The 144,179-nt window shown below is 39.9% G+C and overlaps 7 protein-coding genes across 13 annotated transcripts; 2 read left to right on the top strand and 5 right to left on the bottom strand.

Annotated features, from left to right (window-relative positions):
- Nucleotides 1-5,786: 5,786 nt before the first annotated feature.
- On the top strand, nt 5,787-18,044 carry hpcal1 (hippocalcin-like 1). Its single transcript, XM_022189420.2, has 4 exons — nt 5,787-6,098; nt 13,867-14,367; nt 15,618-15,723; nt 17,305-18,044. The coding sequence occupies exons 2-4, from the start codon at nt 13,990-13,992 to the stop codon at nt 17,400-17,402; spliced, it is 582 nt and encodes a 193-aa protein (XP_022045112.1). The 5' UTR covers nt 5,787-6,098; nt 13,867-13,989; the 3' UTR covers nt 17,403-18,044.
- On the bottom strand, nt 17,950-27,368 carry pdia6 (protein disulfide isomerase family A, member 6). Its single transcript, XM_022189419.2, has 13 exons — nt 27,227-27,368; nt 26,766-26,907; nt 25,600-25,657; nt 24,451-24,577; nt 23,543-23,649; nt 23,300-23,424; nt 22,623-22,737; nt 22,027-22,167; nt 20,708-20,792; nt 20,350-20,422; nt 20,109-20,267; nt 19,903-19,999; nt 17,950-18,644 (listed from the first exon to the last, which is right to left on the bottom strand). Exons 1-13 carry the CDS (start codon nt 27,243-27,245, stop codon nt 18,573-18,575), a joined length of 1,320 nt encoding a protein of 439 aa, XP_022045111.1. The 5' UTR covers nt 27,246-27,368; the 3' UTR covers nt 17,950-18,572.
- Nucleotides 27,369-33,056: 5,688 nt separating this feature from the next.
- LOC110948043 (potassium voltage-gated channel subfamily F member 1-like) lies at nt 33,057-36,583 on the top strand. The gene has a single exon (XM_022189418.2). The coding sequence runs from the start codon at nt 33,305-33,307 to the stop codon at nt 34,802-34,804; it is 1,500 nt and encodes a 499-aa protein (XP_022045110.1). The 5' UTR covers nt 33,057-33,304; the 3' UTR covers nt 34,805-36,583.
- A 21,089-nt stretch (nt 36,584-57,672) lies between these two features.
- Nucleotides 57,673-60,063, bottom strand: LOC127537730 (leucine-rich alpha-2-glycoprotein-like). Its single transcript, XM_051960849.1, has one exon. It carries the CDS (start codon nt 60,061-60,063, stop codon nt 59,035-59,037), a length of 1,029 nt encoding a protein of 342 aa, XP_051816809.1. The 3' UTR covers nt 57,673-59,034.
- A 1,295-nt stretch (nt 60,064-61,358) lies between these two features.
- si:dkey-90m5.4 (leucine-rich alpha-2-glycoprotein) lies at nt 61,359-63,902 on the bottom strand. The gene is made up of 2 exons (XM_022189383.2): nt 63,742-63,902; nt 61,359-62,458 (listed from the first exon to the last, which is right to left on the bottom strand). Exon 2 carries the CDS (start codon nt 62,454-62,456, stop codon nt 61,458-61,460), a length of 999 nt encoding a protein of 332 aa, XP_022045075.2. The 5' UTR covers nt 62,457-62,458; nt 63,742-63,902; the 3' UTR covers nt 61,359-61,457.
- Nucleotides 63,903-65,047: 1,145 nt separating this feature from the next.
- LOC110948042 (rho-associated protein kinase 2-like) lies at nt 65,048-108,012 on the bottom strand. 6 transcript variants are annotated; one of them, XR_007947552.1, is made up of 34 exons: nt 107,539-108,012; nt 100,306-100,387; nt 99,548-99,648; nt 98,757-98,894; nt 95,837-96,097; nt 95,205-95,349; nt 94,835-94,973; nt 91,778-91,869; nt 88,717-88,876; nt 87,600-87,696; nt 87,393-87,472; nt 85,971-86,019; nt 85,748-85,883; nt 84,337-84,428; nt 83,838-84,084; nt 82,613-82,719; nt 82,368-82,527; nt 81,806-81,966; nt 79,736-79,920; nt 79,478-79,547; nt 79,172-79,275; nt 78,421-78,607; nt 76,957-77,050; nt 76,578-76,672; nt 76,097-76,279; nt 73,863-74,031; nt 73,428-73,655; nt 72,755-72,822; nt 72,546-72,634; nt 70,664-70,742; nt 70,272-70,539; nt 69,138-69,405; nt 66,323-66,724; nt 65,048-65,581 (listed from the first exon to the last, which is right to left on the bottom strand). XR_007947552.1 is itself a non-coding variant. In XM_051960846.1 (34 exons), exons 1-33 carry the CDS (start codon nt 107,632-107,634, stop codon nt 66,691-66,693), a joined length of 4,464 nt encoding a protein of 1,487 aa, XP_051816806.1. In that variant the 5' UTR covers nt 107,635-108,012; the 3' UTR covers nt 65,048-65,581; nt 66,646-66,690. The 6 variants fall into 6 exon arrangements, 4 of the variants coding, with proteins under 4 accessions (XP_051816806.1, XP_022045109.2, XP_051816807.1 ...); XR_007947553.1 differs by having other exon boundaries at nt 66,629-66,724; XM_051960846.1 differs by having other exon boundaries at nt 66,646-66,724.
- A 1,458-nt stretch (nt 108,013-109,470) lies between these two features.
- LOC110948041 (sine oculis-binding protein homolog) lies at nt 109,471-123,441 on the bottom strand. 2 transcript variants are annotated; one of them, XM_022189412.2, is made up of 7 exons: nt 122,935-123,441; nt 120,135-120,264; nt 119,671-119,865; nt 118,240-118,391; nt 116,116-116,211; nt 113,990-115,936; nt 109,471-111,771 (listed from the first exon to the last, which is right to left on the bottom strand). In XM_022189412.2, exons 1-6 carry the CDS (start codon nt 123,025-123,027, stop codon nt 113,999-114,001), a joined length of 2,604 nt encoding a protein of 867 aa, XP_022045104.1. In that variant the 5' UTR covers nt 123,028-123,441; the 3' UTR covers nt 109,471-111,771; nt 113,990-113,998. The 2 variants fall into 2 exon arrangements, with proteins under 2 accessions (XP_022045104.1, XP_022045105.1); XM_022189413.2 differs by having other exon boundaries at nt 113,990-115,915.
- Nucleotides 123,442-144,179: the final 20,738 nt, after the last annotated feature.

Genomic DNA, 144,179 nt, shown 5'->3' with positions numbered 1-144,179 from the left:
TCCAAACATTGGACTGAACTCAAGGCTGAACTGATTAGATTTTACTGGCCAACTGTCCCCGTGATCTCACAAAACACATTTTTAGGCATCCCTGAAGAATTCATATGTTGTTATTATAAAATTTCACACAAATGTCTAACAGGATTGAATCATAAAGCCAAAGGGTCAAAGGTGAACTTCACCGTGACATCGTAATAATTTGTAAAAACACTTTTCTCATCATTGTTCAACACTATAACCCACACAGAATAGAAGGAACAGCTGGCCAGATGCTGAATTAATGACACTATTCTTGGGTGCCGAAACTTGAACCTCTGTTGCCTTTAAGGATCATCTGTGCTGTCAGGTTGAAAATGTGTGCGATACATCTATTCTCCAGAATTTGTTAGCTTCTTTGTAGCAACATCTTTAGTTGAAGCAACGTCCGTTGTCTCAGGTGCCATCAGAATCAGCTTTTTTGGCCAGCTATGTCGTATATGGAATCTGATTTAGTGTTTTGCTTCTTGGACGAACTTAAACACATCACTACGTCAGACATGAAGTTGCCATAAACTGCAATTTGTCTTGCTGGAGCTGGGAACCATCCACAAGGTAATTCTAGTTCAAAGTCATGTTTCTGGCCATCTGGCAAATTCACTCTATTTATTTGCTCTACTTTATCTTCACCATCTCCCGGGGAAAATGTCTGGCTCCTGAGCAGCAAAATGCTATATTCACCTAATTTAATCTCTATTTAATTTGATGCTAGGCAGGTAGTGTGCAGTAAATTTAACCGAGAACAGTGGGAGAAAACCATAAAGGTTACCATGTGGATCGTAAAACCCAAGTAATGAGTTGAAACTCCCCATCAAGCTGAAAAGCTCTCCAGTGTAAGGAAGTAATGCTGTTCGTTACTCACAGTGACTAACACCTTTTACCTACAGGTGGCATGTAATTCATTACTGATATAAAAACCCTGATTATAGTTGCTTCCATAATTACTAAAGAGAGTGTACAGTAGAAGTCAACGTCACTGTCCACTTATTTCTATTTTAACCCTCCAAAACATCATTTGTACAAAAGCAAAGCAGTTTTAGATAATACTGTTGACACAAATGGGTTTATTCCAAGTTCTTTTCTTGGTCTAAAGAGGTTATTCAGCAAATACAAAAGAAGATGTACTTGACAGCAGGAAACAACAGATTAAATAAGATATAGAAAAGTCAAAAAGCAACAGCATTCACCAGTTGCAGTGGCGTAAAAGACCATCTCTGGTGAAAATCTGGTGAAGACACACTATAAGCAAAATAGGGAGTGATGTGTGATTTACGCTGAATTGAATTGAACAGACTGAAACTGTATTTATATGCCACTCATATCCACCACCTAAAAGCCAGCTATTGAACTCCATTCACATTAAACCTTGATTTCAGTTGCATGTGTTCCCTGAATATTTGCAGAGGACTGTGGAGGGGAGCAATGGCCCTCACTCTGTTTAATGTAAAGACAGACAGATCAATATTTGAGGAGTTTGCTGCTTGTCACAAATCATGTGAAAGGCAAAATGCAAAGTACATGTCTGCCTTACAGGAAGGACAGAGGGGCACATTTATTAAAAAGAAAAGAAAAACACATTTTTTTGCAACATACATCAGCTTGAACTTGAGAAGAACAGTGAGACGCTCCACTGGGTCACCAGGTGCATAACAGGTGCTGTGTAGTTGGGTAACCAGAGAGTAGCATATAAAAGGATGAGGGGTTTCTGCAATCACTGTAAATCTCTGACTCTGCAGAAAGAGCTGCTAATCAGTCTAAAAGTTAGATACATTTGATAAGTGCCAAAGGAGCTGCTTAAACTTAAAGTGTCCAACAGGGAGGAAAATAATATGTTTTCTGGAGTGTTTTATCAAATTAATCAAGTAAATATTAAACTTATGTGAGGTTTCCCAGCAAAGCATTGGAAAAAAACATTTGATACCTTGACACTGTTTGCTTTACTTGCTGACAAAAGTTAATAAAATGTCACCAGATAAACATAAGTACGTTTGTGTATGTGTGTGTGTGTGTGTGTGTGTGTGTGTGTGTGTGTGTGTGTGTGTGTGTGTGTGTGTGTGTGTGTGTGTGTGTGTGTGTGTGTACGTGTTTATCTATACCGGTGGGGACTTCAACCTGACGATGTGCTATATAGGTGGGGGCTCGTGTCACGGTGGGGACCAAAAATGAGGTCCCCATGGGGGGAAACAGTGTTTTCTTGGCCATGTTGTTGTTACTGAAAAAAGTAAAAGTGCAAAAACGTTTCTTTAGGGTTAGGCATTGTTTTGGTGTTGGTTAAGGTTAGGGTTAGGGTAAGGGTTAGGGGTTAGGTATGAATGGGAGTCAATGGTAAGTCCCCACGGGGATATAAGAACCAGACATGTGTGTGTGTGTGTGTGTGTGTGTGTGTGTGTGCGCATCTGAAAGCACATTCATGTTTTTCTGTATGCATTAACAATATGTCTATGAAGTTTGAAGACAGATTTGTGTTTTTGAACCAACAATATACTGTATTTAATGTAAAAACAAGCAGCAAGGAGAAGTGACACTACATGGCACCTCTACGTCCAAATACAGAATACTCACTGGTAATTGGCTGGAAATGAACTGCGTCCATAAACACCCCTACTGGAAGTAGACAGTTCCGTGTCATCCCATAAACCCACCCATCAGCTGAGTTTAAGCTTCACAGGCAGATTGGAGGATGGTTAGTGGCCTCTAGTGGATCACTGCATTTCTGCAGGGAAAACAGCCATTCAGTGTTCTACACGCTCCTTGGATGTAGTAACTTTAAAGTTATGGCTGAATACATATAGGAAAATGTGAAAATATTTGCATGAGATTATATTTTATAAAATATCCATATGTTTTAATTCACTTACTCAACCGTCTGTGTAAAATGCCAACATTTAAACATTAACATCAGTTACTGCAAGATTTCTGTATTTAAGCCCAACATTTCACCACAGCACAGACATAAATTTCTTTTAAACATTAAGGGGGTACACATGACAATTTATGTGAGTAGAAATGTTTAATTCCTGCATTCTGGTACATTTTGTGCACAAATTAATAACTTTTTAATATCAAGTTGTGAAGGAAATGTAAGAAAACACAACATTCTGAACCTAAATAACCAAATGACAACTATAGGGGGGAAATTTGAAATGATTGAATTCAACATTACAAAAGTGTGCAAAACAGTTCTATTTAAAACTGCATCTTAAAAGAACATTTCCTATTTCAGAGACAAACACTAACCAAACTGTCAAAAATGAATACTGTTTCAGGAGGTTATCCCTCACATTGTGTCTGCACCACAGAAAACCTACCCAGGAATTATCCTGATTCTTAAACCCTGCAAGTATTTACAACCAAATCTTAATTCTAGATCTGGACCATATTAAACAACTTACCTTTGTTCTAAACCTGCACTGATTCCAGCCTATGAATTAACCTGTGAATTAACTTACTATGCACAATGCAAGAACCAAAAATACAGAAGGGCACATTTAACAGCATTCAGTTTAAAAATGTCTTCTTGTTTTTTTTGTTTGAAGCCAAAGCAGCTGGTGTGAGGTGAGTTAATGTATAAAATTATGTGCATCTTATTCTGTTTTCCAGAATAGATTCAGTGGTTGCATGAGTTCATAATTCATATCTAGATAGTAAATAAAAGACCTATTGCTGTTGAGAAGTTTCTGTCTGAGAGTCCACAAAGACACCTATGTCTCCTCTGAAAGACTCACAGTCTTCCATGGTTAAGATGAGAGAGACTGTTTATACAGCAACGATTGCCTGTTTTATGTGCTATAGTAGCTGTAGTGCTTGTTTCATGCTTTATTGAGGAGGAGAAATCATGTATCCCTACATCCACCCATGAAATGTATGCCCATACATCCCAGTGAGTGTGAGCAAGGTCAAAGGTTGGCTCAGCAGCTTCATCTTGAGATCTGAGCAGAATTTCACAGTCCCCATCCGAGTTTTTCTTTTCCATTTTGCTGGACTATATTTTCACAAGTCACATTGTGTTACCCAAACATTTCACACATGCATATTCACTTATTGTACCTTAAAATGTTGTGCTGCTGAATGACATTTGGAATAATTGCAGTTGCAGCAATCAGGATAGACTTCTCAGAGGAAACATGTGGTTCCTGGTTTGTCTTTTTCACCTGCATTACTCCAACAACAACAACAACAACAACAGGCTTGTGACAGTATTAAGTTGCAAATTGGCACCGGCAACAAAAGCAACCTCAGACTTCTTTATCACAGCCTCGAATCCCCCCCCGACTGCATTGTACTCACTCTACGGCCGAGATAAACACTCCATGTGCTTATAGAAACAGGTGTCAGGCTTCAGGAAGAGACACACACACACACATGTGTACGCACACGGTTAATTATTTATCCACTCACTGAAATGCTGACATACACACCATCCTGCCTGCAGTGTCACTTTAGCCTGCGCGAGAGAACTTAGACTACGGTCATAGGTGCTGATGGACGAGGCGTGCATCTTTAGAGAGGCCAGAGGGGAAAGATGGGAGAAAAAAAAGGTCATAACTAGATTATCAGTACTTGATTATGCAATACCTATGGCGCCATAGCATTACAGCTGATGGATTAAATACACTTGCTGTAATGATGCTAGAGTCTGTGGGCTGTAATTACAAGGAATGTCCAAACAAGAAGGTATTATATTGATAATTGTGTAAGAAAAATAAACACTGTATATTTCCCTTAGGATTTAACCACATATTACATACTGCACTGGCTACCTGTTGACTGCAGAATTGATTTAAAGGCTCTTTTATTTGTTTACAAAGCCATGGGTGCGTGGGTTGGTGCATTTCAGAGCCTCGCTGCCTTTACTCTACCCCGAGGCCTGTTAAATTCTCAGAACAGCTGCTTTTAAATGTTGCACATGGAGACCAGTATGTACCACAGCAGCTCCAGAGCAAATATTCCTCCTTCATTGACATATTTAAGAAAAATCCCAAGACATGCATGATTTTAATGGCTAGTGGTTGCATGTAATCTTTTTAATATTTCAGTATTCAAAATGATTCTTATTATAGACTTTGATCTTACAAACTGTGGCTTCATTTTGTCTTATTTGATAGTATTTTATATGTATTTTCTTTTGTTTTGCAAGTTGATTTTACAAGTTTCTGTCTTATTTTCTATACAGATTTTGCCTTTCTTGCAAAATGTCTGTACAGCATATAAATGAACTTGATTTAATTTGAAAAACCAAGTGTGTCTATAAATCTCTGCCTATGAGATGTTCTACTTGTCTCAAGAATTGCTAAAATTGATTAAAGGTTAGCTGTTTTTAAACGTATTTCTGCATTATAATAGATGTATTAGGTGCACTTGGCCTTTGCTCGTCTAAGTCTTGAGTTTTCCCCTCAAATGTGAAGAGTTTATTTTAGATATTGCGCTAATAATAGTCCCCGGTGATAATTTTCCACAGGACGCTGCTGCGACTGGTTTCTACGATGGAAGGAGCGAGTGTGGACGAATCCATTCGTTTTGTGGGGGGGGTTGAAGCACTACTCACAAACTACAAGTAAGGAAATCATAATTAAAATTCGTTTTAAGCAACAGCTACGTTCTTCCAGGCAGTTACTTATATTTGTCATTACAATAAGCTGTGGCGAGTGTTTTATCAATCAGACGGAGTTGGTTTAATTGTTTGCGGAGAGAAAAGAAGCCCCCTTCGGAGTGATTTGGGCGAGTCGGATGAAAACCGAGCTGTGTGCCACATCTTCCACTAAATGATAAAGCCGCTACACCGGGAACTGGAGGCAGCAATAAAAAATCGAGGCTGGACAACCACATTCACGGTACTCTGGTCAGAGGTTGGATTTTTTTTTTTGTTTGTTTTAGTTCTCAGAATCTGTCGAACTCTGTCGAGCATCTTAAATATAAATTTCTGTGGAGTTTTCAGAGCAGGAGGAAGTGTTGGGTTAACGGTGAAGTTAAGCTGCTGCTGCTGACGCCATAAAGTGGGAAAAAGTAGGCTTTAAACAAAGTGGACTTTTTTGGAGACTCTCATACAACTGCTTATTAAAAAGGTAAGTTTATCTGAGTTTGTGATAAGGTTTCTTTTTTCTTTGAAGTCCAGTGAGTGTCCAGTCTGCTGTTTGTATTAATTTGACCAGGACAGAGGAGGGTGTTAAAGGACTACACCCATAGACTCACCCACATTCACATCTCCCCTACATCACACTGGAAAAAACACTCAGACCGTCTCTAAATGTCACCCAGAAACACACTTTTAGTCAGTTCAAGTTCCACAAGTTGCTTGAACATACTGTAAACAAATCTCGAAGGCATGCTATAAATATAGTATTAATATAAACATACATGTATATATGGAGCTGAAGATAAAGTAGAGCACTGAAAAAAATGAAAATATATATTTATTTGGACATTCACTAAATCAGTAGGATATATATTGTAATATAAAATAATATTTAACAATAGCTAATCAGTATAATAAGCTATTTGTGCAGCTGTGTTTGTGTGTAACATGATTGTTTATTTGGAATGAATTTGCCATTTGTGTTGTTTTGTATATATAATTTGTTCTCAGATCTCTCTTGCACAAGATTCCCCGAATATGTGACGCTGACCTAAATAGAAAGCTGAGTTTTTCAGATTTACAGCTTGCCATAAAATTTTACTTTTGGAAGCACGAATTGGTAGGAAGGCAGTGTGATAAGTTCATGTAATCACCATTTTTTTTCTGCAGCAAAGCAGTAAACAACAACAAAAAAGAGAGAGATTTTGTCCACAATTAGGAACAACTATAGTATTATTAAATGAAAAACAAAGGTTGAAAATGAATGTCATGTCAAGCTTGTTTATCTTTAATATATTGATTGGCCGATGTTATTCATCGATATCGGTATTGGTTTTTCTTTTACAGAACATGATATAGAAAAAAATGCATTGGGTAATTTCATAAAAGGGTCATCACAACATTTCATTAGCAGAGAAAATCTAATTGTTTACAACACTGTCATCATTGCAGCACATGCAGCAGAGCTTAGAGTGGTGCGGAGTCAAGCTTTGTCTTCATGCTAAACTGCAAACTAGTTTGCTAAATACCTTGCTGGAAAATACATAATGACCCCATAATTTTCCCTTATCAGTGTTACTCAAAGATATAAACAACATCTGCCCATATATGGATATCGGAATTTCTTACTCCCTATCATCGATACCAGGCTCTACTACCCATTCCCCAAAACTATCTCTTACTGCATATTATGCTTTGCCATCCCACTCATCTTATCTACTATTTCACACCATTTTACCAGTTAAACAAAAAAATTCACAGTTTTTGTAACGAGACCGAAGCCAACATGCGATGCATCCAAAATTAAACAAACCCACTCAGCCATTTTTCAGCCAATATGTGGGCTTCTTCTTACAAACTCCATGATGAAATAAATATAATGATTTTGTAGTTGTGAACTTTTGCTCACAAACCAGTTACATTCAGTGTGTACTGTACGCTCGACAGGTTCAAGCAATTAGTATGATGCACAGGGAGTGAGTGCCGTTTTAGATTAAACAGCGTATATATTTGAAATACACATTAAAAAATGTTCCTGTTTCTGTTGCATCTCAATATATCTCCTGCCCTCTGTGTGCCCCAGATTGATAGTTACACTGCCTCCCTCTCATAAGCTGTAGCTCTACTATCTTGTTGCCTTGACTACTGGTGTGTCAGGGGACTTCATCCTGATCCACAGCATGATTTTCTCTGACACGAGTTCAGAGAGACTACCACGACGCAGCGCTGAAAGTGAGACTAACTGGAGAGCTCATTTATTCTTTTTTCTTCCTTGTACCCTGGGCCACCTCCTCACCCACCTGATGCAGTCGCCGTTAGCAGGGGCACACAGTACTTAAGGCTCCAGTGCTGCTCTGCTCATCCGCCGCACAGCAGGCTGCACGCACCACTAAGATGGGAAGTGTGCTTTCTGTCTGTGCGCTCGACCGTATCAGTTTGTTTGAATTTCATTCCATTTAAAAGAGGCACAGTGCTCAGAGCATGAAAAACATTCTCTCCGTCGTGTTTATGCAGAGTTAATGATGGGAAGCTTTCGATGTGACACCTCTGGCATATAAAAAAAACTGGCAAGTGTGGGGAAAAAATTAGAAGACTAATACGCTCTCTTCTCAAGAAGAATTTTTCTTGGTATGGATTAATCTGCAGATTCATTTACTTATTTTTTGGTTGATCAGTTAGATTTGTAGTAAAATATTTCATAAGTTCATAACCTAACAATATTCACTGTACTGTAATAGAAGACATGTTTCTACTTGCTAATAGCTCAATATTTGGCTTTGTCCACATGTACGCAGAGATTTTATACCCCCCAAATAAATCTCCATCCACGTGAAAATGCAAAAGCAGCATGCCAGACTAATAAAATGCTATGTTGGCCAATCAGAAGCCAGAAACAAAAGCTATTTACCAGTTCCAGTTGGCTCCCAAGGCAGGAATAATTTGTGTGGAGTGATTGTGATGCGTCTGTTCCTCAGTATAGTGGAAAATAAATGTACATTTATGTGTAAACATGCAGAAAGTCATGTTAGCAGGGTTAGCGACAGCACTATTTTGGCCGTGTCTGCCTTGGCACAGAATTACCTCCGGTAAAGCAAAGAGATAACAGTACACACACTGCATGTCAGCTCTGCAAACAGGGTGTCTGAACGTCTTTACCTTGGAAGGAGTCCATTTTAAGCGACCTAAAAATGCATTTGGGTGTAGACAAAAGGCTAACACACATAGACGAAGCTACGTTTTTGAAATTACTGGACAACACTTCAGAAAACTAGTCAAAATTCACAATGAAGAAGCTGGAAGCAGAGATCTTTTTGCTTGGAAAGAGATTTAAAGAATCACTCTGTGTATTTTTGTAATTGCTTCATTTTTTATATTGAGTTTAATCCTGTTGTGGATTTTATTATTTTTGACACCAGTACTCACTAACTGGTGCACCATCATAATGAGCTCCATCAGCTGTGCACCAGTCTCTGTGTACTGGGATTGTGGCTGCCAACGTTTGCACTCAAATGTCAGTATTTACTTGAACACACTCACCCTTCATCTCCCCCTTTCCCTTTCAAATTTCTCCTCTGCTGCGCATGAAGTAACGAGCATCTGGGAAAAGAATAAAGTTTGTCTTTGTGTTGACAAAACATTACACAGGAAATGAGGTGAGCCTGAGAACGGCAAACAGCAGTGAAACTGGTTAGAGGTTTACAGGAACCCCAGTGTAGCCTTGGGGAGGGTGATACATGCGGCACCAGAACTTGTGTGAAACAGTCTCATTAGGGAGAGAACTCGCTGTGTGCAGAACAGGGATGACTATGGGGGTTGGGGACCAGGAGAGAGACTGTTGCTGTGTAATGGAGGGGAATTTCAAACACCGAATGTGGAATGGCCATCACCGGGGGCTGCTGTGTATCAAGCAATGCTCGCAGGCTGTGTTCAGATCACAAACTTTCTCTGCAACTCCAGCAGTCAAGGCAGCGAGAACGTGACTTTCTTTGCGAAATAACTTTTAGGGAAGCAGCTATTTTTGACTGCATCGCAAAATATATTCCAGTCCGGCAAGTAGCAATTTAAAAAAAGACACCAGTATTGCCTCAGCTGTGAAAACCTACAAATGATCCTGTGACATTTCAAATGCAAACCTGTATGTGCAAGTGGGGTTTGCTTACATTTTATAAGCACAAATGGAGCAGCACACAGCTAACTGCGTAATGTCCTGAGGCGAAAAACAGTCCCTGCAGCGAGGACTTAGTGCAATAAATTCAGCAGTTTATTTGCAACAATAGTCCATATTTACATAAAATACTAATCGTAAGGCAACTGTTTATATTTCAGACTGGCAGAGAAATTTATTTAGCCTAATTCTCAAAGACCAAGCTGCTTTCTTTTATCCTAATAAGAATGAGAACGTCACAAAAAGAATATAGAATTGATTTCAGAAGCTAAAGTTTTGTTTAGGCTTTAAGGAGCATATTTTAGAGGTCATTTAAATCTGTAGAACAGTTTTTTTTGTACGTTTTTTTTTCTTATGTAAGTATGTTTGTGTTACATTAACCGCAGCATACACTGTTTTACTGTCTTTTGCTCAAGTGTCTCTTCTTGAAGGTAAACTTTTAATTGAACTTCAAAGTTTCCTCAGACCTCAGGACGTCACTTTTAGTTTTTTTTCCAGGGTGGAATTAGTTGGGTTTCATGTGGCTTTGTGTGTTGGAGGGAATAAATAGCAACGCCCATATTTATGTCTGCACACTGAGCTGTCCTGGAAAAGTCCATGTGACCCAGAGCTGAGGAGATGCTGCCGCTTCCTCATCCTGTTGTGCGTTAGAGCGGAAGGACGATGGTCGAGCCTGCAGGCCAGTGTGATTTATACCGTAGCCCAGTTAAAACACACGCACCAGACATGAGTCTAAACTCTCAAAATATAGTTGGTCACTGCTGCTCTGAGTTGGATAAGACGCCACAAAATCCTACTAACTGGAAGTCTGTTACGATTTTAAAATGCATCGGCTGTGAACTGAAGTGTTTAGCCGTACTAGCAGCCTACTGGAAGTGTTGGTCTTCTGCTCAGTCAGTCCACAATTTAGTCGCAATTGTCAAATGGATTTCCATTACATTTTGTGCGACATCCATTGTTCCCAGAGGATGAAGCCTCATGACTTTGCTGCTTCTGTGACTCTCTAGCACCACCAAGAGGTTGTGGCCTTGAGTGAAAAGTCTGGACGAAACTTGGATAAGATAAGATAAGATAAGATAAGATAAGATAAGATAAGATAAGATAAGATAAGATAAGATAAGATAATCTTAAATCGGCACAAAAATGAATCACGCTTTTATGTACTTAATCATTTTGGACATTTCATCTAACACCATAATCAGGCCAAAATTTGGAATGCGCAATAGTTTGGTTCATGATCAAATACATGAAAAACAGGGCTGCATTAGGGATCACTCGCAGTTAATCTTTTAATTGTTTCTTGATTAGTTGCTTGATCTATAAATTGCTAAAAAAATTAGTGAAAAATGTTGGTTAGTGTTTCAGAAATCCATGGTGTCAAAAGTCTTGTTTTGTCCACAACCCAAAGATATTCAGTTTATTGTCATAGAAAAGGAAAGAAACCGGAAAATATTCACACCCAATTAATAGTTAGCTTTATTACAGAAAGAACAATTTCCCATAATCCTCACTGGTGTTTCGTGCAGTTGTTGAAAACCAGGACATCATTTATGAATAGTATGAATGTTTTTTTTTATAACATTTGATGTTTTAAGTTAATTTGAACACAACGGACATGCAGTATCATTTTTAGACTTCCCAACACCATGGTAAAGCCTTTTTTATCTGCATCATAATTTTTTTTTTAGATTTTTCCTGAAAATTAAATACATTTAAGTGTGTTTTACTGTGGCTCTAATGCAGTCACCTGTCAGTTCCAAATACTGTTTGGCCCCTAGTATGCAGGATGTTTTCACAAGTCTGTCAGCTCTGTTTTTCCATGACTTTATTACTCCGTAGACACGTTCTTATGAATGTGTAACTAATAGAAACTGCATAATCCACAGGTGTTGCATAGGGAGTAGATGATTTGTTGAGATGTCTGTGTGCCTTGTGCACAAATTTGCATATTAATGAGGGATAAACAACATTGTTAAAACTTCTGTTAGCATTCTTAATGGCAAACTACTAATACTAGTGTTCCTGAGTCGTGGAGGTCACGATGAGACAATGAGGTGCCTCTTGTTTAATGACAGGACATGCAATAGTCACAGCCCCAGCAGGGTTTTTCCTGGCTCAGAAGGGGTCTTAGATAATTAACTCATGACTGTGAACGTGATCAGTGAAGGCAACGCATCTTTGTCCCTTTGTTTGACAACATCTTCCCTAAAGTATGATAGAATCTGTCTTTGTTTGCATTTCAACCGTTAATAGAATTGCTGCGTCTTTTACTGAATTCTGCATTTCATAATGTAAAAAGCATCAATAAGAGAACTATAGCAAGACGTAAATTACCCTCATGTGTTACCCACCTTCTTTCATTTATTTCTTTTCCATCCATAACCCTGAGCAGCTCTGTGAAGAGTTTGCGTCACTGGCCATTTCTCACACCAGCCTGCCTCTCATGTTACTCAGTGACTTTGATTCATAAAACTGCAGGAAATTACACCTGTGTGACAATCATAAGAAATGAGAGCGTCCGTGCGGAGAAAAGACCTCATGCATATTCCCACCGGTCTTGTTTGTTCTTCCACCGATAGAATGGTTCTGTTGCCATTAAGACAGGAGCGGTGAGATCTCAGTAATTGAAAGAAAGAGGACACGGGGATAATACATCTCTCCCATAAATTCATTATAGGTAACACAGAGGAGTGGAGGTGTTATTCAGAAGGATTATTATTATATAATTGAACTGCTGGTATTAGCAAAGCGGTCCACGTAGCATAGCTGGAAATAGTTTTTCTTGTATGTGTCATACTTTTTCCATTCTTTCTTCCTCCCAACCCCCGCACATCTCTCTTTCTGTCCCTCCCACTCACACTTTACCAGATAAATGAAAAAGATTAGCTCAGGTTTTGGCCAGTTTTTTCCCCAAGTTTTCCAGAAACGTAACAGCCATTTGCTTCGGTCTGTTATTTTATTTATTTATATGACAGTTTTCTTTCTTTTTCAGTCACACTACAGACCTCATATCTCTCGTGAAATACAACTTTTAGATGGCTAATGCTAACAATATTTGAGATTTTTCTGAAGGATACACAGACCGATAAATTGTTTTCTTCTTTTGTAATCTGTCCATAAATTTGTGTCTTCACAACACTTATCCATTTCCAAAAAACAAATGTTTTCTCCTATTTGGTTAAAAAGTCTTGCACCACGAAACCGTGCCAAACATAACAATTCATGTTTTCTTTCCAAGTGTCATAACCTTTTTGCTTACTAACCCACACATGTTTGTGAGCCTCATACACGAGGTGTCTCATCAAATAGTTATTATGCTGTTTGTTATGGCTTTATTCTGGATGCGCCGTGTTTATGCGCCCTCATATCCCCAATCATGAATACCCCTGCATACATGAATAAACATATTTTGCAGAATATAACCATGGAAACAGAATTCAGACAAAACACATAGCCCAAAGGTGAATAGGCCCAGGTGGTCAGATGTGTTAGTGTCCTTGTTTGCATTGGTATGTTTTAGCCATCATTGTGCTTCTCTTTAATCCGTATATGGATACCAGCTGATTAAAATCAATCAGAATATCATTTGCCCATGAAGGTGGGGATTAAAATCGAGGTTGCCGTCTCAGCAACAACAGTCAGTATCAGCCTGACCTTTTAGAAAGTGGCTTTATTGAGAATTACAATGCCCCGGGACACCTCTATCGTGCAGTGATGGGTCGATATATTATCACCATGCTAGAGGATTAATACTGTATCCACGGAGATCAGGCCACCAGCCACCACACACATATGCAGACAAACAAACACACACACACACACACACACACACACACACACACACACACACACACACACACACACACACACACACACACACAGCATCCTGATGACATCTTATCTCTTATTGTTTTCCTGTGCATGACCAGTCTCAACTCTCCAGATTTTCTCCCTCAGCTTTGTTGCCTGAGAAGCATCTCAAGCCCATGAGTTATGACAAACCGCTGCAGAAAACTGGGAGGAATTATTGAACACATGAATCTTTAATGATACTCACACAAGGATATTAATGAGGGTTGTTGGTCCCCTGTAGGAGCAAAGGAAGCCGAGCAGCCGGCGTCGTGGAAAGTAGAAGCACAGGGAGAGCAGAGGAGTGAAACGTAGAAGGTACAAACACCAACCGAGCTACCTGCCCGCCCGTGGACGTGCCGTGGTCATGGGGAAACAGAACAGCAAGCTCCGGCCCGAGGTCCTGAACGACCTAAGAGAAAACACGGAGTTCACTGACCACGAGCTGCAGGAGTGGTACCGCGGCTTCCTGAAGGACTGTCCCACCGGCCATCTCACCGTGGAGGAGTTCAAGAAGATCTACGCCAACTTCTTTCCTTACGGAGACGCCTCAAAGTTTGCCGAGCACGTCTTCCGCACATTTGACACCAATGGCGATGCCACCATTGACTTCAGGGAGTTCATCATCGCCCTGAGTGTGACGTCTCGCGGTGGGCTGGAGCAGAAGCTGCGCTGGGCCTTTAGCATGTACGACCTGGATGGGAACGGGTACATCAGCCGGGCAGAGATGCTGGAGATAGTTCAGGTGAGGACACAATATGAACTGCATGACTCATACTTTTGGATGTGTTTAATGCATGTAGGGGCTCTTTATGTGAGTCTCTTATCTAGTCTGAATCAGGATCTGCATCGTTCTAGTGATCTGAAGAGCTTCAGTGATGTGGGAGGTGAAAAAGTGTGAGAAATGCAAATTTAAAACATTCTACTTGTTTTACTCTTCTGGGGGTTAGTACATTATCAAAATCTAAATGTATTTAAATAGCAAAATAAGAACTATGACTAAATGAAATCAATGGTAAGACTGCAAATACTTTCAATCTGATGTTTTAATTGACTGTAAAATACCTATTACCCTTTCCCTCAGAGCTGGTACTTACCAAACTCTTAGAGTCTTGCCTCAGTTGGCTGTGTCTGCATTACCCAGAAACACCAACAGTGAATGATAGCCTCTAAAGTTTTGCTTTGTCCTAACAATAATCTTAAAGATATTTACTTTACGATCACATATGACAAACTAAAGCAGAAAACCTTCATATCTGAGCAGGTGGAACTTATCGTTTGGCATTTATGCCTGATATCTATACAAAAATATCAATAGTAGTTGATTTTCTGTTGATTAATCAACAAATAATTTCAGCTCCGTGCATTGTGTGTGTTCTAGCTTTCTAGTAATTACTAGTTGAGGGTTCAGTGATCATTCACAGGTCTGAAATCAGAAGATATTTTCACCTTCCATCATGGATGCAGGCTGCCCTTTCTGTTTTCTTATCACTGCGGCTATATTTACTCTTCCAATATGGTGAGCTGTGCAGCCTGCAGGGCCATATCAATATTGGCTCAGCCCCTTGTGTTTGTGGATACAAATGAATGTGCAAAAAAAAAAAAAAAAAACATTAAAGCATCTGTACTTTGTGACTGTAAAATGCTTGTGTTTTTCAGTAAAACATCTTTCTGTCATCGGAGCCAAACACTTTCACTGGATGTGAAATGTGTGGCTCTTAAAATATGTTGCTGTAGAATAGACACAGCGTAGCCACGCATCTGGAAAACCTGTTCAGAACAAATTACAGCAAGTGGAACAGCAGGATCTTTCTTTGTCAGATCGCCGACATTGTCAGGCAGCAGCTGAAAAGAGGTCAGAGCATTCAGACAATACATAAAAACTATGTCATGTGGGAACAGTAATTTTTCATCTTCGCTCCCTAAAAGCTTCGCACAGACAGGCAGTAAAATCAATATGCACACGGCAGCAATCATTATCACCCTCCTTTGTAGGCAATTTACAAGATGGTGTCATCAGTGATGAAGATGCCTGAGGATGAGTCGACACCGGAGAAGAGGACGGATAAGATCTTCAGACAAATGGACATTGATAACGATGGTAAGACTGGTGTGTTTGTGTGAATGCTCCCTGTGCATGTGTGTCCTTTTGTGAGATGATATCATGGCAGCCTATCACCATAGACCTCAGACCTGCATCTTGCTTTAGAAAAAACAGGTGGAAGCCCATAAGTGCCTTTTTATGGATGTTTAATGAACATGCCGGTCATCCATTAACACGAAGCTTCTATATGCCAGGGCTTAAAGGGAATGTGAAAAAGAAGTCTACTAATATAGCAGCATTTAGGTCAAGGATTTGTATCCATCATTTGAAAAGAAACACATCAAAAAGAAAGTATCATGAAAGATTAGTTATGTAATATTCCTTTTACAGAACCGCAGCAACAGGGAAGATGAAAGATGGAGAGAGAAATGGGATATCATGTAACAACATGACATAACGTGAACACAACTCATAAAAACCATTAGCAGCCTTTGTGGCTCGCTTCTTTAGCCTGCTGATTCACTCCAATGCTGGTGGGTTGACATTTAGTGTGAAAATGCGATGTTCCACCCATGTGATGTGCGCCAAGCACTTCCCAGGCCTCGCTGCTCTGAATGTATTCGACATGTGACAGCTCGCTAAGATATTTAAAGATATTCAGACGGCAGCTCGGTTTGTTTTGAAGCGGAAGGTTCTGAAAGTCTGAAGGTCAAACTGTGGCTCAGACTTGAGTTTTATAACATCACATGATCCGGCAGACGAGGCCTACAGCTGCCGCAGCTGTGATAGAAGGCAAATCCACCAAAATTACCTTTTTAGATTTGTGGTGGATTAATCAAAATTTAAATACAGTTATAATCCTTGCACTGCTTGCTATTAGCATACGGGTGCTCAGAGGCTTTAATGATACTGTACTGCTACAAAATGATCAGGTAAAATGTAAAATAACCGTGCAAGGATGATTAGGTATGAATTTACTTCAAAGTGCTGTTCTTTTAACAATTTTTAAGATTCTAGGTTGTAAAAAATGCACATCCTGATGTGTTTTTGGCAAGACAATCCCAACAAAAGTTAACTATTATTTTCTTCTAGATTTCTTTATTTAATTTTTTAAAGATATATATAAAATAAATATAAAATTGATGTTGATATTCAGGCGGGTTGTTGCAATTTTGTACATAGTGTCTTCCAATTATTCATACATCTGATTTCCAAATTGACTACATTGCAATTAGTCACTGAAATTATACTTTTTAAAAATAATTACCAATAAGCTTTTGTGTGTAATTATAAACAAGTAGCATCACCATTCTTACTTATTAAAGTGCTAATCAGTTTCCACAATGAATTACTGGAAATACATGAAAGCAGCACAACATCACCTGCTGGCTGATGTGACTGGACAGCTAGAAATGAATCAACATTAATGCGTCTTCATTGTAATTGGCTCAAAAAGACATGATGTACTTGGTCTGTTGTGTTGTATCTGGGGCAGCGGTGATTATACTTGTCACATGAGCTCAAAAGGAACATCAGAAGTTTTTTTTATTATTATTTTTGTGGGTGGTTTGCTGGATGATTCACTGTGTCACGTTTTACTGTTGCTGACTGGAGATTTTTTTTTCGGTCTCTTCACAGGTAGACTGTCTTTGGAGGAGTTTATTAAAGGTGCCAAGAGCGACCCGTCCATTGTCAGACTGCTGCAGTCGGATCAGGGAGCCTCGCGTCAGTTCTGAGGACATATTGGACAATGACAGACACACACTATCACGCATGCACACCCCCATGCATCCAGCTTTGTGCCGTTTGTCTGATAGAGGCTTGGTCATCACCGCCCCGCCTCACCAGAAACCTTTCATTTTAACACTCCATGTCTTATTGTTTACATTAATGTATACTTCTCTCGTCAATGTGGCTCCGTCTCGGTGGACTATGAAGTGCTTTTAGTTAAGTTGTTCTGTGTTTGTGCTTTTCCAGAGCTCTTTGAAATCGTTTCTACCCGTTACCCTTAAGTGAAGTGCCATATTCTATTTATACTGACTGGATTATATGCTTTTAAGTATTATGACATCCCATTATGTTACACTAAGAGGAAACTAATTAAAACACTTAGAATTTGATTCAACTTAACTGTTGAAATGTGGCTTATTGTTGTTCAGGATGTCAACAGCAGCTTAAAAGGCACAAGTTGGTGTTTTGAGCAATCTCTATATGCATTTGGTATTGCATGCGCTCAGTGACTTTCTGATATTGTAACAGTCTATGTGAATAAGAAGCCCGTGATTGTTTTTATTCCTTTTTATTTTTGTAACAAAAATGTCATTTTGTTTTCACACAATTGAAATAAAGTCGTGTAAGAAAAATCTACACAAGAAGTCCCACAGTATCCCCCTGTCCTGGACCCACCACAATTGTCATTCACTGGTTTAAAAAGAGAAAAAAACACGTTAAAGTCACATCAGGTTGGACATTGAAGTGTTACTCTGACAAGTCCACATGTTAAAATACGTGCTCGAGGGCGGCTGAAGAGGGGAGAGGGAACAATGTTTGAAAAAGACTTGAATGAACAGCTGAAGTGTGACATTCAGAACCTCCTCCCTCCTCTCCTCAGCAGGCGGCGGCTGTATAAATATGCAGCTTCATACGTTCAGCAGGTACGTGAGAAAGAGTTCACTCCAGGGACACGATGAAGACTCCCCTCCCTCCTGTCCCCGCATGACTGAAAGATGATGTGAGAAACTGCAGGTGTCTCCCATGTGTCTTTTCTGGAGTATTTCAGTAACTGGGTGACCGGGCCTCCCATTCGTCCACAGGAGAGGGGAGGGTGGATCACACAGAACCAGACCAGACCAGACCAGACCAGATCCGACCGAGCCAGTCTGGATCAGATCCCGGCCCGTCTGGACTCATAACTCAGTCTTCTGAAAATCGTCATCCAGGTCCACGTCGCTGAGGTCGTAGTCCTCCTCCTCTGGAAGCTGAGGTGAACATGGAAGGTAAAATAAAGACAAGCTGTTCACAACAATGCTGATAAGCTTCTCAAAGATTTCCAACAGGTGCATGTGGCCTTTTACTGTGGAAAAAGAAATGTTATCTGGATTTTTTGAGAACAGCTCACCTGCAATGTTATATAAGAGTGGAGACATGGTGCATATTTGCAGTGCACAGGCTGTAAGAAGCTGGTAAGAGTTTCATTTATGATGCTAGGCGTTTGCCATACAGATAAAGCCACATTCTAACCTAATTTTAGAAGAATTATCTGCTATATCCTGCTGGTTTATGGCTCCCTGACTGAGCACTCCACAAGCATTGTTGCTCTGGGAATCCATTCATCTGGTCATAACAGTTTGGTCCTTGTCAAATTCGATCAATCAATTCCATTTTTATGTTCATTGTGAACAGATTTCACCCAAACAGCCGTAACAGTCACAGACTTGAGAATCTTTTCTGTCCAGCTGTGGACTCCCATGTTTAACAATTTTCGGTTACATTCCCATTTATTATATTTCATGTTTCCTTAAGGACTTACTTTCTGGGGATTTTAATAATGTTATAATGCCATGAATCTAAAAGAAGAAAAAAATACTCAAAAGCTGAATTTCTTTGACTAATAATTTTACAAAATAAGACTGAATCAACAATTACAGCATTTTTCCAAAATTATCGGTAATCAGGAAAAGTGGCAACCACACACACTACAGACATTTAACGTTTCCTTTTTAAAAATTATTTGTTTCTGCACTCACTTAATGTATTTAACTAAGTAAAAAAGCCTGCAGTTCAGCCAAAAACTCTGAATTTTTGCCACGTCACTGTTGGTTCCGGCTTAGAGCTTCACTTTTAAATGAAGGAAAACAGAATTTCTTTATGTTTTTTTTTCAGAACAGATCAGAATCTGGTTAGATCAAGTTTTTTTTCTAAAAATTAAGTGAATTTGATGAAATACTGCAATTTTAAGCGTTATTTGATTGATTTTCTGACAGAACAGTGCGTCAGATGAGTAGAAACTACTCAAGGAACACTGGAAAGTTCAAAATCTTAGGATTCATTCAGTTTCCTTCTTACATGCTGTAATGTTGGCATTTTTTTTAAAGATAACATCAGTTTCAAACCTGCTGGTAGGCTGTAGGGTTCAGAGGGTTAAAGCTGTTTGGGTGAAGGCCTCTAACCTGTGACTGTCCATACATATATTAGTAAACACTCTGACCACGACCCTGCTGTGATCTTCCCACTCACCTGTCCATCTTTGCCGTCCCATGGTTCAACAGCATGAATCTTGGGCATTGTACCTCCTCCCAGTGTGGCAGTGGAGCCGCGGCCCACAGAAAGCTCCCTGAAGAGAAAATCAGGCATGTGAGTCACCGTTCAGCTTAATCTGGAGTTTCTGTTTGATTCTCGTGCTTGTATATATAAGACAGGCATCACAGAATTGCACCCTTTACCTGAGGAACTCATGAATGCCAGTGTCACTGAAGGAGCCCCTGAGCAGAGCAAACTTCATCTTGCGTGCGTTGATGGCGGCCATGGCGGGGTAACCAAACCCACCGATACCCAGAGAGGCCTCCAGGTCCATCTGAGCTCCTGCCTCAGTCCACAGCCAGCTGACGGGACAGAAAGCAGACTATTAGTCACAGTCTCAACTAGTATTTTATCAGTAATCTCTGGCTGGTCTCAGGTCCTTACCCCCACATCTTCTTCTTGTACTTCTCAGCCATCTTCATCATCACCTCCAGGTAGCCATTTCTACCATCTGCGCCTGTTTAGATACAAGGACAGCGGATGATGGTGAGTGAAGACTTACTGCCTCTAATATCTCTGTTAAATCATCGTTTTGTGTGAGTTTTATCCTTACAACTGAAGGGTGGAGTTTGTTAATACGAGACAAGTGAGAATTTTAAGGCACAGATGCATCATAAGGCTCTATTGACTTAGAAATGAACATGTCGTGTGTGTGTGTGTGTGTGTGTGTGTGTGTGTGTGTGTGTGTGTGTGTGTGTGTGTGTGTGTGTGTGTGTGTGTGTGTGTGTGTGTGTCTCCTCACCTGTATCCAGGATGTGTGGCAGGACAGCGATTATACACAGCTGACTGTCCTCGCAGGTCTTCTTCAACACGTCTTCACTGAGGATCTATGATGCAAAAATTGGAATATTTTCTGTGAATTCACTAAACTTTACAAAGCATACAAACATTATTAAGGCACAATTTGAGTTTAAATGTGATGCATGAATGACATCCTGGTTTAATTTTAGAGATTGTGCTGAACATCACAAAACTTTTTTGACAGTGTATTGGATGTTGAGTGGATTTAATCTGAATTTCTTTTACTTGTCTGGTGTTGCAGCTTGAGCTAAAACAGACATTTTTTTAAGTGCTGAACCACTACAGTTGAAAAATACACATTTATAAAGTATCTTGTGGGGATTAGGGGTGTGGTGATATACCAGTACTTACGATAACTAACATTTAACAAATGAAACACAGATAATATTAATGATACAAACAGCATAATACTGTACACAATCCAGCACCAGTAACTATCTGGTTGGCAGTTCAGCATGGGAACAAGATACATTAAAGTTATGGGTATAGACTTTCTGTCTTCTGTCTACTTGTATTTTGAAGTCCAATAATTTGTCTAAAAAAACAAAACAAAACACACAAACAGTTGACTTACACTAATAGCATAATGAGGGATTTGGGATAATATCGGCCCACCGATATTGGCATAAAAACGTAATATTGGTCAATATCGTTATCATTTTTTTTTGCCTATCATAAAAACTGACTTGATGACATCATAAAACTGTGCCATGAAGTATGTAAACAAACAGACTCATACGAGGAGGGAGGGAGGATGTGAACTGTTGTTTGAGACAATTTTTAAAAAAAATACATACGGCATTTCTTTCATAACTTAAGTCGAAGTAGTTTTCTTATTTTGCACACAGAATGTTTACATTTGGAAAGCCTTGTTGCATTTGAGAATGCATCCAATGGGGCATCACCATAAAATTAGGCATGATGTGTTAATTCCACAACAGGAGATATGTGATGTTACCTAAAATTAGTTAAACAGCCCACATACATCGGTATTGGTTGATGTCGGAATTGGACAACACTAGCATATTGGGTATTGGCAAAAAAACCAATATCGGACATCCTTAAGCATAATCCTTTTTGTAATTTTCTACAGAACACATTAATGTCAATAACAGGAATTCTTTTGGCCACGTTATTTGCAATGGTGAAAATCTGTCATCTTAAACTTTTCTATTGCAGATTGTGACTTTCCTCATTATGTGGGTCTAACTCCAACACTACAAATATGCATAAACAACCGTTTTATACACATGTACTGACCTCCAGCAGCTCAGGAGGAGGAGCGTTGTCAGAGAACAGATCCAAAGCCCTCTCAACAATATCTTTGCGGGAGCGACCTCCTTGGTAGTCCTCTGGCTCCTCTCCTTTCTTGAAAATCTTGATGGTGGGAAATCCACGGATCTGGAAGCACAAAGAGAAAAAAAACATTCCTTTGATTTTAGTTGATGGAACAAATGCAAATGAAGAGAGAAATCAAGAGATGCAGCTTTGACTTTGAAGCTGGATTCCCTCAGGTAAAGTCCTCCTTGTTTAATTAGTACGGCCTGACCCACTATATAGCACCAGCATAGTTTGAATGCTTTGCTTGAACATTAACATTCTTCAATAATGGCAGCAGAGGCTTCAATTCAGTATAAGAAGACTGAAACAAATCAGAGTCATTTCATGTTTGAGACTTTTAAACTTTACTAGCAGGCATGTTATCAAGTTTAAAGCCTCTTATGCAAAACTGATGCAGCTCAGAGCTGAACAACTAATTAGACATGTAAATTGAGTTGAACCTTTTTCCGCCATTTTGCACTGAAAAATGTGTTCTGTGCTTAGAAATGCAGCAGTTTTCGTCAGTTCCTACTCACCCCGTAGCGGCTGGACACAACCTGGTGTACAGTAGCATCCACAGCTCCCAGGCGCACTTTGCCCTTGGTCTGCTCCTTGACATCTGTGGCTGCAGCTGCCCACTCAGGCTCCAGGCTGGTAACGAAGGAGGAGAAAGATGGTAAAGAAAAATCCTCATCATATGTTCAAGGAGGTTTTTTGGGGTCTTTTTTCACCCCAAGGACAGAAATCACAATTGAAAAAAAAAAAAAAAAAACCAGACTAGCACAGTTTATTTGAATATGACTGACTTCAAAAAGTGTCACTGGAATGACAAACTACTTAAAACCAGTCTACTGCAAATGTGTGCTTCTGAGATACTGACTTCAAAATGTAGAAAACTTCTTTTGGAGGGTTTGAAATAATGGCTTGGATGTGGATTTAATTCTCCTGATGTAACAGAAGTATTCACAGTGAGGTCTGTAGATTTTCCAGACTTACTGGGCCACTGTTTCTGGCAAGTAACATTTAGGTTTTCAAATGCCAGTTTTCAGTGCTTTTAGTGCGCCAAACAAAATTCCATTAACCTTGTTGAACAGGGATGGCAGCAGAACTCTCAAACACACACAGTATACTTCACATTTGCAGGTGCGCCTCTTAAAAGCGTCCACAGTTTGCTATAGTGAGAGGGCTTCACTGTTTCAGGCGCAAAACTCACTTCTTGCAGTGTCCACACCAGGGGGCGAAGAACTCCACCAGCCACACGTCATCACTCTCCAGCACCAGCTTGTCAAAGTTGTCATCGGTGAGTTCAACCACATCCTTCTTGCTGCCACCGCCGCTCTGCAAAAGGACAGGTATGTGTTACTTAACCACAATCATGTGCAGGTTTTATCTTTTTTTTTAAATCCGACACAGGTGCAACTTAAAAGCTGCTGTACAGGTTCACTGCTTCCCCGACCTGTTTGTTGGAGCCAGAGCCGCCAGACTTGCCGTTCAGCCTGTCTTTCACCAGAGTGCGCAAAGCATTCATTGCGCCGTCCACGATGGCCTGGCTGCTGCGTCCTCCTTAGGGGTAAAAGGACAAGCAGATTTCAGACATTGCAGCATGAAACAATACTGTATTATAGAACCTAACAGGAAAATGTGTCTGTTAGTAATGAAAGCAAATATTATTTTTAAAGAAAAGACAAAGCCTGCTTGGTTCTCGTCTACATGGCTTTTTCTTCTAAATATTCTGAAAATGTTTTTTGTGTTTAGCTTGTTGGAATTCATCCACCAGAAAAACTCCTAGTAGGACTTGAGGTTTTCACGTAAAAGAATTTCAAATCGCAAGCCTGTAGCTGTAGTTCTCATATTTACTGTAAATAACCCCAAGCACATTTATTTATTTGCTAAAGACAATTACAATATGTTATTTTGGCGCTTTTTGCCTTTATTTAAAATCATTTAAAGCCAACTTCTGCTTTGAAGCTTTTATTTTGAAGGGATTAATTCCTGTTGTCACTGAGTGCGAGCTTGCTTAACGGCAATGAAAAGAAAGAAAAAGTTGACAGGGAGCAAAATCAGCGAGTAAAATGTGTTTCAGCAGCTCATTTGATAGAGGCACAAAGTATGTTTTTGTGCAAAGATGAACAACTCTGAATATTTATGAAACCAGATCTGTACATTTGTTGAATTTTATTGCTAAAGCCAAGGTTAATCTAAGTTGTCGTAAACGTTTACGGTTGTAAGAGTATGGCATTTAGCTTACACATTGTTTTGTGTATTTCTCAGCTCTTATGAGGAAATTAATGGTTTACTGCCATTAAACTTGAAAACTCATCATTAAAGTGTCAACCTTAATTCAGGGGGGTATACTACATGTACCTTGGTACTCGTCTGGTTTGTTCTTATTGCCTCCAAAGATCTTGATGGTGGGGAACCCTCTCACTCCATACTGGCCACCCAGTGACTTGTGCTGGTCAGCATCTACGGCACCAATCTTGACGATACCCTGAAGAAAAGTCACAAAAAACAAACAAACAGATGTTTAATTACAGAATGATATATCAGTGCAGCTTAGTAGTCTGTATGTCAATAAACAAGTACTTGACAGGCAATTTTTAATGGTACTGTAAACACTGTGATTTCAGTGAATATTATTAGACATGATAACTACGCTCTAGAAAGCACAACCCATGAAATAAAGAACACGTCTTGCTATTATCTGGATCTGGTCCCATGATCACCCACGTATTAACACCCCAGCTTGTAGGGCTGTCATGATCATGAAAAGATGATTAACTGTCATACAAATCACTGCAATTAACTATTTGTCATTTTCTTATCATTTTATGCCTTTGTTAGTTCTACATTAGGGTTATTAGTGCCTTTGATCACCACCTCTTTGCTGCAAATTCAACAAACCACCCCCTACAAGTTACTGGGTTCTCCTTTTTCTTTGGCTTGAAACCAAAATGTGCCCACAGAGCTGCTGTGGTGTTTGAACTAAACCAGTGCAGGTAATGTCAATAGATATTCATTGAAATGCTGTAAGCTGAACATTTGATAAGCATTTCCAGATTAACAGTTGGTGCCATTAAACCATAGAACAGAAGGGTGCAAACGGTGGAAAACGATGTGGGACAGAAGATGACATTTCAATTAGTTTCATGCAGCTGTTTTCATGCAGGTGAACCCAAATGTTTTTAACAATTATATAAAAGTGTTGCTGTCAGTAATCATGTTAAAGCCAGAGTTTTCTTTTCCTTGTTTTTAAGAACTGAAAACAGTCAAGTGACACAATCTTACAGAAACTCTTTCTTATATATTTAAATATCCAGTTAAAGCACACATAACCATCCCCTAACTACTGGCAAATTAACAATCAAGGTATTCAATAGAAATGTGGTGATATATAATGTCATCAAAGCGTCCCTGTTTGGGGGACTGCCTTCTGCTGAGACAACAGTCAGTCAATCAGTCAAGAATATCAAGGCTAACTGATGCCAAGATGGCCGAAGACGTTTTGTTTACCTTGAGGGCAGTGGCTGCCTTCTTCCACTCTGGAGCGAGACTCTGACAGTGTCCACACCTGAGACGATAAGCAGCAGAGATGCAAGGAGTCAATAATGAATCAAATTTATTTTGATGTTGAATTAGAAAAGATGAAAACCTTTCATTGCTGTTAAAGTATTTTTTATTATAGACTTAATTTTGAGTTAGGAAGGAGGTTTTTAGTACAGTAGAGCTAATTCAAAACAAAGAAACTGGGAAAATATCAAATTGTGATTTTACTGACATTCATTGCATTTTTTTTTGATCTGATATTATTTTTTTGCCTCAATGCAATTTTCACTGCGTAAAAGATCTAAACATGATAACATTACCACAGGAGATACAACCAACAGCGTGACACAAACGAGGATGGCATTCTTCTCTAAAATCACTGATACAACAGTTACATAAACGTCCTGAATTGCAGCATTTGTTAATTCCATTGTGTGAAATTGTGATTTTGATGTAATCTCGATCATTTGTTCAGCCCTACAGTACAGGCCTGCTGCTACATGTATTACAATCACAATACACTTTTGTATTTGTCACCCATATTATTACTAATTTCACTCTCCTTGTGTTTATACCACTATTGCATGTCATTAGCTCTGTGTCTTCTCTCTCCTGTCATTTGGGTTTTGTCCTCAATGCAGGCATCTGTTGCTGCAGAGCTGACCGTAGTAAATAAAGTGTCCTGGGATGACTTATGCTGTGGATTGGTGCAATATGAATAAAACTTTATCGGTATCTTTTGACTCATGTTGTGCATCAAAGGGTTAAACATGACAAATAAAACCAGTGAATTTACCAGCTTTCATTTATGTTGGTTTTATGATATTATATCTGTATTCTCTGTGTGTGTGCATGCAGACTGATTTTATCTATTTTAAAACAGGTCTACTGGTTTCATCTCTGTGTTCAGCGCTTTTGTACAAGATTGCATCTGTGTACTAGAGGAGGAGCTACCAACTTTGTTTACAAGCCTCCACGGTCTCTTCCGATCACAAGGTTAATGTGTCGGTGAAAGGGAGGAATTACGTCTGGTGACTGAGCCATAATTTCCATGTATTTAAACTACGATCACTGTGGCACCGTTTGGTCGATCTGATCACAGAATAATGGTCTCCACAGGTAGAGGGACTCACCAGGGAGCATAAAACTCCACCAGCCACAGACTGTCACTCTGGATCACCTCCCTGTTGAAGTTGGAGGGGGTGAGTTCAACAACATCATCACTGGATGAGTACAAAGCTTGGACAGACAGGACCAGTGAGCAGCCCAGCACTCCTGAAACACAACACACAACAAGGTTTACTCTCACAAATGTGTGCTCAGTTGATTAAACAACATTAGCTAAAGTTAGCAGGGACAAGAAACTAATTTACTTACTTCACACACAGTTTCTACCTATTGTTATGTAACAGCAAGTTAATTTTACGTGTATTAATTCATTGATTCAGCGATAACTGAGGCCCTGCTGTTTTTTTGCACCGCCACTTAGCTACTCAAGCTAGCCAACAACAGCAAAAATAAGCCATTATTTTAAATGCGCTCACAAAAACGACACTTTATATGAGTTTGGAAAGCTGCTAGTGTTGTCTCTCACCGAGTAAAAGCGGTCTCATGGTTGTAGCTGCTCTCTTCTCGTCTCCTCTCCCCGTTAAATCGACCACACAACCAGCCTGCTGCCGCTGCGGCTCCCACAAAAGTAGATCGAAAATCTTACCGTGGCCCACGCTGATTGGTCGAGAGGAGGAGACGCAGCGCCTCAGCCAATCAGCGGCCGCCGTGTAGTTGAATGGAACCGGTGCGCTGGAGAGGAAGGAGAAGGAAACAACAGAGTAGGTGTAGGATGTGACTGACTCAGAGTAACAGCATAATGTCTTTGTGCATCTGTGTTAGATATTGCATCACATATTTCACCAAGAAAATGGTTTAAAAGTACTCTAAAAGAAGGTAGCATGGTGGAAGATGTAGAAACCCCCTTACCTCACTGTGAAAGTAAAACTGCTTAGGTATTTACATATTATTAGAGACACATACATACAGGAAACAATGTTCATTTGTAAAGGAACAGGTAGTGTGAGAAAAAAAACTTTTCACATAAATCACACACATAAGTTAAAAAACAATCAGCCCACAGTGCAAAAAACATTGGACATTTTGAAAAGTTTGTAAAATTTTGATTAATTGAACAATTTGCCCCTTTTATCCCTATTTTGGTCAATTACAGATATTAATCGGTAAAAATCATGGAAGAAAGTATTAACTTACACATTAACTATTATTATACAGGCCACAACTGTAAATAATGTCTGCATGAAGCATCTGTATTTTAAAAAATGGTAGTCCGTTCTTTTACAAAGTGTGACCAGACATTTTAACCGAGCCTTAAAATATTTATTTTATTTTATTTTTACAGGTATTTACTGTTATTGTCTATTTTTTCATATATTTTTATATTTTTTTCAACATTAATTAATTTTATTTTTTAAATGTATTTTATTGGCCCCTTCATTGGCTGATTTTCATAGTTATTTTCCAGTTTTCAAAATAAATGAATGATTTTTTAAACAGATAAGTCACCATACTTTTCTATGGTGGAAGATGTAAGACCACTATACCTCACTTGAAAAAAATACTTCTTCATAAGGTGGTTAGGCAGATAAACATACTGAGAAACAAAGAGCCAACTGATGTCCACACTTTAAGAAAATAGCCACTTAAAAAGTTTTTAGACAGTGTAATTTTGAACAATTTATTATTATTTTTAAACCCTCTTCCATTTGTTTTGGTAAACCACAGATAAAAACTAGTAACATCACAGAATAAAAGTATTTTTCTGTGATTCTGTGATCTTCTCTTCAGTTCTAATTGAAGGAAAACAGATCAAAGTGTAAATAATTTCTTTGTGCAAAATCTGTATTTTTATAAATAATAATTTGCTTAGTCTGTACAGTTTTACTTTATATATATATGTATATATGTGTGTATGTATATATATATATATATATATATATATATATATATATATATATATATATATATATATATATATATATATCTCAACAATTTAATGTCAAAAAAGGATCTGTTTACATGATGATTTTCCAAATTACTGCTTATAATATACTATAGTAATTTGTTATTTTACAATGTATGATTTTTTTAACAGTTATTTTACAGATTTGAGTATTTAGGAAAATCATAGAAAGCATTAATTTTCACTCTAATTTTAAATAAAACAAAACAAAAAACAAAACAGGACAAAACTGTAAATAATGTTCACATCAAACATCTATGTTTTTACAAATAGTAATATGTTTTTTTTTTATAATGCATGATTATAAAAACATCCAATTTTGCTGTATTTAGATAAAAAAACTGAATTTTACGGATATTTGTTGTTACTTTTGCAGTTTTTAAACATTACTGAATTCCACCATTTTTAATTTTTCTGGCATCCTTTATGCCAGATTTTTATTTTTTTAAACTAATAGTTTTTAGTGCAGAAAATACACTTTTAAGCAGAACTTCAATGGTCCTGAAGTAAATTCTTGTTACAGAGATTAAACATGCTGCCTTATAGAATAGCAATGGGGACTACATTAGCAAAAATAAAAATGAGTAAGTTAAAATAAAACAAGAATTAAAAATTAAGAAGCAATACTGGCAATGATATGGAAGCAATTAAATAGTACAGTATTGCACATGGAAGTGAAATGTTGCACACAATACGAATATTAATAACAATAATAACTGAAATGTTAATGACAACATTGTTCATTGTTAAGTGTCTGATGTTTCAGCTGTCCTTCCTGCAGAAGTGGGAGGATTTATACAGTTTACAGCTTTATTGTCAGTGGATCAGTTATGCATTAAATATTGTGCTATTTTCAGTATCTGCCTCTTAACAATGACACTTGAAGAACCAGGAACAGCTGAGAAACTTTTTAGTCCAGCAATAGTGACTTCAAAACCTATAATACTCATCACAGTCCTAGCAGCTGGGATACCATGGACGTGGAGGATTTTATTTTTAGTGTAAGCTCTTAATAGAGACCTGTTGGTGAATCTAGGTGTAAACATATTACTTGTCAAAAGTTTGGACACACCTTCTCATTCAATGTTTTTCTTTATTTTTACTACTTTCTGTATTGTAACATGTAACAATATGTTTTATATTCCTCAAAGTAACCACCCTTTGCTTGATGACAGCTTTGAAAACCTTTGGCATTCTCTCAGTCACCTGAAATGGTTTTCACTTCACAGGTGTGCCTCGTCAAGGTTAATTTGTGGAGTTTCTTGCCTTAACGATGTTGGGACCATCAGCTGTGTTGTGCAGCAGTCAGGTTGGCACACTGGTGACAGCACTATTTGACAACTGTTAGACTCCATATTATGGTAAGAACCAATCAGCTAAGTAAAGAGAAATGACGGTCTGTCATTAATTTAAGAACTGAAGGTCATTCGGTCCAGAAAATTGCAAAAACTGTGCAGGAATTACTATAGATTCAGTTTTTTGCTATAAGAATTGAGGACACTGAGTCGACATTGTTTTCTTAATCTTTTATTAAGAGCTTTATCTTCTCTGTGGGTTGCACCATGAGTTCGAGAAAAAAGCGACCCCCAGGCTGCTGTAGTGTGAAGATTGTGTCACTAGGGGGAAACAAACAATAAGACATGAAGCAGCTGAAGGCCAGTCAGGCTGTTTATCAGTCAGTGTTGGTTTCTTCAGAACAATCCACATGCCCTGAAAATGCAAGTTGTAGCGAATCTTATTCAAAAACTACATATTCTGCAAAATGATTGTGATATGTAAATAGTGTGATAATACAACAAAACCCCAGGAAATTACCATTTTTCTACCGACTTTAATTCCCATTCTTTCTAAGTAAATTCAAATGACATACATTTTTACAATAGTGAATCAGCCACAGAGTCTATATTCACCCTCGGATGAAGTCATTAATAACTAGAAAGGGTGTGTTGTTGTCGTCACAGTTACATGATGATGAATTCAAAATGGATCCATCACCATCCTTGGATAAAGACCTGTTGTAAAGGGCTGATTCAGGTTAAGGATGTGTTTCTACCAGCAGATAATCGACACATTAAAGCCTCTGTTTTCTTTAGGCTCCAGCAGAAACCCAGCAGAGAAAGTATCCCCGATTCACCCGTTTGCTACTTTTCCATTCATCTCATGCCGTCGAGATTTATGATGAGCTGCGCCTGGGTGCACTGCACTGCGTCAATGCCTGCACAGGAGCAAATAGCATGACCGGAAATGGTAAAAAAATAAAAGCATGGACTGGCCAGACGATGGCGCCACTTGGGGTCATTGAGAGTTTAATGGATGAATAACAATGGATTTTAGCTTTAGGCCTAATGTAATAATAATTATGGATGGATTCATTCACAATTTCTTTTTTTGCATTTGCTGTATTCTCATCATTCATAGGCCTTGTTATTTAGTCAGGTACAATAGAAAGTGACAGTAACTACTGAGCATCTTAAAACCAGTTTAACTTAAATCACTCTGTGTTGTTGAGGTTGTTTAAAGTTTTTGATGGTTAAATAACCACATATTTAAAAGAGGTAGATGTACTGTGTTGGGCTCCATAGTGACTCAGTGGTTAGCACTGTTGCCTTGCAGCTTGAAGATCTCTGGTTCATGTGTCGGCTTGGGCTTGGGATCTTTCAGCGTGGAGTTTGCATGTTCTCCATGTGCATGCATGGGTTTTCTCTGGGTGCTCTGGCTTCCTCCCACAGTACAAAAACATGCTGAGGTTAATTGATGATTCTAAATTGTCTGTAGGTGTGAATATACTTGTTTGTCTCTGTCTGTAGCCCTGTGATAGATTGGTGACCTGTCCAGTATGTCCCCTGCCTTTGCCTTAAGTCAGTTGGGATAGGCTCCAGCCTCCTGCGACCCTAATGAGGATTAAAGGGTGTACAGATAATGGATGGATGGATGAGCTGTATAGCGAATATAGTGCTAGCATCAATTCAACATTTTCCACACATCTGGGGTCTGCTGTAGTATCCTGAAGCCTTCCTAGGTCGGATGAGATATGTAATCCCTCCAGTGAGTTCTCGGTCTACCCTGGGGTCTCCTCCCAGTTACCAGGAAAACCTGCAAAAAGACACGTCCTGTAGCCATCCTAATCAGATATCAGAACCACCTTACTTGGTTCCTTTTGCTACGAAAGGGCAGCAAGTTACCTTTATATCTTGTCCATGAAAATTACAGGACAGAACTGGAGTCAATGGTGAGAGTCCAACACTCACCATAAACGTGTTTGACTTCATGTTGAGATTACTGTAGAGTGTTCTGGTCAAAAGATCAAGGAAGGTGGTGGGCAGGCAGATTCAGCAGACTTCTTGTGTGCCAAAAAGTTTTTATTTTTATTTTGCAGTGCTTCTCCATACATGTGAGGTTTAAAGTGATAACATGATGCAAGAAAATAATTTACAAGGAAAAATAATTTCAAAATGAACTCACGGCTACTCAAAAAGGCACATTTTGGCAGCACAGTCTCACCTCTCTCCAGAGAACAAACGCTCTACTTCTTATATATAGTGCTCATTCACATCTTCATCACTTCAGCTATACCATCAAACAGCACGGTGACCAACTCTAGAACGCTGATGCAAACAAAACTACAAAAACATCACTGCACACACTACAAACTCATTGGTATTTCTAAATGTGTCCATTAGAGCTAAATATCTGAAGTGACAACTGACTGATGCCTTTTAATACAGAAGAGACATTCATCAAAGAAGGAAAAAGCCCTCCACTTGGTCTGGTCCAGTGATGGCACTCACCAATCCCATAAATCCAGGAAGTGCTGGGCGGCCCGTCCTAAACACTGGTCCTGCATGGAGAGTCAGAACAAAGGAACAAAGAAAGGTAAGTTTGAACAAACAGTTAAACCACATTTCACCTGTAACTTAACAAATTATAACTGAAACTGATTAATGATGTTTTCCATTAACCCTTCATATGATGGATGTAAACTGTAACATAATATTTAAACAAACAAAGCTGTTGTAGTTTGTACTGCAGTGTTACACTAGCAAAGTTAAATTAAAGCAAATTACCCAAACAGAAAACAGTATTTTATTAGGCTTAATATGAAAATGTCGAGGGACAGGTGGGGAGAAAAAAAATTGAGTTCTCACCCACTTTATCACAAATATGGACACAGCTTTTATTTTGGTTGCACAAAGACCAACTTTTAATATTAAATAGCCAATTACGTATTCATATGTTTCCATGTAAAGCTTTTTTAGACTTCAATTTTACTTTAAAGCGTAGTGGTGCACTTTATCAATCCTGAAAATATCGGTAAGCATTTTATTTTGAAACGCACTAGCGGAAGTCTTGGCTTGTTTGCGACTTATTTGACATTACGCGCGCTTCAATGCCAACTTTCTCTGAGCGCACAGGCGCACTGTTCACTGCCAAACGCGGCTGGGTGGAAGTGAGAAGACTTGACGCTGCAGTCACTTCTGAGCAAACATCTTGATTTTTTCGGCTAAAACACGGAGTTTAGAACATTCTGGAGGTTTTACGCACAGCGCCAGAGCTTCTGGTGACTTGCGTCCACTTTGTCAGTGAACGGTTCCTTTGGAAATCTTGATTAGTTGGGCTGTTTTTCTCGGACTTGTTAACACAATGTGGGGAATGCAGAAAACTCGGTATGCGGACTGTAACGGCTCCGAGGCCAGCGAGGAGACGGAGATCGTGGTGAACATCGGCGGAGTGAAACAGGTGCTGTATGGAGACGTGTTGAATCGCTACCCGGACACTCGGCTGGCAGAACTGGTGGACTGTTCACTCAAGTCTTCAGAAGAAATATCCTCACTATGTGACGACTACGACCCCGACACAGGAGAATTTTATTTTGACAGAGACCCTGAAGCCTTTAAGTGCATAATTGAGTTGTATTATTATGGAGAGATTCACATGAAGAGAGGCATCTGCCCAATTTGTTTCATGAAGGAGATGGAGTTCTGGAAAATCGACTCGGATTTCTTGGATGAGTGTTGTAAATGCCACCTGAAAGAGGTGGAGGATGAACTTGCGGAGATTGCAGAGAAAGTGAGAACTATCCTGGTGGACCGGGAGGGAGATCCGTCTGCAGGAGGCTGGCAGCGCTTCCAGATGTGCCTCTGGAGGCTGATGGAGAAGCCGGAGTCCTCGATGCCGGCGCACATCATCGCTATAGTTTCTTTCATCTTCATCCTCATCTCCTCTGTGGTGATGTGCGTCGGGACCATCCCCGACCTGCAGGTGGAGGACTCGGAGGGCAACCTGACGGAGCACCCAACTCTGGAGGTCATCGAGACGCTGTGCATCGGCTGGTTCACCATCGAATACCTCCTACGTCTGATCTCCTCTCCGAATAAAATCAAATTTGTGCTCGCCTTTATGAACATCATCGACTTCATGGCGATCATGCCCTTCTTTGTGGTGCTCATCTTGACCTCCTTCGGCGCAGGAGTGATGGAGCTGGCTAATGTGCAGCAGGCGGTGCAGGCTTTACGCATAATGCGCATTGCGCGCATTTTCAAGCTGGCACGCCATTCTTCTGGACTCCAGACCCTCACATCTGCCCTGAAGAGCAGCTTCAAAGAGCTCGGACTGCTCCTCATGTACATGGGCGTCGGGGTGTTTCTTTTCTCCGCACTGGGCTACACTATGGAGCAGAACCACCCGGACACACTGTTCACCAGCATCCCGCAGTCGTTCTGGTGGGCTGTGATCACCATGACCACAGTGGGCTATGGAGACGTTTACCCCAAAACCACTTTGGGTCGGTGTAACGCGGCCATCAGCTTTCTGTGCGGAGTCATCGCCATCGCCCTGCCGATACACCCCATCATCAACAATTTTGTCCTGTTCTACAACAAGCAACAGGTGCTGGAGACTGCGGCCAAGCATGAGATCGAGCTGATGGCGCTGCGCACCGGCGACGGCGAGCTGAAGGCAGCACCCGGCGCCCATAAACATGTTTGCGGTGCGGGTGTCTGGGACAACACCATGCACTCCTGTCACAGCGACACATACATCCCTCTACTGAAGGATCCCAGAGGGGCGGCGGGCATCCAGACCCCCAGCATGGACACGAGCTTTGAGAGCACAGCCGAGGCCACTGAATATTTTATCTCCTGAAAGACTTTTGTATCATTTGAAGAGGGGAAAAAATCTGAAGATAAACAACATCAAATTAATTATTCATTTTTGAATTATTCAAACTCCTGTCAGATCTGGGTTAATAATAATACCACCATGGTTTGTAAATAGCCTAAACAATGAGCAATGATCTCCAAGGACCCCTTTCAGGAATCACGCCTATTAAAGGGACATATGTGTGTGAGATATTGACTTGATGAGCTGTGCCTTTGCGCAGTGAGTCCCTGTAGGCTGAGGAGTTCTGTTTGAACAGCCAGTACACTGATTCCCCCCATGTAGGCATCTTATATAACACCCCCTCATCCCCAGTTCTCACACTTATACTGTAGACTCACTGTAGCTTATTCCTGTGTACAAAAACATACACCACAATGTATGTATTTTTTTAAATAATGAAGACAGACAGCTCCCCCAGGAGACAAAACAGACATAATCGGGTTCATTGTAATGTACAGACATCACAACAAAACTGAAGGACAAATATGAAATCAGTATTACAGCCATAGACACTTTAAAAGATACACTTGAGGTATCTGGCAGGGGATATAAAAGCAGCATGTCCTGAGGCCTGTCTCCTTATTTCTGCCTGTGATCTTCATGGCACCAGTGCGATTTTTTTTTTTTTTTTTTTTGTAGCTGACACTGTTTGATCTTGAGGTATTACATATAAAAACACACTTCTGTGTTGGATTTTTTTAAAGCAGTGACTGTGTCATCAGCCTGAATTTCTTGTCAAGCTCATGCAGCCAAAATCGGGACCTCAGAACTTTCTTTTTGGCTGCAGGACATGTTCCTGTAATGGGTTTAAATTTTACAGCAGCTACCACCGCTCTCCGGAGGTGCAGGGGAATAAGCTTGACCACTATTATGGATGAGGAGGAAGAAGCAACAGGCAGGAGGTTAAATGAAACAAACCAAACACATTTATTGAGTTGAAATAGTTTTAAAGAGTGCAAGTGGTGAAGCAGCTTTTGAGCAAATAGAAGGAGAAGGTGCAAAAGTGAAGTGAAGTGGCTGTGTGGAAAGCATAATGCATTACTGCTGTTATTTTGATGAAACTTGAAAGCTCGGTGCGTTTTCACACTGTGTCCTATGTTTAAAAGGGACCTCTAAATTGCCTTAATGGGTGCTATAATTTAAAGGTTAAATTTTCACCGTTTGAACGGTCTCAACTCCTACGCCGTTAGTCTGAGTGACATGAAACTTGCTGCACAAATAGAACAATCCTCACAGAAATTAGCCGGTGCTGTAGGGGAGCTGTAATTGAAATATATTTAATACAAAATGTCATTTCCACGGTGGCCACCCGCGGGATGATTTATGTCAAGATTGTGTTGCTTTGCCCCCATGTTTTGTGAATGTTTATGAGCATAGCTTGAATGTAAATACACACCTTGTGCACACAGAGAGTGACGAGGTGAAGACAAAGAAGGGTTTAATTAGCATCAAGTAGCCTCTGTGAACTGATGCAGTGGAAGATTTTTTTTAGTTTGGCTGGTTGATGTGTGAATATATCTGCCCTCAGCTCTGATGTGGCTACAGTTCTCTGCTTCATTGTGGGTTCAATTTTCATTTTTAACCTGAGATTTTTGTCGTGATTAAGGCCTTTTCCTCACTTTAGCCAGACTGTAAAGCAGTTTTTGTCGTTTATTCCCCAATGTCCTGTTAAATGGAGTTCCCCCTTAACACTTGTCATTTTCCGGATGTGTTTGTCTGAAGTGATTTTGAAATGAATGTTATTAAACGCAGTTAACTGTACACATGTTGATGTTAGTAGAATGTTTTTCAGTTGTACTGTCGATGCTTCAAGATTCATGATTGCTTTAGTTGGCCCTGATGGGTCTTAGACATAAAGTCTTCCTCAAAAATACCGACATTTTAGTGCAGCAACAGACATAAAGTGAATCCCACAACGTATGAGACACAGCCTCATTTCACACCAGCTTAAGTACTGAGTTTAGGAGATCCACCGATAGGATGAAAGAGTTTCACATATTCAAGTGGTATCTTTTCCCATATTTAATTGGAACCCTACAGCATCCGCCTGATGGGAGCAGTTCACTCTGAATGCAGGACACGGGAGGAGTCGGCAGTAAATTCGCCAGCCTGTTTAACTCTCAAAGGGCATCTTGAGGGAGAGACGCTCCCTCACCCTCATCAGTTTTACTGCTGTGTGGATCACTCTATTTGTGGTTTTAACTTAACTGCGAGGTCACCCAGCCAGGCGGAGGTTCCATCACGTAATACGCTCTATATCACAGCATAAAATAGCACTAGTACCCTCTGTGCAGCCTCAGAAAACTTTGAGTATTTGCAGGGAGTAGGGTTGCTGTTGGATAGCGGTGCATACAGAGTGCACAAGGACTTTCCTAGAGAGTTTACAGTCAATATGTAGAAGTTTTTTAAGGAGTAGTTTTACTAACTACAAGTGGAGATTTGTCTGCATTCTGTCTTTAACCTCCAAACTAGTCAGATGTGTATCTTTATCCATTTGTCCAAAGATTGCAGAAAAAATACCAACTTTCCAATAAAAATGTTGGAGGACTGGAAGGACAATCATTTGTAAGAATGTGAGCAGAATAGGGGAACTCACACACCCACGAAAAACACCTGTGCTGATGACTTAAGGTTTACATAATATCTGGTTCACCTGGCTCTACTGAGTCACGTTGGTTAAAAATTTGAATACCACGTTACAATATATGGGTTAACAAACATCTGACGTGTGGCTGCAGGGTATTAAAATCAGAGCTGAAGCCTAAAAACATCAGTCTGGTCTGGTGTAGGCTTTGGGGTTTTGAAGATGTTGCCAAATAAGAAGTGTCCTCATTAATATTGTATCATCCGTGCCATGTCCATCTTCACAGTTTAACAGATAAGAAAATAGATTTCTGCTTGACTGCAGCTTCCACGCCATCAGTTTCTCCAGATATGTCATTACAATAGAGGTCAAAGCTGCTGGTTGAACAGTCCTTTTTAATGATTGATTTTTTCCGCAGAGATCCAACTGTACATGAATCAACGGCTTTGAAAGACAGAAATTAAGCTAGTGTATGTTCCTCTGTGTTCATCTACGAAAGCACAGCTGAGATACGAGCAGCACTTGGTTCTCTATTGATGTTCAGTCTTTCAAAAAAAAAAATCTTCCCAGAGGCCAGCGTCTGTCCTTGGAAGACTCTAATCAATTATTCTGGTGGTAACGACACCGTCACGTTCTAGAGAGAAATCACACCATCAAACCTAATGGAGAAATTGTTCAAGTCATTTGTTATTGCAGTGTCATCTGTTGTGTGCAGTGCTTTCCAAGTGGGAGTCGTATTTGTAATAGGCTTCATAGTGGCTCACGGTCTCTGCTCATTATTTGCACAGAAATCTTTCTCCATGGGTTTCTAGTATTGTCTTTGCGCTGAGATTTAGGTTCAGCTCCCTCAGTCATGCACTTGGTTCTTATTCCTGTAGGCAAGCCTGTTACATTCAGTACAGTCATTGATGTCTTTCAGTCGTGCAGGACTTGTTGTTGAGGCACAGTTTTATTGTCTTTTTGGGTGTTGCAGCATCCAAACACGATGACTTGTGTGGTTCAGGTTGGTTTGGTCAGGTTTGCATTCATCTGCTGCTACACTTGAAGTATCCAAGAGCTGGAAGTTTCAATCATTTATCTGTGACTTTTAGTCAATTATGTAAACTGATTGTCTTTTAGCTTTTGCAGTTGAATATCCATTACTTTTAGTCAACTGTTTTGTCACAGTTCCTGCCTGGCCTCCCTTCCTTTCTTCTTCTCTCCCCTCTTCTCCTTCTTTTCCTCCCTCTCTACTTCCTTTTCTCCTCACTTCTCTTTTTCTCTTTTCCCTTTCCCTCACTTCTGCCTGCCTTTCCCCTCCTCTGCCTGCACACCTCAGTGCTGCACACCTGACTGGAGAGGTAATCCGAGCTCATTGGAGACAGCTGCAAGAGGAGCACAGCTGCATGGCATTATTCGGCACTGGATATAGCCCAGCTCACTCCTGCACTCCTGGCCAGATCGTAGCATCAGCTACACGTGCCTGCTGGTCTGTCTGATCGCCTGGGCCTGTCTGTTGAGCCGTCAGAGTCGGCTCCTCTTTGTTCCAGCCTGCTATCCCCACTTCTAGTTATACCTGTGTCTGAGAGTCTGGCCGATTAGTGGGTTTGGTTTAGTTTGTGCATTTTGGAATTTTTGGTTCTGTCTGTGCTTGAGTTTTTTTCTTTGAGCTTATTATTAGTTTTGCTGAATCCTTAGTTTTGTTAGCATGGTTTGGTTTCTCAGTCCCCCTTAGCTCCTGATTACTTTGCCTGTGTTAGGCTCTGCTTCGTTGTTAATAAAGGAATCTTTGCAACCTGACAGACTTTGCCTGTTAGTGAGTGCCTGCACCCTGGATTCAAACCCCCGTTCTGTGACATGTTTAGCCTAATTATATTTGCATAAATACAGAAATGATTGAAAATGTCGACTTTCAGCAAAGAGTAATAGCTGAAAGTACCCTAAATTGTTAAAAGCAATACATTTAGTTAAGGCTTTTAAGCATTTTGACCTTTTTGTAGCCGACTTAGCTTTAATATTCTGTCAGTTGCAACGGTGTTCAGGTGTCATCAACATGTAGATTTACAAAATCCAAGAATCAAATCATAGTTATCATAGGAAAGTCAATAATTAGACACACATCTGCTATGCTGAGTGTTATCGAGGTTGTTAGTGCTGTATATTGTTGTTCTGCTCTTCTTGAAGGACTCGGTGAAGTTGATGGGCATTTTGAGAGACAGGATCATGTTTCAGACACGTCAATCCAGAGCTGTCTGAGGCAACAAATAGTGTCCGACTGTGACATTCAGCAACCAATTGCCCGTTCTCGTGTTCTTTTTGTTCTCTGTGGCATCATGTCATGTGAATAAAGCTGCAGTTTACGGTGATCTTTTTTTGTGACTCGTCAAAGGAGTGTCTGTGCACTGGTCACATTATCTGAGTAGGGTGTGTATTAATTCAAGAGTCGACAATTTGTCACCAGCTGAACAGCTCAAAAACTCCCTGTGCACATTTGGCTAAGTTGAACCTTTTTCTAACCAGAACACTGTAAGATTTTCATCTTTTTTCTGTATGCATCTTTTATTTATTTTTTTATCCACTGTAGTTGAGCTACTCCTTTTCTCATGTACCCCCCGTAGCAACTGCAAATCTCTCCCCTGGGTTGCAGGCACTGCTGGTTGGGAATCACTGCTGCACTGTACTTAACTGTCACCTTCACTCCAATTTCAAAAAGATATTTTCAGCTTCTGAAAAGATTAAAGTATGTAAGCACAGATGAGTCGCATGAAATCAGTGTGCAGTTTTCACATCATTTTATGGACTTGAAAGTGCAGAAGTTATGTTGATTTCAGTCGTTCTGATTGTTGCATTACTTGGCACATAAATAAGGACGACACCTTTAACTGCTGCCTGACCGACAGCATGTCTGCAGCGATCCCTGGTACAAGGTGTCAGTGTGTTTGGTTAGCAGGAGGCCACTCATTCAGCACAGCTTCCTCTTCACAAATGTTTCCTACCGGGTCTAAGTTATGCAGCCTGAAAGACAGATCATGCAGGAGGTCAGGGAGGACTCTGCAGGCTGTCCACCCACATGCGTCCGATACAGAACTGCTATCTCCGCTGGCCGGCAGCAGATTCACACATGTCAAAGCCTGGGAGAAAGACCTTTGTTCACTCTGACAGGTGGAGCTGGAATGTCAAAGGCACGCATTGTGTAAGCGAACAATGTTCCTTCAGCAGACGTGCATGCAAATACACATGCACCTTCACGTTCAGGTTTAGATTTACAAGCACACACATACACTGGCATGTACAAACAGCACCCCTCCTCTCCATCCGCCCACCTAGAAGTGCACACAAATAATTGCGCTGGCACATATACACACTCCTTTGCCCATGTACTCACAGTCATGCGTGATCTACTCTGCAGTGACCCGCTGTGATTTGCTGGATAATTACCAGTTTTCACACCCACATGTTGGTCATCTGTCGCGTTCAGTGGGCGTTTAAGATAAGCATTTACACAAAATTGTGCTCATTATTGCTGCACCGAAAGAGCGGCAATTTTTATCCAGCAAATGTTAAATCAAGAAGAATATTTTTTTTTCTCCAAGACATGAAATCCCGGAGACAGCAAGTGAAGATGGATGTTTTTTTTGTTTTAAAGTGAGACATGGTTTCTTGATGCATGTGCACATTTTTTTTTAAAAACAGCTTAAAACATTTACACACAGCGTAGGAGGAAAAGTTCTTTGTTGTGCAGCTGGGCTTAGTTTTAATTCTAATAGTGTTTACAGTATCTTGCTGACACTTCATTCCGCGGCTACGCCAACATGCAAAGAGGGTGGAGAGGAGAAATCAGCAATGCAAAATCTGTCACATGCGATGTTTATTTCAGTTTCATACCCCACTTGAATATTTCATTAAACCCAGCATTAAATCATGCATCGTGCTCGTAGGAAGCTGTAAATAAATCCAGCAAGATGTGCAACCTGATCCCCTCAGATACTCGCAGCTACACAGCAAATTAAGCAGTGATTTCATGGCAGAAAGATGAGAGTCAACAGTGGAGTTTGTAGGGAATCAAAGTGATTCCTGAAGCTCACATGTCCCATCCAGCTGACTCCCAGATCTCATTGTTAACTGGTGACGTACTGGGATGCTGGTTTTGAGTTACACCCAAACATTTTAATGACAGCATGGACACTTAGATGCCTTTCCTGTTTTTTCCCCTCTCCCTCGACCTTTAGAACAGAGATCATCTATACACATACCCTGTCTAAAAATAGGGAAATCACTGTAGGTATCTTGTATTCAAATGGTACAGACAAATGACGGTGAACTTTGGCTAAATGTGCTCCACATTTATATCCAGTAGAAGTTTTTCTAGCTCAAAATGTCATAAAATCACAAAGAATCAAACTTTTATCTGACATATCAGTCACAATGAAAAAGGCTAAAAAAAATATTAAAATATGTTAACAAAAAAGAGAAAAGAAACAGGAAAAATATGAAAATGGAACATTCAAACATCCTGGATAAAGGTTGTTCTACTCATAGGTAATATCTAACCCTGCAACTGTATAAAGGGATTATTTTAATGGATTCTTATTCTGCAGAAAATGGTCAAACACATCCATTTGAATAAGAATGTGTGCACATAATGCTATGGCTTAAGAGCCCACCCCTGTGAGCGCTATCTCTGTTTGAGAGATATTTTCAGCTGCAGGAGAGGGAAAAGGTAATCTCCCTGATGTCAGATTCAGAAGAAGAGGAGAAACATCTTCCAGAGGCGTTATTGTACACTGAATGAGTTCCTTTTTTTTTCAAGAGGAATGTTTAAAACGCTGTGTAGGTGAGCCCAGGAACACGTCGACTCAGGCGGAGAGCTGAATAAAATTGCATGACAATAATTACATAGATTAAATATGACCTTTAACAAAATTGCAGAATGGGAAGAATTTCTGAACCCACTCGACCCTTCTGCATAAATCATTTCCATATCTTCTTCTTCTCATCATTTTTTCCGCTTTCGTGCTGATGAAAGTGCTCTAAACATCTGCATGTCTACTCTTGTGAAAGCAGATCAGAATTTTATGAAACCTGCAGAATACAAGACAACTTCTCCTGGAAAGTACGTGAAATAACTTGTCAGTGTATTTGTGATCGAGTGGGATAAAAGAACTCTAAACATAAGGGACTTTCCGACATAATTGTTTTGATTGAATGCATCGCTAAATGCCTTTGAATCTGACAGAGCATTTCTAGATGTCAAATGTGAAGTCATTAAACGATTAAATCGATACATTAGGGTTTCTGCAACCTAAACACTGAATAGTGAAGATGAAGCACAGCCTTTCTGCAGTTTACTGATGCATTACTCTGCATTAATAAAAATGGAACGGAAAACTGCAACCGCAATATGAGAGAAATGATTTGTTGTGGAGTAGTCCTCAGTGGTGAGTTTCTCTTTCATCCACAGGACTAATGGAGACGTGGTCTGATGCAAAGCTTTTACTCCTGCAGAGAGCTCAACGAGGGTTGGCAAACACAAAGATTCTGCTTGAATACTCCTGCAAAAGAATACTGATGGTTTTGAGCGCATTACCACTGAAGTACGTCTAGTATCATGTAAAAAGAGTCCAGCAGTGACTCTCCCTAACGGATCACAGTAGTAGTTTATTACCTTTTTATCTTCTGTTTTAATGAAAATACGGATTCATGCTCGGGAAACTCCTGAGCGGAAAATGAAACCGTGATGAATGTTCTCAAAATATGGTCTTGGTCCACATAATAATCCTGTGAATCAGTTTCCACAAAACTGTTCCTCTGAAAGGAATATAGAAAGAATGAGGCAAGAGGTCAATGCTGCCTCTAGTCCCGGTGTAAGCTCAGTATCTTGAGATTTGGTGGGCAAGTGATGCCCTCAATCTTTCAGGTTCTTAACTGAGGGGCTTTTTATAGTGCCTTTTATGTGAAGGAGAGACTGGATATTGCAGTATAACGCTGACTCTGAAGGAGCGGATGTGGCCTTAACTCGCTGAAAAACATCTGTGGCGGATCCTTCTCGGCATGCCTAATGACAAACCTGACCTCAACAAGTCCTCTGCCGCGAAGAACAAGAGCAGGCGCAGGAGAGTTACATCCCATCTTATCTTCTTGGAAACTACCTGTCTGATCAGATTTATACTGCATACGTTAAGCCGAGAGGAGCAGTAAAATGTTTATGAGCCCATTACGTGAGCTAATCTATTGTGGCCGCACATAATACTATATTAGTTTAGTTAATTATTGTTTTGGAGGCCTAATATGGACGCGTTGATTAGTCTGCACAGTCTGCCTTAATACGAGAAGCAATTTAAATGCTTACTGCTCATTGCTTGTGAATATCGTTGCTTGGTTTTGTTAATTACAAGACTTGGGAACTTAGTTTTATCCACATTAGTGGTTGTAAAAAGTATTCACCCCCACAGGAGGTAAATTAAGGAGATTTAATGTGACTTTTTGACTGATTAGCAAAGTTAGACCCCTAAATGTAATGATACTGCATCACGAAAAGTTGTACCATCACATTAGCTAAGTATGCTGTATATGTAAAGCCATGTTTATTTTTTTTTTGTTTATTTTTTATTTTTTTTGTTGCAGGGATGATTTAAACAGGATTCATGGTCTGCCAGGACTGCAAAGGCCTTTTCAGTGTCAAATAAATGGTGCCTATGTCACCCCATTAAGCAGCTAATAGGAGAGTTCCATTAAAAGAGGTGAATGTATACTCATAAGGTCATTTCTAAGTGCTGAAGTTCAGATTTTATAGTCACCAAAACAAAATCTGCTGCTCTTAAAGGGTCATTTTAGAGACAGGGAGGCTAGATATTTCCTCTGACTCCAGCCTTTATGCGAGATGACACACAGATGAACCTGCCCATTAGATCCTCCGACCCTGGAAGCTGAGTCCTCCTAATGACTGCCTGTGTGATCTCAAAAACTGGATGCCAAAAGAAGTTCTTCTAGGAACTCAGATACAACAGAGATTCAGAGCGAGAGCACTTGCTTGTTAGCTGGTTAGTCACATCAAGCCTGTTGCAAAGAAACTTGGCATCTATCCATCCATCCATTATCTGTACACCGCTTAATCCTCATTAGGGTCGAATAGGGGCTAGAGTCTATCCCAGCTGACTTAGGGCAAAGACAGGGGACACCCGGACAGGTCACCAATCTATCACAGGGCTACACATACACACAAACAATCACACTCTTATTCACACCTACGGACAACTTAGAATCACCAGTTAACCTCAGCCTGATCTTGGACTGTGGGAGGAAGCTAGAGTAGCCAGAGAGAAAACCCACGCATGCACAGGGAGAACATGCAAACTCCATGCAGAAAGATCCCAGGGAGAGGCCAAGACACGAATCAAAGATCTTCCAGCTTCAAGGCAAACGTGTTAATCATCAAGCCACTATGCTGCCCAGCTTGGCATCTATTTTGACAGTAAGCTACGTTTTGAGCAGTACAATCATGTTTATATCATCATAGAAACATTCCAGAATATGATCTATCTTAACTTTTAAAGACATCGATTTTGCTGACTTTCTCATCACACTTGGATTACCGCAACTCCCTTTCACCTGCCTCAACCAAAAACCTATTGATTGACCTCAGACTGTGCAGAACTCCACTGCCAGGCTTTCAACCAGAAACAGAAAGTTAAGCCTCTTCGTACTGGCTCTCAGTGTGCTTTAGGATAGTTTTTATGATTTTGTCGATTACCTTCATTCAAATGTCTGACCTTACACTGGTACACAGTTCGAGTTCCTCAGTCAGAAGTGTTTTTGTGAAAACCAAAGGAAACAAAGTCTTCGCAGTCAGACCACCAATACTCTGGGATGATTGCTTAAAGAAATCAGGTCAACTGAATCAGGGACCTCCTTTAAGTTTCTTTTTAAAACATACTTTCCTGATTTTATTTGAGCTTGAATTTCTTTTGAACTGCCTTTCAGCTATTTCAATAATGTTTGTACCATTGCCTATACTGTATTGATTTTTATACACTAAATAGCGCTATTATGGCTTTATGATTTTATGACTTGTCTGGTTTGTTTTGCTGCCTTGTCAAAGACTTTGCAATGTGGGCTGTGAAAGGTGATCTATAAATAAAAGAGAAATGATTACTGTTATGTGAAGCTAGGCTAATTAGGCTAGAGCTGACTTGCTCTCGTGCTCACTATACAATAAAAACCTCATTTTCCTTAGCTTAACTCTCAGAAAAATGTCCTTTGAAAGTGAAATTCAAAGAACAACAAGGAAAATGTATAGTTTCAGCTAGCGAAGGCTTAATTTTAAACCAGTGAGAGAAGAAAAATCCTGTGTAATCTTAACATTCTGTTGTTATTTACTTAGTGTGAAGACACTAAGCAAATATGAAAATGCAAATTAAAAGTCAGACTCTTATTTACTCATATAGTTACCCATTGCATTGTACCTTTGTTGGGCTTTTCATTCTGCATGCTCTGTGCTTTGTGCTGTCCCTGCTTTATGAATTGCTATTGTGCTGACTGCTTTGATCGGGCCTCGTGTGAAACAGCAGCCTTCACATTTCTGTCAAACACAGTTTCTTCGTCAACTTGGGCTTTGAACGCTCTGTCCTCGGACAACTTCAAATAGCTTGTTCAAAGCTTCAGCTTGTTAAGGGCCGCCTCAGTTTATTTAAAAATCAATCCATCCGTTGCAGGTTTTTTTCCCCCCAAATTAATTTAATTAGAACGTTATAAGCAGCAACACATAAAAGAAAAAAAATGCCTCTCCTGTGTACTGCTGCCTGCTTTATAAAGAGCCTTTGCTTGCTTTCTGTCTGGCACAAGTTGTTCTTTACTTGCAGTCACTCAGTTCATGCCCTTCACTGATGGTCGCCACTTCAAAAATGGCTTTCAAAGGGCACTCTCCAATGACTCAGCCATGTAGTAGTGGCCCTGTGTCACTTTTGCTGATAAATGTATGGATATCTAATTAAGGAAATTGGCCTTGAGAGACCAAAACTGAAGTGATGGATCTTTTCTGCACACAGATGCACTTGCCACTGCTGATTATCTCATCCAGAGACAATGAGATTTTATGGAGTGGAACATCGTCGTCCGTGGTGGATTGCTACAATCATTACAATTCATTTAGGCTGGCAGGTCGTAAAAACAATATTTAGCGATGGTGTCAGCAGATTTATGCCTCCGCTAGGGTGTGAGATTTATCTCTGTCACAAAACAACTCAAACTTGAATTTTCCATATGTCAAAATGTGACAGTTTTGCATTATTGTGATGTGCAGCCTCGGACTCCTTCCCCTGCGGGCTAATGCGAAGACATTAAGTGAAGTTTGACACAAAAGTGGAAAATCCATCTTATGAAAAATGGAACAACCACGCCCAAAAAACTCACTTCTGATTATTGCTTAAGTCTGCAAATGGGAGGTTGATTATGTGCAAAAAATGCTATACAGAACTCTGAAGCCCTCTGCAAGAGGGCTACTGGAGAATTACCAGTTCATGAATATATGGATAAGTACTGAAACAGATATTTGCAAAAACTTGTCAAATGCATGCTTGAAAGAAATCGCTTTCTTGCTGAGAATAATATTGGAAGGGTGGTCTTGTGTATCTGTATTAATTAGCTGGACAGAAAAACACTCGATTTCTTGCTGAGCGTTAGATTAGAAGATTGATCCCATTCATGTCTGTTCACTAAGCTGCAGATATAACAGATATACAGATAAACTACCCAGTCAGCAGCTGATTTTACACTGTAAAAAGAAAATAAAACAAAAACAGTTAAAGAACAGTTTTCCCTCAAATGCAGTGTATAGCTGTTATTTATCAGCTCTTCCTACCAAGATTATTATTGTAGTTAAATGACAAATAGACACAAGCAGGCATAAAATGGAAGCCTACCCATTTTATGGGTAAGCTTATTCAGATCACCTGAATAATAGAAAAATACTGCAAATTTATAAGAGTTTCTAATAAAAATAAAGAAAAGGCTGCAATTTAACAAGATACAATCCCGATTGTATAGAAATGGTATTTAAGTTACTTTAAAATACCTGTAAAAATTTGAGGAAAAAAAAATTGTAAAACTTAAATGAATTGTGGACAATATTTAAGTATTTAGTGTTTTTCCAGTGTTTTACATATAAAAAAATACTTTTGGAGTGAGTTTGTATACTTCGACAAAACATGGGAAATCTGTAAAATAACAGCAAACAGTTTTAAAAAAAATTACATAAAAATGTTTTTCAGAAATGTTTTTTTACAGTGTAGTGCAAAAACTGGATAAAAGTCAGATATTGCAAAAAATAACAAGAATGACTTAAAGATATCAACCTGCACCTCTACAATGCCCAACGAGGGGTCACTGGTCCTGGACAGGTAATAGCCCAACACATACCAGCTTGTAAAATGACTGATCACAGTTTTTACATTTTGGTTGTTTTTTAAAACTGATTCAACCTGCAATGCAAAAACTTTGTCTCCCCCTTCTGGCTGTGTGAGTAATTATGCAAATGCCATCATTTTTAGACCCCAAACCTTCCCTTGAAGGCCGAATTTCTTCTGTCTGAGGAGGTTTGGGAACTTTTCTTGAATACTTCTTAGGTTTTTCCATATAGGCTCAACTTTGCTGTTACCTAATCTGTTTGGCAAACCAACGATTGAGAGTTGATTTGTTACCCATCTCTACCAATAGACCAGAGCGGATATGTCACCACAGCTACAAGATTTAAATCATCTGCTTTGTAACAGCCGAAATGGGAAGCATCCAGTCAATCAAGTTGTGAGTTGACGTATAACCTGTCATAAATGTCCCCACAGATGCCAGATTTACTCCACTGTACTACAAAATACAGAGAGGTACCTGGTGCTGATAGGCTTCATCAACTCTGTATGAACTGGTTTGGCAGAGGCTTCAATTTAATTGAACTTTATTTACATATAAAAGTCAAGGTCAAAGTAAAACACAAGATCTAGGTCTGAGTGAGGTTTAGAGCGCCGTTTCCCTTTGTTTCCTCTCTTTGTGCTAAGCTAAGTAGCTGCTGGCTTTATAGAGGATGAGAGTCGTATCAATCTTCTCATCTAACTCTGTCAGAAAATTAATGAGCATACTATCAAAAATGGAAAAGTAGGAAGCCAGCAGCAGGTTGGTTTCAGCATAAAAAGTGCAGCTCATGGCTTCAGATGTTTCTCAGAAACTGATCGCTACAATGGAAATCCTCGAATCCGTAAGCTGTAAATGATTGTCTGAGCAAATGACATGATTTTTTTTTAGCCACTCTGAATCCCTCCCTAGAAACAGTTGGTTTGACTCCCCCTTCTCAGTAACCTTGATCTGGTTTCTACACGCTGTGAACAAGTTTTAGTGGCTGCACGCTTTGACCACTGCAACAACAGGTGAAAGGTCTGTTATAGGCCCTGCTTAAAGCTCCTCAGGACAAATGGAGACAGATGATAATCCTGATGAGCTCAGTGTGAGAGAACATCAGCGGGTGGACACAAAAACTTGTTACGAAGGGTGTGAGGCATCATCGAGAAGATTTAGACGTCAAACTGTGATGAAATGCTGCGTCCTTGTCTTGGTGCCTGGAGGTAATTAAACTCCCACGGCCTGCTTTTTCCCCTACGTGGGTCACTGTGGTTGATTACAGATGGATGCCAATGTAGCGATCAATCTACCATGCACAGGAAGAAAAATCACAGAGAAGAAATAGTGATGACACGAGTATCTAGCAGGGAGATATTTCCTCGTGCAGCAGCCTCTGATCAAAGCTGCAGGGATCATCACAATGCGTCGCTGCAGAGGAATATTTACATACTTATTACAGAGAGTGGATGTGAGCAGTCTGGCAGGAATGACAGAAGTTGGGGGAGGAGTGAAAGATCTGGCAGTTTTATCAGCGGGAGATCAGAACTCGCGAACTGCCTTAGTGCAGACTAATAAAAAAATGTACGAAGAATCTTGTATGTGGATCTGTACAGGTGAGTGTTAAAATGAGACTATGAAAGAGGTCAGCTCAAGTTCAGTTTACTAATGAAAAGTTCTATTTATCAGCAATAAAGCAGACAAAATCAGGGCCTCACTGTTGGTTTGATCAAAGATTTATATTGGCTATTCTCAAATTAACTTCAGATAGATATTGATGTCCATGTTTAGACCCAATAAACAGGCCCAACATGCAGAAAAAAACAACAACAAAACACTCCAGAATCTAAAATTACATCCATCCTCCTTTAACTTAGTCATAAACATGAGCATAAACATGGAACTGAATTAGGCACAACTGCAGCTGTAAGGCTGCCACTTCAGTTTACAGAAAGCCAATGTGTAAGCAGCAATCACCATAGCCGCACATCGCCAGCTTGGGCAGTAAATCTGGGGCAGCAAAATGAAGTTAAGAGCTTATTTGTAAAGGAGACCAAAGGCAAAATGAGACTATACTAGCAGAGATGCTACAATGGAGAGACTTGAAGATTCTTGAGATGGGAGAATAGAAAAGAATAATACAAAAAAAAGCGCCAATCATTTGTTTCGTTACAGCTGAACTGGGGTACATCCGGCCAATCGAGTTGTTGCAGTGACACAAGTAGGGAAGCTGTGTGCTTTGTGGTAAAGTATAATCTGTCACCACTTTAAGTTTTAAGGCAATTTTTATCTGATTTGTGGCCACTGAAATTGCAGTAATAGCTATCCTTTCATTCATTTAATTAGGGGAGTGGTCTTCTTAGCCCAAAATAATTGCACAGGATGGTTACCAAGATGGCTGCCAAGTGGTAAAGCCTGCCTATAAAGACTGTATGGACTTGACACTAGAGTACTGACACATGGTTTTATGTGTTTCTTGTCAGTTTTTTTTAGTCTCTTGTCCTTGATTTGATTATTTTGCTGCTCCCAATGCTGCACTAGCAACTTTTTCTGCAGGATTTTTACCATCTGAAGAGACACACCGGTGCATCTGCATTATAACAGGCAATACAAACGACTCCCTCTCACCAAAAAGACCTACGACTGGTCTCTAAAGTCTCTAAAGCCTGAAAACAAAGCCAAGAGAAGAAGTCTAGTTCTCACTCAGACGATTTGAATAGCAATATGTCAAGCAGTTATTCTGGATTTATTGATGCCCAAAAGTTACTGCATGCTCCCCTTTTAAACTATGATTTTAATAAACCCGTAAGTGTTAGTTCACTCCAATTGAAAATATTCACATTCACTTGCCTTTCCAAGCATTTATCCATACAAACAGCTTTGATTTGGTTAGAGCCGTTCAGGGAATCTCTTTTCTTGCCTCTAACCCAAAATAATGGATTTTTTATTTCTGGTTCAACACTGTAACATTGAAAAAATGAAATTGAAAAAAATTCAGCAGCATTTTCTCCTTCCAGAAGGAGCTTCGGCATTACACTGGATATTACACAGAGCAGTGACTCATAAATTTTGGACCATTGCTTCAACAGAAGGTAGTTACAGATATTGACAGCGGACTGTACAAGGCCTACTTCGGTATATAACGGCTCCACCAGGCCCACTGTTGTTTTCTTTTAGAAGTGGTCAGACTAATTTGATTTAAGCACACTCCAGCCGTTACTTCTGACAGATAAATTGCTCTTGATTTTTCGAAATGGAATATACTTCCATTTTAAAGGTTATTTCAAATAAATAAAATGCAGCCTTACAGTGTGGCTTCATACCACTAGAGATACAGCAAGTGATTTTTTTCTAATTTTATGGAAAAAAAAAACACTTATCTGTCATCTCTGGCCACGTTAAACTGATGCCTCCATCACTGCTGATTTATGTCTTCATTAATTTCATTGCGGGCGAGTTGCTGTCATCTTAATATTTTGGTTATATTTTCATTTCTTTGGTGCTGAGGTGTTTTTTTTTTCAAGGACAATATTGCACCTTCACAGTTTCTTACACCTTTGACTGCTTCTTAATGTGTGAACAGAGATTTTGATGGCTGAACAGATGCTATTTATTTGAATTTCCATGCCTCAGGATACCGAGGCAGCCTGTACAAAAACCTTTATTCCCGTAATAAAACACCCTGTGGCAGAGTTTTAAACATGTCCATCTAAGAAGCGCCTCCTAATAGCCCATTCCCCTGGAGAGCATGGGAGGCCATTTACAATAGCCAATCATACAGTAGAGGAAAGCGACCTCGGTCCCTTTTGCCAATAATGAGATAATGCACAAAGCCAACACGGCGTTTCTTTCCCTGTGTTTGAGTTGTCAATGAGAGTGATGATTTATGAGCAGTGGAATGAGATGAATAAAATCCATGCAGGATTATGATAAATGAGGACGCAGGTTAATGCACAGGATCACGCTCCACGCTCTCACCTGCTTATGGAAAAATTTATTACACGTGCTGCAGGAATGCAAGCTGACATGCATGCCAGTCCTGACCATGCTCAGGTTGCAGGGATAAACAAAATACTGTCAATCGTGAGTAAAAAAGCTTCGGAAGGGCTGATAAAAGGGCTCAGTGGGAGGGTTTTACTGTTGTTGAGTGCTTGCTTGGTAATGGCCTCCAGCTCCTGAAGGCAGCCACAATGTGACTTCTCTCACCCACCTTGAGGTGAGCTTTTAATGAGTTTAACAACCTCCTTTCTTATTTCTGCCTGAGAGCAAATGCACATGGCATTAAAAGGTGACTGTGGTCGGTAAAATATCAAGGTTGAAGACGAAAGGTGCACAGCTGCAGTGCAGGTGAAGAACAGATGCTTCCAGAGATGAATGTGAATCTTGGGATTTCTTTTCTTTGTGATTTATTGTACAGCAGCCCACAATCTTTGTTTCAGTAATCCTGCAGGGGTGTCAAATACGTGGACCGGGGGCCAGCTTTGACCTTCTGGAGGGCTAGTTTTGGGACGATTTTGTAAAGTGTAAAAATTACAGAGACGACGTTAACTGTAAATTGTACATTTGTAAAACTATGAATTTAAAATGATTTGTAAACCATGACAAGTTGTTTTAATTGTAAAGTAAAATAGTTGATTGTTCATTGTTCTTTTGTCATGTTGTCTCATTTTTGTAATATTTTGTGTTGTTTTTGTTGTTTTTTTGTCAGGCAATTTGTCATTTATCTCTTATTTTTGTCCTTTTGTTTCTCATTTTTTTCATTTTGTGTTTCCTTTTTGTCTCACTTGTGTTTTTGCCTTATCATTGTCATTTTATTTTTGCTTTATTCATTGTTTTGTGTATCGTTTGTGTCGTTTTGTTTTTTTCTCGCTTGTTTATTGTTTTGTCGCTTTTTAAACTTTTTTGTCTAATTTTTTGTCTCTTTTTTGTTTCATGTCCTTTGTCTCATTTTTTGTCGTTTTGTGTCTCGTTTTTATCATTTTACATCTCATTTTTGTAATATTTTGTCTTGTTTTTGGTATTTTTTGTCATTTTTTGTCTGGTTTCCATCATTTTGATTATAAAGTACAATACTATATTATTCAGTTCCAGATACCTGTGACTCAGTGTTTTGTTTCTTTGTAGACATTCTGTGATCTGTGAGTTGTAATGTGTAAATGATAAACAGAGGCATAATGTTGCTGAAATTTTACTTATTTTTCTTAAGAAATTTCATGTTGTTCATAATGTTTTGAAAAAGATCATTCCTGAAATATGAACATTTTCAAAATGTACTTTTTTTGCACTAAAACAAAGGAAAAATGTGGAGCTGTCATCATTTATAGGTTATCATGCTGTGATTTTACTGGTCCGGCCCACTTAAGATGAAATTGGGCTGAATGTGGCCTCTGAACTAAACTAAGATTGACACTCCGCTGTAGTGTATTATTCAAAAATCAGGAGACATTTTTGGTGGTTGTGGATAAAAAAATGAAGTCTATTGTAAAACATGACGAGGCTGCTGAGATGGAACTTGTTTTCTGTCGCAGATGAAGTACTTAGATCCAAAGAAATGTATAATAGAGTCTCACATAGAATTACCACCCATTTCACTTTTTCTCTCTGCTTGACTTATAGTGCCATTCACTGCAGTGGTTTGGTTTCTCTCACTATTCCCGTTGTTTTTAGGCTACAGCATCCAGATGCTTTCAGTTAGAATTCTCTGAAAACCCACTGCATATTGCTTGCTCTGCACTAAACAGCGTTTTATTAGCAACAAACTGCTAAATATATTACAGTGTTTAGCAGCTAATGAGCCACATATTTTCATTGCAAGATGGTAGAGACCAAAACCAGTGCTAGAGAAGAGCGAATATTAGATTTATATTCCCAAACACAGCACTGAATGAATGATAATGTTGCTCGGTGTCTGCATGACATGGAACTTCTGCTTTAGTAACATACTCCCCATATCACCTTAGAAAGCATTCTGAACACTGAAATAACCATACTTAGAAGCAACATTACTTGCTACTTGCAAAAAGCTTTCTTGTGAAACTGTATGGTACAATTTACTCAACATAATGGCAGTCTACTGATTGCATTAAATTGCTCCTGTTATGGTGTTATGCAGTCAGTACATATGGAGATTACATCATTATTATATAAGCGCAGCTCTGTCACATGCATTCAACAGGTGCAAGCAGCACCTGTCATGAGTCACAATTCATCATGCGATCAGCACTGTGACCTGCGTTTTTGTTGCCACGGCCAGGTGTGTATTTCCGATTTCACCATGGTTCTTAAACTGGAGCGGAGAGCAAACATCAGATTCTGTGTCAGTCAACAGCTCAGGTTATTCAGCTTTCAGTTTGAGGACAATCACCTGGGATAAATTGGTCAACAGCTATGACCCAAAGACCAAACAGCTGTCTTCTTAGTGGAAGAGTCCACAGTCTCCAAGACCAAAGAAGGAGTGTAAGGTCAGGAATATGCCAGAAGGATGCTTGCTGATTTCAGATTTTGTCCTGTAAAAGGGTCTAATTATCAATGCCAAGTTCTTCTGTAACATCCTGAGCAGGGCCGGAGTGGGACTCATTTTCAGTTCTGGACTTTCATGCCTCAGACTGGCCCACTATCATGACCTACTACTATTAAAATCATGTAATTCTAGCCTTGTCTTGTAATTCAGTGTGTTTTTCTAAAATATTTCCAATTCAGTGCAAGTAAGGGTTGCTTCACAAAGAGGATTTATTCCAACATGAGTGCACATCTCCAACATTATTCTTTACAACAATATCAGCATTTATATTCTGTTCAAATAAGTGTTCAAGGAGATCCAAACCTTAAAAATAAAATAAAAGAAGAAATAAAAATGTTAAATTTAAATAATAAAATAATAAAATAAAAGGTATTGCACTTTCTAATAACACTATCATCTCTTTTTCCTCTGCAAGGAAACAGTTCCATCACAACTTCCATTTCACAAATCTGAGAACATGAGTTAAAGGGCAAATCTCCAACACTATTCTTTACAACATCACAATGTTCTTTTTTGCAATATCAAATATCAAGCAAATCAGTGTTCACAGATATGTAATCCTCATGAATAAAGAATAATTATTGCACTGTTGTCTGCAAGTTTGTTATTCGCAGTATAACACATTTTGCTGATGAAATTTTAATGGTCAGGTCTGTGGTAATCCCGTCAAAAACAAAACAGAAAAAAATCTAGATTATAAATCCACATGTAACCAAAGGACTCTGTGTATAACGCCATAGTATAGGATGTAGTTCAGAAAATGTCAAAGAACAGTATGCTTTTCAAGAATAACATAGTATGGCCTGTAGTTCATAGTATAGCATGTCAGCAAAAAATAAAACCATAGATTATTTTGTGGTTCAAAAAGCACAAAATGATAGGATGTTGCTTAAAATTGTTATGCATGATATGTGGTTCAAAAAACGTCATAGTGCAGTATATTGTCAAAATAGTATGTTATTCAAGAAAACAGAGTATAATATGTGGTCTAAAAAATGTCAGAATAATAGTTCATTGCACAAGTAAAAGTATAGTAATTTTTAAAACTGTTCAAATTTTTATATGTTGCTAAAAAACAAAAAAAACCTAAAACAAACAAAATGTCATAGTAATATGTCAATTAAAAAAGCCTATAGTATAGCATGTCACTCTAAAAACTAAAACTAAATAAGCAGAACTAAAAGTGAACTTCACGTTGACATTGATGGGCATTCCAACCAGGAACAAAGTTAAAGATCATCAATACAAAAAAAACTCTTCCTGTTCACCTCTTAAAACCCAGAAACACACCGCAGTAGCACCCTAAACTGAAACTACCAATAGGTTCCCTGTTTTCCTTTCTAAACAATTCAAAGGTCCCTCTCTACCTCCGCACACACCCACCAACCACTGGAACACATCTACAAAGTTCTGCTGAAGCTCAGCTTCCCCTCAGAAGAAGTGCTGCCAGATGAAGGAGCCTTTTGAGAGGCAGCTGGCATCGTGACTGGACTGTGCTTTGGTCTGATCCAATCCAGCTTCAGCTCCAGAGATGGCAGGCAGGACTAGTCAACAGAGGCCGGGTGAACGAAGGCATGCAGCTGAGTACAATCCAGAAAACAACAGAGGAGGAGCGCAGCGGCCCAGGGCCAGAACAAACAGAGTAGCATAGTATGTCTCTGAGAAAACATCATAGTATAGCCTTTGGGATGAAAAAATGCCATCGTATACATTGTATATTGTACAAATAACAAGTCAAAGGAAAGAGACATACATTGTAGAATTGTAGTGATTGTGGGCTGACTGATTTACTGATTATCAGTATTTAGTTTTTATTGATTTACAGTAACAAATCAATTTAAAAAATGGCGCTACTTTGGCTCTGAACCTTTATCTAGCTGTGGTCACTCTGTCTTCTGGAGTGATTTAATTGGTTATACTTCACAAATAAAACTCCTTTAACTTAACATCTGAAAACAAAACAAAAACGTATCAACAAAGTTTTCTGTTGGAGTTTGTGTTCTTCCAAGTTTAACTCCAAGATTTTAAATACTTTCATTTACTGCAAATGAATATCTGCTCCAAATGTCTCTCTAATAATCATTATCAGCCTTAAAAACCCACAAAACACCCCTCTATACTCAATCACACTTAGTACAGTCCGGTTCCCCTTCTATAAATGTACTTGGAATCTTCCACTTCCTGTTTGTCAAAGTGGCCTTCTACCTGGACAGATTTTGTTGGAGCTCATGCAACAAACATTTTGTGTAACTGCACTTTAATATGGATGGCTGACACTGAATTAGAGTCTGTTTTTAATGAGACTGAGTTCAGATGTGTAGCTCTGTCATTAAATAGGAAAGTATTTGTCAGAATTCACAGAGAAAAATCTGGAATGTTTTCTAGGTTAGCGTCCCACATGTTCTTTGGCTCAGCTAAAGCTAACTCTCTCCAACTTCTGGATCTCTTGAGTTGCTTGTTGTTAAAATATCTTGCTAGAGGTGCTGAAGCTCAGAAAGTCTGAGATGTTTGTTCAAAATAAGCTCATTTTCAGGTCTTATCTGAACTGTGTCCTCTTTTGTTTGAACTTTCCCTAAATTTAGGAGTTAATGACAGAGCAGCACATCCAGACTCAGTCTTATTTATGTAGAGATTAAACTTCAGTGTCATTCGTTGACGTTAAAGTGCAGTTTTTCACATGTTTGTTGCACATGCTTCTGACCAGGTGGAAGACGATGTGAAGAGAAGCTCCAGAGGATAAATGTCCCACATTTATGTTGGAAATAAATGTCCTTTAATTAGACATTGTCATGCAAAAGTTGGATTTCCCTTTAATGACGTTCAAATCTTTGAGTGTTTTGTTGATGTTGGTTTCTAAATGTTTTCTGACACTCAGCCCCAAAGATTAAAACCTTTTACGGCTCACAAGCTGCAGCAATTCACACATTATCAATTATCTTTCTGACTAAGATAAAAAGTGAAAAACTGCCTGATTCCTGGGGTCATTTTGTTTGTGGGAACATCTATATTAAATGGACACATTCTATGTTTCCATGATTTTTGATCATCAAAAACCAATAAAAAAAATGCTGCATTTCTGACAATGCCATGTGTGGGAATGAACAGCCTTGGTGGAGGACTGTTCTCTGAGTGCTTTTCTAGTTTATGTATAATGGATACTTTTGAATACATATAGCAAAAATGTGACCCTTTTATAAATGCATGGCATATGTATTTTGTTGCCATCCACCTTAGCTCATTTTCCTTTAAAATGTGAACTACAAACAAGCTATTTCCATTTATTGCTGTTTACCACAGAAAGCATTTTAACATTCATAGTGTTGCAGAGAGAAAAAATAAGAGTTCAAAAAGTATGAACAATACCTCAAATGAAATATAAAACAGTAATAATAGAAGGCAAAGACTTTACTGAGTTTAATGTCAAGTATAAGTGCTCGATTATGTGCTAATGAGCAGCTATCAAGGAAGATCATGTCTCCATTATGACACCACTAAGTCGGGAAGGCCACAGTAATTTACAAGAGCGTGAAAGCTTCGTCTGCCACCTTTTCCATTTCAGTGTCATGTCAGTCATCATTAGGAAACAGGCACCATGCCAGAGAGAGGACTCCATTCCTCAATACTGATCAGAATCATCATTTATCTAAAGGATCATAATGTCCAAAGTCTGTTTTTTTTCTGTTGCAGGAGCAGATGGAGATGAAAAGTCTTAAAAGGCAGCAGTTAAATTGGAGGAGAGTGTTCATTTTCCAGACAGATGTTCTCATCATGAGGGGAATTTTCCTAAATGGGAATTAGGATTCAAAACCCACAAGTCCGCTTCTTCAACCTTTAACCTTCAGGATACAATTCAGAGAGGTGCATAAAGAGACATACATCAAGCCTTCAAGTTTTCCTTCTGCTCTTTAGGGAATATTTACAAACAATATTGAATTTTCATAAGTAACAGCCTCTAGAGGAGGTAATGCTTTATATTTGATAATAAATTACAATCTGGTGCACTCACTGTGATCAAAGGAAAAGGGTGTGTGTGCAAGAAGATATATTCACACGCAGCATGAACGAGAAGGAGGAAACTAAAGAAAGAGAAAAGAGGGAGATATTTAAACACATCCAGAAGAGGTCAGCTGCAAGACTGAGCCATTGCACTGCCCACGCACTCCCACATGCTCAACATCATTAAAAACAAAAGGCCACGACTGAAACAATTCCGCAATCTGTGATGCAGCTAACAACAAGTGAGACAAATCTGTTGGCGTAAGGATGCGCCGTAAGAATCTCTGAAGAGCTTTTTATTTTCCTGCAACTCTCCGCCACCATGAATCTCCTCTCTTTGCTTGAACTGTCACTTGTTCATGAAAATATCGTGCACGATTTGCAAAATTATGATATGTAATGAAATGTTCATGCTTTCAGTTCCACTCATTTACTCTGAGATTATGAGGCTAAGAGGAATTTGTTTTGTCTGTAGAAATCAATATAATATATTAGTAACAGCATTTGCTTGAACACATTTTTGGCTGGGGTTTACTGAGTAAATTGGTTCTTAACTGAGCTGTACTGTCTGTTCATCTGGCTGGTTGGAAAATTAATTGAGCATCTTACGCCACCCGGTGGGCTGGACAATATCCAAACAACACAGAAACCAAGCAGAGACAACAAGAAAGCAGTGAGACCACAATATTTTTTTTCGTTCAAAAAAGGAATGTAGACAGCAACAGTGAAACATCCTCTTTTCTTTTACCAATACTAGTTGTGGTTGTTTGATTGTGATTTTGTCAGACCGAGCTGGCTTTCAGTTAAAGACACTATTTGCTGATCTCTGAGAGCTTTAGGTCCACCACAAGTCACCTCATTCAGAAAGAAAACATTTTGAAGCCGGTCAGAGAGCCACTTCCACAGATACTCTATCTTCCCATCACACTCCCAGGGGTTCCCTGATAAGATCACCCCAAAAGAGGATTTTGTCTCATCCAGCAGACCTGAGGGAAGATACCGAAGCTGATTCTTAAAGAGAAACAAGAGTTGAAGGTTTTGCAGGCCCTTGAGGAGGTTTGCTGGCAGCTCCTGGAGCTGGTTCTCATGTAGATGCAGTTGGGATAGTTTACGGTTGTGAGCGAAGGTTGCTGGTTTCAGTGTCATTAATTTGTTCCCTCCGAGGTTTAGCGTCTCCAGGTGGTGCAGGTTCTTCAGCGCATCTTCTTGTAGCTCCTGCAGGTTGTTGTCACTCAGGTCTAGAACTTCCAGATTTGGCAGCTTGTGAAGCAGAGTAGCTGGGATGCTGGTTAAACGGTTCCAAGACAGGTCCAGGAAGGTGAGGCTGCTGTTGTCGGGAAACCAGTCCGCATCTGCTTTTTCTAATAGATTACTCCTCAGTATCAGCCTGTAGAGTGAGGCGTGGCTGAAAACATTTGGCGGCAGATGAACCAGCTGATTACCTGAGAGATCCAACTCATTCAGGTGAGAAACGACAACGGGCAGCTCCGGAGGAAGGCTTGTCAGGTTGTTGTAATACAGCCGGAGATACGTTAAAAAGGGCACGGCACTCAGATGACCGGCTGTGATGTTGCTCAGTTGGGTGCCTTGAAAAGACAAATGCGTGGTGTTGGGAGGTAAACCATGTTCAGGGAAGTAAGTGAGGGAGCTTTGGTTACACAGCACATTAGCACCTGAAGCAGTTAAAGAGCAGGAGCACAGATCTGGGCATGAGTGGGAGCGTCTTGTTTGGAAACTGGACTCGGCCAGAGCAGTGAAAGTCAGGAGCAGCCACACGATCATCTTCAAAGCACTGCAGCGAGAAAAGAAAAAAGGAAAAGTTGAAATGACTGACAGGTAATAAAACTAAATAGTAACAGTCATGATCAGAAATGCATTCTTACCTGCAAAGCAAAAGCAGGATTCCGTCTGTTTCTGATTTTGGACTCGGATTTAGAGAATGCTGACTGTATTTATGCCCAGCAGTGAGTCAGGACAAAATGTTGCAAGAGACAAACAAATCCAAGCAAACAAACCAGCTCATCAGCTGGTGAGTGGTTGCTGTTTTTTTGTACTTTCTAAAAGTAAAGATGTTACCACGCATGAATCAATATTTTCTTTTTTGTATATGCAAGTACAAGTGTTAGCAGTGATATGCAAATAAAGATCCAAATTTCAAAAGTGAGGTATTTAATTTAACCCTTGAATTATTATGATTTTTTTTAAAGAACAAGTAGTTTGTTGGAGTAGTTGGATACATGCATATCCACTTTGATGCTGACAGTTGAACACCCGGAAGTCACTCTCATGTTTGTCCATTTAGCAAGAATTGATTAGCTTATCTTAGTACAACAGACCAAAATAAACGAAAACTGCAAGCTTATCTCTGTCCAAAGATCTACCAACTGTGAGCACAGTTTTGTTTGAACACTGTGGGGTCTGAGGAACCTTGTCTAGTAATCTTTTTAGCAGTTGACACTGAATTTATTGTGTTCTGGTGGCTTCTATTTATGCACCAATGTGTAGCTTCTTTCATCTATATTGTTGCATATATGAGAATGCAGCTTCTTTCAGTATTTTATTGCTGACGTATTCACTGTGTCTCTATGCTCATCCCACCAACCAACGTCTCATATTGGTCTGAATCTTAAAAAATGTCAAGATGTGGTTTTAGGGGGTCTCTCTTTAACCTTTGGACAAAGCCATGCTAGCTGTCCCTCCTGTTTCCAGTCATTTTGCTAAGCTAAGCTGGTTGTCACTATATAGTACAGTCAAAAGTTTGAACACACCCTCTCATTCAATGGTGTTTATTTAATTATTTTATTCATTGTAGATTAATACTGAAGACATCAAAACTATAAAAGAACACATATGGAATTATTTTGTAAAGAAAAAAGTCCTAATCTTCAGTATTAATCTACAGTGTAGAAAATAATACAAATAGATACAAATATTGAATGAGAAGGTGTGTCCAAACTTTTTGAGTGGTAGACTGGTATTTATCTTGTCATCTAAATTACAACAAGAAAGCTACAAAGCATAATTCCTATTATGCAAAACTCTCTTTACCCACCAGATTTTAAATAAAGGCAGACATGTTTGAGTTGCATAATATTTAATCATACACTCACTCCAAAGAGAGTCAGTGATTGACAAATTAGGGAGCTGTTACAGGCTAAACTCAATACATTTCCATGTTAAGACTGAATTTTTAATTCACTTTCTGTCAGCGACGTTACTGGACGCCCTGTTAGAGACTCAGGTCCAGCACAAGTGATGGTCTCCGGTAGGAAAACCTTCTTCTTGTTCTTCTGAAGCCATCTCCAGAGGTACTCTATCTTCCCATCGCATAGGAAGGGGTTGACGGTCAGATCCAGCCCCTCTTCATCCAGCGAGTTCAGCGGGTCCAGCAAACCTGTAGGGATGTGAGTCAGCTGGTTGTCATCCAGACTCAGGTGTCTGAGCTGAGTCAGCCCCTGAAAAAGGTTTTGGGGGAGTTTGCTGAGCTTGTTCCCAGTGAGGAACAAAGAGGTGAGGTTTCTTGTGTTGTGGAATACAGACGCATCAAGAGTATGCAGCTTGTTGTTCTGCAGGTTTAGCCTCTCCAGTTTGCTCAGCGAGTCCAGAGAGTTTGCTGATATCTGCTCCAGCTGGTTGTTGGCGAAGTCGAGATTGTCCAGGTGGGGCAGCTTCTGGAGCAAAGCAGTGGGGATCTTTGTTAACTGGTTTCCAGATAAATCCAGCCAGGTGAGGTTGCTGTTACCATGAAACCAATCTGCATCAGCTTTTTTAATCTGATTGTTCTTCAGTACCAAGCTTTGGAGTGGAGCGTAGCTGAAAACATCTGCGGGCAGATCAGTCAGCCTGTTTCCTGTGAGATCTATAGTGTTGAGGTGAGGGACGCCCCTGAGCAGGTGTGGGGAAAGGCTCATCAGGTGGTTGCTGTACAGATGGAGGCCTTGCAGCAGCGGTGTGGTGTTCAGATGCTGCTCCGAGATGGAGGTGATGTTTGTGAACTGGATTGTCAGCAGGGTGGTGTTCTTCAGGAGACCCTCAGAGGGGTACTCCGTCAGGGGAACCTCGTTACAAACCACCTCGGCTCTTTTGGTGTAGCATTTGCAAGAAGCCGGGCAGGAAAGAGTGCCATGACAGAAACATGTCAGGCAGAGAAGAGTGAGAACACACCAGGACTTCATCACTAGAAAAGAAAACGAGGACAGAATTAAACATCACGAAGGAAATGCTGCACCAAAACAAATAGACCTGTAGACATCTTTTCCTGTTTATGCACATGGTGTTCAGTAAAATGAGTCAAACTCACTGCTGTTTTCTCGTTGAATAAGTTTTATCAGATCCAGCAGTGTTCATTTACAAATTACTGTCACGAGGGGAGAAGAATCCCCCGATCTAATCATTACTTCTTGTGTAAACAAAGACTCATTACCGCACAGTCATTTGTCAAGGACATGCGGTTGCAACAGACTGAGTGATTTGAACTTTAAGGGAAAGTCAGAAACTTTCCCGGAAACATATTTTCTGCTGGTTTGCTGAATAAAACACTAGTTCTACTTAAAATGACTGATTGGGAAATAAGATGTTTAAGTCTATTTGTTAATGTATGGAAAGGAAATTCATGACTGGCTGATAGGTTGCCTCTGAGTGAGCTATAGATTTTATAAATATTGGAAAGGGGGACAGAGAGGGAGAGCTCATCAGAAAGAGATAAAAATACCTTTTCATCATTTTAAATTTGATTAATTTTCCTTGAAATAACGTCTATCGTCAGAAAAGCAAACTAGAGAAGTTCATAACCCAGAATGTTTACTCAGCAGGAGCAAAGAAAACCAATATTCACTTGCAAACAGTTGAAATATTAAACTCACAAAGCACTAAGCTTCATCTGCTCAGCGAGAAAAGTTTAGACCATGTCTTCAATGAAGGCTGCATCTTTTACCTAGAATTTAAGTTTATTTACATGACCACAACTTTGAAAGGATGCAGTCCTTTATATAACCTGTCTCTGTTATATGGATTATATGCCAGCAAAGCAGAAATATACTGAGACAACAACATTTAATTATTTGTGAAGGGGCAATTAATCCATTTCATTTAGTTATTACTGATGTTCTATAATGTAAAAATAGTCTCCAGTTCACTTTTTATTATTCTAGTAAAAATAGAAAGTATTACCAGCAAACGTACTAAAAGTGGTCATTATGTTGCATAACTTTGTTATTATTGCATAATATATAGTATACTACTGGATTATTGCGGCTGCATTAATTTGCAGCATTTCACTGCTGCAGCTGCTCAAGTTGGAGCTAATTTTACCTACATTAGGCATATAGATGTAAAAATATCCTAATAAAAGGTGCTGTAGCTCACTGTACTTTATAAATCGATCATATTTTAAGTGTAACAGCTTGAAATAATGTTGTAGGTATAAAGATTATATTAAAAAAGTGTGGAAAATCCACTTACCAGCCAGTTAAGCAATCCAGCCTCATATATAGAGAAGAACAAGGGTGGCAACAAGCAAAGTCAGGTCAAAGTTTAAACTTTCAGGCAAATTTGTCCTGCCCGCTGGGTTGGCTGTCACGGACTTGACTCAAACCTGGTTCAGACTCATAGTAAAGTTAAAAAAAAATGTCGCTGTAGTATAGATTTGCAAAGTAACAAGAAAATGTACAAAGGAATATAGTTGAGTAGAAAAATAGTTACATGAAGTGTGTGCTTAAATATGAGCACCTGCGCTTGAATACACCACAGCTGGAAGAAACTTATACGTCTTTAAAACGCAAATTAAAAGCCTCCAGATAAAATAATTGAATGTATATTCATAGGGAGTAAAGAAACACCAGGAGGAGGCTGCGTGCTACCTGAGACCACAGCAGGCAGGTACAGCGGCTTTCATTCAGTGGTGATTTAAGCGGAACATACAGTCACACAGCTGCTAGAGAGAATGGATTAGACCTGCAGCATGAAATGCGATTTTAGCAGATGGGCAACATGATGAACCGCTACATTATGTATGATGAGTGCCAGTTGGCTTAAGGCTGTTCTGAAAGATTTATTTCAGTCAAGCCCACTCACTCCACATGCACTTGTGAGATAGAGACAGACCTATTCTGGTACAGTTCAAATAGTCTCCTAAAATACACAGCAGTCACATGTAAAACCTCTGCAGGAAGGGTCACGACAGAACTATTACAACCTTTATCTGTTTAGAATGCCAGACTATTATTTTTGCTTCAGGAAAGTAATTGAGTAGTACTATTATGTCATATTTATACAATTTTGCAAATATTTTTTCTATGAATTAAGCACTAATGATTCAGGTACGGTAAAACTTCAGAAGATGTAGGTCTAGTTTCCAACAGTTTTTTCACCAAAAAGTATCAGAAACTCAACAAACTTGATTCTGTGATTATACTTCCTACATTACATCACTGCTGCTTTAAATGCAGTCTCCTCATTATCCTCAAAATGGGGTCAGAAAGCTTTCATATGGGACATCAGTGCACAAAATATTAACATTAAAGCCACTCGATTGATCAAAATGCTGCAAGTCTTGCTTTTTTTTGCACATTTTTGCTTTAATGCATCACCCTCAATTCCTACATACGACATCTTAAACATGACCGATAAATCAATAATTGTCATGAGTGGCAGGAAAAAACACAAATGGGCTCTGTTCACTTCACATTATTCTGCACTATGCTGTGGCGGGATATACTTTGTGTAACAAAACAAGAAATCAAGGCTTGAAAAGATGTAAAATCTTGCATTCAGGAGAAAAACAGCTGTATTTCATACACGTACAAGGAAAGCATATGTTGTATAATGTGCTGCTGAGTTATATCCATAAAAATAAAACAATCGTACACTATCAGCTACACTTTCTTTGTAATAGTACACAGACAGATCTCTTCATCCTATATACAAATGTTCACACACATGCTTAACATTTCACCAACACAAATCTGACAGAAAAAGAAATGTCCGTGTTTTTGTCACGCTGGTGATGATAAAATAAGGCAGTTTCAACCATCAAATGTCGAGATAAGGTCGTATCTTTTCTCTGCAATCTGAAGACGGTGCTGATTCTCCTCTTGTTAAAATGACAGACAGTCCCAGTTCTCATGACGACAGCCAGTTTCTGTGGATGTTTCTGTCCATGATTAGTGTTTCTTTTCTTTCTCTTTTTTTTTTTGGTGACACTCTACTTCTCTGAACAAACAGCACGCACATCCTCTGCGTCCAGACCACCATCATTAATCCACACGGATGAAAATACACGTCTCTGATTAGCCAGGGTTAACTGTGAAGAGAGAGGGAAATAAACAAGATGATGTGAAAAACCTGGGATGCGACCAACAGAATGGCTGGACTTAAAAGGCAACGCCCACACAGAATCCACACATATTAAACGAGGAAGCTACACGCTATCCACACAACGCAGAAAAAAATGCAGACAGATACAGGAATAATCTCGGCCTGCACGTTCGCAGGAAGCCAAATATTAAAACAATAGCTTGACATTTATTTGCTGTTTGGTAGATTCTATATGAAGCTCAGCGTGAAGAGAGGACAGCGTGAAGAGAGGCAGCAAGACTGCCTCTTTCTGAATGCCGGAAAATCTGCCTGCCAGCACTTCTAAAGCTGACTAATTAACACGTAATATGCTGTTTGTCTCAAACGCACAAAAACTGAAATAAGAAAAGGACAAGTTGAGGTTTTATGGCTGATCTGTGAGAATTATCTTATCTAGTTGTAGCATTTTTTTTACCGCATAGACATAAAAGTTGTAGCAATCCTCTCATCTACATCAGCAAGAAAGCTAATAAGCTCATAAACAGCGTCTAACTCCTACATGCAGACCAATATTATACCCAATCTGTCTACTTTTTCTGCTTTTTTAACGCACATTTTCCAAAATATCTCAGAACAACGATGAAGTTCAAATGCTTAGTTTTTGATTTGCATTCGACCATAAATCACACAAATCCATGCTTCTGGCTACAAACTGCAAATCACGCGTCTCATGCAGAGGTCAAGTTACCATCTGACCCTCCGGTTTCACTTCCTTCAGTAGAACATATCATCATCATCATCATCATTATCGACATCATCCAACGACCAACTCCAGTCTTTCAGGTCAAACTCAAGCAGTCTGAAACAGCAAGTGTGAGGTTTAAGGAGGGGTCAAAACAAAAAGAGCCTTCTGGGATTCACAAATGTGTTGGGCCAGTACATGCCATGTTCACCAGGGGGCAGCACGGAGCTGAGAGCAGCTCATGAATGTGTTATGATGAGAGTGTTAATGGGCAAACAGCAGCACAGCGATGTAGCGGGCGAAGAGGCTCACCGAGCTCTGCTACTTACAGCCTCCCAGCATGAGAGACGTTAGAAGGGTGAAGAGGTCAGAGGTCAGTGGAGGATGATACGGAGCACTGGGCCAGAGCTGAGGGATGAAAGCCAGTTAGGGTGTGGCTCAAAGTACAAACTACCTACAGATACAGTTAGTCACTTCTACAGTGATTTGTAGTCAGTTAGGTTGCTACTAACACTGAGTGAGATGGCATGTTGGAGCATTAATACTGCATACAGCGTTAGGTATATGCAAATGACTCAGGAAGCCTGTTTAAAGCAAGACTCTGTCTGCCACAGCTTTAGAGCCCTCCAGCTACACAGCAGCGAGAATCATCATCAGACACATTAAATTAGAGAGACTTCTTTTTATAGTGATTAAGTTTTTAAATTAAGTACTACTGGAAATGAATATTTCTCAGTAAGATTGGCTGGGATTTCAAGATATTTGTCCCAAGAGGACACTTGTCGCTGCAGTAACGGTAAATAAAGTTGCAATGCTGACATTAAAAATAATGGTTCAGGTAATTGGAAATTAAGATACGGGAAGAGTAAGTGCAGGAAAGAAAACACAAATGAGCTGCTGTAGTTAAATACAAGAATCCTTTTAAAATTAGTCATTGCAAAGGGTATTTTTAAAATTGAATTTCAACCAAAAACTCTTCTTTTTTGCTGATTATAACACTTCTAACACTTCTTGAATCTTAATAATGTAAAACAAGTATTGAATACTATTCTTATATCCTCTGTACCCCAAGCAGAAATCATTTGTGCAATGTAGCAAAGTTTTAATGTCATGAAAAAGGAAAAAGGAATGAGTTATTATTTACTTTACAAAAGCTGAAATAATGTGGGATCAACTGGTGCAACATTTTCGATTAAACCAACAGATGTAACAATGGAAAAAATGGTGACTCTACTTGAGAAAATTCTTTTACTGCTGGGATTTTAAATATATTTCCACAATTGTTTCATCTCTGTTCTGTGTAAAAACAGTCTGCAGCTCAGCCCAGTTCGTCCAAAAGGTCCCTATTTTATTTTTTTTGTCATGTAGGCGGGCTGAATTTAAATCTTTTTACAGAATCTGTGCAGCGCCAACAGTTTGTTTTTAGCACGCTTTTAAATGAGCCATGTGTGTCAATGCGATTTGATGAAATTTCATGAATTTAAGCTGAAATGTGGATAATTTTAATGACAGAGTGGCACACTACAGCTGACGAGAGTGTCAAAGTTGAAAATCCAGTTGCTTTTTCTGTTTTTAACAGTTTCTGGTTCTGATAAATGTTACCATTCTGGTGATTTTTAAAAAGACCACATGGCTTTCAAACCCAACAGTGGGATTTGGGTTTCAGAGGGTTAAACAGAAACTATATTCTCCAACAGCTACGATATTCCAGCTTCACATCTTCATTGCACTCACCTGCTGTCCTCAATAACCTTTTTGTTTTCGGAGCATCTATTGAGTGTATAGGTGGATATTTTCTTGATATTGCTTTTGCCTTTTTGTCAACACACTTGAATATCGTTGTTTCTGCACCGTTTTGGTTTGGATAAAATTTTGAAGATGATTGTGAATGAGATGGCCATACTGTGCGAGAACAGACGTTAATAATAAATAAAAAATTTTATTTTTTAAAACTAGTACTTGTATATGTATATTTTGATAAATTTTTATTTCATACTTCATTCCTTCAATGTTTGCTTTTCTTGCTGTAACATTGTAAATTTCCACACTGTAGGATTAATAAAGGCTGATCTTTATCTTATATTTATCGCATTGTTCCGCCAAAGAATGCGCCGGAGTTATGTGACGATCAGCACTGGTTTGTCTGTCTGTCTGTCTGTCTGTTCACAACATTACTCAAAAATAGATGAACAGATTTGGATGAAATTTTCAGGGAAAGTCAGAAATGGCACAAGGACCAACTGATTAGATTTTGGCAGTGATGCAGCTTATAGTCTGGATCCACGCATTTGTGTCACTGCAAGATAGCGGCACCACGCCACTGTAACTATGACAACGAGTGAACACTACATCAGCGGCCTGCTGACAATCACATGATTGCAATCCTACTACATATCCAATGCTGCGGAATTACCAGGACTTTTCCATCGGAAATGATACAAGGAACAACTGATTAAATTGTGGGGGTGTTTCTGAGTCCCATCAATTCTCGCCCCCCGCTACATATTTAGGTCATGTGATTCAGTATCCGTACATAACATACACATTCATGTCACACACCTGTACTCAGCTCAAGTTCATTTTGTTTGTGGGTACATCTCCATTAAATGACCACATTCTATGTTGCTGCGATTTCTGATCATCAATAACTGAAAATGCCATATGTGGGAATGAACAGCTCTGGTGGAGGACTGCGTTCTCTGAGTGCTTTTCTAGTTCTTTTCTTATCTTATCTTATCCAACAGGGATTCAAGTTTCAATTTGGGTGAAAGTTTTCTGTATCAAGTAAAATTTCCAAATGATTTTTTTCCAGTTTCCTCACCTCGGCTTCCCCGACGACTGCTGCTGCCTACTGGGCTGGATCTTGATGGCTCCACGGTGGGACATGTGAGGTGAGCCTCTGGGTGAAGGTCGGGGGGAGACTTTCGGAGAGGAGCGAGACGTAGAGTTGTTCTGTGCTGCAGATGGAGGACTCATTGTGGGATGTTTCCTCGGGATGCGCTTGAGAAGGTGACTAACCCAACGCTGCTGCTCCTCCTGAGAGTTAGTCAGCAGCAGCAGATCTTTGGCGGTGGACATGTCATAGTTCACTGTCAAGGATGAAAAATAAAAAGATGAGAAAGAGGGCGAAGATGAGAGATATTCACTTCCTCTGACTAACAGGGCTTATAAAGTTGTGTGGCTTTAGGAGGCATTTTTCTCAATGCGATAAAATCTAAATCTTCAAGGAATCAGAAAATTCTTCATTCACTGAATACTCAGATAACACTTTAACACCTGGTTGACAAAACAATAAAGCAGCCTCTGACAACTTCCTTTTACATAAAATATTCAAGTTCTTTGTATGTAGGGAGGAAATTTCATCAACATTGTAATGATAGTGTTCTGGACTGCAGTATACTACAAATCTTTTCAAATCTTGCCTACCAAATAGATCAATATCAATCAATTACGGTATTGTTTTCCCATCATTCAGTGCCTATTCAAATCTTTCTATTACATGTTTGTAACTGAAGCTATTGATTCCTTTAGTGGATCAAAAGAAGTGATGACAAGTGTTTTGTTCCACTCATAATTCCAGCAAAAATAATCATTTTCGTATATTTCCAAAAGGAGAATTCTCTGGATTTTTCTGTTTTCTACATTGTGAATTGAATATATTTGTGTTTTTGTCTGTTTGTTGAACAAATGAAGCTGTTTGAGATGTCTTCCTGGGTTCTTGTAATCTAGTGTCGGCTTGTTGGAGCCCTCGGTATCAATCTGTTTTCTATAGCCAGAAATCTGAAGCAAGCACAATGATGGCAGCATTCTTAACTTGCAGTATTTCTACATTCAATATTCTGACAACACCACCATGTACTAGCCAAACATGTGCATCCAAATAAATATACTCTGTCGTAGTGCACGGGAAATCTTTGGTTCCATGCTAGAAGCTCTACATGAAGATCATACTGACCCCTGCAGGGTACAATGACTTCCTCCTTTCTGTCCAGGTGGTCTTTGTGGACCTTGGTGTGGCAGCGGCGGCACTCGAGGGCCGGCGGCGGCTTGAAGACGTGCCACAGGGGCCGAGTGCAGGCCTCACAGCTGGAGGGGAAGTGGTACAGAGTGAGGATGAATTCGTGGCCCTTGTGGCTGACGTAGGAGGGACGGTCGCTGTACGCCGGAGTCTCCACTGCAACTTCTTGATCACGTTTGCTCTCGCCTTCATTGGCATAAAGGATCTGTAGCGATAAAAGAAGTGGAGGCAGACGGTTGAATTGAGGATAGTGATTTATACTGACAGTGTGTGAAAGAAGGAAGATGGGACAGAGATAGAAAGAAGATGGGAGGACTGTTGCTCATTACCTGGAATATCCTTGGAATTTCTTTGGCATCAGCACGGTACACATCGGTGTGAGTGACGGGTCGGACATGAAACAGCTTACTGGAAAAGAAAGAGATGAAAGCCTTCAGTCTAGAAAAGTTCATCTTAGTTTATTGTAACTACAGAAAATGACTCAAAAATGGTGAAACATAGCCGCTACAACAGCCTTTAATCCTCTTCACCCCTAAGTCCACTGGTAGATTGGAAGGACATGTTATGTTTTTTGAAAAAAAATCTGCAAAATGATACCATTTATCAGTCAAACACTGTAAAAAAAAGGTTGGATTTTCTGCTTTTTGATGCTTCTCGAATTACTCATCTGCAATGTGCTGTTCCACTGGAAGACGTGACCAAATACAATCTTAAAATCATGATGTCATCAAAATAATTCTATTCTACAGGTCTCATTTAAGAATTAATAAAAAAAAAAGCATTTACTTAAACCAGATTCTGTTTAAAAACTCACATTTTGTCTCTCCGCACTGAAGTTGTGAACTAAAATTCTCGGGTTTTTCAGCTAAACTGCAGGCTGTGTTTCCACAGAGCAGATAGGAGACAAGTATGGACCCTAATTTACAAAGTAGTAAAGTATCTTTAATATGTAGATCCACCATTTTAGTACTGGTAACACCTGCCGGAAAAATGTGGTACACTGGCAGTCAAAAGTTTGGACACATTTTCTCACTCAGTGGTTTTTAATTTAATTATTTTGCACCTTGTAGATTAATGCTGAAGACATCAATACTATAAAAGAATTCATGTGGAATTATGTTGTAACAAAAACAAATGAGTGCTCATCTTCAGTGTTAACCTACAATGTAGAAATTAATACAAATAAATAAAAAAAGTCTTGAATGAGAAGGTGTGTCCAAACTTTTGACTGGTAGTGTATATGTGGATTCCAATTTTTTTTCTCCAATTTTTGAATAAATAAATGATCAATTCTGAGATTTTTTCCCTTCACTTTCTTTGTGATTTCTTGCATTATATGTTTGTTATACTGCACAGCAGATAGTTTGAGTCCTCGTTACTTCTTCCAGGTTTCCATAGCGGTGCGGGACTGCAGTGAAAATTGAGTCACACCGAATAAAAATGTGACAGAGGCAAAAAAAACGCAAGAAACTCCTCGAGGTTTAGAGGATTAAACTGTTTGGCAAATTTTAACTTTTGTCTAATTGCTTACACAGGTTTCAGCTACTTCTACTTGCTCTTACCCAATCATTGTTTTTATCTGCTGACAGAATTTTTTTTACTTATTTTGTCTGGACAGCGGGCTGCTCAGTGGAGTAGTGGTTAGCACTTTCGCCTTGCAGCAAGAAGATCCCTGGTTTGAATCCCAGGGTGGGCCAGGGATCTTTCTGCATGGAGTTTGTATGTTCTCCCTGAGCATGCGTGGGTTTTCTCCGGGCACTCCGGCTTCCTCCCACAGTCCAAAAATATGCTGAGGTTAATTGAGTATTCTTAATTGCCCGTAGGTGTGAATGTGAGTGTGATTGTTTGTCTGTATATGTAGCCCTGTGGCAGACTGGCGACCTGTCCAGGGTGTCCCCTGCCTTCGCCCAAGTCAGCTGGGATAGGCTCCAGCACCCCCCTCCGCGACCCTAGTGAGGATAAAGCGGTGTAGAGAGAATGGATGGATGGATGTCTGGACAGCTGTCGGAGGGCTCGCCATGAAATCAGGTATACACATTAACGTTTGCTCGTAATAACTTCTAATCATCTCGACAGGTTTTTATCCACTGTCCACATGTAACAAATTGAATTATTTCAATTCTTTATTATTTAGCATCTGCTGCCTTTCCTTCCAGCCTTGAGCTGTTTTTCTTGACTAGTGGTTTTGTGTTCCATGATCAAATGACTCACTCGATGTCCAGGGTCATGAATGGGTTGGCTTGCTCTCGGTCCTGCTCGCTGTTATAGAACAGAATCTTCTTACTGCTCACCACCACATACTGCAAAGTGAATGGAAACGAGGTTCAAAACAGTTAAGAAGGGGAGATGACTCAGTGGTAAGAGTGAGCGGGAAAAAAAAACAAATCTGCACATATAGGAAATAATGGCTGGTCCTTTACTTTTTTGTCCCAGCCAAACCGCTTCGTGTTCTTGGTGGGAAGTGAAATCAAGCCCTCCAGCCTGGAGTCTAGTAGGAGGAGAGAAAACAGGAAGAAGGAGAAGAACAACCTTTAATCGTGTGAATCATTTAGAAGAACACTCTGACATTTTTAAGCTTTGGTGCCATTTTCCTCAAGCAGACACTTATCGCTGACAGAGGAAATGATTCCTCGCTAAAACCAAAGGGCAAGAGACGAGAACTCCTACTCCTCGTTTTAACACGCAGCAACAGACCAGTCAGTGGGAACTACGAGAAGGAATCACCTGCGCATGAAGAAGATTATAAACTGGGAACCTTTAATTAATGGTTTAGTAAAAAAAAAAAAAAAAAAAAAAAACTGCACACACAAAGCCGGACAGCGTCAAGCTGTGAGCATTCACGTGTCCACTGAACATTAAAAAGGATTAAAGCACAGCAGAGGCAGAGTCAACAGAGAGCAGGGATTAGCTGCAAGTTTGCAGGGCTAGACCACGGTTGGGGTTATTTCTTTCCATTTGGAGTGAATTTAGTAAAGGAAAACAAAAGAAAGCATTGAAAATATTAAGTGATAAATGTTCTAAAACAATGTGTAGGGTCATCTGCAGCTTAAATTGCAGTTTCTATCTGATGTTTGAACCGCCATGCAGCATCACCTCCAGATTCAGGCTCAGCAGGCTCAGCAGGCGGCTCATAGGTCAGGGCCAGGGGACGTTGGCCCTGCTCCACAGGCCCGTCACATTCTTCTTCCTCCTCCTCAGAGTCAGAGTCAAAGAGAGGGCGAGCGGACCGAAGGTTGGGCCGAGTGTCGATGCAGACAGATTTGTGTGTGCGCTGGTAGGTGAAGGACATTGATTCTGAGGTGTGAGAGTGAGTAATGCGCACTGCACCGGACCACCGAGATAGACGTCGAGGTGAAACAAAGAAGAAGGAAAAACAAAAGGAAGAGGCACAGTGAGGAAAAGGTCACAGTAAAGACAAGCGGGAAAGGACGAGGACAGTATAAAGGAAGAAGTGTGCAGAAGTGGCTTTGAGTGGTTCAATTTTGCTGCCAGATCGATGTGACGATAAGTGGGAGATAAAGCGTCTACCTGGGTATCCGTCACCCATGTCCAAGTCGTTGCCGCTGCTGATGCTGGTGGAGTCCAGAGAGTGAACGCTGAGGGAGGTGATCTGGCAACGGAGCTGCTCGATGTCGCTGTCTTTGCTGTCCAACGCCATCTGAAGCTCCAGACGCACCTGGTTCTCTTCGGCTATCAGCTGAACGACAGACACAAACGGGCTTTTAGCTTTTGCTCCGATCTTTATCAATCCAAGCAGGTTAAAAATGTTTTTCTGTTATTATTTTCACCTTTGCAGCTCAACTCAGAGGATTTTTCCTTCTACATGTCTGTGAAGCATCTTTAAATGTAAGCTCATGTCTGGTAATAGTAATTTATAAAGCTCTGGCTAAAACTACTAATTAACAAACTGATTAATTCCAAGCAAATGCAGTCATTTACAGCCATTTGTAGGCATCTCCGCCCACATCCCGCCACATGGTTAAGATTTTTACTTGTAATAAACACTCAGCTTTCCTTAGTTTCTCACTGAAGCGCAGATGTTTTCTGGTCAAACCCTTCATCAACATGCTTTTAGAATATTGTAATTCTTTGTATGTGGGTGTCGAGCTGCTGTCTCCTCAGCTTCTGCAGCTGCTTGTTCTGTCAACAGGTGAAAGAAACCGTGATCACATAACTCCAGTACTGTCCTCTCTCTCCGTTGGCTTTCCTGCTGGTTTCTGGATTGATTTTAAGATTTTACTGTTTGTTTTTAAGGGCTAACGTGTTGCTGCCACCTTACCGAGCAGAACTCTTCTAACTCTTCATACCCTGATCAGTTCCGATATCCAGGCACAAAAACAGAGGCGACTGAGCTTTTGCAGCGGCCATCCTTAACCCTGTGAAACCCACTGTTTACAACTTCAGTATTTTTTTGATCATTTTTTTGTTATATCTATATAATAAATTACAATACATATATGTAATATATATAGAGAGAAATATACACTACCAGTCAAAAGTTTGGACACACCTTCTCATTCAATGCTTTTTATTTATTTGTATTATTTCTACATTGCAGATTAATACTGAAGATAAACACTTCTTTGTTTACAACATAATTCCATATGTATTCTTTTATAGTTTTGATGTCTTCAAGATAAATCTACAATGTATAAATAATTAAGAAAAACCACTGAATGAGAAGGTGTGTCCAAATTTTGAACTGGTAGTATGTTTACACTAAAATTCAAAAGTTTGGGGTCATCCAGACAATTCCATGTTTTCCATAAAAACTCGCACTTTTATTCATGTGCTATCATAACTGCACAAAGGTTTTCTAATCATCAATGAGCCTTTCAACACCATTAGCTAACACCACATAGCATTAGAACACAGGAGTGATGGTTGCTGGAAATGTTCCTCTGTACCTCTATGGAGATATTCTATTAAAAATCAGCCGCTTCCAACTACAATGGTCATTTACTGCATTAACAATGTCTAGACTGGATGTCTGATTCATTTAATGTCATCTTCATTAAAAATGCTTTTCTTCCAAAAATAAGAACATTTCTAGGTGACCCCAAACCTTTGAACAGTTGTATATATACAGTCAGCCAAAATAATGTATACACACATCAGGAAAAGAAAAAGTTGCATAAATATTTAATGTGTATCAGCACTTCTATACATAGAGATACCTCTTTCGAAGTTTGATCAAATCACGATAACTCTGTGTCCTGTTGTACGATGTTTTCCCAACAGATGGCATTACCCTCATGAATGGAGCATCAACAAGTGACGTCTACAACAGAACAGAAATGTCTGGAAGCTAATGGCCTCCTCTTGTAATTGTAGAGGCCAAAGGTAACTTGTATTAATCTCGTGAATAAGCTTGGTATCGAAATATTTGTGCAAGTTTTTCTTTTCCTGGTGCGTGTAAACATTATTTTGGCTGACTGTATATTATTTTGGCTCATTTTTTTCTATAATTGGGTTTTACAGGGTTAAGATTGATGATTTAATGTGAAAACTGCTCAGACTCTAAGCTTTTAAATTTCTGCTTGAACCCCGACTACCTCTCTTATTGTGTGTTGCCTTTTCTTCTATCTTATTACTTAAGTTCAGATTTGCCTTTTCATTATTGTGTTTTATATCCTGCTATTTCAACTGTCCAGCACTTTGGCTCAGCTCCAGTTCATTTTTTTCAGTGTGCTTTAAAAAAAGTTTGACTCCGACTATCTGTGAATATTCAGTGAACTTTTCGGCAGCGTGGGCGTACTGACCGCCTGCATCTCCGTCAGCTCCTTCTGGTATTTGATGATGGTGCTGTTGAGTTTCTCCTTCTCTGCTCTCAGCTCCAGCTGCAGCTTCCGGTTCTCCTGCTTCTTTCTGTGCACCTCGGTGTCGATGCTCCGGTGGCCTCCCTTCTCCCTCTTGTTCATCACCTCAGCCAGCTTGTTCACAGCCTGAGAGCACAACAGCAGCAATGCAGCCTTACAAAGTTCTATTTATGATAAATGTGAACTCGGTAAATACACCGGGAAAGCCTGCAGGAATATGAACATTGCTGCTAGAAAAGATTTTTTAAACTTGTTTCAGATCTTGGTGATTTTGCCCCGAGTTCAACACAAGCCTGTAGCAGAAAATGATTCTTATCAGCAACTGATGTGATATAACAGATGTCTGTGGGAAAAAAAACACAGGTGTAAAGGTATGGAGAGTATTTCTGGCTTTCCAGACCTGTGTAGGCGCCCAGACACACACCTGAATTTTTAGTGTCCTTTCATTCTGCAGCTGCTTCTCAAAGGACAGTTTCACAGAGTTCATCTGCTTCTCCTCCTCCTTGGCTTTCTGGAGCTCTGTAAAGAGAGCAGAGACGAATATTAATCAGGGCTAATATACATTTATACTTAGCATAAATTCTATAGAAGTAATCCATAATTTACAATTCATGCTTGCAGACCAATATCCTGCTGCTCTACACACACTAAGACGAGGACATCTTCTGCTGCTTTTCATGACATTTTTTACAGCATTCTCCTCATAAATCATCGGTAAGACAGCTTTACAACACATTTCCAGGACACAGGGGGAAATAGAAATCTGTTCTCGCTGGTGCTCATTAACTGGAAATGACACTCACGTTGCTGCAGTTCTTTCAGCTGGTTGTTGAGCTCTTCTTTCTCACTGGCCAGGTTGGCGACGTCCACCGTCAGGGTGCGATTGGACTCTTCCAGCTGTGAGGGGAGACAGGCTAGTGGTGAGCTGGTGTCATGAACATGTACAGCAGCAGGACAGCAGGAAAAAAGAAGATCATTTTGGGAACACATTTCAGAGCAGAAGTTACTGTGAGAGCAAAGTTGAATAATGCAACAGTTTTTACACTTTATGATGCATGTACAATTCTACTATTTAACTGAGCAGATGCCTTTATCCAAAGTGACGTAGATCTAAGAGTAGATAGAAGCAAGCAAGGGTCTAGTGAAGAGAAAACAAAAACATTTCTACTGATTAATTTAAATCTGTTTAATATTTGTAGAGATTTTTATGTCTCAGACACTTGAACTAACATTAAACTAATAGTTAATTAACTCAATTCTGGCATCTTGTGGAGTTCCTGAACACCAGGAGTACTACAGAGCAAGATAAGGTTTCCAAACTGTTTGAATTGCTTTCCTTTCTCGCTACCAGGATCAGCCTAATTTAATCAGCAGATAGTGGAATTTTGTGCCACGCCCCATCAGCTGATAGGGAAAAAGAATATTATTATTACCGAATGATTTATGAAGACAGAAATCAGTTTAATACTCTGAACCCCAAAACCCATTATCTATCTTTTTAAAAATGCCAAAATTACACCTTTATCCAAACCAGAAACTATAAAATCAGAGAGATTTTCAACTTTCTGATGATCCTTAAAGTACTCATCTGTCATGTGTCGTTTTATCAGGACAATTATCCAAATCTAAATGAAAAAATCCTAATATTTAATTAAAATTAGTTGTACGTATCTCATTTAAAATTTTGTAAAAAGTAAACTATTTACAGAAGCTAAATTATTATAAATATTAAGTGCTTCTCGGCGAATCTGTAAAGTCCAACAGTCGTGACAAACTCAGGGACTTTTCAGCTGAACTGGGATGAACTGCAGGCTGTGTTTAAACAGAGAATGTAAACTACATCCGCAGTATGAAGAATCACATTTTTTTAGGCAATGGCAACAGCGTGGGCACTTGTAAAAATGATGTTTTTGTTGATTCCAACACAATTTAATGATTTATATCATTATAAATGTCCTGTGCTCAAAAAGACATTTGTGATTTCTTTCTACTTCTGGACAGAAATGTCCTGATTCCATCCTGACTTCATGTTGCCTTCAAGTGAGTAAAAATAAGACAGGAGAAACGAACACAGAGACACTGTTTGGGGCTTCAGAGGGTTCATAGATCTGACTTCTGGAGATAGACAGAAAATAAAGTAAATTCTGTTACTCTGACAGCTGTGTGCATTTCTTCAAGAGAAATTAAAAATCTGAATTTCAAAACCTACATTAAGTCAGGAAATTTTAGCCACATATACTTCCTGCTTACATCTGAAGTGAACTCACCGAGCTGATGGTGGCCTCCTTGTCGCTGAGCTCCTGCTTGTGTCTCGCCATCATGTCTTTGATCTCCAGCTCCTTCATGATCTTCTCCTTCTCCAGGTCGGAGTATTGCTCCTCAGCGATGGAGCGAGCCAGCTGCTCGGCGTCCGCTTTGGTCAAACTGGCTTCCAGCTGCGACGTCAGCGAATCACTGTGGAGCCGAAGAGAGCATGAGTTATTGTCATCTTGCCAGATTCTTTGGACGGCACAAAATCCCTGATGTTATTATGCTGCTAGTCAGAAATGGACTGCAGATAGCGTGACCATGCATTAATATTTCAGTGACCTTTTTGTCATTGCAGAGTTTTAAAGCGTTTTCCACGTGAGAGTTACACTGGATCAGTTTGTCCAAAGTAATCATGGTGCTTCTGGGACTGCTGCTGATCTGGTTCAGCTTCATTCATTTCATTTTTTGGCCGCGGAAAGAATTCTCCGAGGGCAAAAGCACTAATCTGGGAAGTGTGTTATATTCTGAAAAGTACAGATAATATGGACTTTGCAAAATATGCAAGTTTGCAGCTTGTTATTTTTTCTCTTGACATCTATTTTCCAAGTTGGATCAAACACATTTTTTGGTTCTGTTTCTTCTATTCTTTCTATTTAGATACTGTGTTTTGTGTATGTTGCTCACACTACTGAGGAATTTTCAGTGTTGTGCCATTTCTCTGCAGAATTAAGAGTCAGCTGGTGGTCAAATCACTGCAGTCAGAGTTACCTTTCCTCCTGGTATTCTACCAGTCGCTGCTGCACCTCTTTGTACAGTTTGTTCCTCTCATCGCGCTCATCCTTGAGCTCTCGGACCTGCGTCTTATAAAGGGTCTAGAATGAAAACAACATGTGGAGTCAGCTTCGTATCACACATTAGAAGTCCGTTGCACTATTGGGGTTTGTGTTCAAGCTCCAGACTGTAAATATACCATGTTTTTTCCTCGGCTTACAATTATGATAGCTGTGGCGGCTTTCAAATCTTGGACTGTCACTGCTTTTTTGCCGACAGGGCGCACAGAAAAGAAACACTCACTGTGAAATACTGCTCCGCTTCCAGTTGGTCCTTCAGCTCCTTCAGCTGGCTGTCAGCCTCCTGCTTTTCCCTGAAAGAGCACCAATAATCTGTCAGTCACTGCTGCAGGCAAACTGAACACTAGAGCCAAAGCACCATCCTCAAATAAGATAAAAAAAATAATAATTAGAACTGCTAACAATATTGCACTTAGAAATGCTGCTGCTCTGCATGTGTATTATGCTCAGGATGTGACTATTCTGTGCATGAGTGTCTGACCTGCGTAGCTCCTGGTTCTGTTTCTCCAGGATCTGCTTCAGGTCCAGCAGGTGGTTGAGCTCCTGTTTGAGCTGTTTCTCTGAGGATCGCAGCACGGACACCTGCTGGTTCTGCATCTTCAGATCGCTCTGACTTAAACTCCGCTTGTGGATCTCGTCGTCCAGGCGTAAGGTCAGGTGCTTCACCTGCAGACACACACGCAAAAATCATTTTCATGAGACTGCTAGTAAGATAGTCAGACACATTGGAAACACTTAGGCAATTTATTAGAACTGCAACTATTCATCATTGTCTTAACTGACAAATCTGAAAAGTAGAAAAAATACCTGAAAATAAGGCTACATGTCCACCATAAGGCCCATGAGTCAGTTTTTCCCACCTCTCATGCTCACATTAAACTAGATCTCATTTAACACTGAACAAAAATATGAATGCAGCATGTAATATTTTACTACATTTTATCCATTATCTTTAACCAAGGGGGATAAGCATTTGTTGTTCCAACACACGGCATCTCTATGACAGAATGGATGTCATGAAACAACCCCAAATGCACTATACTGGAATCGATAACCAGACACATGGAAAGTGGGAACACAGACTAGAAATCACAGGTCAGTAAGAGTCACATATCTGCAGTGCAGAGAGTTACTGAGATTGTCGATGCTGCTTGTAGAATTTGTTCCTTTAGGACTTGGTGAAGTTGGTGGATATTTTAGGGGACAGGATCACACTGTCCCGTGTTTATCCAGAGCATCAGGTAGCAGACTGTTTGCTGTTTAACGTGATTTCCTAGACCACAAATAGTGGAGGTGTGGATTAGTGCAGATTCTCAGTGGCCGAGAATCTCAACAATACAAATTTGCTTTAAACCGTTTTCTTTAAGTACAAAAAAACCAAAAAAACAATTACATGCTACATTTTCAGTGTGTATAAAAGTGAATATTGCTAAAATGTTTTTCATCCAAATGAACTGTTAATATTTAGGTTAGTTTACTGCGAACCATTTATATTCCTTAGTTTGAAGCTAAATACTTTTATCTATCTTTTACTTTTAGCTTACAACTGTTTCAACTGTTAATCCATCCTGTAAGCTAACATTTTCCAAAGCTTTATCCACACATTTAGTTAGATATTTTAGCTGTTTATCCACTTTTACTACTACTATTATTATTATAAATAATAATAATAATAATACATATTATTTGTATAGCACTTTTCAAAACACTCAAAGATACTTCACATTTAAAATTAGCAAACATTAACAACAGAAGAGCATCAAAAAACAAGTCACAGAATACATAATAAAATTTGGTTGAATTTAATAAATAAATTCAACTGTTAATCCATACTTTTAAAACAACTTGAACTGCTCCCTGCATTTTGAGCTAATACTATCCAACTTTTGATTCCAAATTTCAGCTACAGTAGCTATTTCAGCTGTTACTCCATAATGTTTAGCTAACAATTTTGCTACTGTTAGCTAACAATTTAATTTGTGTTTTCATATCCTGCCTTTAGCTAAAAAATGTCCCCTGATAGCCACATTGTTAGCTAATAATTTTATTTTATGAACATAGTCTGCTGTTAGCTCACAATTTCATTTGCTATGCATAATGTTAGGCAGCCATTTCAAGCATCTTTTTTTTTTTTTACAACATTACTTATCTATTTCATTCATTTATGCTTTCTTTTGGGTGATTCTACTGCTTCTACATTACTTTTCCCTTTTTCCTAAATCTGCCCAGGCCCACTCAGCTCTTTCATGCAATTGTTTTGGTCTCTTTTTTAAGTAAATTGAAAGAACCTTTCCACTGGGATTCTCGTACTGCACTGCTGCAGGTGTCACTTTTCACCTGTTTATTTTGTCCCAATTGTTTCAGCTCCATTAAATGCAAACATAGACTTTGATATTTATATAAATAGCCTAGGGCCTGTATATGGAGCTGTTATAGTCATGTGTTGGACACTGTTTATAGGTGCAACAAGGCCAGCCAAGGCCTTGGCCAAATGCAGAACACGAGATCACCTGCAAATGCCCTTTTCTTTACATAATGGCACGTATTATACCTCTTCAGAAAGCTTCTCCTTCTGCGCCTGCAGCTGGTCCAGCTTGTGCAGCGTCTGCTTGTAGTCACAGTCCAGCATGGAGTGATCCTTCTCCAGCTGCAGCAGCTTCCCCTCCACCTGCAGCTTCAGGCTACGCTCCTCCTGCAGGGTCGACTCCACCTCTGGACCCAAGCACAAGGAAAAGCAGCCATCAGGAAGGTGATCTAATCCCGCACTATTGACAAAACCATTTGTGGCTGTCGGCGAACCTGCTCGGAAAGCCGAATAAATGACTGACTGTGAGGCAGTCAGGAAACTATCTGAAGGCCAGTCTATTATAGTTTTCTGTCAGATCACTAGAATTATCTGCAACTGCTGTTTGTCCAAGGTCTGCTCCATTGATCAGCCGTTCCCTTTCACTCTCCACCTTTTTCATTTTTCACTTTCATGATTGACATTTTGTTTTCCTCCTTTGTATTATTCTGTGTCAGATAAGGTCAGTTCAATATTGTACAGACTGCTGCCTGTATATCTACAGTTCACTCCAATCAACTTTCACTTTGTTGTCCTCCCACTTGCTCACCTTTTAAGGCCTCAGACTTTGCTTCCTCGATGGACTCGTAGATTTTGTTCTTGTCGGCGAGCTTGGCTTTGGTGGCTTTGTGTTCGGCCTCCTCCTGCTCCAGACTCTGCTGCAGCGACTTCAGCTTGAACGTCAGGTCAATCTCCTGGTTGCTTTTCTCCTACAGAATCAGAAGACATGTTGGTGCTTTCTGCAGGAGTTCAGGAGTTCACACTGTAAATTAGTAATCAGGAATGATAACCAACCTTCTCGAGGTCACTGAGCTTCTCCTGCAGCTCCTTCTTTTCAGTCTGGACCTTGGAGAGAGATGATTTCACCTCTTTTACCTCTTCTTCCAGGCCAGAGATACGTCCTGAGGCGTAGGAATGGGAATGGGGAAAAGGAAATGTTAACAAATTAATAAAGAATTGTAAAAGTTGTACTGGAGGCTGCTTATGATGTGACAAAATTACGGTAAATTAAATAAATGCACCTAAACTGTTCAGTGTCAGACATTACATAATGCCCGAGCCCATTTTGAGCCTCAAAATATGCAAAAACACTTTATATTTATTTTCTTTTTTCCTTTTTTTCTCCACCCTCAAAGACAACTCGACCATGAGGAAAATGGTGACGAGGCATCACTGCAAACAGGTAACTCTGTTCTTTCAGTCCCTCCCCGCTGACCTCAGAGCCTGGCCTCTCTGCACGGACCGAACATGTTTAAGTTTCCAAACGGCCGCTCACAAGAGGTTCTGGCTCTGCTCTCGCTTCGGCTTTTATAGCCTCTTGCTTCACTCGCAGCCTTTTGAGCAGATGTTTCCACCTATGATCAGACATTTCCCAAGGCCTGGTCCAAAAAACGATTCACATCTAATACCCCGTTCAGCCTCCAGCTCCGAGTTGTGTAACGGCTTTTTCCTGCTACTGAGGAGATGTTTACTGCAGGAGTCCTGGAGATCAATTCGACTGCCTGGAGTTAGGGTCGTGAATTAACTGGTGAATTTTATATCTGTGAACCATTTGCTCTTGATAGACTCATTAAAGTTTGCCAGAGAGCTAATGATTGAAATAAAATTTAATAACTACTTCTGAACAACGTTTTTCTTCGGCTTGTTGGTAATTTCCTACATCTGTGTGCCGGCTATGTACATAAAAAAAGACTTAAAGGAACTCACTTACATTTTTGAAACACATTTTTTATGTACAATAACTTTAGCATATTTACTGAAGCCGTGCAAAGTTTCACCTTCATACTAGTAATGTTTTTAGAGTAGCAGGCCCTTGAAGCACAAAGAGATGGGTAAAAAGTTTGTTCTTTACAATTTTAAACACCGCAGATTGTACCACATCCAGCACAGAGAAGCTTGAGTTTTACTTTTTGTCCATTAAACTTTTCACATCTTACCCGGCCTTGCTTTAAACCTGCTCGAGACTGTTTATTCAGTGCATTTTAATACCCATTAGATGGAACAGATATTAATGCCTCACCCTGCAGGTCGGTAATAGTTTCTGTCCCAAGGTTGCGCTCTCTTTTCTCCGCCTCCAGCTCGGCCTGCAGCCCCCTCAGCTGCTTCTCCAGCTCCATCTTGCCGTTTTCCAGTTGGCTGCACTTTTCCTGCATCTCCCTGAGGCTGACCTCCAGGCTCTGGGCTTGTTTTTGGACCTCTGTTTGACTCTTCTTCAGCCGCGCTACTCCCTCCTGCTCAGCCTGAAGCATAGTATTGGCCTCCTCGAGCTACAGATGGAAGAAAAAAAACACACAGAGAAGCTGAACGGTTTTCCCCTGAAGGCAAGTCTTGGTCAGTGCAGCAGCAGAATGAATGGCATGATGAGGGAGAAGAAACAATTATGATCAAAACACTGGTGACAGTTTCTGGTATCGATATGAATCATCAGATCACTGTATTTGATTTGCTATGTGAATAATTATAAATAAAGGAAAGACGTGAAGAGAAACGCTGGATGATGTTAAGAAGCTCCCCCTCACTTGTTTTTGCAGCTGGATGTTCTTCTCATTGGAGATCTGTGAATTCTGGTTCCTCTTCCTCAGATCCTCCAGCTGGTCCCTCAGATTGTTCACTGATGAGTAAACACAGTCATGGAGTTAATTTAGTATTTGATAGAGCACAATCCATCTGATGAGAGACTGCATTTATTCACAGTGAGAAATCGTTCTCTCTGGAGAAGAGTTTATCCCTCCTGTTGTCCTCATTTACGGGCACCAAAAAATATTGTTTCCTTGTCTGAAAAAAATCCAGAAATTCAGCAAAAAAATTCCCCAAATTTCTGAAAATTTGCAAACTTTCAGGAAGAGAATTCCAATAGCTCCTTAAATGTTTCCCTGAAAAGTTTCATTTTTAAAAAATCCCCCAAATTTGGCAAGAAAAATCTTGTAAACATTTTTAAAAAATGAGTAAAAATCTTGCAAAAAAAAAAAATCCTAAAATGATCTAAAGTGATTACATATATATCAGTAAAATTTCTAATATTTTCTTAGGAACATTCACAAAAAAATCAACCAAAATCCAGCGAAATTCGCTGGATTTTGGTTGATTTTTATGTGAATGTTCTTAAGAAACATTTTTAACATTTCGTTTTTCCACCAAAAAACATTCAAAGATTTCCCAAAAATGTTGAAAACGTGGACATCAGAGGTTTCACTGTGAAAATATTTATTTTTTCCCACATTTTCAAACTTTAAAACGGGTCAATTTTTTTTTTTAAACACTCTTTATTGTTTTTTTTTTTTGCATTATTATATACAGTCCAGCCCAAAATACAAATATTAAGAATAACATCTGGACCGTGAAATTGAAAAGTAAAGAAGTACCTCTTTCTATATTAAACCAAAATAAAACAAAACAAAGAACAAAACAAAAAACAAGAGCGGAACAAAAGGGTGGATGAGATGATAATTACAAAATAAGTTGGCATGACAAATGTATATTTATATTTAATTGCTGCCTTCTCGGTACAGATTGTAAAAAGGTGACCACACTTTCCAAAACTTCTCCTCTCTTCCTTGCAGAGAGTATCTAATCTTCTCCAGTTCCATATGCATCATTACATCTCTGAGCCAGTTAACATGAGTGGGGGGCTCTGCCTGCTTCCAGTTCAATAAGATTAATCTTCGTGCCAACAGACAGCAGAAAAACGGGTCAATTTTGACCCACAGGACGGCATGTGGGTTAATTAAGATTCATTTTAAAAACATTTAATTGCCAAAGCAAACAGTTCAGTTCCACAGATAAAATAAGCAGACATGATAACACTCTGCACAAAAATGGTGGTCAGTTTGATTTCTCTCAGTTTAATGAAATCGTTTGACCAACTACTAAACCAGAAATGCATATTTTGGAAGCTTAGTATTTAGATGAGATTCCGACATAGATGCTCACATTCATTCTCCAGGCTGCGCTTCCTGTCGGTTTCGATCTCCACCTTGCGCAGACTCTCAGCGCTCTGGTGCTGCAGCAGAGCTCGGTCTCTCTCCAGCTGCCTCAGAGAGGCCTCCACTCTCTGCCTGCTGTTCATCTGATGAGGCAAACACGATGTGAGTGGAAACAAACTCTGACCTACTTTATCGTACCTGGTACATGAATGAAATGCCAAAATGTTTACCTCCTTATCCAATTCTTTGACCAGCTTGTCTAAACGGTTGGTAGCGTTTCTAGAAGGGAAAAAAATGTGATTACTTAAAAACAGATGCACATTTATACACCGCCAGTCAAAGGTTTGGACACACCTTCTCATTCAATACTTTTTAGATACTTATATTATGCTTTATATTGTGGATTAATACTGAAGATTAACACTTTTTGTTTACAACATAACTCCATATGTGTTCTTTTATAGTTCTGATGTCTTCAGTATTAATGTACAAAATAATTAAATAAAAACCACTGAATGAGAAGGTGTGTCCAAGCTGTATAACATCTTTTAACCCATATTCCAAACAGTTTGTATGATATAGATGTGTGTTTATAACTGATTTTGCAATGATGCTTTAATGTTTTGTTCTTTGTTTCTTTTGCAAACTGCAAATGTAAACGAATCAAATATTTTAAACATGTAAAATAAGCTTGCATAATGTAAATGCATCATATTTTTGTATGTCAGATGCATCATGTTGTGTGTTCAGGCAAAAATACCTCTTGACTGACCACTATAAATGTATCTCTGTGCATTTATTTACATATTTTGAAGCTTTTTCTTCCGTCTCTTCCTACTTTGAAATGGTTTAGATGTAACTCTACAACGTGTCTCTGTACAGCCTTCATCACTCCAGCTCGCCTACAATTCTGTTCAAAACCTGGAAAACTAACCCAAGCTGCACAATTCTAAGTTGTATTATTGGAGCAATTCAGTTGTACATGTACAAACCAGAAATCACTTCTGAACATGAATACAGGAAGTCCAACCCTTCAAGTTGACAGAGTTGGTTTCTGAAGTCTGAGTCGTTGCTACACTGCAGTTTTAAGGTGGAAATGCTGAACCATGATTGCTTATTTTGATTTGTCTTTCAGTGTAGAAACCCCCCCACAAAAATACATTTCACAAGGTGAAAAAATTTGATTTTTACCAGTGGGGTTCTGGTAAAATTTCCAATATTACACAGGTCTGAACAGTATTTCTGACCTAACAGATGAGCAGCAGAGCAAATCCCATAATGTCTTATATTTTGCCACTGTTCTTACAAGTTTTGTTTTTCAACATCTGCCACTATCAGAATCTCTAAAAACTTTAGCTTTGGTGGGATTGGATACTTCTTCATTTCCTGACATGTAACGTGAAACTTTCCTCTGTTGTTAAAAGAAACCAGCAGTCTGTTTAGTGATGGTCTGCTTTGCTGTCTACAATGAATAAACATAAAAACTGGATAGTAACGCATCTACTTTAAGACTTTAAAAACACTTTAAGCTGAAAGGTTGGTGATTTACTGCTCGAATGTGAAACTTTATCATAGCAGAAATGTTGATGAATGTTAGTAAAATAAGCCATATATGTCAGTGATGTTCAGCTTTGTGTGCTCATGTGTCGTACTTGCACTTGTGCTCCAGCTCATCTTTGGCCTGCATCTCATGGTCGAGCTGCTCCTCCAGCTGATGAAGCTTTTTCTGCAGCTGCTCAGTAACACAGAACTCGAAAATAAAAACACTCTTCTCCACTCTATTGCCATGTTTTATTCTTCTGTATTTTGTCTCTAATCTGTTTTAATTAAATTAAAACCTTACAAACAAAGCCGCCCACCTCTTTCTTATTGTCCGAACAATTCTCCTTATCCTCCGAGTTTTCCTTGCAGTCCTCAGACTCCTCCGCAGAGCAGCTATTATTTCTCTTCAGCAGTCTGAAACAGAGAAAAACAGCCATGAAAGTTCAACGTCCCACGGCTCCAAATTTCTACAACCAAGTGACGGCATTTTGCCTCAACCAAATCTGTGATGCCAGTCGGTTTGTTCATCCAAACACAAGTTACATGACTTTATGACCACCATTTAAAAAGCTTTTACCCTCAGTACCCATAAGCTCATGCATGGAGCACAAAATCTGGAACCGTGGATTGCGGAAAAAAGCAATAAGGTCTGAAGATCTTCCAGCTTTCTTCGGACATCTAACTGGATTTACCTTTGGAGAAATCCAAAAAACCCACACAGTCTGTTGCCACCGTGTTGGTGGACTTGTATTGGTGGAATCTCTGGGAAACATGAAATGATTTGGCACAAGAATTTTCATTATGAGACCAATTTTGCCCTTTGAAGAACAGTTCATAATTTTTAGAAACGAAAACTTCCATGCTTACTTCTGACAAATTAAATAGTATTTCAGGAAAGCCTAAAACCCTAAAATTATGGGTTATTATCAGTCAATATTCACTAGATATTCTGCTCTGGATCACCACATAGTTTTGTCAAATATATGTAACAGAGAAATAGTTCAGAAACAAGAAGCTGAACCTTATTTTTCATGAATGCAAGCTTAAAAACTGGATCTTGTGATATGCGATGAATCCAACACGAGGGCCTTTTTTTCTATATTTTTGTTGAAAACAAGCAGAGTTTAAAAACCAGGATTCATCGTAAGCAAAGAGGGTGAGTAAAGAGTCCGCCATAACAAGGCAGCAGTGTGGAACTCAAACAGGCAAACAGTGTGTGACCGGTGTTAGCGTACTGAAGGTGCGGGAATGACGCCCGTTTTCATAGATTAGTGGACATCGCAACATATTCACACACATTGAAAGTCCAATTTTCTATATAAAACCACAGTTTCATTAATAAAAGTGCAAAAGCTCGGCAGAGTTAAGTATAGATTGAATTTCTGAGCGCAGCAGCAGAGAAAAGCAAAGAAAATATCAGATTTAAACACTCACTGATCCTCCTTGAAGTAAGTAAAGCCAATAAATGGTAGCTGGTTGCCCACGAAGGCTTTGGGTGCAGGGATGGTCTCAGCATCTCCTTTATCTTCCTCTATGTCATCAAAGTTACTGGTGTCTATGTCACTGTGCAGCTCTGGCACAACTGGGGCCACAGCTGGAAGACAGAAACAGAGAGAGAGAGTCATGAAATGAAAAAAGAGGGGAAAGGAGGAGGCACATGCCAGGAGGGTTTAAGGAAAAGAGGAGAAGGAAAGTGCTGCTTTACATCAAATACGATTCTCAGAGATTGAAATCTTGTTCTGTAGGGATTTAAATTTAAAGGACATCTTCAGAAACCTTTTTAGCAGCGAGGATTTTTTTTTTTCTCAGCAGTTTGAGTAAACTCCGTGCCAACTTTGGCATTGCTTGTAGTAGGAGTAAGTTTTCTGCAGGTTGGCGTGAGCCTGACACCACTCCTTCTCCCGTACAGAGCTCGCTTTGTGCCCCACACACAGCGCCTTTCACAAACCAAGCCCGGCCACGCCAGAAGCAAAACGCTCCTTCTGCTCTCCTCTCACAGGAGCACTTTAAAAGTCTGCACAATACGCAGACAAAACGTGTCAAAGGGGGGCCAATCAGATAAAACTAAGCTACCCCGTTTAGCCTATAAATAGCTCCTAATTATGACCAAAAAAAGCTGCCATTATGGATCAAGTTTCTCAGACCAGGGAAGTTCTGGCACTGAGCAAGGAGCTCATTACTGTTGGGTCAAGACACAGCCCCCAGCGTGACAAATGTGACTCAAAGATGGTGGCAGAAAATACAGGGAGAAGATCAAGCGCAGGAATGAAACAAACGATGGGGGGAACAGAAAAGAAGAGATGACGAGAGAAAAAAAATGTGGCGAGACAGAAAGAGACACAGGGCCGCTCCACGGAGGCCTCTGCGGTATGACTTCCCAGAATGCTCTCTGATAGCGGGCGACTAATGACAGGCAGCCGTGGCCACAGTGAGAGTGAGAGAGCCGGAGCAAACCCTCCAAACCGGGGCGCCCCTCTCATTAGACCGGTCCACACAGGCCGCGAAGCCTGCCCCGCCCGCCGCCGAGGGGGATGCTGCCTCCCGTTCCATCCATACATTCATACAAGCATCCATCCATCCCGGCGTTTAATAAACACAAGACAACGGAGGAAGAAGATCAGGCCCAAACACTCAAATAAACAAGAAACGGGAGTGAAGGCCGCACACCGCAGGGAGTAATGTCACTCCTAACCACGCTCGTACGGGTCTGGAGGTATCATGCAGCTCTGCAGGACGCCAGCACTGAAGCAGGGTGGTGTTTGGAGTGTGTGAGTGTGTGTGTGTGTGTGTGTGTGTGTGTGTGTGTGTGTGTGTGTGTGTGCGACAGGACATGCATGTGCAAACATGAAGGGAGCTGAGCAGCACAGTGGTGGCACAGCGGTGGTTTCGTGTTCCAGACTGCCAGGCTCTGATCAGGAGTTCTGTCTGTTGTCCTAATCAGAGCCAGGTGAAGCAGAAAGAGAGGGAGAGGCAAAGGAAAAGAGTCTGAATGTAATTATATACAGACACAGAGGTCCTGTTTATATTCCTAATATATCCCTTTTTCCCCTCAGGGTAAATAATGACTTGGTACAGGGAGCGTAAGTCATGAATTTAAAGGAATACAGTGAAGTTTAAACTTGATAATGTAGTCAGTGATACGTAATCTAATGAATAATCTCTTTTCCACAACATGAGGTAATATGTTTCTGATTTTATTTGACCTAGAAAAGGAAATCTGTGTTTGGTTTGGCTGTTAATCTTTATTCCATTGCTCCTACGATCTGTCTTCTTTTTCTTTTTCATGAACCTGTGAGTAATTTGTGGATTTGACATTCACTACCAGTTAAAAGTTTGTATGCACCTTCTCATTCAATGCTTTCTATTCTTTTGTATCATTTTCTACATTGAAGATTAATACTGAAGATTAACACTGTTTTGTTTACAACACAATTCCATATGTATGCAGTTTTGATGTCTTCAGTGTTAATCTACAAGGAAATAATTAAATAATAAAAACTAGTGAATGAGAAGGTGTGCCCAAACTTTTGACTGGTAGCGTATAACGTCTTTTAACCCATATTCTAAACAGTTTATACTGTATAGATGAGTGTTTATTACTGATTTTACATTGATGCTTTGTTCTTAGTTTCTTTTCCAAACTGCAAATGTAAATGAATAAAAATATTTTAAACATGTAAAATAAGCTTGCATAATGTAAATGCATCATATTCTTGCATGTCAGATGCATCATGTAGGCAAAAATAAGATACTACAGCATGGTAAAGGCCAGTTCATGTAATAGTCTACAACAGTAGTAGTTACTGCTACATATTGGGCTCAGCTAAATGGAGATTCTATATTATTTGGACCATGTCAGTCCTGCTGCGACTGCATATTCTCACATTCATTCAGTCAGCCCTTCATTTTCTTCACTATGCCTCTATGTGTGCTGCAGAATTACTATGTTGAAGCATGTAGGGCAATGGTATTTTCTTATATTAAATCATCTGCAAGTTTAAGAGGCATTAAAAATAAACTGTCCAGCCAGTTTAGATTGTCAAACAAACTGCTGTGTTATTTTATACAGCATAAAATCAATCGTAAAGACTGCAGTGTCTCCTAGATTCTCCATTTTCACTAATTTATGCCTCTGGAGTGGCACCCATATGAAGCCAGTTATCCTGCAGCTTTTATGCATCGTGTGCTCTCCTGCTCTGCCCAGCATCCCGTCCTATAACGCAGGATAAGAGTGGGGGACGTAGGGAGCGCACGTGTCCCGTATATGAAGGCTTAATGGCTCAGGAGCTGGAAATAAACTCTGAACTCCGGCTGAAGTGAAACAGAGCTGTGGAGGAATGGGCTGGAGGTGATAAGAGAAGCAAAACAAAGGGGAACGGCAACAAGAGAGGGAGGAAAAGAGCAAATGAGCAGAGATGGGAAAACTGTGAACTGGGAATCTGCACCTGCATTGAGGGGATTGAAAAGTAAGATTTAGAAACATGCACACACTTACTCTCGCGGATGTTGTCAAAGGTCCACTGGTCGTTCTTGAAGAAGGGGTGACACTTGATCTCATCCACTCCGGTGCGGCCCAAACGAACCTTCCTGCACTCGGCGACAGGAGCAAGCAGTCAGACTGTGAGCAGAAGTTGCCTCAGTGTGAACACAAAACACACCCCCGCTCCTCCCCGTCCGCCCAGCAGCACCACCACCAGCATGTCATCCCCAAACACTCAAGAGCCCAGAGGAGTGACCGCCCGGCACCGACCACACTGACCAGCATGGAGAGCCGCGCGACCACTGGCGGACACTGGACACGCCTGAGAGCCTCCTCTAAACCAGTCAAGACCAAAGACAATGTAGCTCCTGCAGGATCAACCACCAACACCAAATGCTACACCTTCCCTCCTTCTCCTCACTCTTTTTCTCTCTCTCTCTCGCCTCGTCCCCCCTTCTCGCCCTCCTCCACCTCTGGGTACAGGGCTGGAGGGGTGCGGCACTTTGGGCTTTGCCACGTGTGGGACATTCCAGATCCAGCCAAGAGGAATGAGAGGGCAGGGGTGGGGAGGAAGAAAGAGAAAGAGGAGTTTTTTTAAAAAAAAAAAAACCTGCGTGAAAAAGAAGTGACATGCAACCAAGTCGAGTCGTGTCTTGGCGCCACAGAAAGCTGCAGAAGTGCAAAGGAGAGAGCTGTCTGAAAAAGAAAAAAGCAGGGCAGAGAAATGGAAAGTGGCACCAAGAAGAAATGTGCAAATGGTGGGTGATGAAAAACATGTGGAGAGGAAGGAAACATGAAACAAAAAAAAAAATCCAAGAGGAGAGGGTGGTGGTGGTGGTGGTTACAGGAATGATTCAGCAGCGATGGGGAGACAGTGACAGAGCATGTGGGTTAAGTGGTGAATGCAGTCATTGGTCAGTGCTGCAGAGATGTGGGGGTGTATGTGCGTGGCTGGCCAGCCGAACACACATGCCAGATTCTGTCTGTGGTGAGAGAATGGCGAGTGAGAAGGTAAATAAACTGAGCGAGGAAAAAATGAAAGGCTGCTCTGTACTGAAGCAGAAAGGGGCCTGTGTGTGAGCCCTCCTGTGGGCGGGGCTACTAATGTAAACAGGAAGTGTTTTTTTTTTTCCAGGGGGATGGGTCACTATCCAAGAACAGGACCCTCACACCCATTCATGCAGACATTACCTTCAATACTGAAGTTATTTCTAATATAAAAACGGCACTGGTAGTATTTAGTGGTCAGCACTACGCAATAGTCTGGTCTCTGGTTCTAATTAGCTAAACAATAATAAAATTAGCTTATTCAAAAATGATTTTGATTGTGTTCTTCTTAAAAAAAAGTTGAGATAACCATGACAGATATTACTTTTGTTGCAATATATCAAATTTTATATGGAAAATAACAAATTGCATCTGCGTCCGAGAAGTCATTTTCAACTAAGTTACCCATTACGGCCATGTTGATTTTAGGCCTGAAAACAGCAAAAATATCAACTATGTCACAAAAAGTCCCGTAACTACATGTTGACCTGATATCATTCTAAGCAAACTAATTGTGGCAAAGTTTAAAATTTACTAAAAGAAAAATCTGATTATACTTTCTGTTGTCTGATTGTCAATAAATACCATGAAAAGACCAAAACCAACGATTAACTCATCAAAGTAATGAATTTGTGAAGGAAAAGTCGACTTCAGGTTCTGTGTCTCAGAGCTCAGTGACATGTTCTTCATTATAATGAACACGAGGACTGGATGTTTCTTTGACTCGATCCACCATGTTGTAAATACTCACAACACCACCAAACAAGCTTTTTGTTCTGGTTTGAGAAATGTGTTCTAAAACCTACAGGCCCTGCCCTTATGCATTCCTCTGAACCCTCCAAAACATTTTTTCTCCATTTTTATTTATTTATTTTGCTCGTCACATTTCCACCCACCCTTTTTCCACAACAGCACAACCATGACTAGAAGCAGACTGGATTTTAAAAATGCCTTTTGTGCAATATAAGAAAGTTGAAATGCAATAAATAATTAAGAAAAAAATCAAAGTGTACTACATTTTTGTTGGTGCACACAGGTGTTACCAGTACTGGGATAAAACAATGACTCTGCATACTACAGATATTTTACGAGTGTCATTTTTTAGTTTGTTTCCATACTGCTCTCCTATCAGCTCTATGTAAACACAGCCTGCAATTCAGCCTAGTTTGGCTGAAAAGGTCAGGAATTTTTGTCATTTGCTGGTTGACTGCAACTCATTCACAAAAAACATCTTGGTTGTGCTGACGATTGACAATTTTTTAAAAATTATTTTTACAGAATCTGATTAATGCAAACGATTTATGTATTTATTTCTGGTTATTTCTATTTAAGTGAGACCTGCAGAAAAAGTGATTTAGACAAAATATTGCAATTTTAGGCTTAGATTTGGTTTATTTTTGATGGAAGGAACAGAAAGTCACAGGTAATTGGTTCAAGGAGGTCTGAAAGTTGACAATCCAATGATTCTTTTGATGTTTTCCAGTTTCGTGATTGAATAAATGGTTTAATTTTGCAGATTTTAAAGATAACACTCCCTGGTTTGTTTTGGGGAAGTGTTTCGTCAGTTTAGACTTTCACATTAAAATTTCTTTAACTTGATAAAACTAAATTTTTTGAACCAATACGACTAGGGCAGAGAGCTACAGGTTTTAATAGTAGTAGTAGTTTTGGTCTTTTCATGAGATTTGTTGACAAAGACAAACATATTTACAACATTTCTAAGCAGGTGGTGACTTTACCGCTGTTTCAAAGAACAAAAAATGGCAAACTCTGTTAACATTGTGTGCTTGTTTTTTATGACAGAAATTGAGGGGAGTACGCTCTGCTCTGCTCTCTGATCCAAACTATGTCACTTCACTGGGCCACAGTCCAGCAATCAGGAGAACAGTAGAGTAGGAAAGAAAAGGCTGGGCGTGAGTCCAACTGTCTGCACATGCAACGCGGCCTGAAATAGTTAAACATTCTAAATTCTCATTTAAGTACAAAACACAAGGGAGTTCATAAATCATGCTTCTGTGTGCAAACCTGTCAGTAAGAAAGGCACAGATGAGATCTTTGGCATCCTGAGACATTTCCACATCGTCTGGGAAGATGAGGGAGTTCTGGTGGTTCATGATCTTCCCATAAGTTCCGACCAGTGACTCGGCATAGAAAGGAGTTTCACCTATACGAGGGGCGAGAGGTCAAACCTTCAAAACACTGATCCGGAGAGCTCACTATGATTAATCTAAGGGGAATTGTGTTGAATATTAACCTTTACACAGCAAGAAAAATGAGCATAATACATCTGTTGATTATGATTAGACCATTGATTCAGTGATTACAGCTCCACTCCAACATCCTGGACACATACAATAGGTACTCAAGCATATTATGTTGCGTAAGCATAACTTACCAACTAGCAGCTCATAGATAAACACTCCTACAGACCACCAGTCACACTCGCGGCCGTAGTAACCGTCTCCACCCTGAGACTGAAGCACCTCAGGAGAGATGTAGTCTGGTGTGCCGACAGCTGTGTCACAGTGCACCATACCCGTCTACAAAGAGAAAAATACACACCAGAAAGGAATTGTGGAGTAAATATTTCATTGGAAAACAAGACAGGAGAACAGACCATCATATTCCGTCATATAAAAGCCCTATAAAGTCTATTTGGGGCTTCTTCTCTGGAGTCGCATTGTTGTGACTTTGTGCTTGCACAGGAGAAGTAATTGCACGACACACTCTGGTAGATTTACAGGGAGCTCCGATGTGTGCAACTAGCTATTCTGAAATTGCTGTGGTGAAAACAAAAGGTTGAAAAACATTTTCTGGCCCACAGCAGAGGCGGGATGGCTGCCGCGCTCTTGATTGGCTGTTTAGCACAATAACAGCCTGATTTAAGAGTTTCACTTCACTGACTGAACACCTGGTGGTGCACTAAGGCCCTGCAAAAAGACAACTGGGACAGAAACGCCTATTCGCTGTCATTTGAGCTGATTCTTAAAAATGAAAGCTGTGAAAGTATTAGTAAATTTGATCTACCGAGTCCATCTTCATGCAGGTTCCGAAGTCGGCCAGTTTGAGGTGTCCGTGTTGGTCCAGCAGCATGTTGTCGGGTTTTACGTCTCGGTGGATGAAGCCCATGGAGTGGATGGCGTTCAGAGCCAGAACCACCTCGGCCGTGTAGAAACGAGCCCACTTCTCTGGGATGTCGTAGTTCATGGTGAGCGTGACCAGGTCTCCTCCAGGCATGAACTCCATCACCATGTAGAGGTGGCGGTCGTCTTGGAAAGCACAGCAGAGCTAGGAGAGAGTGAATGGACTCATTTAGTGTCATTTCAAGACTTACTCAGGATGACAAGTCATAACTCTGATGAAGATATAAATGCAAAGTGTGTGTGTCTTTTATGATTGCATGACTTCTGTTCTTTATAGAACAACAGACAATAAAACTCATTAGTCATAAAATTATTATCTTCAATTTGATGCCAGTATTATGAGGCCACAGTATTATCTGAGGAATAAATAGAACCAGGAAAAAAACAAATTTATACACTACCAGTCAAAAGTTTGGATGCACCTTCTCATTCAATGCTTGATATTTATTTGTATTATTTTCTACATTGTAGATGAATACTGAGGATTAACACTTTTTTGCTTACAACATAATTCCATATGTGTTCTTTTATAGTTTCGATGTCTTCAGTACTAAGCTACAATGTATAAAATAATTAAATAAAAACATTGAATGAGAAGGCCTGTCCAAACTGTTGACTGGTAGCGGAAATTTACAAAGTATATAGAATGTATTATTGTATGACATAACCCGAACCCTCTGCAACCCAAAACCTGCCAATGGATTTCAGAAAATAATTGCCAAAATTAAAGCATTTATCAGAGGCAGGAACTGTGAAAACAGGAGTCGGATTTTCAACTTTCCAGAGGTCCTTGAATTACTCGTCTGTGACATGCTGATCCATCCAGAAAACTTACCTAAAAGTAAGCTTAACATCATGATATAAAGACTTTCCTTTAGGATTAATAAAGTTGTACCTCATTTTAACCAGATCACATTACTCTAGATTCCTAATTTAAATGTTTACAAAACACAAACCATTTACAATAAACAAATTATGTGAAGCAAACAACAACTGTGCGCTCCGTGGAGTACCTGTGCAGCTGTTACTGTCACCTGACCAAAATTTAGTTTTTATGTTTATAAAACTGAACTGTAGGCCGTTTATTCAGCACAGACAAGAGACAAGTGTGGAAACAGATCAAAAATGTAAATGTAAAGCTTGTAGTCACAATTTTCTTCCATTACTGGCAACGCCTTGGAAAAATGTTGAATGTATTGATTCCAGATTTTTTTTTGTAAAATAAATAATCTAAGAAATTAAACTTTAACTTTTTTCCCCTTTTGTATGATTAATCGTATTATTTAAACTTCTAGTCCTACATGGTCAAGCTGTTTCCACAGAGGTGCAGGACTTTATATTACGACGATAAATGAGCCCACAGGAAGTAAAATGCCAAGAATGAGGTTCAGAAGGTTAAATACCGTCTGAGCTGTCCTAATATATCATGCACTTGCTGCAATGTATGTTATTTCCAGCCCACGTGTGATTTAAATTACTTTATCACAATATTACATAGATACTGGTTCTGAAACTGAGAATACTGTATTGAAAATAGCTCCAGTCATACATTTAGATATCTCCATATGTAGTGTTTTATGTTTTCACTGCTTGGTTAAATCCACTACATTGTTATGGCACAAAAGTTAACGCACACAGTGACAAGTTTCTTCTGATCTGAAGCATTAACGGTGATGTACAAATGAAATGGATTCATGTTTATGCAGATGGATTTGTTTTGGAATGTCTCAGCGTTGGAGTTTTTTTAACAGGTGCCATTACTAATTCACATTTGGCAATTTTATCTATAAAATGTCCCGGTGTTTAATTTCCAGAAAAGCGTTACATGATGATTTGTGGAGTTAACCCCTTGATGCCTGAATTTATTTACAATTAAATAAAACCATTTTTTGTGTGTTTTTGCTTTCCAGTTGATGGAATACGTGGAGATTGATCATTTATCTATCACACATAAAGCAGATAATAATAACAGATATAAAATAATAATTAGGTCCCACTCCGACCAGTCCTACGAGAAACTAGTGCTTGCAAAAGGTTCCAAGATACGTACTGAATATGCACAAACAGCATCGGGGGAATGGATACGCTATCTCGGCTGCACTCTGAATGAAAGTGGTATGATGTGAATTCGTGACAATAGGCATCAAGGAATTAAATGAAATATGGATTTTACCTGATTCACCTCATCAGTATACTGAAGAATACAGTCTGCACAAGTGAATCAAGACTATGAACCCTTTGACTGGATTTGATTGACTGTGAACACTTTAGTCAAGGTGAATGGACAAAGATCCATCCATCCATTATCTATACTGTACACTGCTTAATCCTCATAAGGGTCACAGGGGAGCTGGAGTCTATCCCAGCTGACACCTTGGACAGGTCTTCAGTCTATCACAGGGCTACATATAGAGACAAACAATCACATTTGCATCCACGCCTATTGACAATTTAGAGTCACCAATTAACCAGAGCATGTTTTTGGACTGTGGGAGGAAGCCGGAGCACCCAGAGAACTCCATGCAGAAAGATCCCGTGAAGGCGGGGATGCAAACTGGGGATCTATTAGCTGTAAGGCAAGAGTGCTAACCACCAAGCCACCGGACAAGAAGATGACACACAAACTAGATATGTGAAAGCCCGTATAACGTAATGCGTGTGTCCAAAGTGGCCAAACATTTAGCAACAATTTAGTGGTGGGGACCAGCTGAGCCTTGACCCAGATATATGACTCTCGTGTTCATGCTTGTTTTATTTACTACATCTTGTGAATGTTTGGTAGAACTTTACATATATATTCACACCTGGACGACCCAGGGGCTGTTGGAAAAGGCCATGATGTGCCTCTCCTCCCAGAAGAAGGCCGAGTCCGACCGCTTGATCATCTCGAACTTGCTGAGTTGCTTCATGGCGTAGACCTTCTTGGAGGCCTTGTGACGGACCTGGGTCAAGATTGGGAGACAGCAGAGGAGGAGGCGTCAGAATGTAAACAGCGATAATTCTACAAGGACAATCCGAACAGGACTGTAAGAATGTCACAGCGACCGAGATAACGCGGGAGACGCAGAGGAGCACAGACGGAGATGGCAAGCCATAATTGTAGTACACACCCATAAAAAGACACGCTTACACAAGATTTCAGGCACAAACACACAAAGCCCCCCCCTCCTCCACACCCCCACACCAGACTTCACACTCGTCTCCCACACACTGAGCCTGTCCAGACTCGTCTCTACCACAAGACACTCAGCAGAGACCAGATTCTACCAGCACGAGAGGAGGCAGACATCTGGAAAATACTGGGAGTTAAGGAGAGCTAAGAATTACTGCTTCCTTAAACGTCGAATCAATTAGGTTGGTCAGGATGCAAAAGGGGGAAAAAAATTGCTGTTACATCTGGAATAGTAAAAGAAGTTGTAAAGGTTACATATCATATTTTGTGTTTTTGTAGCTTGCTGCTCCCTCTAGTGGTTCGTAGATATCTGGTATTTTGCTGCAAACTGCTGAGTTTTTTCCATTTATAATCGCTGCGCTGCTGCAAACTGCCAAATTAAAATGAAAAATTGCACTTATTTATCGGAGAGAAACACCTCACCAGCCTCACTTCTCCATAGGCTCCTCTCCCGATCAGCTTCACTTTGTCAAAATCTTCCGGCTTCACCTGCAGCTCTCGCAGCTGACTCACCGCCTTCTCATCTGCAGGGGGGGGGCACAAACAGTTACCATGGCAACGCAAAGGTCAAGCTGCAGCAATGTGGGTTCAAATGCTTCTGGGGTGGGGTGGGGTGGGGTGGGGGCGACGCCAAGGAAGGCAAAAAACTTTTTAATTTCAAGTTCTACCGGTCAAATTGGATTCACTAATGTGGACATGGTTGTTTTCCAGATGATGGCAGATGCAAAATTTAGCCACAATAGCAACATTTCAGCCTACTATGTGTGTGTGTGCTTATGGGTTTACTGTCCTAAACAAGGACACAGCAAGAAGAAATTATGAGGAAACAAACTTAGGCTGCACAAAAGTGACACATCTCTAACAGTTAGTAATGTTTTGGCTGTAAAATCTGTCATGGCCAAACAGCAGTTAATTTGAATACCGAAAGCCCTCCAGTAATCACACTCCAGACATGTTTATTCATGTTTCTTTGGTGACCTTCTACACAAACAACTAGTGCATGCAGTGTATTGTCTCATATAAAACCCGTAGAAGAGGGGTTAAATCTGTTGCTGGAAAGTCACGCATTTCATCACCAAGACATAAAAAACAGGTTTTTATATGTTGGTATTCAAAGCTAAGCATGATCATTTTGTGCTAGTCCATATAGACACAAAGACCAAATACACTGGAGCTCTTACATCTGCTCAGAAATGCGTCTATGTTCTTGTTTTTCCGCAGGGCAGGATAGTTCAAGTCATGAGCCAGTGCATTTACGGAATCCTGAAAGACAGAAAATTGAAAAAACAAATCAGCCTTTGTGTAGAGGAAAACAAACAGAGGCAAATAAATACTGAGAGACAATTAAAAAGCATTCAACTTCCAGGTTTATATCCAGTGTGTTAACCCTCTGAACACTAACACCCACTGGTGCACCCCCAGAAAGAATGCCTGGATTTTCAACTTTTCAACTACCCTTGAACTATCCATCTGTAATGTGTTTAAAATCCTGATATTTCACAAAAAAAGCTAAAAAAAAATTAACTGTTTGCAGTAATTAGATTCTGTAAAAACAAAAATATTCTACCTTCCCTACCACCACTATAAAGCCATTAGTGACTCAGCTGTGACCAACAGTCACGTGGTAAAAATTCGTCGACTTTTTGGCTGAACTGCAGGCTGTGCGTTTCCAAAGCAGATAGGAGATGTATGGTGTATGAGGGAGGTTTTAACTTGTATTGGTAAATCTGTGGAAACTTGGAAAAAAGTTGCACATGTTGATTCCAGGTTTCATCAATTTTGAAAATTTTGAAACTGTAAAACACATAATCAAAGAAATGTAACATTTGCTTTTGTTGTACTGGGTCAATATATAATTGTGGGACTTTTTGTTACAAAGTTGATATTTTTGCTGTTTTCAGGCCTAAAATCAACATGGCCGCCTTCAACCAAACACCACATGGCATTTTCACAGAAAGATTTGTCTAAATATTTTATATACACCTGAGTAAAATTGAAATTGAAAGTTATTTATAAATATATTGTAGTAAATCTCTTGAAATGCAATAAATCCACACTTGACTCACACACTACTTTATATTAAATAACTCAGAAAGCCTTGGAGTCTTGCCAGTCTTTTCTTCAGGAGGAAATGACATCATGTGGAGCAGGTCATGTGATCTGGAATTAACACACTTCCTTGAGAGGTGTTGTTGTAATAAGTAATTTAGTTGAAAATGACTTCTCGGACACAGATACAATTTGTTATTTTCTATACAAAATTTGATATATCGCCAAAAAAGAAATATCTGTCATGATTATCTCAACTTAATAAAAGAACACAATTAAAACTATTTTTGAATAAGCTCATTTTATTATTGTTTAGCTAATTAGAAGGTGGTTCTTTTTAAATTGGTACGGTTATTTATTTAACATTTTAGTGACATCCAGTCATTTTTTTTAATTAATAAGTGATTGTTTCCATAATAAATAATTATGGAATCTGTAAAAACATGATCTTTATGAACAAAACAACATTTGTTCATAAAGATCAATTACATATTGACGCTACTGCAGAAAATAATTTAGTAAGTTCTCGGTACTTGTAGTCATGATTTTGCTATTTTCTCAGAGGTGAAAGACTTCATGCTGCTAAGAAAAATGATTCCATATTGAGTAAAAACATGACAGGGCCAAAATGCAGAGAAACCAGTTGAGGTTCAGATAGTTGACAGGCTAATCAAGCCTCCTAAAACTAACTTGTACAGTCAGAAAGTGGAAATATTTCTTGAGTTTGGCTCGATTTTCTTATTGACAAACTGAGGAACATAAAAATAGTCATGTTTAAATGTTGAATTCATGTACTTTTCCATATTAATCTGTCAGGGCAAACCTCCAAAGCTGGACAACCCTGACCTCCCGTTGACTGATAAACGCCAACAAAACTGAATGAATGAAGGAAGTAACGAAAGACGGAAGTAAACAGTTGCGTTTTTGTAAACTGAGCGACACAAGTGGGAGAGAAAAGCCGACCGCTAATGTGCAGCAAAGCAAAACAAATACAAAAGGACAATGGCGGTGGGATATATAGACATAACAAGCCATGTAGCAACAAAAAACGGGTCACATGATGTTGTTACAGCCACCTAAACACACAGACCATCAGGCGGACCAACAAACACCCCCTGAGCCGCACAGACCCTCCTATAGCTCAGCATAGCGGCAACATTGGGCCGAGAGCTGGGGCCTCGGCGGTGTCATCGCTGCTTATACCAGCGGTGTTGGGTTTCATGTAGAACCGAAATGTTCTCTGTGATCCAAATGCACGAGGCTGACGGGGCGGTGGGGCAGGCGGGTGAGCGGGGGGTGAGGGTGTAGTATGACCCTCTGTTCCCCAAAAACAGGGTTCAAGTGGAGTCACCCAACACAGTGGAGTCACCCAACACAGTGTGTTTTTGTGTGTGTGTGTGAGTATCAGGAGTTAAAGCTATTGCTGTGTTTGTTCACGGACATGTGAGTGGGTGGACGGGGGGCATGTGGAACAATTCTGCATCTTTAAATAGCAGCGGTGAGGAGAGAGATCTCCCCCACCGCAGACGGGTGGAAATAGACTGAAAGGCTCAGAAGCTATTGTGGGACAAACAGCTTATGGGTCTGGATTCAGGCGGAGAGCCGGAGGATCTGTGATCATTTTACACAGCATGTGTGTGTGTGTCTGTCTGTGTGTGTGTGTGTGTGTTGGTAGAGAGGTTCGCAGTAGTGTGAGTGATGGTGAACTTTGTATTATTTGAATCACACTGTATGTAAATTCAGTCTAAGTTTAGGTGTTTCTAATGAGACATCTGGAGTGTCTATGGTCTGTGGGAATGTGTGACTAAATAATACATTTGTTAAGTATCCTGCTGCATCCTTGAATTTGAAGCCAGTTTTCTTATATACCCTTTAATCCATCTATTTATAACAAGAAAAACAGAAATAGAAGATTGTTTGAATTGATTACATATGGGTCAATATATAATTGTGGGACTTTTTGTATCATAGTTGACATTTTTTTACTGTTTTCAGACCTAAAATCAACATGGCCGCCTTCAACCAAACACCACATAGCATTTTTAGACAAAGTAAAGATTCTTCTAAATATTATATACACAATTAACCTAAATTGAAATCGAAAGTTATTTATAAATATATTGTAGTAAACCTGCTGACATGCCATAAGTCCACACTTGACTCACACTACTTTATATTAAATAACTCAGAAAGCCTTGGAGTCTTTCCAGTCTTTTCTTCAGGAGGAAATGACATCATGTGGAGCAGGTCATGTGATCTGGAATCAACACACTTCCTTGAGAGGTGTTTTTGTAGTGGGTAACTTAGTTGAAAGTCATTTCTCAGAGACAGATACAATTTGTTATTTTCCATATAAAATTTGATATGTTGCCAAAAAAGAAATATCTGTCATGATTATTTCAACTCAATAAAAAGAAGAAAAGCCGAACTATTTTTGAATAAGCTCATTTTATTATTGTTTATCTCATTAGAAGGTGGTTGTTTAGTTGACATTTTAGTGATAACCAGTCCTTTTATAATTAATAATTGACTGTTTTCATAATAAATAATTATGGACTTTGTAAAGACATCATCATAATGAACATAAAAGCATTCATTGTTTTATCTTAAATAAAAATGAATGCAAGATATATCTCATGCACTTCAAAAGTCCTTCAATTATATATTAACCCATAAAATACATTTCATTGTTTATTAACTCATCTTGTATCTGTCTTGTTTGTTGGCAGTAAGCTTTACTTTAGTTTTAAGTAACAAAGGATATAAATATTGTCTTTTTTCAGACTTTATATCAATAATTACCCAATTTACAATTTGCTGGTTTACCTAGAGTAAATGACTGTGCTAATCTTTTGTAAGCTGCTTTTCACTGACAAAAAAGATTCAATAAGACTTCTATTGTGATCTGATATGAACGTGTTCATCATAAAAAATGTTGCTCCAGGTGGAACAGATTGAAAGATTAAGTGAATTTCTTTTATATTCTTTTATATTTGGAAAAGCACATTTAGACATCCTTGATGTGTTAACAATGGAACCTTCAACCTCAGCAGCTAAAGGAAGTGCTTTTCCTCCAAATTCTCTTTTGTCATTTAGCGGCTCACACCCAAAAAGAGACCTTTATTCTTTCTCTTCCTATTTACCACTATTCACATCTAACTATGAGGAGCATATGTAAGCTATCTTCAGGTATCTTATGAATGTCACAGCTGTTTTATTCTGGACTGTCTCTTATTTTGTGGTGTGAAGGATTTAACTCTCTGAACCCTAAACAGCTTCTTAATGTTTTGCTATTTTGCTTTTTATATTTGTAATTTGTTCCTGTGCTTGCCCCTATCTGTGCGATGTAAAAGTTTATTTCAGTTCACCCAAAAAAGTCCCTGAATTTTTGTCACCTGGCTGTAGATCACTTCTGAGTCACGGCTAGCGTCTCAGCTGTGTTGGGGAAGTCAGAATTTTAAGTTTTTTACAGAATTTCACTAGAGTAAACCCTTTATTTTTGACGCGTTTAAATGAGACATGTAGAAGAAAGTGATTCTGACAAAATATCATGATTTTAAGCTTAGATTTGGTGAAGTTTCTCAAAACAACTCACACAAATTTAGTTTAAGGACCATCAGAAAGGTGAAAGCCTTCGTTTTCAGACTTCAGATTCTGATAAATGGTGCAAATTTGGCAGTTTTTCAAACACAACACGCCTTTCAAACCTGTCAGCAGAGTGTTTGGGTTCAGAGGGTTTCAGATTAAAATCGCTTGCCATCTGACTGAATCCCTCTGCAGTGAAAGTGGAAGAGAAATGGATCGAACTTGTCTAATTTTCACTGGAGCAAATCTGAACACGATCGTGTGTTTTTGGCTTGATTGTATCCTCGCTGGCTGCAGCACCACCTCCCACTGACTGCACTGTGTGTCGACGCTGCCAAGGAGGAGGAAGTTATTTACTTCTTTATACAGTATCTGACCCGTACAATTCTTAGGAAAAGGATTTTCACACACCTCTGACTGCATGCTAAGTTAAATCTATTAACCCCGCAGTTCTAAAAAAGAAAAAGAAAGTAGCTGGAACTTCTAAATTTCATACACTCAGCTCACACCAACGGACACATGCAGTGTATCTGTTATGAGTAATCATTAAACTGATGGGGGGATAATCATCTCACTATGTTTACATGGAATTCTACTGTCATGGTTATGTGGTTATACCATAAATTAACCGGAAACATTTTCCTTTTTGAGTATGTTCACCAAAAATATAATAATTCTGCGTCTGTTTTCTACTAATAGCACTTTCTTGTTAATAATAACTGCACTTCCTTGTAGATTTCATTAAGTTTCATAACTTTGAACATCATTTTGATTCTGTATGCTGCTGGAGTTGAAAGAAATGACTCTAATTGATGCATTTAATACTTAATGATGGATTGTTTTTACGTATAGGATGTCAAAAATTAGGACAAATTCTAATGCCAAGTCGCTCAACTGCTTCATTTGTCCCACCAGCAAACATTATATTTTAGAAGCTGGATTAAGCAAATAAGCAACATAATTAAATGCCTGATTAACAATAGCTCAGATAATCATTACAGCACCATTAAAAATATGTAAAAATAAGGTAAGTCTTCATGATTTACTTCCTCGGTGGAACTACAAGAATTAGAATTACAACTACACACAACTCAGTCAACAAGTAATATTAAATAACTGATTTTTCTCCCCCTATTTGTTCTAAAGAATTCTAAAACGACAATTCTTTTGTGCACACACAACAAAAATGGTTGTGGACAAACAGGAAGCGTTGACGTGTGAGGCCGTGGTGGGTTATCTCCATCTCAATTCCAGGATGTGACTTCAGTTTCCTGTCTGCAGCTCCCAGCGTCAGGCAGCATGAAAGCCATTGTTACATCCACTGCAGAGCTGCTAAAAAACAGCTGTGGCGATAAAAAAATTGACCTGTGGACGGTTGACAAGGGCTAAATTAAAACTCGTATCACCGCTGTCTGATTATGTCACTGTGACATTAGTTGGAGTTGCTGGATTTTACTTGTGACTCATCAGAAGTGAGAAAAACATGGCTCCATCCCGCAGGAAACACTGCAGATAGAACTGGAGCGTTGAGGCGGCAGCTTCAAATCCACTTTATCTGGCTTTTGTGTTAATCAGGTTGACGTTTTGAGCCTGAAAATGATCCAAAGGCATCACAATTTGGGGTTTTCTTTGCTCCAGCCATCCCCCAAAATAAGCTGAAAACAGTGGAGTTCTGCTAATATCAAAACTTAACGGAACAACTCAATAACTTCATCTGTAAATAGACTTTTGAGCACAAAGCACGACTACTAATGCATATGTAAGCGCTTGCTAATCCAATCTAGTGATTTTCCCAAAGTTTGCTCTGAGAAATCGCATTCACCATTCCTTAAAATGGATTTTATCATAAGCACGGCGATCCAAGCTGCAAAGAAAGGGGAGATCCCGTCAAGGCAGTTTGTTGTCAGTGGACGGAGCTGAGGGGCTTAGCGGTGTCAGTGTTTGGCTGAATGCATTCTGAGTGCAGGTCAGAGGGAGGGCACGCCGATTAGAGGCTGATTCAACAGGTAATCACAAACAGACAGTGATGGAGTGGAGGGAAGAGGAATGAATACACGGTTACCACCTGGCTAGCATAAAGGTAGAGGGAACTGATGGTTTTAGTGAGTTCAGTCAAGTCAAGTCACGTCAGAGTTATTTATATGGCACATTTACGGCAGCACGTTGATCTAAAGTACTTTATAATAGAGAAATAAGCTCAGTGAATTAACTTAAGGAGCATAAATGTTGAGGTTAAGACACTACATTGTTATTTATGATGTGAATTTACCTGAAAAATTGACATATCAAGGCTAAAATCTCCATTGATTATAGAGCTAAACCTGATTTGTGTAAATATTAAGGCTGATATTAACACCTATTATTAAAATAGATCACATTGTACTACCATTACACTACATTTCCCATCATATTGTTCTAGTTTAAGTGTAAATATGCTTACATTACATACAGAAACCTGAGCACTGAGTTAAAGTGGGGCTTCCCTCTGCTTCATCTGTGATTGAAAGTCAAATTATAAGCTTATAATAGTTCGCTTATCTCACTTGTTGTAAAGTGGATCATTCACTCATGACAATATTTTCTCTTCAGCTTGTAAATGTAACTGTGGAATGATGAATAAAGAGCAATAAAATCTTTCCCTTTCCTTGTGTTCACTTCAGCTGTAGTCTGAGACGTGTCTTTTCAGGTGGTGCGTGATCATGACTGGATAATTACTCACAAATATGCGTGCAGTTCCTTGTACCTGATCAGACCCTGAGGGGGTTGAAACTCAGACTCACCAGCAGAGTTTCCAGGTTGAGCGCTGACTGTGGATTCCTCATCAGGGTCTCCAGCTTCTTCAGCCGGATCTCCACTCTGCTCTCCGCTCCCAGCATGATCACAGCCGAGTGGGTCCTCTTCAAATGACATGAAAGACACACAGAAACACACCTGCGGGCCTGTTTTTGTTGTTTTTCTTCTGTGTATGTGTGTGTGTTTCTGTGGAGCCGCACTCCGCCGCTTGGCTCAGCTCCTCTGTAAACTGTGGCGTGAGTTGTCAGGTTAATTATTGATCCAAAGTGAGCCTCAGACTCTGGACGTTGTCATTAACGCCTCACAGGATGAAAGCCGACCAGGAGCGGTTTCTTGGCCGGTCGAGGCGCACTTGTTGTCCGCCAGGTGAGATCCGTCTGCTCCCAGTCAGGCAGGTAAAACTAAATCTGATCCGACCACAACGTGTCCAACCTGTAGAGCAGAACGAAGTCAAGCCAGACTCAACTCTGCAGCGGAACTTCTGGTTGGAGCCTGCAGCGTAAAAGTCCCCCCTGCTGGCTTCAATGTGAAGTGTGCTGTCACAATTAGGATTTTTGCAAATAAATATACATGATTAAATAAAGAAAATCTGACATTAAGTTCATAATTTTGATTTCATCAACATTCCCAAATATGCATATTAATGTATCTGTGTATTTAAACATGTAAATCAACAACAAGTTAAAAGAATTTAACAGTAAAATGATTATTATTATTAAAATGGCAAGTAGGTGCTCTTTGAGTGATGTTGTATTGGTCAAGCTGCTTTTTATAAGGTCAAAAAAACGTTTTGAAAATATAATGCAGGCATTTTTTTCATTATATGCTTTGGTGTTAATTTTATTCATATGTATTGTCAATTTCTATTTCCTCTTTAAAACATGCAATAATAACGTTTTGTGCAGACAACCTTTTTGTGTGTATCTAAAATATGATGATGATTATTAGTGGTAGTAGTGGTGGTAGCACGCTTTTATTTTGGAAAGCTTAAATTTTCAAAAAAAGTTTTATTGATATTAACAATTATTAACAACAACAATAATAATAATAACAATAAATTTAAAACAAAAATAACAATGATACTAGCAACACTAATAATAATAATAATAATAATAATAATAATAATAATAATAAGAAGAAGAAGAAGAAGAAGAAGAAGAAGAAGAATTTATAATTTTCTTGGTCAGGTTGATGAAAATTTAATTTTAAATTACTTTTTTAAAAATTATTTCTCTCTGTATATGTAAAGTAAGACATTATTATTATTATTATTATTATTATTATTATTATTATTATTATTAATTTTTAGTATTAGTAGTATTATATTTAGCGTATTTCAATTGCTCAACTTCATTAATGCTTTCATTTTGAATGATTGTCCCTCATCCGGTTTGGTGCTGTCTAACTATAGTGGACTTGACGAGAATCCATCCCAGACATTGCAACTATATTTTATTGATTTCGGTGCTGCCTTTTTGGTCTCAAACTAAGCCTTAGAATTTGCCCCAGGCCTGAATACAACTGCCCCCCTCACAATGCTTCAATCGTTGTTCCCAGCGAGCCTCCCCAGGCCGGAATTCCTGCTCTCTTATCTCATTCATGTGTTTAACCGTCACCGCACAGAGACTCGATCAACTTTCAGTATTTTAGGAATGCTGATGCGCTGCCTTTCAGACGCACTGGCACTAAAAATAGACATTTACACGGATCACGGGGCGCTGGCTGCCCTTATCTGCTGTTCAGATCTGGATAATTGTTTTTATTTTTATGGTTTGGTTAATTAGCAAGGCCAACATTTAGATTTACAGGGACAAAGGGCAACAAAATATCAGTCTTTAGCTGTATAATCTGACCTTAAAATCCTAACTGCTACAGCTGAAGGGATGGAGCAGGAAAAAATAAACCCACCAGACATGTCCTTGCTCTTAGAATAACTTTTATTTATTTATTTTTACTTTACAAAGAGGTCTCCACCAAAGCTCTTGGTTACTGAATCTTTATTCAAATACAAACAGTGAGACAGTTTAAATCCAGATAGGGGGCTAAATGTTGGATGAGGGAGGTCAGAAAGTAGCCTACCTATGCATTTCAGGCAATAACAAAACATCTGAAGTCATTTTTGTAACAACTCAGCACTGTATCAGGTGAGAAATGGCAATGATTGAAAAACAATTGCAATCAAACTAATGGCAGTCTTAATAATGTGACTTTTGACTTGTGGAGTTGGAGTTCAGGACCACTTGTTGACACTGCAGCTATTTGTATGGAGTGATGTCATCATCGACTCATACTAGCTGTTGACAAAGTCTCCCCGCCGGCCGGGGATGACACTGACATTATGGCATGATGACTTGTTGGTGACGATGTAGGCTGGAATGAGTGGGGCGACGGGGAAGTGTGTTTCCTCTGTAGGCACATATACACAAACACACACACAGACAGGTTAGGTAGTTTTGGAATGATGGCAGGGGTGGGTGGGTCACATTTGGACATTTTCTAGGTCATGATGAGTGTGTACTAGAAAAAGCTGCTGACTACATCCTGGATATGACGCGGATGTTTGAAATAATGGCGAGATGTGAAGGAAAAGCCGTCTGTTTGGCATTGGATGTGAGTCAGATGGCACCAAGTGCAGTGTTGTGTTGTGTTTAGCAGACTGCCTATGGGGCCTCCTGGTGCTTTCTTGTCAAAAAAAATAAAAAAACTAAAAAAAACAGGGCAGGTGCAAAGTTACAAAGGTAAACACTGCTCTCTAGTGGGGATACAGCATATGAACATATAGACATTTAAGCGCTTCGGCACTCACACGATACAATCACCAAAGAAACAAGTGAAGAAATAAAGCAATTTTTTGTGTGAAAATCTACATATGCATCATCCATAAGTTAATATAACATCAAATAGTATCTGTGTAGATTTCAACTACAAAACTGAAATCGTACAAAAGGGACAAGTGTTGACAAGCCTCTAAGTGGATCAAATCTCATTAGGTATCCCCAATAGCGGGAACTGTAATACTGATCGCTGCACACCACAGCATTTGATGCTTTTGAGTATAACACCACATTTGGTAAAATTACAAAACTGCTTTTTGTTGCCGGAATAGTCTGATCAGAGCCAATAATGTATAGAAAAACAATCTGAATAGTTAAACTGTCGCGTCCCGTGAATGTTTTCAAAGAAAACATGCATGGAACGGATTCACATTCTGATCTGCTATTAAAGATTTGGTGAATATTAGATCTGTAAATCACACATTTATGTACCAGCGTCATCAAGACGACCAAAGTGTTCACAGACCATCTCAGTTTGTGTGCATCAGTAGGTGTGCCCTCGTATATTCTGTGTAGATTGTTTTCGAGGGGCTGTCCACGGGGATTCAGTCCTCTGTCTTAACAGCCGAGCCTGACTCCCTACACAGTGAGTAAACTGCCCGGGGATAAAGTCTTAATCTCTGCAGAATTTCTCTCCTCCCTTGAAGGAAGTGAGCAGCGTTGGAAGTCACAGGCAATCAGTTGTGAGGGATAAAAACCTCAGCACTGGTGTGTACCGTATTTAGATTGGGCGGATAGGTGGAGGAGAGAAGGGTATACTATATTCCTGGCTGTCGGTCAAAAAAATAAAAAAGCTCCTGAAGTCTGAGCCCCCGTCGGCCAGGTAACCCAAAACCTGGAGTGGGGAGTCAGCGTGGGATATGGGGTGAGGAACAATGTGGCTCTTTGTGCAAGCCGGGCAGAGAAAACAAACCGTTTCCCCTGGAAAGAGATCATGTTCAGGCTCCATCTGAGAAGACCACACAAGGCTGATCAGAGCCCTGTCTGCTGTGTGGAGCGAAGAGGAGGAGGAGGAGGAGGAGGAGTGCATCTGGGCAGCCACACGAACTTGTGCACACTTTAGGGCAATGTCAGACAGGAAGAAGATCTGAGATGCTCCATTTCAAGCGCTCGCTGCACACAATGTAATACACGAGCCAGCGATGCTCTTTGGTCCAAGACAAAACTGTGTGACTGTGTTGTGTTCTTCTCCCCTGCTCCCCCTCCATGTTGACTTGCGATAATTCGGCCATCTGGACTGCTTCCTGGGTTGGCACCCTGCTGGTCTACAGGCAGAGCAGCACTCTGGTGGGCCGAGGGACAGGCTGGAGGGTGTTAGCACTGGTGTTGTCCACAAGAGGGCGTGGCACTGAATCTGGCACCGCCATACAGTGTTAAACAGGGAGTCTGTTCATTAGGTGGAAAGGGTGGGAGTGCAAAAAACAGAGAGGGAGAAGAAAAAAGAGAGACAGAGTGGTGAGAGGTTATAGATTCTGGGCTGATTCTGTGTAATTTGCATTTCTGTCATATCTTATATCAACCTCTCCCGCCCTGGACACTCATTCCTTAATCCACCCAGTCTGCATAAACACTGAGAATGAGGCTTTTAGTCATATCAACACTCAGATAACTGTTGCACAGGGCACAATCAAACCAAGAACATCTGGCCTCTTTCTCTCACACACACACTTCCATTCAAACACACATTAAACACAAACAGACACACACACACACATACTAACGTAAGGGCCAAACCAGGGTTCTGTACTCCCTCTGTCCCATTGCGTTTTAGTTTCAAACGCTCAGCGAATACCCATGTGGTGGGATCGAATTACACGGGGCTATAAAATATCCCAAATAAAGGCAAGGAAAACTGAGCCGAAAAAACGGGCTGTTTCCTGAGGTGAAATCCTCCAGTTGGCTGCTGACTGTGTCAGTGTGGGAGATTTTTTTGAAGACTTTTAGCAGGAGAGACAATGGAACAGGACAGCAATGTTCCGCGCAGAGGAGAGAGGTGGCAGGCTAAAGTCATTCACATACGGCAGCCAGCTCCCATTACACACAACGCAAGGCCATAAATCCGTCTGCACGACACAAGCAGCACGCTGTGATTTCATATGTATTGGTTACTAAGGCAATGCATGAAACCACAACAAATGACAAAGAGTAAAGTGGGAACTCATTTACTGAAAGGAAATCTTGTTTGGGCACAGGCACAAAACATCTGGGGCTGAGATAAAGGTTTGTGTTGCACATTCTCTATCAGCAGCCATCGTTTTTAAACACAATTACGAAGGTGACCCCTGGCCTTTGGAGGCTTGGAGTAGAACAGAGACAGAGAAGCGGGCCAATTGAAATTTAAACCATCTCTGTAATATCAGCGGATTAATCTCAGGACATACAGTAAGATGGTAATACAATCTTGTTATGGTGAGACTGAGATACGGGCGACTGAGGTGGTGTTACAGCCATTTGGACGACCAATCAGGCAAGTGAAATCAAGAGGTTCTTTGACTGGTCCAAAGGCAGGAGGCTTTCCGGCTGCATTCTAACACCAACATCTGGTTGGCAGTGGACAGCGGTGGTGAGTGAAGAAAAGGGAAAGGACTGAAAAGGGAGAGGAGCAGAGAGTGAAAAATTTAGACTTGGGAGAGAAACGAGCCAAAGTCAGAACAGGGTGTCATTATGACATGTGTAATCGGATCGCTCTGGTTCTGCCCCTGTGTTTTCTAATGAAGCCCCAGAGCACGATCACAGCTGAGGGCTGCCTCTCATATTCACAGCGCCTTGTAATCTGCCTGACAATTACCTCTGTCTCTACAGCAACCTCAGAAAGATGTCTGCACTGCCTCACTGCAGGAAGCTATACTTTGACTTTGGGGTCACACAGAGACTTGATCTGTGTCTGAGTGTCATTTTGGACAGGCTATCCCATAACCTCAAGGTCACAGTTTAGATTCAACAACAGCCTTGTGTCTGTTTTCAAGAAAACAAACCAACTGCCTTCTTAAACACTACAAACTGCTCCTGATAAGAGTGCAGGTTAATTGGTTAGAATTCCTTTCCTCCCTCTCAAACAGACATACACTCACATGCGTTGGCAAATCCGAGCCTACAAAACAGGCTGCTATGCAAACAAAGCATTGTGACTGTCAGGTTGTGGTGAAGTGATCGCCTTTCAAAGTGACTCTCACTGCCTGTGCCCTCCACCTCCTTTCCCTGTTGTAACCTTAGAGCACTGAGGAGTGCCAGGTTACTGGGATTCTCTCTCTTTGGCGCCATGCTGTTTAGTGACCACGCGCATACTGTGAGACCTGTGATTAAGCTTGCCCTGTATATGTGTGAATGTGTGTGTACACACATTTTCCAATCCCTGGTTAAATGACGTTTAAAAATAATTGCTGGGGCTTAATTTAACCAGTGTGGAATACCACATAAAGTTTATGCAAATACATTTGCACTCGATTTGGTTTACTGTGAGATTTACCTGACAGTCTCAGCAATAAGTAGGTGCAGTGATTCTGGTCCTTCATACAATGTGCAACTCAATAATAGCAGACATGATAAAAGCGAGTGACACAAATGCTATCAATATCTTCTCTCACACTGTAACAGAATCTCTCACCTCCATCCTCTACTTATTCTGATCTCGGATTCGTAGGCATCGCCTCTTCAGAGCTGGCTCCATGTCTCCAGCGCTGGGCATATTAGCCGGGCTTCGCAGGCTGCCCTTGTCCCTGAGTTTGGGCAAGAGCAGTGGGGTGGTGGTCCCACCTGTCTTTGGCGCAGTGGGCAGGGCATAGGCATGGTCCTCATCGGGAACATGAGAGTCCTCTCCTATGTCCCCAACTACTGTTAAGGGCTCTTCTGAGTGACTGATTGGGCCCTCGATCCGCACTGGGCTAACAACAGCGCACTTGTTCTCTTTGATAGCCTCAAGCTCACTAAGTGCAGGGTCAGAGGGTGGTGCTTGTAATCTCTGGAATAGGGAGGAGTCTGGACTGGCTGGTGTGGATGTTGAGGACATCCCATTTTGACCATGTTCCCGAGATTTCAGGACAAAGGGTGTGGCATCATGTGGTTGGCAACTCACCATGGGGCTGGGTGGGGTGTGAGATGGTGGAGTTTGGGAGTCCTGGTGCTGGTAGACAGTATCATGTGAAGGTGACTGTGGTAGAGGAGGGGTGGGTCTGATGATATCGTGGAGCCCCGATCTGTTAACCTGTCCAGTTCCTGACTCCCCCAGTCCAGACAGGTCCACTACTCCATTGGCACTGGGTTCCAGCTTCACTTCGGTCCTTTGAAGAACCCTTTGGATGACTTGTCGCTCTTTTTGCTGCTGCTTATCGTCAGCAAGGGCCTCCGACCCTGAAGCCGAGCATGGGGATTCATTGTACTGAGCTCTGGGGGAGGATGCTCCACTTTGAGGTGTGGATGCTGGGGACAGGAAAGGCCTCTCTGATTTAACCCAATCTGTGCCCCTTGTGTTGGGGTCACTTGGTGAGGAAACACCTTGAGGTAAGGCTCCACCCAGTTTGTTGGCTACCAATCTACTGTCCCCTTCAGAAATTCCTGGAGATTGTGGTCTCATAGCCCTGGATCTGACCCTGTCTACTCCGTCTGGCACCGGCTGGATAACTCCACTGTGACTTGGAGTTTCTAGTGTTGCTTTAGGAGGGACTGGAATGGGGATAGGAATGGGTATGGGGACAGGTAGGGGGACAACGATGGGATAAGGCACCAAGACAGTGGGTTGGGGTAGAAGAGGGCTAAAAGAAGGAATCCCAAAGTTCATCATGGGAGGCATTGGGACTGGAGCTCTTGGCATCATGTTCAGAGGAGGGGAGTGCAAGCCAGGGAAGTAGGCTCCTGGGAAGGGATGCATCAGTCCTGGGGGATTCATTGATGTAGAAGTTGGGGGCTGCAAGTGAGGAGAGTGTGGAGGTCTGTGGATTGGGCTAGATGGGGGGCCTGGATGTCTGGGAGGATTGGCAAGGGGGCTTTTCAGGCCCTGAGCATGAAGAGGAGGCCTGATGAATGGTATAGGGATTTGAGGCACTGGTTTTTGCTCCAAAGAGGGACGAATAAGAGGTGGAGGAAGAGGAGCAAGGTGTGGTGACACCTCCGCAGTAGAGGGAGGAGGTTGGATAGATCTCTCCAGGGTCCTGAGCCCTGAGACAGGGACTTTGGAAGAAGAAGAAGAGGAGGCTTCTGAGGAGGAGATGGAGGTGGGTTCTCCTGATCCGTGGATTAGTGCAGGCCCTTTAGGGGAAAGGTTTCTATTACGGGCTTCCCCTGCACTGTTGCTGCTGTTCCAAGACTCTGGAGTGAGTAGCTTTTGCCCTGTCATACTGCTGTCTGCCCGCCCTTCCTGACTGGTTCTGTTTGGGCTGGAACTGGTGCTGGTGAGAGCTGCACGGGCTTCTCGGTAGAAGACATCCATCTTGTACTGGTTCAAACACTTGGTGCTGCAGAACTGGAGCCGTTCCTCACCAGATCCGAAGTCCAGGTATTCTTTAGTGTGACGGACATGCTTGCACCAGTCACATACCTGTGGCACAGGGGAGAGAGACTGTGGGGGGTCAATGAAGTGACACATTTCAGCAGCAAACTTTTGTACATGTATACAGAAACAGGAGATAGACAGACTTTCCCTAATAGCTCTGCATATTAAACCTTGTAATTGAATAGCAGAGTAAAATTATTATTTTACAACAGAAGACAAAAGATACATTGATGGCGTCCTCTTACTCTGACATTGGTGTTTATCTTCAACACCAGTCTGGGCGAGTCCTCTGTATGGGGGTGCTGAGGGGATCTTTCACCATGGAGATCTTCATCTCTGGCCTGACAGGGGAAAACCAGAGTGACAAATGTAACATGAATCACTGTGAGGCAGTTGTCAGACCCAAGTTCATCCTCAAAAGCTATACTAGAATTTTTTTTTTTTTACAGCAATATAAAGTCCTGTACCTCTAAACAAAACAACAACAATGGCTAGAAGGAGAGAGAACTTAGAAATGTCATTTGTGCAGCAAACAATGTAATAAGGATAGAAAACATGAACAAGAAAAAAGTGAAAGTTGAATTTTTTTTTGATTATTTTTCAAAAATTTAAAAATGTGGAATTGTGCACTATGTGCTGCTCTTTTTTCTTGCACTATTTCTTGTATTTGCAGCTGTAACATCGAAAATATAAAGGTTTAATCTATCTATCTATCTGATACGTGCAACAGCGTTACCAATATTGGAAAAAAATGTTTCTTTTACACACTATACATATTGTCTTCAAGGATTTTTTTAAAATTTGTTTCCACACTCATCTCCTATGAGCTCTGTGCAAGCATCAGTTCAGCCAAAAAGTCCCTGAATTTTTGTCAAATGACTACCAGTCAAAGCTGATTCACTCATGGCTTAATGATGCACCGATGAGCCTAGCATTGTTTGTTTATTGACACAATTTGGTGAGAGCAACCTCTTCCTTTTTGGTATTTTGTACTTGAGAATCTAGAACATATTTTGATGAAATATTACAATTTTAAGCTTGGATGCAGTTAAGTTTCCCGGGAGAATTGCACACCACAGATGGATAGTTCAAAAGCTATTGGAAAGTTAAAAATCCAACAGTTCTCCCTGTTTTTACAATTTCTTCCACTGATAAATGGTATAATTTAGTGATTATGTTCAAGATTAAATGCCTTTCAAACCTACCAGTGGGCTTTGGGGTTCAGAAGGCTAAACCAAATGCGACTTTCTTACATAACAAACACAAATATCAGTTTCAAATGAAATTCTTTGTCATAGATATTAGAAGTAGTTTGAAGCCCGCACAAGGCATGAAACCCTAAAGGTCAGCAAAACAGAAGGAAATAAACAGTGTTGTGAAACAGATATGATTCTACAACCACATAGGGAGATAATGCAGGTGATGTATTGTCATATTATTAATGGCCCTGCCAGTATTAATATAGGAAATTCCTCATGATTTATGTAAGCTGATCTGCTGTGGATCTGAGTGCTCTCCCATCTCTGTGACCCATTGAGTCGTGTTGAGTTACGAAACATGAGGCAGCTGAAGGTAAGGTATGCACTGAAAGTGGACACCTCGCCCCAGGCCTCCTGGCCTTCCTCTCAGACAAGCAGCAACAAGCCAACAGAAATGCTTTCTGCCCCGCCTCCGAAAAACTAGAGGGCTTGTTGCGCGCAGACTGTTCAGCCTTCCTTTGTGTCACTGCTGTTGTGAGAATAAACCTGTCATAGTATAAACAACACAGAGGGAGAAAGTCGATATGGCAGCTTGTCACCCCGCACCTCTAAAGAAGCTGTATCCATGTCTTAATGGAAGCTGAAAAATCACTGCAGTGCGCATCGGAGCAGTTGCAGTTTTCCTGTCATCCAGACCGAAGCCTCTTAATGGCCAGCCTCTTCTCCATTAACGCGAAACTGATACTGAGTGTCCTCTGCAAACTTTGACCTCCCTCCCACCATTCCTTAACTGGCTTCTCCGTACTAACTAGGAATTGTGCTCTTAAAGATCCCCCCTTTTTAAATGCCCGTAAATGAATCCATCAGTTATGACCTTACAGGATCAGGGGTATCTGTTTCTGAAGGTCTGTGTACCTGCCAGAAACCACTTGATGCTGGCCTCCTGTGTGTGGACAGTGAGACAGCTGGGGCAAACTGTGCCTAGACACTATCTGTATGTATCTACTCAACTCAACACATTAAAAAACAGGAAAACATATCTGCAGCGCACTCATCACCATGAGGGTATTAGGATTTCCAATATCTCCCCAACAGGACACAAGCCAAAACTAGATGTTTGTGACTCTCTACAGCAACATATAATGGATGTATTCGGCATTCGACACAAACCTTATTGCGCTTGAAGTAGGCCCGTCTGCAGGCAGCAAAACACTTCTCACTGCAGAAGCTCTTCAGCTCTGACCCCATACATAGAGAGTAGCGTTTTACACCTTCCTTCTGGCACCAAACACACACTATCTGCACATTCTGCACATCTTCCACTGCAGGGGGAAAATCAGAAGTGAGGAGAGCAATCAATGTGTGCATTTGCAAAGGTGTTATTGCACAGGTCAGTGCCAAAGAGGCGTGTTTTAGAAAATTGTACAAGGATGAGACTGATAGTAAGCAGATGAAGCCGAGCACTATGGCTATTTAAGAACAAAGAACTCAAGACACATTAGTCAGCTGTTCTTTTTTCTAGAACATGACCCAATATTTAGCTATTCATATGATAAAGTAGAGTATTCTTCCTTTATAGTGGGAGCATGTTAAGGCAGTCATTAGCCCACAGCTGGAGGTGCTCCAAGGTTCTTGTACAGCATCGCATTAAATGATGGAGTCTCAGAGTAATATTGTAGAGACCCTGCAGCATCTCTGCTATATGTTAATGTCAGTTTTATGCACTCACAGTGCAGTGTGCAAGTATTTTGCTCTGACTCCTGCACAGCGATCTGAAACAATGACTGAGGTTCAGTTTCATTTTGTGGGTATTAGCGTTCATATTGGGTGGCCACTATTACACCAGTGGCCCAATTTGTACATAAGGTAGTTCCTGCACATTTTCATGGTGCTGCAGAACCTTGAAAAGTTCCTACTCTGTTCATCAAACATACCACCAGATGCCAGCACTTTCAAATTAAAATAAAAAAGCAGCAACTTATTGTCAGAAATGCTATTTCTTTTGGGCCCAACTTGTTGGAAAACAAAGTCAATGCAATAGAAAAAGTGCTGCCTTCCATATGTGTATAAAACGTGAGGCTATACAGCATCCTGTTCTTACTAAGCTGCAAATTAATAATGTCTTGCACTGTCACACAACATCATTTGCAAACTAATTTAGCTCCAACTGTTATCACAGAGTATTGCATTCCAACAATAATTCATTGACTCGGGTATCTCACTTTTTCTAGCCTTGCAGCAAGCAGCATTTTGCCATCATTTAATATAATAACAAATGACACTAAACTGAGCTGAATGATGATGATGGCACCAGGTAATTGGAGAACAAGGAGACATGTCATGTAATTGCGACGCCTCCCTGGTTTTACGGAGCTTCTAATATTGCTCAGGAGCTGCAGCAAAAACTGAAACTAACACCTGCTCCATCGCCTACAGCTGACATTACACTCTGACCTTTTAGCACATAAATTTGAGACCAACTCTGAGTTATGTGAGTGAATCTTTAAGAAGCAATGGTTTAAACCAAAGTTACACTTTAGCATACAGAATTTGCAGTCATCATATTGTCATCACTTCATGCATGCTCCCACAGTCTACTACCTGCTGATGGCTTTATAAGGGGGACGATGACAGGGGCACTCTTGTGCTCCTTGGGGGAGGTCAGTGATGAACTTGTTGCAGAAGAGGAGGGCGAGGATGAAGGAACACTAGAGGACTCTCTCTCTCCACTCTTCATGGCCAGGACTGAGTGACTGGCTTTGGTATCCAGACTTTTGGGTTTTGGCAATGAGTTTTCTGAAAGTCACAAACAAAACACAATGCAAACTTGTCGTGTAACGCAATAGCACACATCCACAGCTTGGCTCACATAATACGATAATAACTTTTGTGCAAACAACAGATGTATCTGAATGAATGACACTGGAGAAGTTGCAACTACAGGAGATTATGTCTAGCGAATGTGTGCAGTGACTCAATGTCTGCACTGGAACCTGCAGAACCTGTTGGTTAGTGTAAATTCAAGAAGGCTGTACTGACAGTGAACTGTCGACACCTGCCCTCACCTTTTAGCACAGACACATGCTGACGCCTTTCACGGTAGTTTCTGATCTCATTGGCCTCTGACTCTCTGAGATCCACCTTGTCGTACCCGTACCAACCCAGAAGCTCGTTCATGGTGCTTTCTGCAAACGTCTGTATGACAAAAAGAGCATAAAAAATCACTGATTAACGTTCTATGTAAGGGGATAGGGTAACCGAGCCATGGTCCGCCTGCAAACGGGAAACTGTGAGCATACATCTTAGGGGTTATTAGTGGAACTTTTTATCCTATGTTAAACATAATCAGACCTTCCTACTCTGAATCAATGTGAGGGATTCTTTCTCAGCCCCAACCCTGTAGGAGAAATGAATAGGGGCACAGTGGAGTACAGTATGACGCTTTTTCCATGATGTATTCGAGTTGTTTACTCTTGCTAAATCTGAGACGGAAAGGTTTAAAACCTAACACCAGTGTGAAATCTATGAATCATCCTTTGTTTATCTCTTTTAATTGGAAAAAAGAGGGAGAAAAGAAAACTGTTCTCCACAGATGGGATGTGTGGTCTCCCCCTTCTTCTTTTTTTTTTTTTTATTATGACCAGATGAAAACAAAAAACACAAAGGTCTCTCTCTTTATCCACCCACCTCACTCTCTCTGTGGCTTTGGAAGAACCGGATTGGAGGGGAAACCTGATCCGGAACGGGCAGAAATCAGAGCGGGACACCCTACACCACAGCGAGGTCCCACGGTTCTCGGAAATGCCCCACTCCTCTCTCTTCTTCCCTTCCCTCTCTCTCTTTCTCTCTCCAATGTCCACCACTCTCGCTCTTTCTCAAGCTCTCCCTGTCCCTCCCCTTGAATCCCTTTCTCGCCTCTGCCTCCCCCCCCCCCCACACACACACACACTGCCCCTCTCCTGCCCGTCCGCCGCCTCCCATCTTTACCATCCTCCCCTCCATCCCAGCACCTTCCATCCCTGACACCCGACACAGCACGGCCTCTCAGGTTTCACCCTTTTCCAGCACAGCCAGTCTGCTGTGGTGGTGGTGTTGTAGTGCTGTAGTACTGACTGCACATTCTTTCCCCTGCTTTCCTCACTCCGACCTCTGCTCTGCAACCAGGGCCTCAAAGAAATGGATCTCTCCCTCGCTTGCTCACTTTCTGCTGTGTGTGTGCGTCTGGGAGAGTGTGTGGGTGAGCGCGAGCAGTGGTATCATATCCAGCTAAATATGCCTAACGATGATTAAAGTTAAGTATCCGGTGTCTGGTGCTGCGCTCGGGTCTGACGTGGAGGGAGTAGGTCCGAATGTGGTGTTGAAACAGATGTATTACAGAGACAACACTGGGACGAGTCTCAGCTGAGCTAGAAATCAGAGTGTCTACCCTTCTGCCTGCTTTTGCCTCTTTCCCTTTCCATCATTTGACTCGAAGGTGAACATCTCTGGGGTTTCACTCACCGTTTAAGTCTCCCCATCATGCCTAATTTTGGTATTGTGGTGTTCTCCAGCAGGACTCCACTGATGGCAACTCTCACATGCACACAGCCCACTGCCCCCTTTTTTCCTATTTCTACTTGTTAACGAAAGACGGGGCAATTTTTTCTTCCTCTTCACCCACCCCTCCACTTCCCACAATGTTGTTTTTGTTTCTTTTTGGCAGTTTAGACAAACATCTGCTTTGTGAGAGTGACAAGCCATATCCCAAACCACAGAGAGTTGCAGCCAAAGGCAACAAACTGGGGCCGACCCTGAGATTCAGCCCAGGCAGGCTTACATCAAGCGGGGATAGCGTTTCACATGTTTTGATTAAAATTAGTTAAGATGTAACACTACACCTCCCCTGGATATCAAACGCTACAATCCAAACCACTCACACAAAAAGAGCACATTTCCTCTCTCACGAAAGGCCAAAATCTCCCCCCCCTCCCTCCAAGAAAACGGCTTGTCTTTTTGGTTTGCTCAGCTTTAGTTTGAAGGAGCCTTGAATATCCACTAACAGCACAGTCAACAGTCTCGGATAGCAAATGTCCAAACCCAAACAAAGCAGACAATCCACGGATTAGTTTCCATGCAGTAATAGGCTCATAATGGTGGGAGGGAGTCAAGTCTGTTACTGTGATTTAACTTATTGTCTGTGCAGGGCTGCAGACTCTTAAAGGACATGCCATTAGTGCGCAATTATTGCCCTTCAATGGGAACTTTTACATGTTTGCATTCTTTTGTAAGTATGTGATATACTGCTGTGGAGTTTTCCCACTGTAAGGGCTAAAGCAGACTATTTAAAGCTTATAAATGCCCTCTCTCTCTCTCCCTCTCTCTTCCTCATGAGGGTAAACCTCTGTGGTGCAGCAAGTGAGCGCACCGCAGGAGCGGGGAAGAAGTGACGCACATCTGGATCTCCGCTGGACATTACAGTGTGTGCGTCCGGCCGCAGCTGGCCCGACATGGCGTCACGAGAAGCCAAAGGTCAACCTGCTCTTCTTCTTCAGTAAACATCTGTAATCAGGACGTCCTGTGTCTGTTTCACTCAGTTTGGATTCGAAAAAGTTTATTATTGTGACTTGGGTGTTTGTGTCAGTGAAAACTTCTGTGCGTTTTTGTAAAATCTGCAAAGAAACCTCGTGAAGTGTGACTGACTCCATAAATGACACAAAGAGAGCATTCATTGAAAGCAAACACAGTATGTGTGTGATTATTCCCAGCACTGATTTGTGCGCAGTTAAGAAAGGCGCTGCGTGCGTAAAGTGGCTCGTTCCGTATCACATCTCGCTGGATACTAACTCTTTCAGCAGTGGCACAATAACAGATAAATCAATACCTTACCTTCATCTCCTGGTTGATCTCCCTCTTTACGGGGTGCGCGGGTTTCCTGCTGCGTTTATTTTCCGGAGGTCTCCCTTTCTCCATCTCTGGCATAGTCCTGGTGTGGCTGGATCCGATCCGGATCAGTGTCGCTGGGTGTCAAGCTGGAGGAGTTTCAGCGGAGTAGCTCAGAGTGAAAGCTGTCATTCCCGGTGACAGACGCTGTCATTCCCGGACGTCTGAGTCCCTCATCTGGGGCTTCACACCATCAGAGTCCACTGAACATGCGTGCGCTCCGGCTTGGAGGCTCCACCGCTGAACAATCCCCACTCTCTTTTCTCCACCGCTGTCAAGCTGCTGCCGACACCGCAGGCACGACTTCTGGTTGGGACTTTCAAAGTATAACCTTCAATCGACAACAAGTTAAAGTGGTTTTGACACTGAAATCGGAGACATTAGGGCATATTGACCAGCTTAATTAAGGAAGAATGATGTTGGAAGGAATCAAAGCATAAATTAAAACGATTAAAGCATTTAATCTTGCATCAAATCAAAAACTTTGAAAAGAAAAGTAGGTCAAGAAAGATTTCAAGTTGATCTCAAATGAATATTGACACTACATACCAAATCAAAACTTACTCTAGAAGGTAACTGATAAAAAATTTGACTGCATTTGCAATTAAAAAAAAAGTAACACTGGAGGAAACACTAGAAACAAGAACCAGCACTTTTGTGACTCATTCACTCTGCTCAAAACTAATACAAATACAAAACAAGCACTGCACACTAAAGCAAATCTACTTCGTGTATCCTTTCTTACCTAATGTAGGCTTATATTGCAAGCTGCACAGGGACATGTGCACTGCAAAACATCATGAGGGAATTTCATCAAATTAATTTTATTTTCTGTTTTATTTAATTTAAATGTATGAGTGTGGCTGATTTCTCATTAAGGGAACTTAAAGTGTCTTTTTTTTTTTTTTTTTTGCTTTAAGGACACTTTAGAACACAAAAACACAAGTTTTTATACCTTGAGGCATTTTGACTTGAAATGAAGAGCTGGTGAATGATAAACTGCCCATTAAATAAGGCTGATAATAACAAAACTGTAATTGTACTTTTTCTACAATTAAATGTTTGACACAGATTTTCCCTCTTTAGTTAAAAAGTAATAATTCACAAAACTATAAATAATGTTAGCATCAAAAATTACGGTTTTATAAAAAAAATAAAAATAACACTTTTTTACAATATTTAAATGAGCAAAAATGGTGCTATTTTAAATGTGTCGGCTGGTATTTGAAAGAGAAAAATAGTATATTATTGATTAAAATAAAAAATATTTTTTATTTTGCACTTTCTCCTTGCTCTGTTAATTTACTAATAATAATAATCAGTAAAAATCAAAGAGAATGTCTTAATTTATATGTGGAATGTAATGAAAAACAGGGCAAAACTGTTATTAATAAAACACCTGCATTTATTTTTTAAATAGCAATTAGTTCTTCTACAATATATTATCAAAGAAAAGCTACTTTGCTGCACTTAAATCAGCTAAAATTTCTAATTTTATTGACTTCAGTTATTGTTTTTCAGATATTTGCCTTTATTTTCACAATTTTGACAGTTTATAAACATTACACTGTTCCATTGTTTTTTTTCCCTGACAGATTTTCAACCCTTTTTGTGGGGATTTCTTTTTTTAAATTTTTTTTACAGTGTATCATTTGTGTAGCCTATTATGAAAATGAACGCAGCGGCCTACTGACAGTGTTGCACTTTTATTATGAAAGCTGAGCGGCCTGGCTCCCGGTGTAACTCTGTGAGGAGGGAGGGCCTCTGATTTGATGTAACCCAACACCTGGCGCCCACCCCTCCCAAATCTCAACAGATACATTTCATAAGGAATGCAAAGACTGTGTTTTATCTGAGGGGACACAGTACAAACACTGTCTGTATACTCTTGTCTTAAAATAAAGAGATGAAAAGAGCACTGCGAGTTAAATGATACCATGGCAGAATGCTCGGAGCATCTGTTTGATCAGTGTGTGCACTGTGTGTGTGTGTGTGTGTGTGTGTGTGTGTGCGTGTGTGCGTGTGTGCGTGCGTGCGTGTGCGTGCGTGTGCGTGCGCACTAAAAACACCTGAAATGTCCACATTCGGCCCCTGAGCCACCCTTTGCTGGAGGAAAAGCAGCACATGCCTGAGGGCAGGATCTACATGCAGGGAGGTGTGTGTTCTGCTTCCCTGCACAAACAGGCTTTGAACATAAACATTTGTCCCATGGTTATTCTTGATGGTAAAGGCCAGAGAATTTATTACCCTGTCATGTTCCTCTGCTGGTGATGAAACTGTGGAGGTGATCTAATTGCATTCAGGGCACTACACAAACAGATATGTCAGGTCCCACTTCACACTTGATGGACATATTTTCAGATTTTTACCAGCAAAAGTTGATTTATGATTCTGAAGCTTCCTGCATTCTGATCTGATCAACGCTCAGTTAACTCCCAGTTAGCAATACATTTTTGTCAGATTGGGTTCAGATTCTCTACAGCATCTTGAAATGTCTTCCTCTTGCAAGACTTTCTACACTGTAGAAAAAATGTATACACATATATATCTTTATCCGATTTGAATATAGTAGAACAGTGTAATTTTCAATCACACATTGTAAACACTCAATTAAAAAAGACGCAAACTTAATGCATACTTGGCCATTTTTTATTCAAAAACTCTAATATTCTAAAATAATGATGTTTTAGATGACTGAGATACACTTTTAAAAAGTAATTTTATATAGTAAAATGTAATTTTGGAGTCAAATATTCTGAAAGAAAAATTGCCACCAACAAAAGAAAAATACAGATTTTTGACATTGACACTATGGACAATTATTGACTGTTTTTTATTTTATGGTGAGAATGCAAATGATTAATTTTCCTGCAATTTTTCTAGATATTTTTCTAGATATTATCTGTAAATAACATCGAGTAAACAACAATAGTAAATGTTTGGCTGATTTAAACAAAATAAAAGAGTGGGCAATCTTCCAAATTGTTTTTGTTGTTGTTGTTGATAACAGTGAATCTATAAATTGTTATTTTTATGTGATTTTACTAGATATCTGTAATTGAACAAAAATGGGAAAATCTACAAAACGACTGTAAATTGTTCAAAGAAAAATAGTACATTTTTATTTTATTTTTTATACATAATTACAAAATGACGGTCTTCATATTCAGTTAATGGTAAATATCTGTAAAATAAGGATTCATTTTTTTTCTGGCTGATTCAAACACAATAAAAGCATGTGCAATCTTACAAATTATTGTGATTATTATTGTTGTTGTTGTTATAGTATGAATGTGTAAATTGCTAGTTTTCTGTGATTTTGCTAGATATGACCCATAATTAAACAAAATTGGGAAATTTTACAAAACAACAGTAAATAGTTTGTATTTTAAAAGGTTAAATATTTGTAAAATAATACATTTTCTGTTGGTTTAAATACAGTAAAACTGCATCATTTTATGGTCACACATTGTAAAAGAAGTATCGATGTAATTTACATCTGTTTATTGTTATTTACAGTCAGTGTGTAAACAATTTTTGTCTGTATTTTCACTAGATGTTATCAGGCGTAAACTAACCGTGATGTCACCCGTTGGTTTCAACGCCGAGAAAATGAAGCCCGGATTTTGCTACTTCCTGGTCGCCGTTTTGGATTTTTTTGGAGCCAGTGACGTAAAAAGAGTCATAAAACAGACTGGACTGGAGAGCAACTTGGGGCAGGATTGGCTGAGGACTCTCTTATCCCGCCCAGAGGCTTCTGTTGCTGTCCATCAAGTATAGCCACGCCCCCTGGCTCCACCAACTTTAACGATTTATTTAAAATTCAGTATTGATTTATTTTAAGATTGGCCACCTGATCTCTTATTTTGACCATGAAAACTAACGGGAAAAAAATCCTGAGCTGTAGAAAATCAGTCTATCAAATTTTATTTTTTCTGGTGATGAATTGGGGTCTATGGAGAAAAAGCTTCTTGGAGCCAACCCTAGCGGACGGCGTGATATTGCAAGTTTTTGACACTTCCGGGTTGACTTCAATTCTGGAGCCAGATGCTACGTCCACTATATATACAGTCTATGGATGTTATCTGTAATTTAACAAAAGAGGGCAAACTGTAAAATAATTGTAAATGGTAAAAAAAAAAACCTGCTTAAAACAGTTAATTTTTTTACAGTGTAGGCGGCTGAACGTCACACAGAGCGGCAGACAGGAGGACAGCAGGTCTGTCTGTCTGTCTGTCTCCAGCCCGCCCGGCTCTGGTTGGAGGAATCCAGGGACCTCGCTCGTGTAAACAGAAACCCGATCCGGTGTGCTCGGCTCCAGTTTCGGCCCCTCGTAGACCCGCTGATGACACCCGATCCGGCCCGGCTTTGGGAACAGGGCTTATCTGATGCCTGACAAAAGGCCTCTCTCTCCGGCTCCACATAACAGCGCACATCTGGTGCCTCTGCAGGGAGCGATGTCCCTCCAGCTTCCTCTGAGGATGGAGGCGGGAATAAAAGGCCTCCTCACAAATCCACTAACGACACAGGACCACAGACTGAAGCTACAGTCCTCAACATCTGGACCCAATCAGGGAAATTGGCCACTTTGCGTTCGATTCGTTGCATTATTGCAGAGAGCTTCATGATTACAGTGAACTTAGGATGTAATTTAGAGGATGGAAAGGTTAGTGTCTCTCCTCAGCATTAACAGAGACATTCACAGTGTGGTGTCACCGATAGGGGGGGATGTCGACCCATGAGTAGGAATAATTGCTCCAGTAAAAAGGCCGGTGTTTCCCCTGCATCAGATTACATGCAAATATAGACATCATGATAAAGGGCAAGTGAGCTTCTGACTCGGTCAATAAATACAAATACACTAAATAAACTGACCTGCAGCAGAGAAAACTATCTTAACAGCAGGTTTCATCTGACTGAAGTTTGGACACACCTTCACATTTAATGGTTTTTCTTTATTTTCATGACTATTTACACTGTAGATTCTCATTGAAGGCATCAAAACTAGAGGAAATATAGAAGTAAGTCCATAAATACCTTACACAAATAAAGATTGATTAAGATTCATCCTTTCAACAAAGTGTTAATTGTGAATAAGGACCTAAGTTTGAATGTATTTAAATTGTGCAACCACCCTAAATGAGCATTTTTAAAAAGCAGTTTTAACAGAGTTTTTAAGAATATAATTTATTGTTATTTACAGATTTTTCTTGTTTTGTTAATTTACAGATAATATGTAGTATAATCATTGAAAAGGACTGATTTACATAGAGCCCTGTGACAGACTGGCGACCTGTCCAGAGTGTCCCCTGCCTTCGCCCAAGTCAGCTGGGATAGGCTCTAGCACCCCCTGCGACCCTAGTGAGGATAAAGCGGTGTATAGAGAAAGAATGGATGGATGGATTTACATAGTAATTTTACATATTAAAATTCAAGCTCTGTACATAATGTCATAAATGGTAATGCATTCTTTTACAATATTTAACTGTAACACTACATTATTTTTTATTGTATTTACATGAGCAGAAATATTATTTTAAAGATATCTGGTGTCATTTGTGAGAAAAGAATAAGTATAGCAAGGGTTTTTTAACTGTTCTGCTACGTATGCCCCCTGTTTTGTTAAATTACGGATACTCGTGACATTTTCACTGTGTAAAAGAAACAAAGTAAGGACAAAACTGTACATAACTTATATAATTTGTTGTGTGGATACCGATTCACATGGCCTACCTTTAACCAGTTGTTCCTTGTATCACTTTCAATGGGTAAGTCCCAATAAGTCTGCAGCGGTGGATTTGTAGTAGGATCACAATCACGTGATCGTCAGCAGGCAGCTGATGTAGTGTTCACTTGTTGTTATGGTTACAGTGATGGTATGCCGCTATGATGCAATGATCCAGAAATCTTTAACAAATCCCTGGATACAGACTATAAGCCGCATCACTGCCAAAATTTAATGTCTTGGTCCTTGTATCATTTCTGACCTTCACTGAAAATTTCATTCAAATCCGTTAGTCTGTTTTCGAGTAATGTTGCTGACAGATAGACAGACAGATGATTGTCACATAACTCTGCCGTTCCTTGGCAGACTAATAATTTACAAGGAAAAATCTAATAATTTTAAAGTTGACCCATACCTACTGCAGCACAAACTCTCTCTTCCTTATATATGAAGCTCAGTTCACATCTTCATCACTTTAGCCGTACCATCAAACCACATGGTGACCAACTCTATAATGTTGATGCAAACAAAACTACAAACAACATCACTGCACACACTGCAGAGTCTCTGGCATTTACAACTGATTCTTTGGAGTTAAACTACTAACTGATGCTTTTTAATACAAAAGAAACATTCATCAAGTAAGAAACAAAAACCCTCCACTTGGTCTGACCCTGTGATGTCACTCTTACCTGACCAATCCCATAAATCCAGGAAGTGCTGGGCGGCCCAGTCCTAAACACTGGTCCTGTATGGTGAGTCAGAACAAAGAAACAAAGAAAGGTAAGTTTAAAGCAACAATTTAAGCACATTTAAGCTGTAATAATTTGCATAATATTAACATGAGCATGGATAGCATGTGCTGCAATCTTACACTAGCATAGTTTAATTAAAACAACATACGCATCAAGTAAACAGTATTGTGTACTGTGTAGAATGAAGTCACATAATCCTCACATCATAGTAAGTGGTGCAAATTACAGTTGTGTCCCAGTGTGCTCTACTCACATGTGTACTTTAACCAAGAGTGACTAACTACCCACAAAACACCAGCCTGCTCTTAAAATTACTAAGAAAAGTATGATTTACAACAAATAAACACCTGTGGTTTGGGGCTTTCACACACAGAATGTCTTGGAAAAGGTTGCTAGGTTCAGTTAATATACCAGATTGAAATTGTAACATCAAACTGCAGGAAATGAAGGAACAGACAGTCTGGCCTTAGAAAAAAAAAATGGTACAGAGGCCTGCAGAGGCCTGTAGGTGTCTTATATAGCCCCTGGGGAAAAGTCAGACCTGTGGTATCCAATATGTAGGACAAAATAATCACCTGTACTCCCCTAAACATATTGATCACATGAAAACATGACGAAATATGTGAAATGTTAAGGATGTCAGGATGTTAAGGACCTTTTAAAGACTTTAAAACTGAACATTCTGTTGAGAAACATAGGTCAGTCTTTAAGAGTTTTTATTTCTGCATGTTTTTCCCTGACTGTTTTCACATAAACAAATGCTTTTTATTAAAAGTTTTAGAACAAGAATGCTAAACAGGCTGTTCGTACTGATTCTTATTATTGGTCAATTCTATCTACGGGTTGCTGCACTACAATACAGGCTAAACCAGGGTAAGATGTTTCCTTTAAGAAAAATGTCTCTATATATTTTTTATATATTATTAAAAGCAAATTTCTGATAAGGGAGCCCCCCTCCCACCATGATTCAGGGAGGATGGATGGGGAAAGACCCCTCTGGGAGGAATCTTACCTCATGAGTCATTTTGATCGATACAAATTTGTTTCGGATGCATTAGTCTTGCACAGTCAGAACATTATCTCGTGCTGACACAGCGATGTGTAGGATGGTTTGACTGCACCTCAGCATCATTCTGCTACTAAAATAGGGACATGGGAATTGTTTTAGTGAAACGTTTGTTCATAAGGAGGTGAGTGTTGTCATTACATTGGATAATTCACTGAAATTCACCTACAGCAAAACCTATGTTGTAGTGTGTAGGTTGCTGCCTGGAGGTAGGCAGAAGGGAAGGAAAAAGCTATATGAAATGTGCAGCCAATGATAGGCTTGTACCTTAAGTCTACATCTGATGAGTCAGACTAGTTAGGCTTACAGTTAGCTTTGTTTTTTAATTTTGATGTTGCTCTTACTTAACTGTGACAGAAACATCAGATAACACAACAGTAGCTTTTTATGAATTTTAAAGCTGCATGATTGTTCCCAAGTAATTGAGAGATGTAGGACAAAAGTTACAACTTTAACATAATTTATTATCATTAACACAAACACACAATGATATAATGATACAGTCTGGATCCATGGATCCAGACGATAAGCTACATCACTGCTAAAATCTAATCCCTTGGTCCTTGTGTCATTTCTGACCTTCCCTGAAAATTTCTTCCAAATCAATTATTCCCTTTTTGAGTAATGTTGTGCGTAGACGTAACAACAGAAGGACAGATAGACAAACATACGCTGATTGTCACATAACTCTGTTGCATTTCTTGGTGGAGTAAAAATAGGCTTGGTTGCCTTTTAATCACATAATGACATATCATTTTGTCACTGGGTAGCTATTGTGTTGCTGTTTAAGATGCTGATGCACACAAGTTATCACAAATCTAGAACAGAGCATTGAAAGTGATTGATAATGATGTCCATTTGGGTACTTTGGGTCTTCTGCCAAAAGTACTACTTTCAAATTTTTGTATATTTGTGTTCAAACTGTTGAATAACCCTACATCCTACATGTGACTATCATTTAAACTGAGGGTTATTTTGTACTGTCAAAATGTAGCATCAGCATACCTCAAAACCACCTCTTTTGACTTCCTCCCGACAGTAAAATGATTTCAGTGTTATTTGAATATAAGGAAGTTCACTAAACTCACTGTTGCATGTACAGTATCTGAAAATATCTACACTTTTTTGTGTCTTTTACTACATGCACCCTTGCAGCACCTTCTATTTAAATACTGAACATGCATATGTTTGCACACCGTCTATTGCACCTCATATGTACACTTTGTATTACTATAAGCCGATGTGCAACATTTGTTACACTACTGTTTTGAAAGTGATCTTAACACACCAAATAAGCGACATTTGCAAGAAGAGGCTATCTCACTGTTCCCACAGGTTACACTTGTACATATTGTTTTTCATTGCATGTTTGTATTTGCACGACTTTTGTTCTACAAAAAAATGACACTGCTTAATTGCATTGTATTGTGTTCTCTTCTATGTTCAAGGTGTAAGAATTTTTATTTGTCACATGCTCATACATATGTCCAGTGAAATGCAAAGGTACTGTTCTTCAAGGCTGTGCAATAACAAGAAACATTCTTTAGAACAGAAATTCAAAAAATGGTAGATTTTGATGCAAATTCCTATTCTATTCTATTCTATTCTATTCTATTCTATTCTATTCTATTCTATTCTATTCTATTCTATTTTCTATTCTATTCTCGACTGTCTCGGCCCTGAACACTAGGCGTCGCTGTTGTCCCACTTATTTCTCCTACAAAGTGCAGCTACACCTCAACAGGTTGTAGCCTATAAACTCTCTAGTTTTACATTTTTCTGATTCCATTCATGTCTTTTATCTTCCCAAGAAACTCTAAACGAGGACGCAGATTGTGACTTTATCAGCTCTAAATGTCTCAGTCACTCAACTAAATCAATTGAAGCCACCGTCTAATAACGCCATCACCATGCGAACATAACGGTGGAAGCAGTGCGCAGGTGTACAACTCAGGTGTCCAACCATATAGTTGCAAAAGTGAGTTATTGTTTAAAGAAGGGGGTTAAAAGCCCGTGAGCAAGGCATTTAAACACGTGTTCAGAAAGTAGGAGAACGCCACTGTCACGGAGCATGCGCACTAAGCTGGCTTACAAAAATGCGTTAACAGTCTTGCAGTGTTGTGCACGATTAAGTTAAAATGTGTGGTTATTTCCGCAAATTAAAGTACCTGCGGTTCAAGCATCCTCCGTTATTATGTTGCATTTTGGTGTGCACCGTTATCCGCACCGTGTCCGGTTCCCCGTTAGGAGTCTATAGGCGACGTCACGGAGAAGCTGCTGGTATAAAAAGCTCCGAGTGATGCAGCGACCACATTAGAAAGAAGCAGCGTCTAGTGGACAACGTCCTCTATCTGGCCAAATTACTGCAAATTTTTTTTTTAAAAAACAAACAAAAAAAACAATGTCCAAAATGACGATTGTGCAGCTGGGAGTGGTTGTCATCGCCATATGTTTATCAACACAGGTAAGACTCCGTTTAAATCCACATTTATGCATGTGAAATTGGTTTTATTCAGCAGTTAGTGGCTGGAATTTACAGTTCAATAGTGGTGGAGGTGATCATCTGTATTTATATTTAATTATCAGGTTTATTAATGATGTTTCTACACTTGTACTATAAATTGGTGTGTTGGTTTGAATTACAGTAGACTAGACATGAAGCTCTCATGGGAAATTTACATGATTCTGAAGTCATTTTTTTGGCTGTATCTTTAATTAAACGCACCCTATTTCTTTAAAAAAAAATCCACATTCAGGGTTAGGGTTAGTTTAGCACTTTCCTTTACACCCTAGTAGATAAATGATTCAGGTGCTTCTTTTATTGCTAAAGGTGGAGGAAGAATCTAAAGTTTCTTTTGGGTGCCGTGTGCCAAAAGAAACCCGACACGCAGGAAACTTTCTCCCTTTTCTGCTCTCTCTCTTTTTTTTACTTGGCTCACGAGTGTTGTCAGTAAGTGTGTAGATGAGTAGTCAGACATAATGGTGTGATAATGGTTCAAACTGGGCCTGATGGTTTGATTAATTCCCACAGTTTTGCCTCAGCGTCTTATCTCGAAGCTGGAATTGCTTCGCTTTGTGATAAATCCTCCTCTCCCATCCTCCTCCTCCTCTGACAGGTGGTCTCCCAGAACAACACAGACACCACAGGGGGAAACTCCACCTCCACCTCCAACGCCACCACCACCATGGCCACGGGCACCTACAGCAATTCGGCCAACTCCACCTCCCCGACCGGAGCCGGCGTCTCGCTGCACGCCGGCACCTTCTCCTTCCTGATCCCCGTCACCGTGGCCGCCTCTCTGCTGCAGCGCTACTGTTGAAGCCCCCCCAGCATTCCTCCCCCCGTCGTCACCCCTCGTCCCCCCTCCCAGCTCCAGCCGCTTTCCTCTCTCAGAGACCACGAGACTAACAATGGATGGACTCCACAACCTCCTTCGTCCTCCTCAAAGTAATGCTAAAAACAAAAAAAACAACCTAATTCAAGACATTTCTTTTAATAAAAGAGAGAGGGGGTGTGTGGGTGGGCTCAGCTGGAGATCATCACCGAGCCCATACCCCGCTCCCACCCCCACTCAAGCCCTCCCCCGTTTTGCCTGGAATCAAAAGGAAACGGGTGGCGCGGCCCAGCCTCCCTTTTGGCTCGCGTTTCCATAGTCACGGCATCACATTTTGGAGATGCTCAGGGTTGCGGTTTGTCACGTCACATGTCTTGATTGAAATGCGGACCACTTGAGTGTACAGAGGGTTCTTCTTTTTTGTTGTTGTGGCTTCAAATCCAACCTGGCAACCTATATCAGAGCGTCTGTTAAAAGCGAAGTTTGGCCCATACAGTAGGAAGGTTTAAGAAAGAGTGTGTGAGCCAGATGACATTCTTTTTTTTTTTTTCAGTTGGGTTCTCCCCCTCTCCAAATTTTCAGTCTTTTTATTCAAAAATGTCACTGAGATGTATGTAGCAAATGAGTTGCCACAGAGCGTGTGTCAGTTTTGCCTTGTGATTTTTAAAGAGTTGAGGTCTTTTACAATGAGGGTTTGATTGACACCTTTTCTTCCCTTCATCCATGGGTTAGACCCAGGAAATGACTGTCTGTGTAACCATATGGGAAGGGTTGTTAGATTTATATTTCCCCCCACTTATAGTTTATATTTTGTATAAATGGAAATGTTGTACTGTTTATTAGTTTGTGTACAAGATAATGGAAGAAATGACAATGTACAATAAATTATGAAAAAGTGACAACTGTAATTGCTTTTTTTTGATTCCGAGTTTGCCTCACTATGTTTGTCTCTCCTCCAACCTCATGTCCATTAACTCATCCCTACACGGTGCGTAGAATTAAAGGGTGTGGCGATGTTGTGTTCATCATTACGGAGCTGCCAGGCAGTCTAGACAGGCAGCTGCTGAGCTGCAGACCAGAGATGGACTCAGCATTCCCTGATGCCCCCACAGATCTCCTCTGGATCAGTGCCAGAGTGGTGCCGACTCACTGGATATCAACTTTCTATAGCGTATTTTTTATGACAAACAACATTTAGATAGAGGATTAGCCTTCATTTTAAGGAGGAGAGAAGCTATGCAAAAGCCAACGGCATGCCGAAACCTGTTATTTCAGTGTGAAGTTTGACTACCTGGAAGAATAAAGACGGTGATGAAACAGCCCTGGAGGGAACACGATGTCATATTTGATTAGGTAGTTAAGCGAGTTTGCCTTTTGGCTGTTACTTGACACTGTCTAGTCCTGTCTGTGTCCCGGTGCTTAACTCTCCAACAGCTGCAGAGCACAGAAAAATATCTGTGCACGCCAAAATCAATTAAAGTTAATATGGGTTTCCAGTGAGGCACCTTTGTGATTAACATAATAGAAGAAAAGTTAATGTAAAAGTGGAATGTGTGCCACTGGGAGAAACTAGCACTCTGAAAGTTCAATTTAAGTGATTATGAAAAAGCCAGAAGTGAGGCATTCTAATACATTTTTGCCATTTTCTTTCCACAGATTAATATTCCATTTATCTGTGTCCTTTTTGTAGTGGCTTTTAAATTTTACTTTGTGGTGTTCACTGTTCCTCCAGCAAGTTAAATTTTATTTTAAAAGCTATCAGCAAAGGCAAAAACATCAAGCACATCACTGTATGAGCGAGGCCTGTGATGGCAGAGCGAGTAGCGTGCAGCTCGGAAATGCCTCAGCACCAGTAAAGCCGGCCTCATGACTCATTAGTCCGGACTATTGTCTCTCAATCCTCTCCGCACTATTAACCTCTCCGCACACTCCATCTCCCCTCCCTTTTGACGTCCCCCCTTTTTTTCTGGATCCATCCATGTAACAGTGCAGCAGTCTGGTCGACAAATGGGAATCCTAAAAAGCCCCCCCCCCCCGAATGCTGCTGAAATCAGACTTTCAGACTGATGTCAAGACCTTGTTTTAGTGAACATAATCAGCTATTATATAAAGAGCATTTCAATTCTGTGAGATAACTTGTGGACAGTTGAAGTGATGTAACCTTCACTGTAAAAATCCATTACAAAAATTCTAAAAATCTGGCAGCAAGGCACCAGAAAAAATATGTTCACACAATAGCTTACTGTGGTCTACAGTGGAAATACGAGCATAGAAAAAGACAAAAAGTAAAATGAAGATACTTTTAGCAAACTGAAACCCTGTAAAACCATGTACTTTGTGGTTACATATGATAAAACAGCAAATTATTATGTGTAAAAATTCTAATGCTTCTTGTTGACATTATGTACAGGTTAGTCTGTTTTTCCCCTTTAAAGACTCAATCGTAAATTGCAAATTAACTGTTTTTTCTGTCATTTTAGAAAAAGTGGAAAATCTGTAAAATAACAGCTTAAGAACTTATTTAGCTTTTGCTGTCTTTATTATTCACAAAATATTCTGTAAATTTGCAAATATCTGTAAAACAATTTTTTTGTTGATTTAAATAATGTTAAATAATATTGTAATTTATGGTCGATGGTTGGTGTGTAAAAATATTGATTTTAATTTGTTTTTATGTACAGTTAATGTGCAAATTAATCTTTGTTTTCTGTGATTTTACTAGCAATTATCTGCAGTTTACTAAAACAGGAGAAAATCATTTTATAATAATTACTTCACTTGAATAATAATTCTATTTAATTATTTAGATACAGTTCAAAACTTATTTTTTACAGTGTACGATTATCAAGACCATTCTTTTTTCAAAACTGCTGAGTTTAATGAAAAAAAAAACAAGAATATGGATCATAAAAGAAATAGGTAGTGTCTACAGATACGGACCGTATCTGTAGCCTGTGGACTACGGATACGGCACTTTCCATTTGCCAATCAGATACGGACCCGTACGCGAGTCTCGCGAGCCAAGAAGCTGCTAACCACTGCAAACTGTTGAAAGGTAAGCAAAGGTTAGGGTTAGTGTTAGGGTCAGGTTTAGGGTCCGTACCTGTAGTACCGATGCTACGGGTCCGTACCGCTAGCGTCTACCGGGAGTCACGTGACCAGATCTCGCATATCTGATTGGCAAATGGAAAGTGCCGTATCCGTAGTCCACAGGCTACAGATACGGGTCCGTACCTCTAGCAACAACCAAAGAAATATCAATAAAAAATATTCCACAACCCAAAAATGTTTAAGCTTTCATTTGTTATGTTTTTTTCTTTAAAATTAATCAAAAACTTATCAGTAGTGCTGGAAGACTCAGTATCAATAAATAAAATCTAAATTAGTCTGTAAATAGATAAATACAGTACATTTGCTCAGGGGTTCTCTGAAATCAAGTCATTTCAAATGATAACCTTTGAGTCATTTTAATCTGAAGGAGACAAATTGTATAAGCAACTGCTCAAAAATGCACTTTTGTCTTATATTTCACCGATTTCTTTCTCCTTTGGATATAATGTCCACCACAGCAGCTTGTACTCCACTGTGGTTTTAAGCCATATTAATAAATAGCGTTGTTACTGAACTCCATCCTACTATTCAGATGCCTGTAGTGTTTGTAAATGAGGAGAGATTAAAATTACCAGCACCTCATAACATGTAATACAATACAATCAAACATCCCAGACTGCAGCTGCAATTTTGTGGCTCTTCATCAACAAATACTGAATACAAAGACTGTTGTTGTGCTGGCTGTGAGGTATTGGATTACATTTAACATGAGCTCATGCTCCTCTGTCCACTTATTGTAGGCTTAGCCCTGAAAACCACTGATGGTGAAGCAGCATCATGTAACTATTTCATCAACATACATGGAGGCGTCCAATTAAAAAAGTAATAACCTGTGATTCCCTGTATAAATATGATCGGTCAGCTAACTGCGCCAGTCATCATTATGTTCATTTAGTTTTCAAAACTTCAACTAATGGAGGTTTAGGTAAAGACGAGAGCTTTCAGTGAGATCTTAGGATAAACATTTGGCAAAAATATTACACTTTTTACTCAATGCATTTATAACCTTTGCTCTGACCTTTATTGCAATGCTATTTATTTATCATTTCTTCATTGCTAATTGTTCTATGGGATACCAAAATGACACAGAACATGTTTACTTGGCGACTGATAATGCTGATTATGACTGAGCACTGCATGCAGTCCATAACTAAGTGAATAAAAATCAGCCACAATGCTACAAAATAATCAGTACGACGATTATTTGCAATTCTATGGTCTAAATCCAGACAGGTAATTGGAAAATATACCTCGCTGATTATCTGTTTATCAGTAAATGCTGTTTATATGAGTGCATATAAAGGAGTTTTTGTGTCAGTATCAATTTCTTACAAAACCCTGATGGTGTAGCAGTTTGGCTCATGACTAAATGTTTAGCACAATCTACAGTAGTGCTGTAATGTGACTCAGTGGACTTGTTTCCATCCTCTTGTATCCACTGTCATCTTATCTCAGTACAGTGTGAATGGCTGGGCTGAGTCATTTCTCTGTAGTAAGACGTCTGCTCTCAGGTGTATTCAGTTCTCCTCCGCTGCTCATCTTGTCCTCATTTTAGCCGATTTTCTGAGCTGAAACTACAGCATGTCTAACAAGACTTTCCCCAGAAAATGTCTTTAGGCAGTTTAGAAGAGTTGATCCGTGACACTCTGTTATTGCTGTTGTTCTTTTCTGTCTTGTTGATTAGTGTTGACCACAGATGCTGAAGCGTTCAAGTAAAGCACTTCCCATTAACGAAAGATCCAAACTTGTGTTTCTGTGTTCGCCCATTGTTTCCACTCCCTCTTGGTTATTTAGAATCAACCAGAGTCACTGCTTCCAGTAACAATAGAAGCATCACTTCCTGTGTGCCAGATTTTTATGATTTTTTTCCTGGGAAGACTCATTAGACAGAGGCCATTACAAAACAGTAGCGCTATGTGATGAAGATGCCATTAAATCAATATGGCAATGAAATGAACCAAAATGGTACAAATATACGACACAATAAGTCTTCATTTTCATATTTTCAATGACCTTCTACTATAAATATGATTATGTGCTTAAATGAGAGCTTCAGCTGAATCTTTACCTCATGAATTTCACATCCTGACAGACTGTTTACCCAAACTTTTCTACTATTCTCAATAACATAGAGTCACCTGTCCATGTGTGAGGTGGGACACCCAACAGACCTTTAATCATTGATCGGCTTGATGAATAATTCACACGGCCGCCACTGTTAAAGAGAACAATGTCACACACGTACTGTATAATGCGCCACTCGCAACCTGCACGACCACTCTTCTCTCGGGTGCCTTTCATGCATTTCTTTTGTTGTGTAAACGCAAGTAGAGAAATCACACAGTCATTATTCATACACTACTGTAGAGACAAGGGTTTGGGTTAATATTCACTATCGCTCTGTGAATGCAAATGAAAGAGAGTATTTTTTTTGTATGTTTGTGTGGCAATAACTGGTACTGGATACAGGCACGTTTCTGTCATTATGGGCTAAGCCTCCTGAGTTTGTGTCAAGTTTCAGGGCTTTGAGAAAAGACTCACAACAAAGAGAGCCAAAGAGTAGCTTTCTAGAGAAACTGTATATTTAACAGAAATCTAGTGTAACAGTATTTAATCTAAAATCTTTTTTCTACTGTAGCTCTTGTGATCATTTATCCATCCTGGTGTTTGTTTTGAACTCATGAATAATCCATCCAAGCGTGCAGCTCGGTGTCATACACGTCCAACCCCGGGTCTTGTTGCCTAGGACCCAAAACATTCTCAAAACTGATTCACAGCTGAGAGGGGCGATGTGTGAGTCAAAATGGTCTGGGCAAAAACCAGCCACAGAAGCTCCTCACACTGTTGTCGCAGCGCAGTGCCTTGGTTTCCATAGAGTCGGCCTTTAGTTGGTTTGGAAAAGAAAAAACACAACACAACAGGTAGCAACTGCAGAAAGCTTCAAAACAAGCTCTTTTGGGAACATATGAAGTGAAAATCCTGAGTCATTCTGTGTAGTGTGTATCTAAAGAATCCAACGGGTTCTGGCAGCACACATACTGTGTACTATTTCACTATATGTACTATATCATGTACTGTAACTTTATTAAATCCTTAAAGGGGATTAAGCATTATAGTTAAAGGTTTTTGCTAAGTCATTAACAACCAGGGAATGGTGACTCTACACATAATAAACATTTTATTATTTACAATTTTAATCTTTCTGTACTTGACTCCTCTCTGCTCTGTGTAAACACAGTCTGCAGTTCAGCTGAGAAGTCCCTGAATTTTGTCATGATATTTTTATTTTAGCTTATATTTTTTCACAATGTAACAGCGTGCCACACACACAAATGTTCAGACTCTTAAATAAATAAATGAATAAATAAATAAATATAGTCATGGAAAAAATATTAGATTATTATTATTTGTCATCAAAAATAATGGCTGTGCAGTCAAGCACTAACTCCTGTGCGCATCATGGGACTAAAACAGACAGAATAGAAAACATAGAATGCCTAAAAGCTGTTTTGGACAGCACAAGACCTTAAGTGATTTTGGTTATTATCAAGAAAACCACGGAAAATGGCCAAATATCGGCCCTTAAATTAAATTCTTATGAGCTTTTTTTTTTTTTAAATATAAATGCACCTTTAGTTGTACCAGGCATAAAAAAGCTTTTGCTTCATCCATCCCCTTTTCAAACCAAGATATAATTTTATGTCTGTTGTCAAAAGAGCTGTGTGCAGGTTTGAAATAAATTTACTGAACTGAACTGAACTGAAAATGAACAAAATGGAACGCAAAACAAGGGTAGTCTAGTAATTTTTTTTCCATGATTGTTTATATAGCAACAGTTTGCATCAGTGTGTTTGAGTTTTGACAACATCTAATGAAATTATGCTCAGCCAGCAAATCATACTGAGTTAAGGGAATTTGTCTTACTTACATTAATGATGGTGTTTTGAATTCTAAGTTACTTGATTATTGACGCCATAAACACAAGAGTTTTAGTTATCAAGCCAATTTAATTGCTGTAATTTTGACAACTTGAATCAATTTCTAAATCATTTAAGACAGAAACTTTGGTTTTTATTAGACACAATATGAAGTAGGTGTGGATAGCACCATTATTATGTCATCACAACTCAATAAAACAAGACTGCAAAACTAAAATGTTTATAAATTTAAAAAAAAACAGCAATTCTAATCTTGCGACAATGCATTTATTTAAATGGCGGTAACAGGTTTGCTTTCTTCCTTTGACCAGATTACGCATGAGAAGTTCAGTGACTATTGGAAAGTTGACAATATGCTTTTTCTTATCAGTTGTTACAGTTTATGGCCATTTTAATTTGTGTAATATGGCACTTATTTCAAGAAAATATGCCTTTTATATCCACTGAGAATTAATATGATGTTAATTAAGATAAATATATTGTTTTTAGGGCTGCACGTGGAATAGTGGTTAGCGCTTTTGCCTTGCAGCAAGAAGATCCCCGGTTCAAATCCTGGGGTTGGCCTGGGATCTTTCTGCATGGAGTTTGCATGTTCTCCCTGTGCATGCGTGGGTTTTCTCCGGGCACTCCGGCTTCCTCCCACAGTCCAAAAATATGCTGAGGTTAATTGGTTACTCTAAATTGCCCGTAGGTGTGAATGTGAGTGTGATTGTTTGTCTGTATGTGTAGCCCTGAGACAGACTGGTGACCTGTCCAGGGTGTCCTCTGCCTTCGCCCGAGTCAGCTGGGATAGGCTCCAGATCCCCCCGCAACCCTAATGAGGATAAAGCGGTGTATAGAGAATGGATGGATGGATATTGTTTTTACATTATTGATAAATACAGATTGCCTGCCGGGTTTCCTTGAAAGCAACTGAGGAAGTACCTCAGTACTTCCTAAAAACAAGTGTTCTACTAAAACTGGCACACAGATTTTAAAAAATAGCTTAGAACTGATGTTTAAATCATTAATAAATTATTTACAAATCATTAATATAGCACTTATCCAACACTTAAACCTACCAAAAACATTTTATCATTTAACCTAGATAGGTTCTTTGTATGCTTTGCTCAATCTAATATACTCATATATAGCAGATTAAAGAGTATAAAGCTCATGTAAAATGTCTCCAAGCTGCTCTGTGAAATGATGCATTTCTATCACAAATGATCCCACAGCGTAAACTGATTTCTAAAGTCATCAGATCAAGACAGAAAGTTGTTCAAGTTAGTACCAGCTGGAAACCTAAAGACAAGAAGAACCCGAGGAGGTGTCAATGCTTTGACAGGCTTGTTTTCAAAAAAGACCCAAAGTCATTCAAATCACAGCGAGTCCTGGTGCCAGACAACCAAATTTGCTATGAACCAAGAATCCTATCATAAGCAAAGACAGGACACTGAGTTCAAGAGTTTACTTGAAGACCGAGACCATTTACACAAATTTACATTCTTGCAAACCTTCTCTCAGCAAGGTTTCCATTTCCTGAATATGAGTTATTAACTGTAATAAATCAGGAATCATCATTGCTCAAGTTGTTTTTCACTGTATAAACATAACAGATTGTCCTTTTGTCATTTATATATATATTACATATTAATTCATGCTATTAGCATTCTGTGAAAGCAGGTGTGTTACATGCTATATAATGTATGCCCATCTATTAAACTTTCATTAATTTGCCTGTAGTCTGAATGCTCTGTGGTGTTCAGGGCTGCAACGGTAATATATTATGCAGTGATTAGATTATCTTGATCCTTTTTCAGTTTATCGCTCTTGTACCCTGTTTATGCAAATCACCTGTTCCTGTCAGGATTTGACTTTCATGACCAGAACAAGCTGTTGTCGTTCTTGTCTGCGGGCACATTTTCCTCATCTGCCTCAGTGTTTACAGAAGGCTTTATCCAGCAAAAAAGCTATTTACAGCTAGTCAGACCACAGACATTACATGATTGAATGTCTTGTCCTTACAAATAAAATAAAAGCCGCAATTACTTTCTTGTTTGTCCTGGTTACAGTATTGGAAAGTCATTCATGTTCATAATACTGGGTCATAAGCTGACAAGGCTGTAGAGAACCATTTGTTTAATTAATCATATTTTGAGACATTTTCTCTTGTAATTTCAAGGAACGCTAGAAGAAGACCAATAGAGACAGTACATGGATAGAAAGACGGCATTTTGACCGATATTGATCCATGTCTTGCAGAAAACACACAAAGCAACAATAAATTACGGAACAAACCACAATAATAAAAACATCAAAACTACATATTGCTTCAGCATATTGATTCTGACCAGCATTAGTTGATGCACAGCTCATGCCGGATCTCTTATTCTTGATTTTATCGCATCTGTTAGAGCACTAAAGGGACTCTGTTTAGACTCATCCTATAGCTCAAACTTCTGCTTCCTTCTTCAGACCCTCAGTGAAAGAACACCTGCAGGCGATTGTCAGAGTTAATTGATGGATGACTCTTCTTATTCATTTCAAGAATGCTAATTAAGCCGCAACTGCACCGTGAAGGCAACATAGAAATGTGAAAATCTAAACTCTGTGCACAATTGCTGTGATATGCTAAATAGAATCAATTGTAAGCGAGTTTTTAAAAAGGCCTGCAGGAGCATCTTCATAACATTATGTCCTTAATGACTCAAAATAGAGGAAGGAAAAGGGAAAAGGCAGAAAAACATCAGCTGAAAGGTCCTTCCTGCCAGATGGTCAGCTGTACTTATTTGTCTCCCCTGTGCCTCTTGGGGAGCTTGTTGCTTTTTCGACACAATGAGCCTCCCCTTTGCTGTATGAACAGACAGCAAAAGGGGATCAATTAGCATAGATGGAGACGGACCTCTATTAAGCTGTTTGGCTTCTCTCATTTTCGCTAATCACATGTGGCTCATCAATTAGGCACATAAATGGATCCTCTGTTTCTGTCTGCAGTTTCTGTGATTCATGTCCAGAGGCTGCAGTCGCCATGGAAACCAAACAATGGGTGGATTTTTGACACCAATCCTGCAAGGTAAATGTGGTTTCACTCACTCCGGCGCAGATGAAGGCCGTTTGAAATCACACAGGTGGGCCTTTAATTGAGTCTGCTTACATGGAATATGATGACATAAATTAATGTTTGCACTGCTGTCATGCAAAGTCTCATCCCTTTGTGAGCCACGCCTGACCTGTTTAACATGGCAGCAGTGACAGCCCACAGAGCTAACCTGATTTCAT

The sequence above is a fragment of the Acanthochromis polyacanthus genome, chromosome 16, assembly GCF_021347895.1.
Source record: "Acanthochromis polyacanthus isolate Apoly-LR-REF ecotype Palm Island chromosome 16, KAUST_Apoly_ChrSc, whole genome shotgun sequence".
Taxonomy (NCBI): domain Eukaryota; kingdom Metazoa; phylum Chordata; class Actinopteri; family Pomacentridae; genus Acanthochromis; species Acanthochromis polyacanthus.
Note: the sequence above shows the minus strand (reverse complement) of the source record. Positions and strands in the feature narration are given on the sequence as shown.

Excerpts from the sequence above, each read along its gene's own strand:
- hpcal1 (XM_022189420.2), top strand. The coding sequence starts at position 13,990 with ATGGGGAAACAGAACAGCAAGCTCCGGCCCGAGGTCCTGAACGACCTA. Across the intron at positions 14,368-15,617 it reads AGATGCTGGAGATAGTTCAG|GCAATTTACAAGATGGTGTC; the intron begins GTGAGGACACAA and ends CCTCCTTTGTAG. Across the intron at positions 15,724-17,304 it reads AATGGACATTGATAACGATG|GTAGACTGTCTTTGGAGGAG; the intron begins GTAAGACTGGTG and ends GTCTCTTCACAG.
- pdia6 (XM_022189419.2), bottom strand. Across the intron at positions 24,578-25,599 it reads AGGCAGCCACTGCCCTCAAG|GGTATCGTCAAGATTGGTGC; the intron begins GTAAACAAAACG and ends ACTTTTCTTCAG. Across the intron at positions 23,650-24,450 it reads CAAACCAGACGAGTACCAAG|GAGGACGCAGCAGCCAGGCC; the intron begins GTACATGTAGTA and ends TTTACCCCTAAG.
- LOC110948043 (XM_022189418.2), top strand. The coding sequence starts at position 33,305 with ATGTGGGGAATGCAGAAAACTCGGTATGCGGACTGTAACGGCTCCGAG.
- LOC127537730 (XM_051960849.1), bottom strand. The coding sequence starts at position 60,063 with ATGATCGTGTGGCTGCTCCTGACTTTCACTGCTCTGGCCGAGTCCAGT.
- si:dkey-90m5.4 (XM_022189383.2), bottom strand. The coding sequence starts at position 62,456 with ATGAAGTCCTGGTGTGTTCTCACTCTTCTCTGCCTGACATGTTTCTGT.
- LOC110948042 (XM_022189417.2), bottom strand. The coding sequence starts at position 107,634 with ATGCTGGGAGCGGAGAGCAGAGTGGAGATCCGGCTGAAGAAGCTGGAG. Across the intron at positions 81,967-82,367 it reads AAAGTCTGAGGCCTTAAAAG|AGGTGGAGTCGACCCTGCAG; the intron begins GTGAGCAAGTGG and ends GCTTGGGTCCAG. Across the intron at positions 76,280-76,577 it reads AAAGGACACTAAAAATTCAG|GCTGTGAACAAGCTGGCTGA; the intron begins GTGTGTGTCTGG and ends TTGTGCTCTCAG.
- LOC110948041 (XM_022189412.2), bottom strand. The coding sequence starts at position 123,027 with ATGCCAGAGATGGAGAAAGGGAGACCTCCGGAAAATAAACGCAGCAGG. Across the intron at positions 119,866-120,134 it reads GCATGTGTCTGTGCTAAAAG|AAAACTCATTGCCAAAACCC; the intron begins GTGAGGGCAGGT and ends TGTGACTTTCAG. Across the intron at positions 116,212-118,239 it reads CCTACTTCAAGCGCAATAAG|GCCAGAGATGAAGATCTCCA; the intron begins GTTTGTGTCGAA and ends TTCCCCTGTCAG.